The sequence below is a fragment of the Balaenoptera borealis genome (assembly GCF_965194805.1).
Source record: "Balaenoptera borealis genome assembly, chromosome: 19".
Classification (NCBI taxonomy): domain Eukaryota; kingdom Metazoa; phylum Chordata; class Mammalia; order Artiodactyla; family Balaenopteridae; genus Balaenoptera; species Balaenoptera borealis.
The window spans coordinates 28,654,065-28,798,243 of NC_138878.1; positions in this window are offsets into that span (position 1 = coordinate 28,654,065).

Genomic DNA, 144,179 nt, shown 5'->3' on the forward strand with positions numbered 1-144,179 from the left:
CTACTGTAAGTCTTTCCATGCATTACCTCATTTAATGCTCCCTAGTGCTCTACCAGGTAATTACTATTATTATGTCCATTTTAAAGATGGGGAAACAGAGGCTCAGTGGCTTGCTCAAGTTTCATAGCTGATAAAGAACAGGGTAAAGGATTTGTACTCATAGTTGCCTAACGTCAGGGACCATGACTCTTGGACTCTCTCTTCTCTTGCCTATTGTGGGAGATCGAATTGTTGTCCCAATTCATTACCCCTCTCTGTACCTATACCCTTTGTCAAGTGATTTTTTTTAGGGCAAAGTGACCATGACAGGTGATCCCCCTTTATAAAATTGAACTGTGGAGAATGCGGGCATCAATACCGCTACCTCTCACATGCTAAGCAAGTGCTCTACCACATGAGCTTAATTCCCTAGCTGCTGTTGTAGGATTTCTTTTTTTTGCTTTTCCCACTAGAGGTATAATGTCCCAGATCTTCACTTTGGCTTTGGTCATGTGACTTGCTTTAGCCCGTGAGATGGGGGCAAGAATGCCTGTGAGCTAGCTTAAGCCAAAGCCTTAAGTGTAGGCACTTGGCCATCATCAAGCTTCCCAGGAAGTCGCTTCCCTGTGGCTGGGGTCCCAGGATGAGCCCAGGGCGAGTAGATCTCAGCCTGTGCTACAGCGTGAAGCAGCGGAGCCCATCTGATCCACTCACGTGGGCAATCAATTCTTGCTTTGGTGCGTCTCTGGCAAGATGTGGTTCCTGGTCGTTCTGCGTTAATGTTGACTGAAAGGCGAACTGACATCCTCTGCTTCATGTTTGAGGCTCCCTGTTCTGCAGCACCTGCCACAATCCTGGGGAACGTCGTGGATGAAATTAAGTGGCAAATGTGCTTTAGCATCTCAGCACCAAGAGTCCATGTGGACTCAGGCCCGCGTCCCAGGTTCTAGCCCTGGTCCTGCCTGTTACGAGGCTGGGGGACCTTCTCCAAGTCCCTTGCCTTCTCTGTGCCTCAGTTTCCTCATGCGTGAATGAGGGGCTGTGACTGGGTCTCCTCCAGCCCTAACATGAATGGGATTCCAGGTGACTGAAGACTTCGAAAGACATCATGTGTAACTTTATATCGAAAAAGGGACAACAAGTAGAGATCAGGGCTTCAATCCCACGCCGAGTGAAGAAGCTAACATAAACACCTGGAGAAAGATGTTTGAAAGTCAAGGAGTGAATTCTTGGAAGGATATTCGTTTCTAGCAAATGGTCATGTAGAAAATGAGCCATCAGGGGAGTCTAATGCTGTGCCATGTTAGATCTGTTATTCCTTTTTGATCTAGCAGACCTTGAATTACCCAAGGCAAGGCGCCCTCTGTAGTTGTTAAATCTTGGAGCAGCAGCAATTATGAGCAAATCAGGCAGGCCTGGGATGGAATCTGGATTATTTCAGTTCGTAGCTTTGTGACCTTGAGAAACTGACCCACCCTCCCTGAGCCTCTTCCACTTCCTTATGTGTAAAATGGGACAATAGGAGCTTAGGCACATTGAGTTCTTACTAAGGGCCAGAACTGATTTTAATCACTTTGCTGGAATGAAGTGATTTAGTCCTCACAACAGCCCATGGAACAGATCACTATTTATGACCATCCCCATTTTGCAGATAGAGAAGCTGAGGCTTAGAGAAGTTAAGTAACTTACAGCAGGTTGCACAACAAGCAAATGCTGGGGTCTGAGCCAGGACAGCTCTTAACCACTACCCTGCATTGTCTGCCTCATAGAAGCCATAAGGTTAAGTGGCTCCACGGATTGCCTGATACACAGAAAGTACTCAGAACATCCTAGGAAAAGACCCAAGTAACAAAAATCAAAACCACCAGGGGAAGCTTCACCCATTTCACAGCCTTTGGGTCTTGTACGCATCAGCCTAACTGAGTGTCTTTTTTGCCTCTCTCTGAGCTGATTCAAAAGACAGAGAATTGGGCTGGGTTTTGCTCCATCTTTTTTTTTTTTTTTAACAGCCAAGAATGACTGAGTGACCAGGGAGTTTCTGTCATCTGTGATAATGAATGCCCCCAGAGGGCAGAAATAAAGAGAGGTGCCATTATCGGCCCTGGGTCCTTAGAGGAAAGTCGTTAGATGGTGGCTGGTACAGGGCAGGTACCCTGTTGTGGTGCAGTACCTGCAGTGGAGGTCTGGTACCCTCTCTGGCTTCACTGCAGGTGTGAGAGATAAATTCCCTGGAGAAATGTCAGTTGTCTCATGGTGGGGGAGCCAGAACAAAGAGATGGCGAAGCCGAAGTGGCTTGATTTGGGGGCAGGGAAGAGGCAGCTCTCTGCCGTTTCTAAGCGTCACTGGAGACAGTCCTCCCCTGTGCGGGGAGGCTGCCATGTGGGGAAATCTGCACTGAGCATCGCAGAGGGGTCCAGCTGCGAGCTCGAGTTTCCGGGTCAGATGGTGAGTTGGGAAGGACTTGTATCCAGAAGTTAATTAGATTAAACTGCTGTATCACGGGAATGAAAGGGTGAGTATCAAGTAACCAGTACGTCAGAAAAAAAAAACAAAACACAAAACCCACTGGAATCAGGCTAATGCTGAAATTAAGAGAGGTGAAAGAATAGTAAAGTGTGATTTATGGGTCAATTTCTCTTTATTACCCCAGACTCTTGTGTGCTCCTTCATTCATTCTTATATTCATTCTTTCAACCAGTGTGAGATCACCCAGTTGTAGATTAAGCGTGTTTGGGCACCAGCAAGTAGGGGAACTCCCTCACTCCAAGGTTCAGCTTCAGTAGACTTTTCCTGAATCTCATAAACTGAAAATTTAGAAATATGCTTTTAAAAAATTTTAGCACACATATACATTTTGTGTTTTGTGTCTTATTCTTATTATTAATTTGAATTACATATAAAGAGTTGGGGACGCCACTATCTCTACAAGGCTCAGAGTCTCAAAAACATCTAAATCTGGTCCCACATTCCATCAGCCTTAATTGAGTGCTAAGTACCAAGTATTGGGCTAGGTCCTAGGATATAGCTGTTGTATTAGTCAGGGTTCTCTAGAGAAATAGAACCAATAGAATACAAATATAAAGAGATCTATTATAAGGAATTGGCTCACACAATCGTGAGGGGTGACAAGGCCCAAGATCTACAGCTGGTAGCTGGAGACCCAGGAGAGCTGATGGTGTAAGTTCTGGTCTGAAGGCCAGCAGGCTGGAGACCCTGGAAGATGTGATGTTTCTCTTAAAGCCCAAAGGCTGGAAAGAACCAATGCCTGAGCCTGAAGATAGGAAGGAAGAAGTTCCCCTTACTCATGGGAGGGTCAGCCTTTTTGTTCTCTTCAGGCCTTCAACAGATTTGATGAGGCCCACCCAGATTTGGAAGGGCAATCTGCTTTACTCAGTCTATCAATTTGCCCAGAAACCCCCTCACAGACACATCCAGATTCACGTTTGATCAAATATCTGGGTACCCCGTGGCCCAATCGAGTTGATAAAACTGACCCTCACAGCTACGAATACAACTGCTTGTTAATCATGTGCTGTGGTTGTCCAGGTGAAAGGTAGTAGAGGCCCAGATGAGGGTGCCCCTGAGAGAAACAGGATGAAGGACACTTCTGGGGAAAAGAGAGGCAAGTGAACGGATCTTGCCCAGTGAGATGGATGCAGACAGAGAAGGGGAGAGATTTGGAGCTTTTGGAGTCAGAGGATTGTTGGTGGAAGTTTGCTGATGGCAGGAACAGAATTATTTCAAGCCAAAAAGTGGGTTAAGGAGCAGAAAATCATGGTAAGTCTTCAGTAAGGTGATCACCATCCTGGTTTGTCCAGGATAGTCCCAGTTAACACCTGGAACTAGACCTGTGGTCTTGATGTCCCACTTGTTTATTTAGCTTCAGTCCCCAACACAAGTGGGTCCCAATTCAGATGATAAACTGTACTGTCACCTCCAATCTTCAGGTAGGTTGCTTTTGAGCTGCCAACATATTTCTCACTGTTGGAAAAGGTTGCTTATTGTCTAACTTCTATCCTTCCAGCTGCAACGAAAACCTGCTCTTATAGTCCTGAGGTCAGTGACATCAACAACCACAGAACAGCTAGTGTTAAGTGGTTCCAGAAACTACCATGTGCCAGGGGCTATCCTGGGCACAGCGTGGGTGGTGAGCTACAGTGGTGAATAAGACCTAGCCCTTGCATCTGGGGAACTCTGTGCTGAGGGAGTACAGACAAGTAAGCAGATAATTATAGCACAGTGTGATTAGAACTTTGAGAGGAGTGACTCAGGGTCTGAGGAAGCCCCACTGAGAAGTCCTTTTATCACTGGCCGTTGCTGCAGGCAAGTCTTTCCGAGGTGTTCAATATTAATTAATGAGCTGTAATTGAGCACCTGGTCCCCTGCTTTCCACCCTCACTCCCTGCCGTCCTTTGCACAGCCACCGAGAGAGATCCATTTAGAAGAGAAGCTCACGAGATTGCTGCTTCTTCCAATATCCCCGTGCCTCCCAGTATATGAGACCAGCATTCCAGTCTTTCATCATGGCTCCTTCTCCCAGCTCTGGCCCTGGGCTAACTCTCTGAGCATCCCTCCCTTGCTTGTGGCGTATAGATACAGCACCCTCCATCTTCCGGGACTTGGAAGGCAGAGCTAAACCCAATGGGCAGAAACCAGTGGGAAAAACTGGTGCACAAGTGAGGAATGGGCTGACCCATAAAGTAATGAACTCCCCGTCACTGGAGGTGTGCAAGCACAGGGAGGAAGCCTGTAGGAGCTGAACTTTAAGGTCCCTTTTAATGTTATTCTATGCTAAAGGTCTTTTGCTTATAGGTGGGAGAAGTTCTCGCTTCCTGTCTCCTCAGTCCTCCCCCAGAGAAGGGAATATGTACTGATCTAAATTGTCTGCTCTCAGGACCTCACTGGGTGATAGAGCAGTGGCCAGAGTTACAGGGCTGGCTTACCCTCGGGCACATGGTCTCCCCAGACTGGAGAAAGGGCCATTGGAGCCCCAGGCTGGCTTGCCATCTGTTCTCTCTCTCTCCTGTGTTATTTATTTATCAGATTCGCACACAACACTTACTGTGTACTCTGTACACAGCACTTACAAAGTCCTTTCCAAACATTAACTCGAGTAACCAAGTAAACTTAAGTAAAAAAACTCTAGATGGTAGCTACTGTTATTATCCCCATCTAACAGAAGAGGAAATTAAGGACAGAGAGATGGCGGAGCTTGCCCAGGGTTACCCAGCTAGTCAGTGATCAATCAGGATTTGAACCCAGACAGTGTGGATCTAGACCATGCTTTGAACTACTGCAGCCACACCGCCTTCTTTTTTTCCTGAAAGGTTCAGTTTTTAATGTCTTGCTGGTGGTCAGATTAGGTCTCATTGGAGAACGAGTGTCTCCCTTTTCCAAACGCCCCCCAGCCATGGGCTCATTTTGTCAGCCTTTGGGACGAGGCTTGCAGGGCTCGCTTCTGTGGGCTGTGCTCTCTTACCTGGCATCAGCCAGTGCAGAGACCGGCCCTGGGTCACAGGAGACCACGAGAGAGACTGTGGATGACTCCGTAGCAGGAGATCTACTTTCTCTTGTACAGTAAACGCCTACTCATCCTGGAAATTTCAGATGAATTACCACTCCCTTGGGAAGTCTTACTCGACCCCCTGCCCTGTCCCGTCCTAGGGGTTTTAGTTAGGCTATGCTGCATTAACAACCAACCTCAAAATCTCAATGGGCCATCACAGCTAAAGTTTATTTCTCAATCATGTCAGGTCACTTGCAGATCCAGGCAACTCTTCAGAGCCCTGTTCCTCCATGTGTAACCCTAAGTTATTTCCATCTTGTAGCTCTACCTTCTCAACACATTTGCCTCAAAGGGGAACAAGAGGCTGGAGAATCATGGAGAGGTGTTCCAGTGGGTCATTTATCCCTGTGTTTTTGGCCAGAACCAATCACACGTCCCCACTGGGTTGGGAAGCTAATCTCCTGAATGCCCAGGCAGGGTGAACACTTGTAACATCCTCCCCACTAGACCAGATTTCCTTCTAATTGCCCTTATGTCCACATGTACCTTCCTTTTGTATATCAGTTTGTAATTACACATTTGTGCGATTATATGATGGATGTCCAACTTTCCCCCAGCCTCTACTGGAATGTAACTTAGAATGTTGCTTACTGTTAAATGAGTGGATGGATGGATGGATGGATGGATGGAAAGGGTAGTGAGCCCTTTGTATGAAAGACGACACATTCACGATTCAGTATTACTTGGACGTGTCTGATATTTCCTCCCAAGTTTCAGAACCAGTGTAATCCTAAGAAGGGTTAATTAAGATTTCCTAGGGGATTTACATCTGAGATCTTTCAGAGAATTAATTAGTTTGGTGTTAAAGTTGCAACCAAAATCCCCAAGAACAGTTGTAATCCCTGAACTGAGACCCTGTTTCATTCTCCGTTCCCAGCCTTGCTGACCTGTTGGTCCTCGCCATGGCTGTGAAGGGTGATGGGAGCACGTGAAGCCAGAGCTGGGAAATGTTCCTTGCCTCAGTCATATTACAGCTGCAGCTTCCGTAGCTCATAATCTCTGGGCATAGATGGGAAACAAAGAGACACTAGGACATTAGCAGAAAAGGTGCCTACCACTCTAAAACAGTACATGGCATTGAAATGTATCTGCTTTTTTGATGACTGAGCCTCCAGGGGGCCCACTCCAGGGCAGAGCTGGCTTTGCAATATGTTAAAGGGGGCCCTTCAGAAGGTGGGAGAAGATGTTAAGCTGTCATCATCCTTTTTCCTTCCAGGACTTCAGGTTTCTCTTCAATCTCATCTAGAGCTTCATTTAAATAATCTACTTGTCCCTATAGCTCTGACACTAAGAAATCACCACAGAGAAAGATCTAAAATTAGTCATAATAGTCTTGTCGATTGGTTGACACACCTCTTTCTTCTGCTGTCCCCCCGGAAACATGGCTCCCCTTGTCCTGTCTTTACTAAGGAGATTCGGAGACCCAGGCACTTGGCTCAGGAATACCTTTTCTCTGCTTTTGCTTTCACATCCTTTCCTGGAGGCAATGGATGCCATATGGTGGAGCTGCTGAAAAGGTACGAAGGGGTCATGGGGTAACAGGAAATACCAGGGAAAAACAATAATTGGTAAGTATTTAAAATTATCACCCACATCATTAGCTATTACTATAATTGTTATTACTATAATCGCTATAGACATATTGAGTTATGGGTTCTTTTATTAATAAGTGAACTCCCTTCACCTTGTGCCCCCCTATCCAAATAATGCCCATTTAATTAAGGCTTAACTTTTGCTTTACTGCCTCAAAAATATTTCCTGACCTCCAGCCCACACGTTTCTTCCCTCCTCTCAACTCCTGTCCTGACGACCCTCTGTGCTACATCTCCACGTATATTTTCTTTTCTTAAGGCTGCGCCGGGTATATTTGCACCATGCGGGCTCTTAGTTGCAGCATGTAAGATCTAGTTCCCTGACCAGGGATCGAACCCGGGCCCCCTGCAGTGGGAGCGTGGAGTCTTAGCCACTGGACCACCAGGGAAGTCCCTCCACGTATATTTTCAGTGAACTTTTCACGTGTATATCTATCTCATTTTGCTTTCTTGTTCTGGTAATCTATTGCTGCAACTACTCCCAAATTAGCACCAAATGCAATCATCATATTATGTTTATGGAGTTTTGGTGTCAGGAATTAGGAAATGACAGAACTGAGATGGTTTGTGTCTGTACCAAGATGTCTGGGGTCTCTTCTGGGAAGACCCCCAAGGGTAGAAGTGACTTGATGGCTGGGACAGGAATCACATGGAAATGTCTTTACTCATATGACTGGCATTTTTAAAAAAATAAATTTATTTATTTGTTTATTTATTTATTTTTGGCTGTGTTGGGTCTTCGTTGATGCACACAGGCTTTCTCTAGTTGAGGCGAGTGGGGGCTACTCTTCATTGTGGTGCATGGGCTTTTCATTGCAGTGGCTTCTCTTGTCACAGAGCATGGGCTCTAGGTGCACGGGCTTCAGTAGCTGTGGCATGCGGGCTCAGTAGTTGTGGCTTGCGGGGTCTAGAGCACAGGCTCACTAGTTGTGGCGCAGGGGCTTAGTTGCTCCGCGGCATGTGGGATCTTCCCGGCCCAGGGCGTGAACCCATGTCCCCTGCATTGGCAGGCAGATTCTTAACCACTGCACCACCAGGGAAGTCCCATGACTGGCATTTGATGCTGCCTGTTGGCTGAAACACCTACACATGGCCTCTGCACGTGGACTGGGCTTCCTCCCATCATGATGGCATCAGACTTCTTACACGACAGCTCAGGGCTCCAGAGGCAAATGCCCCAAGGGAACCAAGCAGAAGCTACTGCCTACTATGAGCTTGCCTGGATGTCACGTATCACTGCTTTAAGTTCCAAGCCTGCTCAGATTCAGGGGGGAGAAACATAGACCCCACCTCTCAGTGAGGAATGTCACAGACACACCGTAAGGGCATTTGGGGTGGGAGGTACTGTTGCAGCAATCTTTGGAAAGTATCATCTGCCACAGTCCTAGAAACATTCCCACTGAGATGGAGACCATGACTTAATTTCCTTTGAATCTTTTCCAGACCCATTACACAGTATCTTGAAAAAAATACATGTGTAACAGTATTTACTGGTTGATTAACTGGCCTGTGATGGAGGCAGCCACATGACTATTGTGGATTAAGACAATTGGGATTGAATAGCATTTTATGATGGGCAAATCACTCATATATATGCATCATTCAAATATCATTTAAATATCACAAAAGCCCTGTCAAGGAAGAGTTGGTAGCCTAATTCATGAGTTCACAGGTGCCTCAGAGGGTTTAGACAACTTGTGTAATGTCAACACAGCTGGTGAAGGACAAATTTGAGTCCAGGATCTGCTTCCCAGTGTAGGACTCATCCTCAGAGTGGCAAATGCCCAGTTGAAACACAGGTGAAGAAAAAAGGCAGGTAACTAAGACTCTCCAAATGTTTGTCTTGAAGGTTTTGCCGGTCTCTAATCCAGCATCTACAGGCTGTTTCTACTTCCTGCTGTGCCCCTTTCCAGGAGGCTCAATCAGGAAAGGACTCCAAGTTCAGTGTCGAAAGCCAGGCTCCTGGTAACCAAAGATGGTTGGCAAATGGTCTTCGAACAAACTTGTCTCGTGAAATGCCAGGTCGGTTTCACAAGTACATAAAATAACAACGGAATCAAAGACATAAACAAGAACAAGCCTGTAATCGTCACAGAGCTGGGCAGGCATGGGGGAAGGAAGGCAGCTTCTGATGCCTTTGCCTCTCCTGCTTTCTTTGCAGGCGATTCCAGCGCTCCGGCCATCTGTTCCTTGTTGTGGGTGGTTAAGTGAAATGGGCTGCCAATACAAATAGCCCCACTTGAGGTTTGTTTGCATAAATTGTTTTGAAAGCTTCATGACGAATTTTCAGGATTACTTGCAGTGGTAGGGACCTCGGTGGAGGCGGAAATATAAATTTAGAGACGCCAGTTGGAATCTATTAATTTGCTTGCAGCCCATTACCCTAGCTCTGTTGCTTAACTGGCTGTGTGACCTTGGGCCAGTGAATTAACCTCTCTGGACTTTAGTTTCCTTATCTGTTCAATGGGAGGTGATAGGCATAGTAGCTACTTTATGGGATTATGAATTGGAAACAAGATGATGCATATAAAATGGAGAGCATAGGGATTGGCATGTGGTATGTACTTAATAAATGGAATTGATTAGAGTCTTTTTGCTGAAATGAGAGGAAGAACAGCCCCCCATTTGGTGCTCAGAGTCAGACAGCCCTGGGGTTGTGTCCCAGCTAGGTAACTTGCTACCTGGGTGACCTTGGGAGAGTTATATTTTCTCTTTGAGCCTCAGTTTTTAAATTTGGGGAATAGGACTAATAACAGATCATGAAGACTACTTGAGGCAACATATGTAAAGCACGTAGCTCTATGTCAAGTGCTCAGGATGGCTGCCCTTGTGATTATTCCGTGCCGACTATGGCTGAGCTACTTCTGGATGAGTTTGAGCCCTTTACTCTCTACGTCTGGGATGGCACATCCATCCTGTCTCCTGTGTCTCCTGTATTTGTTCTGATCTTGGCTGGAGCTGCCTGGAGCAGTTTCTTCAGAAGGAGCTACCTGGGAAAGAGCGATTGGCTCATTGGGAAAGAGCGATTGGTGCTCTCTGCCAAAGGCAAGGAGCGAGAAATAAGGGCACCCGAGTGAATCTGATGACCTTGCTCTAGACTCTGGCAGGGAAGACATTAAGACCACTGCCTGCACATATTCAGCTGGTAAAGAAAGAAGATGCACAGAGTGACGGCGTCAGATGGAGAGATGCCATAGCCCATGACTGCCAGCCACCAAATGTTACAAATCTTGAGCTGGAGGTTTGACTCCCCTGTGCTGTTAGTATCTTGGGGAACATGTTGGGGGAATCCCCAGGGAAATAGTTCATTTGGGGTTGATTCCCTGGGGCTAAGAGAGAGAACGAGACAGAAAAATGAAGAAGAGAGAAGTAACAAAAGCATGGGACTAAGAAGGACAGACAGAGAAGCAGACAAGAGACACAGAGAGATAGAGAAACGAGAGAGGAATGGGAAGATGAAGAGACATACAGTCAGAGAGACATGGAGGAGAAGGAGATAGAGATGGAGACAAACAGAGAGACAGATAAGGAGAGACTCAGAGAAGGTGAGACAGAGACCAAGATGGAGACACAGAGAGACAGAGACAGCCTACAGGGAGAGAGGAAGAGAGATACCCCTACAGAGAATGGAACAGAGGCAGAGAGAGATGGAGTAGGAGAGATGGAGAGATCAACAGAGACAGAGAGTGAAGAGAGAGGAGGAGGAGACCAATGGCTACCCCTAGCTCCCACAGCCAGAAGCAACAGGGAATGGCGTCCAGTTTCTTCCATCTGGATAGTCCAATCTGCACACCCAGGGACCATCAGAAGTGTTGGTGGCCCCCATCTTGTCCCTGGGACACCAGCTGCCCATCAGCCCTCAGCCTGGCACACTGGCAGGACCTTTCCAGCTCCCAGGGGCCTGACCCAGTTCTTTCATCTTCCGGCTCCACGGTCCCATCTCATAAATGCAGACCAGGAGCTGCCCAGATGGAGCGAAGGGCCAGGGCTTGTGGCCGTGCCCGTCGAAGCATTTCTGTCGATGACAGTTAAATTGTCGAGGCCTCTGGTCTTCATTTACACCACAGACACGAGAGTCCTCTGACGACCTCCCCCAAATGAAAGCCAGCTGCCCCCCGTCTCATCCACCGTGCGCTTGCTTCACTTCAGACGGTCTTCTGACTTCCAACTCAAACCTGCCGTCTGCCTTGACAGGCTATAGCGCTTAATGATATTTTATTGTGTGATTTCACCAAACCCTAGAGTTTTGCACTTATTTTAAGCTAATGGACTAAATCTGGACCCATTTGCTAAAACAAGTTCTCTTTTAGTAAGGAGTAGAGTGGTTACACATAAATCAGGGTTTCAGGTAAAATATTAGGTTTCTATTGCATCAAACCTAGCAACAGGCTGTTCTTTTATGTGATTGGTAAAGCAGCTGACACAAGGCATGTTTAAAACTTGCTTTCCTACTGGGAGGGATGCACGACAAACAATTTTGTCCAATGCCCTCGGTCATTTGATAAATGTTTGCCCAACTTCTATTATATGTAAGTCCTTGAGGCATATGCAATTGAAAACCATGATCCAAAGGAGATTACATGCTGGGTGGAAATAGGTATGAAGAAGAAAGGGCTCAGGGCCTTAATGGTAGAACAGAGGGCATAGCTCTGCGTATATTCCCTGGCAAGTGAATATACTCTCAGCTTTGTGGAGCATGTGGCTTTGAGGGTAAAGCTTCAAATTTGGGTAAGATTTTAGAGCAGTGGCTCTCAACCAGAGATGATTTTGCCTTCGATGGGACCCATGACAATGGCTGGAAACATTTTCAGTTGTCACATCTGGGAGGACGGGGTGTCAGGGATGCAGCTGAACATCGGACAGTGTACAGGAAAGTTCTCCACGACACAGAATGATCTCATTTAAATGTCAATGGCTCTGCTATCGAGAAATCCTGCTTTCTTTTTATTTCTTGTGTTGTGATTTTGCTTTCTTAAAATTTTTTAGTAAAGTATAGTTGATTTACAATATTATATTTGTTTCAGGTATACAACATAGTGATTCAATACTTTTATAGATTTTACTCCATTTAAAGTTATTCTAAAATATTGGCTATATTCCCTGTGCTGGACAATATATCCTTGTAGCTTATTTATTGTATACATAGTAATCCCCTATCCCTGCTTTCCCCTCCCCCTTCCCCTCTCCCCTCTGGTAACCCCTAGTTTGTTCTCTATATCTGTAAGTTTGTTTCTATTTTGTTATAGTCATTAGTTTGTTTCCGTTTTTAGATTCCACAATAAGTGATAACATACAGTATGTGTCTTTCTCTGTCTGACTTACTTCCAAAAGCGTAATACCCTCCAGGTCCACAGGTCCATCCATGTTGTTGTAAATGGCAAAATCTCATTCTTTTTAATGGCTGAGTAATATTCTATTGCATATATATATGCACACACATATATACACACACACATATATACGTATATATATCACGTCTTCTTTATCCATTCATCTGTTGATGGACACTTAGGTTGCTTCCATATCTTGGCAATTATAAATTATGCTGCTATGAACATTGTGGTTCATGTATCTTTTAGAACTTGTGTTTTCATTTTCTTCAGATATATAGCCAGGAGTGGAATTGCTGGGTCATATGGCAGCTCTATTTTTAGTTTTCTGAGGAACCTCCACACTGTTCTCCATAGTGGTTGCACCAATTTACATTCCCACCCACGGTGAACTAGGGTTCCCTTTTCTCTATATCCTTTCCAACATTTGTTATTTGTGGTCTTTTTGATGACAGTCATTCTGACAGGTGTGAGGTGATATCTCATTGGGATTTGGATTTGCCTTTCTCTAATAATTAGCAATGTAGAGAATCTTTTCATGTGCCTGTTGGCTATCTGTATGTCTTCTTCAGAAAAATGTCTATTCAGGTCTTCTGCCCATTTTGCAATCCGGTTGATTTTTTTTTTTTTTTTTGATATTGAGTCATATGAGCTCTTTATATATTTTGGATATTAGCTGCTGTCAGTCATATCATCTGCAAATAGAGAAATCCTGCTTTAGATAGAAGGAAATGGGTGTGGCGGTATATATGATCCAGATGGGCAGGTGGTCAGGTGTAGCTGTGCAGGCTGTGCACTGACCAAGTCCAATAGATGCTAGTCACATTGCCTCTGATGAAAGCGGGCCTCTTGGAGCTGTACAGTGTAACAGCCTTGCAGGTAGAGGGAAAAGTACAAGCAAAGACCCAAAGGCAGAACAGTTTGTGTGAGGTTTGGCTTGAAGATAAGGTGCTTGGAGGGGATTGGAAAGGCGTGAAAAGTTAGGGTTGGTTCTAGGATCTAGGACTTTGTTCTGTAAACACTGGGGAACCATTGAAGGCTTTGGAAAATAAAATGAAAAGATCTGGGATGTGCTTTGGAAAGACACAGATCATGGACTGAGCCCTGTCATCTTTCTCGTGCCCAGGCTACCCTGAGGCCCTGTTTTTGTAACATGTAATAAATGAAGCATGGTTCTTTAACATTATAATGATTTTTCCATCTGCGGTGACAATGAAACCAAAGGAAGGGAAAGGATTGTAAACTGGAAAGCTTCCTGAGGATGACTCTCTGAGAGCAGAGAACAGAGATTTAGGTATTTGCTGTCAAGGTGACGGGACCATGATCCGGAGGCTGCTCTGGTGAGTACCTGGGCGGCTGACAGGCAGGGTCAAGGGCATTACACTGAGAATTAGCTGTGCTGGGCCCTAGTCTCTCCCTGCTACCTCTTGTAGCTGTGGGCAGTCCACACCCATACCCTGGCTCCCAGTCTCCCCAGCTTTAAACTGTGTACTTCCCCATCTTGTTGCGGTGAAGTCCATATAATGGGTAAAAGTGATGATGGACTAATCAGTTATGGGGTGAGGAGCTGCAGGTTTTATTTACTATTAAAATGTATTTCATTGGTTGATGACTTAAAAGGCGGTGCAGTGTGGCTATCTAGCAGGTAGCCTCTGGAGCTGCCTTCCCAATTAGAAACCAACACTGCTCCCTAGGAAGTGGGTGACCTTCAGCTGAAGAACGAAACTTTCTGTGCTTCAGTTTTCTAAACTTTTTTCTTTTTTTAAAAAAATATTTATTTATTTATTTGGCCGCACTGGGTCTTGGTTGCGGCACACGGGATCTTCATTGAGGCATGCAGGATCTTTAGTTGCGGCATGTGGGATCTTTTCGTTGCGGCATGTGGGATCTATTTCCCTGACCAGGGATCGAACCCGGGCCCACTGCATTGGGAGCGTGGAGTCTTAACCACTGGACCACCAGGGAAGTCCCAAGTTTTCTAAACCTTTGCATCAGTGGGGATAGTACCACCTTGTAGAGTTATTATGAAAATCAAATGAGTTAATAAATGTAAAATACTTAAATAGTAGCTGGCAGAAAGTAGATGCTCAATAAAACATTTGGTATTTTGATCATCATCATCATCATTATTTTCATTAGTCTCTTTTCTGTGCTTATGCTTTAGGGTTTGAGAGGTGACCCTTGAGAACCAGTTGGTGTGTCCTGTGTAAAAGATACTTAACAGATTAAACACAGGGAATGATTCTGACCTAGTCTCTGAAGAAGGTTGTTTCTTTATCTGCTGTTTTTATTCATCATCGCCATGGTGCATCTTTTCTGAGTGTTTACTGAACACGAGGGTCAGTCCCTGGGAGTTAACGTTTCCCCGAATCGAACCCATTAGAGATGAGCTGCCCTCCCATTTCTGCATCTGGCATTGGGGGTGCAGCAGGGGGAACCCAGTCAACTCAGAGTGGAAACAGCCATTGGCAGCTGAGTCCCAGCAGGCTGGAGGGAAATGTCTTTGGTTATGCCCAATAAGTATAAAAAACTAAAACAGAAAAAAAAAAAAACCCTAATTTGGACAAAGTGATTTAAATTTGTGTGTTTTGAAGGGACCTGGAATAGGTTAGAGGAGGGAGCTGACAAATCTGTGTTTCTGGAAAATATGAGCTGAAGCTTTATCCACTGCTGTAGGCATTCACAGCGCTCCCTGCAGGAGGAAGCTTGTCACCTCATCTTGCTGTGCTTAAGTCCATGTATAATGGATAAAAGTGGTGCTGGACCAACCAGCTCTGTGTGGGGCAAGGATCTGCTGGTTGTATTTACTACTAAAGTGTGTATTTATTTCATCAGTCGATGGTTTACACGAGTGGCTAGAATACAAAGCAACTGACAAAAACCATCTCTCCCCCTCAAAGATGAAATATTTGAACCCATTGTCCAAAGGTTTTGGTAAACCCTGGGTGACCCGCTGGAGTTGTCACCTGTCTTAGGTGAAGTGTAAACGAGGCTGAAGGAAGTTCCTCACGTGGACTTTGGAATTGCCTCAGTAAGACCCAGCTGTTACCTGGCCCTCCACTGCTGTATCTCATTTAAATCCACACAGGGCAATCTCCCCTGCCGCAAAACTGGGTCCTTTCTGGCAAATCTTGTCAGCATTCAGATGGCAAGATAATGCCAGATTCACCCTGGGAAACTCTCCCGGGCTGGTCTTCCTTGAGTCAAGCCCTATATGACCCCACCTTGGGGCCATGACCTTACATGGCCACTGGGTGTCGCTGTGCCACTGAGCTGGGCCACAGAGAGCATTTATCTGGCTGTTAAAAAACCCTGCCTCTTAAGGAAAAGAGCGGAACGTGACAGTTGGGTAACTACTCAGATGGGTCTTAATTATAATGCAAACCTTGTCAAAAATATGATGTTTACTGTAGGAGGCATTTTACATGACTAACTTTCACATGCTAGGAGATATTTTAGATCCAGTTTCAAACAAAATAAAAAGAAGAAAAGAAAGGCAAGAGAAAAGCCGAATGAACATTCCTGATTCCTAATCCCCCAAATTGTGATATTCTGATATGTTATGTGGTTGTATTGTGGGATGATGAACACCAGGATGGATTTTTTTCCTTCTTTTTTTGTTTTGTTTGTTTCTGACAGCTTTTATTTCCCCCCCCCCACCAGCCTCTTCCAAGAGCCACAGAAAAATGTTTTTCAAATGAACACAGGCAAGGATGTGTCACCCCGTGATGGATTGCTCACTCCTGTTCAGCTTTTGATAATTAAGTTCTACTCTTCACAGACGAAGGCTATTCTGCCAAATCCGAAATACCCTGCAAAATGTAGAATTCGTACCTTATGAGAGAAAAGATTAAAAGAGATAAATATATATGCATATTGTTTGGCTAGGTGGTAGGGTGGGCTGCAGAGAGGGGGTGTGATTCGAAATACTAATCCCTATAGGGACACATGGTGAGGAAAAATGGGGAATATTTACATTACAGGGACAAGGTTGAATTAAGAGTAAGTAGATGACAAATAAAAAAGAACATTTAGGACAAACATCACTATAATAGCCCGGACTGATGGGGGCTGTCCTTCAATTAGGGTCTCAAAGGGGAAACATTAGATACTCCAAAGCTTGAGACATTTCATATAGGTTTATCCTAAACACAGGTTGGCAGTACTCTACAGAGACTAAAAAAACCCTCCTGGTCCCCTAGAAGTGGGGCAGGTTTTCTTAAAACTCTGATTTCTGTCTCTATAAGTCTTCCGTTTGGCGCCTCAAGGTTATACACCATTAAACACAATTTGCTAACTGGAATCTTCAACCCCTGAAGACTGGTTCTGAATCACGAGCTGGGGAATCCGTGTGGCCGCTCCAAACGTCTACCATGAAGTCCTGGCTGAGGTAGAGCGAGCCTGTGCAACCCCATGCGGATAGCATTGCACGCACGCGCATTGGCCTGGAGGCCGCCATCTTGTTTCGCTGCATTTGTGGTTCAGCCGCGACACTCAGGCTGTGACTGGTGGAGACTAGCCCATCCTTTCACCGTGGATCAACACCACGGACCACAAAAGGCACCAGGAGTGGCTGAGTGATTTATTAGAAGAGACTGCAAAAGATACTTTAAAAGCAAACTCCCTCACTCTGCAGTGTAATGCACCAAGGCGGGGGGTGGGGGTGGGGGAGCAGAAAGGCCAATAACCCATGTAGCTGTTACATTCTTGGCAGGAAGCCCCCTCTTAGTTGGCTCGCTCAAGTGGGCAGGAGCTGGGTTTCACAAACCATTCCTATCTTGAGGACTCCTGGTGTTCATTTGATCGCCCTGAAAGCTGGATCCTTATCTGCCCCAGTAATTTATCTCTTTGGAAGGAGAAAGCAGGGGCAAAGACAGATACAGTTGATAAATACACTATTTTGCAGGGTACAATTAGCCTCAGTTAAATGTTAAAGTGCTACCGACGGGGGCTGCCTTTTTGCTGTGAAACAGATATTTTAAACTAACCCCAACTGGAGCTAGTTCTCCGCCAACCCAACCACTTTCTGCCTGCGGTGGTGGTGGAGAGACACTTACGTTTGGCCAATGGGAAATTTCTCAAGTCTGGAAGGAGGATGAGGGGTCTAGAGATGAAAGAGGGCACGGTCAGGCCAGGTCTCTTTCCTCTTTGCCAAGAAGCTCTTGGATTTTGTATCCATTTTTTTTTTTTTTTTTTGCATCCGATTGCAAACCTGGCCTTAAGGGCAGTCTGGCCTGACCCTGGGCTCAAGGAGAGTGAGATAGCTTAAACCTGCTTTCTGTCAGAACTCCCTCCCCATCGAGATGGCTTGGTGGGAACCCAGAGATAAAAAATGGGAACTGACTTCTTGCATGGGGCAGGAAAACAGCAGGAGGAAAAGAGGCTTCCTGCCCCTCTCTGTCAGCCGATAAGCCTAATTGGCCAGGTCTGCTGCTGCATGTTGATTACACCTCCTAACGAAACACCATTGATTGGCACGTGGTGTAACAGTGGCCCCCTTGGGCAGTGTTCCCACCCCTGTTATTTGGACAGCAACCTCTTCCTGTGGTACGGCTTCCTAGCGTTATAAATCGGGTCAAAGGTGGGAAACATGCTCTCATCTTGGGGACATCAGAGCAATTTCTGACTACTTTAAGACCCAGCATGTTACCTCTTTGGAGCAGAAAAGATGCCTTAATTGGATTCAGGAAGTACTGAGTTATACTATTCTGATGGTGGTTTATGTTTTCATTAAGCCTCAGAATTAAGACTAAGGCTGTTCAGGGATCCCAAGCCCATGTGGCCAGGCTGGGGAGCAGGCTGGGCTGGCACAAGACACACAGACACAGGCTCTCAGGGCTGAGATGGGAAAACAGAGGAAGGGATGATCAGTGAGCTGTCTCAAGCCATAGAACACTGTGGTTCTAGCTGAATGACCCTGGGCAAGTCACCTTACTTCTCTGAGCCTCCGTTTCCTCATCTGTAAAATGGAGATAGTAATAGTACTTACCTAAAAAGACTGTTGCAAGAATTAAATTATACCTCCCCCTGTCCCCTGCCACACACACATAAGGCTTAGAAGAGTATGTGGTCCAAAGCAAGTGTTCAATGTATTTCAGCAAACATTAGGATGCTATTTCCCATTGTCATCCCTGTCATTCCTCAACTCAAGACCAGATTTTGATCTATGGGGGCGCAAACATTGAAAACATTATGGATATGGGGACTGGAGAGGGAACACAGAGAGCTTCTTGCCATGTCTTGAGATCATTCTGAAAGCAATATGGCACCACTTGGTCAACTTAAGTATACGTATAACCCAAGGCCCAGTTGTTCTGACATTAAACTATGAACTAAGTGGAGAAAAGTTTAATAAAGTTATGCTTTTTCCCCATTTAAAAGACTTTTTTGGGAATAATTTTGGAATAATCCAAAAGGTTATTTTGGAATAATTTTAGATTAATAGAAAAGTTGCAAAGAAAGTACAGGCACTTCCTGTAGACCCTTTATCCAACTTCCCCCAGTGATAGCATCTTATAGAATCATGGTATATTCGTCACAACCCAGAAACCAACATCAGTACGTTACTATTAACTAAACTCCAGACTTTATTCCAATTTCACCATTTCCCCACTAATGTGGAATATAGGAGACTGCATTACGTTTAGTTGTCAAGTCTCCTCCAATCTGTGATAGTTTCTCAGTCTTTCCTTGTTTTGCTCGACTTGGCGGTTTTGGGGAGTACAGGTCAGGTAGTTTGTAGAATGGCCCTCACTTTTGATTTGTCTGATGTTTTCTCATGATTAGACTGGGGCTATGGGTTTTGTGTAAGAATATCACAGAGGTGAAATACCCTTCTATAACATGATGTCAGGGGCATACGATGTCAACGTGATTTTTTCACCTGGGATACTAACCTTCACTTGATAAAGGTGGTATCTGGCAGGTTTCTCCACTGTAAAGTTAATATTTTTCTTTTTTTATCTCTATTCTTTGGAAACAAGTCACTGAGTCCAGCTCATACTCAACAAGGGGGGAATTAAGCTCCACTTCACGGATGGGGGTAAGTTTCTACCTATATTTCTCAATGCATTTTTTTCTTTTTTTATTGTGGTAAAATACACATGACACAAAATTCACCGTCTTCATCATTTTTAAATGTACAGTTCTCTCAATGAATTAAAAAATAGCTTTATTGAGACATAATTCACATACCATAAAATTCATCCCTCTAAAGCTTTTAAATCAATGATTTTAGTATATTCACAGGGTTGTGCAACCGTCACCACTAAATATCAATAAGTTTAGAACATTTTCATCACCTGCCCCCCGATGAAACCCTGTACCCATTAATAGTCACTTTTCATTTCCACCCTCCCCCCAGATCCTGGCAACCACTGACTCTAGATCTGTCTGTTCTAGACACTTTATATAAATGGAATCATCATTTATCAGTTGATAGATATTTGTGTTGTTTCTATTTTTTGGCTATTATGAATAATGCTGCTATGAATGTTCACGTATAAGTTTTTTTTTTTTGTGGAGGTATGTTTTCATTTCTTTGGGGTATATACCTAGGAGAAGAATTTCTGGGTCATAAGATAGCTCTGCGTTTATCATTTAAGGAACTGTCAAATTGTTTTCCAAAGTGGTTTCACCATTTTGCATTTCAACTAGTAGTGTATGAGGGTTCTGATTTCTCCACATCCTGGGTATGAGCTGTCTTTTGGTTATAGCCCTCCTAGTGGGGGTGAAGTGATATCTCACTGAGGTTTCAATTTGCATTTCCCTGATGGCTTATGATACTAAACATTTTTTTCCTGTGTTTATTGGTCATTTGCATATCTTCTTTGGAGAAATTTCTCTTGAAATCCTTTGCTCATTTAAAAAATTGGGTTACTTGTGTTTTTATTATTGAGTTGCAAGGGCTCTTTATATATTCTGGATACCAGGCCCTTATCAGATATATGATTTGTGCATATTTTCCCAATCGTTTGATTGTCCTTTCATTTTCTTGCTGGTATTACTTGCAGCACAAAAGCTTTAAATTTTGATTGGTCCAATTTATCTATTTTGTTGTCATGGTTGCTTGTATTTTTCAGGTCCTATCTAAGAAACCATTGCCTAATCTGAGGTCATAAAGATTTACTCCTATGATTTCTTCTAAGAGTTGTATAGTTTTAGTGTTAACATTCAGGTCTATGATCCATTTTGAGTTCACTTTTATGCATGGTGTAAGGAAGGGCTACAACTTCATCCTTTTGCCTGAGGATATCCAGTGGTTTCCGTACATTTGCTGAGAAGACTATCCTTTCCCTCATTGAATTGTATTGGTACTCAATGCATTTCTGAAATGTCAACATTTTTCCAAAAAAAATTGTTGGGTGTCTCCACTTTGCCTGCCCTAAGCCCAAGCTGTCCAGTCAACCATTGTTTCCAGTAGCAATTTAAAGATACTCTTTCATGGAAGAGCACTTGTGGGAATTCCCTGGTTGTTCAGTGGTTAGGACTCTGCACACTGCTCAGGCTCAGGTTCAATCCTTGGTTGGGGAACCAAGATCCCACAAGCCTTGTGCCGTGGACAAAAAAAAAAAAAGAAAAAAGAAAGGAGAAAGAGCACTTGCTTTTGGTGGGTCAGACAAACCTGAATTTGTTTTCCACCCCTATGCTTACTGACCTCACCTCTCTGGAAAGTCACTGAACTTCTCTGAGGCTCATCCCTTTATCTGAGAAACATGCCAGGGGGACCGTAGGTGGGAGTGAGGGGACCTAGGAAAGTGCTTTTTAAACTAGCAAGTGAAGTGTCCTGTGTATTTTTTACTGATTGCTGCGTAACAAATTATCCCCAATCTTAGTGGCTTAAAACAATAAACATTTACTATCACACAGTTTCAATGGGTGAGGAATCTTGGCATGGCCAAACTGGGCTCCTTGGCTGAAGGTCTCTCCCAGGCCGTGTTGGAGGTATTGGCTGGGTCTGTGGTCATCTGATGGCTCCCTTGCAGAAGGATCCACTTCTAAACTTGTTGGTGTTGGCAAGACTCAGCCCCTCATAGGCTGTTAGGTGGAGGTGCCTTCAGCTCCTTGCCTGTGGGTTTCTCCATTGAGTCACTCCCAACATGGCAGCTCGCTTCATCAGGGCAGGTAAGGAGAATCATAGGGTGTGTGCACAACGGAAATCAGCCTTTTATAACCTAATCTGGAGTGATAATCCATCACTTTTGCATATTCTATTCGTTATAGGTCCAGCCCACACTTGACAGGAAGGGATGATACAAGGGTGTGAATAACAGGAGGTGGGGATCATGGAGGGTCGTCTTAGAAAGCAGGCTACTACATCCTGTCAGGGCAGCGGGAACAAGGCATTTCTAGATCTCAGAGCTCAGAGTTGTGTCTTGTACACAGTGGGTCTTCAGCCAATTTTTGTTGAAAGAAGAACTCATTTCTGTAAAACTTGTTCTAACCAGCTGCTTTGTATCATCAACTTCAACCATTAGAAATTCAGTTCCATGTGTAGTTAGGCAACTAAAAACATAGCCCTGGTCACTTGCCTGCCTCATTTCCTATCCTTCCCCTGAAAACTGCATTTCCCAGATTCCCTTGCCAACTGGCTTCTGGTTAGGGCAAGCCAATGGGGGGCACTGGTTGAGACTGAAGAATAGGAGAAGGGGAGAAGCTAGGGCATTTGTCTCCCACCCCCTCCTGCTTTGGGTGACTTCTCTAGTGGGCTCTGAGGCTCCAACTCCTGACATTTGGGCTCTTCCTGTGGTTCCAGCTCCCAGGCTTGGTAACACTGCCTTTGCCCTTCCAGCACTGCTGTCGTCATCTTTGAGCTGCTTCACCTTCCCCTGTTTGGCTCTTCAGCTCTCCTCCACCTTTGTACCTAATTCTCTGCATTAAATGCCACTGATTAGAGACCCTAGAATGGGTCCAGTTTCCCAAGTCAGACCCTGACCCATGCATCCCTCTAAAGTTTAGAATATCCTGTCTCCTTTGATGACTTGATCTCATTAGGTCCTAACAACATCCTTCTGATTGGGTGGGAGAGGTAGCAGATGTGTCTTCACTTTACAAACCCTCAGCTGCACTACAGCTCAGTTTGGAAAGAGGACCTACGTAAGGTGACACCATAGTGTTGAGACCCAATCTTGAATACCACACCCTTCTGCCCTGGGCCCCTTCCAGATGTCACTCCAACTCTGTCAAGATCCTCTGATGCCCAATTACTTTCATGTTCCCTTATGAAACCCCTGGCTTGCTTCACATTCAGCGGTGGTTCTTAACCCTATTTTTGTTAAGGGAGCTCCGGGGTAATGACCCTATAACTTCTGCTCAGTACAAGAGCTTAGGAAGAGAGTGAGGAGGGGCTGAAACCAGCTCATGCTCTGTTTGCTAAGCTGGGCATCTTGGCTCAGGGCTGAGCCTTCCCAGAGGAAGTGGCACCTTTTTCTAACTCATTATCCCAAAAGGAGTGTTTTTGTCTAAATTTCCTGAAGGCATAATATAGATTAGCAGCAGCTCTGGTCAGAAACCCCTTTCAGATGAGATGAAAGCAACATGACCTCTCCTCAGAAAAATACACATATTCATAGACAATTGTGCATGATTTTAGGGGTTCACAGGCTCCCCTAAATGTCATGGTGCAGCCTCTAGGAATCCATGGCATTAAGCTTCATACCAACTTGTATAGTGTTTCAGGATTTCCCAAATGCTGTTCACCACCTAGAAAATGTTTAACACATTGTCACACCACTTTTACTATTGTTTATTTAATATTTCCTTTATATTAACTTCCCATAGTTTAATTTAACTGTAAAAGCATACTTGATATCACTATCATGATATCTGTGAAGTCACAGGTTTGGTGTAGTGGTTAAGAGCTTGGCTCTGGAGCCAGACGGCCTGGGCTGGCATCCTGGCCACCACTTTTAGCTGTGTGACCATGAGCAAGTTACTTGACCTCTCTGAGCCTCGGTTCTTTATCTGTAAAATGAGGCTAATAAGACTACCTTTGCATAGGGTTGTTGTGAAGATTAAATAATTTTGTGTATGGAAAGTCCTCTGAACGGTGCCTGGGACATAGTAAGTCCTCAATAAATGCTATTATTATGACACCAATATATTATACATTTTCCAGTACATTTAAAAACAGACACAAAACATTAAGATAAAAAAGCATCATGTGTGTGTCACCCCAAATGATCTTATGTACCCCAGTAGCTGACACATTTTACGCTTTGGAAAATGCTGCTGAATAGTCGTGATCTCTCAAGAGAAAACATGCATGTGTGCGCGGGTGTGTGTACACACACACACACACACACACACACACACTCCAGCAAAAGAAGCAGGAAATCCCAAAGAGGAGATAAAGTAACTGATAGTGGCTTTGGGAGGATACTGAGAGGGCATCTGAGGGTGTGTTTGTTTCTGGATTACGGTGACAGAGCAATAAGGAAAAACAGACTCTATTTATCCTGCTCGATGCCACCTTCCAGAGAGGCCAGGAAACACATCCGCCCCTATCTAGTGACTGTTGCCGTGGGGCCCCCCTTGGTCCCTATCCTGCTAGCTGGCTGCTGTGAGCTGCTGAAGGCCTTCCACTCGGGTGTGGGAGGTTCTGCTCTGCCCTTCTCTGTGGGGGGCACTCGCCCCTGGAGCCTGGATCTGTGCACAGAGAGGTCTGCTTTAGCAGGAGGGTGTGCTGCTTCTGTGGCCTAAAACATCTGCCCACAGTGGCGAATGGGAAGAATTTGGGCCAAGCCTCAGGGGAGAATCATTTGTAATTTTGTTCATTATTTCCTACATCTTCTTCAAAAGCACCCTGATTGTGTTCTAGGGAGGCTCACCCTACTTCCCTAATGGTCCATGTGCTTCAAGTTCCAGGGAAGGAGCTTGTGACCGAAGCTAAACCAATCAGCTCTGCCCATCCCTCCTACCATGGTGTTTGGTTTAGGAATGGGCACATGACCCGAGTGGGTCCAACCAGAACCAACCTGACTCAACACTGGGACCTTTCTTTGAGCTATCAGAGAAGGAGCCTCTGTTCCTCGGAACGTGCAGTGGGAATAGAGGAGCCTGAAATGGCCAGAGGTGCCTGAGGTTGGAGCCAACCCATGGGGAACAGAATCAAGGGCTGGATCCTGCTGATATTGTCTGAGCCTGAATCACACATTGCCAGAGTCCACTTTCCTCCTAGATTTGTCTTTTGCAAGTGAAAAATACAAAACTTGATCTTCAGACTCACCCCTGGGAAAATTAGCCATTAAACAGTTCCAGCTGGGGAGCTGGGGAGCAGCCCGCTGGGATGCAGCTGGGGACTGCTGGTGGGTGTGACTTTAAGTGTTGGAAACCAAGGTTATTTGCTTCTTCACTCTGTGGAAGAAATTATGGCCACGAGTTATACATATGTCACCTTTATTCAAGATGACCATTCAACCTTAGTCTGGGCCGTTCCACCGGAGTAACAATCTCTTAGATTCATTTGGTATCCCCAGCTTGTAAGGTACCCTCAATTGCATTGCCTCTTTGGATGTCCCCGTAGGGACCCTTGGAGGAAAGCTGAATGGGAATTAGTAGCCCCAGTTTATAGATGGGCAAACTGAGTGTTAAGAGCTGAAGGTCCCTGTCCAAGACACACATCTGATTAGTAACAGCCAAGGCTAGCACCCTTGTTCTACCATGAAATCACTGCTTTTCCTAATTCACTAGTAGGAAAGCTAAGTATACTTTGCTCAGGAGGCCACACTGCATGGGGTGGGGGGTGGCAAAAGGGTGAACTCTGGACTACACAAGCTCCCAGCTGCTTACTAGTGATGTGATTCCAATACTAGTCTTCCTTTTGCGCCCCGGTTTCTGCATTTGTCAAAGGGGATGGTAATAACACCCACTACATAGGTATCATCCTCTTTTGACAATGTTAAACCGCATTGTTGTGAAAAGTAAAAGAAATGATCCATATAAAGTATTTACAGGATAAATAATCCAAGTGAGTGCTTATTGTAATGATTCATTATGAATCAGAGTGGTGTCATAAAGCCTCAGGCTTGGCTGGAAAACAGCGGAGGGACAGTTCCTTGGCAGGGTAGGGGAGGCAATACCTACAACTCTTGGCAAATCCACTTTTGTCCAAAAGACTTGATGTAGAAACTGATACTCTACACTGACTGGTGATCAGTTTTGAAGGAGAGATGATCCCTTGTTGGTGTGACAAGGGAGGAGAGGGAAAAGGAGGTGTGTGTGACCGGGGAGGTCTGAGCTCCAATGCTAAAGATGGTGTATCTGTCAGTTGCATCCATCCCCTTTCCGCTGGGGATGAGCCCTCATCCAAATCACCTGCAGGGCTCAATAAGACACAGATTGCTGAAACCCACCCCCAGAATTTCAGATTCCATAGGACTGATTCCACAGGGACCTGAGAATCTGCTGCTGGTTGGGGGGCCCTGCTTCAGAACTTGCCAGGGACACCCCATTTTTTATTGAAGTACAGTCGATTTACAATATTGTGTTAGTTTCAGGTGTACAGCAGAGTGATTCAATTATTTTTTTTCAGATTATATCCCATTGTAGGTTATTACAAGATGTTGAGTATAATTCCCTGTGCTATACAGTAAATCCTTGTTGCTTATCTATTTTATGTATAATAGTTTGTATCTGTTAACCCCATACTTCTAATTTGAGGGACATCCCTTTTTTAACATTAGAAATGGTCCGGAAAATTTGGTGGAATTAATTTCCCATTGACCTATATTTTAATGTTAAGATAATATTTTGTTACTCTTGGTGATCTTTTAGTAGGTATTCTGATTCTTAGAACTAGATGTTCTCTGTTTTTCTTTTTTTTTTTTATTTTATTTATTTTTGGCTGCGTTGGGTCTTCGTTGCTGCGTGCAGGCTTTCTCTAGTTGCAGTGAGTGGGGGATACTCTTCACTGCAGTGCACGGGGGCTACTCTTCGTTGCAGTGCGCGGGCTTCTCGTTGTGGTGGCTTCTCTTGTTACAGAGCACGGGCTCTAGGCATGCGGGCTTCAGTAGTTGTGGCACACGGGCTCAGTTGCTCCACGGCATGTGGGATCTTCCTGGACCAGGGATCGAACCCATGTCCCCTGCACTGGCAGGCAGGTTCTTAACCACTGCGCCACCAGGGAAGTCCCTAGACGTTCTCTGCTTTTCTAACTCACCTCACTTAACTGATGCCACATGCCAGGGGAGAGGGAGTATTCTATGTGTCATGTGTGGGTATGAATTGTTTTGGGGAGGTCTCCCTAAACCTGGTCTAGGCCTGCTTCTCCTACTCAACATACACATACTCCTTCCCAGACAAGTCCAAGATCGCCCTCTGGACCTCCTCTGACTTTTCTGGAAGAGTGTCTCTGTGGCTGCTGGTTTTAAAAAAGCCCCAGTAATAGCTCATGATTATTGAGTTCACAGGTGACACCAGGCTTGTGCCGTAACTTTACTAGCATCACCTCATTTAAGCTTCAGGCAGTCATGTGAGGTGGACGCTAGTACTACTCCCACTTTACAGATGAGGAGACCGAGTCTGGGAGAGGTTAAGTCACTGATACAAGGACATACAGGTGGTGAAGACAGGAATCAAGCCCAGGTACTCTGATTTCAGAGATATAAAGTCTTTGCTGGCTTTATATTGCCTTTATTCACCAAAATATCACCAAGGAATATTGCCTTGCATTTTAAAATTTGATTTTAGTGCCCCTTCACGTATCACCACGCTTGGCCTTCACTATCACAATAGGACACGTGACTTTATCCTCATTTGACAGATAAGGAAACCGAGATGCCTGAAGTTTAGGCAACTCAAACATGGACTTGGAAAGAGTAAACGAGTGGGGCTGGGGTCTCTGGCCTTCCTCAGGGCCCGAGGGTTCGAGTTCATGTGACACTAATTATGATTCACTCACATGTTTCCAAGGATTAGTTGGGGGTTGTGGTATGGTTTTCCACAAACCACAACTATAAATGGACCGTTCGAGTACAGATTAGCCTGGAGAAACCATCACAGATTCCATCTGAGTGAAAGCAATTAGCCTTCGAATATCTCCAGGGAGTCCAAGAATTTGAAATACAGGTAATAATAAACATAAGAGTATTCACAACAATAATAACAGAACAACCAGCACACTAGGTGCTTTTCTAGGAGTCATGAAAACTTGATCCCAGGAAGTGCCTACAAGGGGTCCCACACCCATTTTAGAGATGAGGAAACCAAGCCTTAGAGTTGTCAAGTTATTTGTCTAAGGTCACACACCTCGCATGTGACAGATCCAGGACTCAAACCCTTGCTCCACATTCTCGGCACTTACTTGGGGCTATGCTGCTTCCTTCCATTCACTTCATCCCTTTAACCTTCCTGACCTCCAGGACACCCCCTTTGCTATGGGGCATCTTGGCTGAGGCTCCCCTCACCTCTAAGTGGTTCTACTCACTGCCCATGAATCCTCATTATCACCTTCATAATAACATCTCTTCATAAATCTTTCACCACTTGGCACTTGATTATAATGTAATAAAGGACCATGATCTAAATTGATATCTTACATTTATTGCTGTTTAAATGATGAGAGAGAAGAAAAAGTTCATACAATATTTAAATATTTCTTTTCCCTCAAGGGCTATGAATAGAAGGCTCTTTCAACTCCACTGTCGGTCATTTTTTTTCCCCCAGTTTGAGGCATAACAGGCAACTGAGAACATTCCAGTGCTGTTTGTCTATCTGCAGATACCAGCATGCTATGAAGTATAGTCTCATTTCTATACGGTCCCTATTGATTTGGGCAGCAATCACTTGGTTTACACTAACTAACTTAAGCCAAAAAACAGGGAGTTAATCTGAAGGCTGTGGAGGTGGCTTATGGGACCTGTATCGGTCATCTATCACTGCAGTAATGCTGCATAACAAAGCAGCTAAAACATTATTTAGTTTAAAACAAAAAGTTTGATTTTGGCAGATGGATTTGTGGATTATCGATTTAGGTGAGCTTCAGTAGGGGTGGTCTCTGCTCAGCTCACTTACATGTCTGGGGTCAGCTGCAAGGCAATTGATCTAGAATGGCCTTGGGTGGGCAGCCTGGGGTGACCAAGCTGTGCTCCATGTGTCTTATCCCCCAAGAGGATAGCTTGGACATGTTCTCATAGTCAAGGCTGAGAGGCAATAGCATACATGGAAATGCTCCAGTGCTTTCTCAAGCTTCTACTGTGTCATGAGCTAATGTCCCCACAAGTGTTTCATGACTTAGTCCAGAGTCAAGGGGGTGGGGCAGAATACCCGACCCAGATTGGGAAGGCACTACAAGTTACACAGCAAAGGGTATGAATACTGGGAGGGGCCATTAATACAACTGATTTACCATGGAGCCCCCAGCAGGAAGGAGAAGTGGGCTTGTGTGGATCAGGGATCAGACTGCAAGTCGTCACACACCAAGGCAGCGCTGTCGCCCAGCAACTACTCAGCATCTCATTTGTATAGCTCTCTGAGCGTCTTTTCCCTCTTGCCGCCACTGAGTGCTTCCTCTGCTGCCTTTGTCCATGTTATTGTGTGTCTTTGTGCCTTTGCTGGAACATCACTGCCCTGGCTTACAAGACTGTCCACATCAGGCACTAGCCCAATAGTGTGTGTCCTAACCTCACATTCCTGGGACAGACAAGCAGTTGATTCATCCCAGCCTCTGGAATCAAGCCCCTGTGTTGGGAATCTTGATTCTTCCCTGCATTATTTTGTTAGGGCTGCTGTCACAAAGTACCACAGGCTGGGTGGCTTAATCAACAGACGTTTATTTTCTCACAGTTCTGGAGACTAGAAGTCTGATATCAAGGTGTCCACAGGGTTGGTTTCTCCTGAGGCCTCTCCCTTTGGCTTATAGATGGTCATTTTCTCCCTGGGTCTTCACATGATTTTCCCTCTGAAGACATTTTTGTCGTAATCGCCTCTTCTTACAAGGACACCAGTCATAATGGATTAGGGACTATCCTAATGATCTCATTTTAACTTAATCATCTCTGCAAAGACCCCTATCTCCAAACAAGGCCACATTTTAGGTACTGGGGGTTAAGATTTTAACATACGAATTTGGAGAGAATACAGTTCAGCCCGTAACATTCCATTAAACTTGTTCTTTTTCCTTCTTCCCCGGTTTGGTCAATGGCACCATCAACCCTACACGGGTCCAGGATGAAAACTTCAGAGTCAACTTTCATCCTTCTTACCCCCCGCCTCTCATCCAACCCATCATCAAACCCAGCAAATACTACAATCAAAATATTGGTCAATTCACTTCTTCCCATTTCCACCATCCCCACCATCTGTGTCCAAGTCACCATCCTCTTTCTGGATGCCCATAGTTGCCTCCTCCTACCTACCAGTCACTTTCAATCCCATTGCCCTGTTTCGTTTTCTCCATAGCATTTACTACTTTCTAAGATCATCTTCTTGTATACTCGTTTATACCTGTCCCGTTGTAGCAGTCGGTAAACTCCGTGAGGACAGGGGACTTTGTCTGTTTCGGTTAGTGCTGGATCCCCGTGCCTCGCTGTCTACTGTGACTGGCGACTGGTAGGTGCTCAGTGTTGAATGAATGAAAAGGGGTGAATCATGTAATACAGACATGGCGGCAGGCTCCCCACTTCCCCACTGCCTCCTTGTTCTGCGTTGGTGGCCGGTTCTGTTAAAAAAAAAAAAAAAAGGAAATGAGAAGAGAGCACCCTCGAAAGGCATTGACTACAGCCCCAGATGCCATGTCTGGGTTAAGAACCCTGGGCCAAGGGGCTGCCCTGGCTGAGCAGGGCCTTAGCTGAACCCATGAAGTCAGGGCTGCTTGAGGCATGCCCTGTGTGAACAGGACAGGAATGAGGCAGACCCTGCTTCGACCTACTTAACGATGAATAGCGAGGATTCCTCTGTAATGAACACAACTGCTGACCTACAATTAGTATGGAAGGCTGTCCTCTAATTTAGTCCACAAAGCGGTCCCAGCAGGACCTCAACTTAGAAGTAATTTGTCAGCAGTTAGAGTCATAGAATGGCAGCGCCCAATACTTAAGAGTAATAAAGCTGCATCCACTTAAAAAATATTCTGTAATTCTGCCTTCTCCCTGGCCTGCTCCCCAGTTAATCTAAATGTGTTTATTTATGATGTCTAGGCTTCCTACTTCCCAAAAGGATTTGATGTGGCTTCCATTAAAGGCGCATTTCAAATAGGGAGAATGATTTAAAGAGAGAAGAGATCAAGACAACTCCAAGAGGCTGCCCTGCAAAGCCAGAGGGGCAGTGAAGGGGGGCCTCTGACTGAGGGGCGGAGGGAAGCCAGGAAGTGGGGTGGACATGGGGGTAGGAGGTGCAGACCTTTGAGATCTGAGGATGGGAAAGGTCTAAGCCCATCCCCTCCCCCCAGGCATGGGGGGGAGGGTGTACCTGAAATCTCTACTCCCCGGCTTAATGCTTGATGTTTCCAGTCTGTTGACCTCTTGAGCTTCCTTCTCCAAAGTCATGTTCTCATTTTGCCAGTGAGTAGAGCCTGTCCTAACCCTCTGGGCATATTTTCCCAGGTGCAGGGGGTGAGGAAAGGGAGTTGAAGCGTTTGTGTGTGTGTGTGTGTGTGTGTGTGTGTGTGTGCGCAGAGAATGGGGGTCGATCAACACCAAGCAAAGCTAATACTTATATAGACCCCACCGTGTGCTAAGTACTGTTCTAAGCACTTTGTATGAATTAACTCAGTCCTTAGATAGTGATCCTATTATTATCCCTACTTTATAGATAAGGAGTGGAGGCGTGGGGAAGTTAAGAAACTTGCCCAAGGGCAGCACACAGCAGAGCTAAGATAGGAACCCAAGCGGTGTGACTCCTGGATCCCAGGTCGCAGTAAATGTTGTCCTCCATGACCACAGAGCTTTTGGATTCTACATCTTTCCACTGTGAAGAAAGGACTTTGAAATGGTCAGTTTTTCTGAGAATGTGACATAATTATAATCATGGCAATAATGACTCCTTTTCCTCTCTGCACTCAGACCCATAACATAATAAAACATTTCCCAACTTTCTCTCTTCCTTCAGTTTCCCCTTGTTAACCCTGCCAATGACCCCCAATTCCCCATCCACCACATTCTAGGTCTTCTGAGATTCCTGGAGCTCAGCACAGATTGGCCATCTGAACTTGGGCAACTTATTTCAGTAATCTGTGCCTCAATTGACTCATCTGTAAAATGGGGATAATAATAGTCCCTAAGTCTTATGGTTCCTTTGTGACTTGAATGACTAATATGTACAGAACAATTTACAGGGCAGCTGGCAATCAGCAAGAGCTCAATAACATTAGCTACTACTGTATTAATTGTATCAGCTCATTGGGGTCATGGAGATTTCAGGTAGGATTCTGGAACCCGAATTTTAATAAATGCTCTACAAGGGCATCCAAATGACAGGGAAAGTTGGGGAACACTCTTTTAAGGCAATATATACTTTTTTTTTAAGATACAAAGACTGAGACCCAGAACAAGGAAGTGGCCTGAGAAAGGTCACCCAAAAAGAAAGTTCTAATTGGGGCTAGAATTCAAGTGACCTAACTCCCTCCTGGCCTAGTGTCTTTTCCAATATACCTAAATGACTAGAAGTTTCTATACCTCAACCATGCCACCAGAGTCCTGGTGGGATTCACTGTCTTAAGAAAAATAAAGTCGACCTTGGTTTAAAATGGCCCTTGATTTACCGTCTCTTTTGAACAAAGACTCTCAGAGATCAAGTTTAACATATGATGACATATAGATACCCTCTCATGACATCTTGAGGGGTTGTGGTGGGCTTGGAAATGTGCTGCCTAGAAGTCTCTTCCGGGGCGGACTTGCTGCCCAGTTGTGGGAAGTGAGGTCAGCAGGCAGCCTGCAGCTGCCTTTAGGGTCTACCTGAGCTGCAGACCCCCCTCGCCCAAGGTTATGCCCTTCCTGGTAACTAATTGGGTGAGGTAGGGGTACCAGGGTCTGATGCCCACTAAGGGGCAGTTCTCACTCCAGAGCTCCCTGCTTGGTTGCCTAGGTCTTTGTTGGGCTGCAAAATAGTTCATCTTCTTACTGTGCCTGGTCCTGTTTCCTCTCATTCCCTTCACAGGTGTTGATTCTTAAAAAAAACATCTTGCACCCCAAACTCCGTCTCTGCAGCAAGGGTCAATGACAAAGGTGGCGGTGTGGAAAGGGGGATTTTGGCCATGGCGATGAATTTTGCCAAGGGGCACACGATGGGGAAACAGACGGGTGTATCACATAAAATGCATGCTTTTAAGGAAGCCTTGGGCGACAGAAGTGCAGGAGACACCTAAACATTTAAATCACCTTTTCCTATTGATTAAGGTAAATACTTTACTGATGGTTTTAATCAATACCCCTATAAATCCTCCATCTGTGATGGGTTTACTATGCATTTAATGTTTCTGTCTTTAACTGACTTACATCCCCCTCAGCCCAAAATGCTGAACTGAAAGTTAGAAATCATCTTGGCTCTGACAAAAATGGGGAGTATTTTTTTTTTCTTTGTTTAACTTGAAGAACTAAACCCTTTGAACATAAGTCAGCAAGCCTGATCTGGTCACCAGTGGTTGGTCTCATTTCTTTATCTCTCTGGGTCTGGTCTCAGTTTTCTCATCTGGAGATGGGGGAAATGGCTGCTCTGCCCATGAAAGATAACAGCTGAGAAAACCCTGAAGCTGAAAGGGAGTCATTATAAATGACTCAAAGCAGGGATCCGCAAGAAAACTCACAGAATCTTCCACGGTATCCACAGGGAGTGACCATGGTGGTCTTGGACCCTGTTAATTCCTCCCACAGACCTCTTTCTGCACTGCCGTCCACTGATTGATTTGCCCATTTAGTCAGCTGAGTGTAAATATCCACCTGTCAATCACTCCATTATGCTAAGTGCCCATCGAGCCCGGAACGGTGATTTACACCCCTCTGTGGAAAGCCCTGGCCCTCCTGGCAGCTGTGCTGTGTACACGGTTAGGTGGAGTGGGGCACACACAGCGGGTTGCATTCCCAGGTCTACACTGCAGACCATCAGAGACATGGTCTTGTCCTCAAAGAGAGATCTGGATGACAGATGTGACCTATTCTCACATCTCTTTTCCATCCCCAGTTCTGCTGAGGGGATGATGTTAAGGCAGACCTCAGAATCGAAAGGAACTAATTTCTGCCCCCAGAGAAGAAAGATCTGCAACAGTGGTGCTCAGCTAGAGGCCACTTTGACCCCCAGGGGACACTGGCAATGTCTGGAGATGTTTTAGATGGTCACAACTGGGGGTGTGTCCCTGGCATCTACTATGTAGAGGAGGCTAGGGATACTGCTAAAAATTCTGTGATGCACAAGACTGGCCCCCTTACAGAGAATTATCCACTCCAAATTGTCAACAGTGCCACTGTTGAGAAATCCAGATCTACAGGGAAGAGAGAATGCTGAGCATCACTAAGCATTAGGCAGCTCAAGGAAATGCCCACAGACACAATGATTTGTTGCAAGATCACTTTGGGACAGACAGGCAGGAGTTAGGGGGAATGGATGAGCACGATGGTGATGTTAGGAGAAGAAACAGCTGGTCAGGATTTCTCAGAGCTGGTACAGTCTTCCGTAATCTTCACTTTACAGAGATGGGTTCTGAGGCTCAGATTGGGGACCAACTTTCTCAAATTGGCGGCAGATCTAGAATAGGAATCCTTGTCTTTTGATTAGCACTTCAGGGCTCTTTTCAACATCAGAGAAGGGAAATCACTTGAAGTGCTTGATTAGCAGTGGCTCTCCAGATTGCTCTTGCCTGCTGAGCATCTAAGCCTAGCAGATGCTGGGATTGATTTGTGATGTCTGCCACAGGCATAGGAAGGGAAAGTGGTAGCACTTGGGCAAAATAGTTACCTTCCTTGCACTTTACCATTTTTCTTATCCTCAATCATCACAGTTAAGGGCAAACACAAATAAGGACACTTAAAAATATTTAGAATCTTGTTAAGCTAAACAAAAAGAGATATTTTAAAATATCCTACTTGCTTAAAAATGTATTTTTCTGGTTGTTTTAGTAATACATGTTTATTTTGGAAAATAAGAACGAATAAAGAGAAAAAAAAAATTCCCAATATTCCAAAGATAGCTATGAGGATATTCTGATAGACGCCTTTAGACTTTTATTGAATACCATATGTATTCTTCCCCTAAGTTTTCCTAAATTAAATTTATCATGATTCATTGCTGTTTTTTTTTTAAATTAACGCTAACATATGTGTGTTATTCATGTCATTAAATATATTTGTAAGCATTGTTAGTTCATGGCTGTAATGATATACCACGCTATGGATGTGTTAACATTTTTTAAATAAATATTCTGTAGTTGGATGCTAGGGTTTTTTCTAGCTGGGTTTTTAAAAAATTAATTAATTATTTTGCTATTTTTACATGGTAAACAACTTGTATGTAATTTTTTTGCATATGATGATTTTTCCATAGAATTAAATTTTGTAATGCAGTAATGACTGGTTCAAAGGTTATGAGAATTATTAAGGTCCTTGATACATTTTATTAGATTTCTTTCAGACAAATGACTCTGGATTTACTTCTATCAGGAAGGAATATGAAGGCCAGTTTCTCTGAATTTTCATCAAAAATGGCAATTTAAAAATGGTTGTATTTTTAAGCAAAAGCATAATGTCTTGTTTTAAAATTTGTATTCGTTAGTGAGGTTGAATTTTTAAAAATGATTTCAGTTATTTGTGTATTTTTCTTGTGTGAATTATCTGTTCATGTCTTTTATCCATTTTTTCTTTGGGAAATTTTTTTCTGTTTTTCTTTTGTATAAATTCTTTAGATTATACTAGCCTTTTAAAAGATTTGTATATTTGTTATAAATATTTCCATCAGTCTTGTTGGACTTTTATGTATGTGTGTATGTATGTATGCATACATGTATGTATGTTTACATTAAGAAATTTTAGTGTGTTTTGTCAAATACTTTTTTTTTCTTTTGGAATTTATCCCACTGCTTTTAAGGTCAGTTATTTCTTTTCTATCTTAATCATATGTAAATATGATTAGTATCCATACATGCACACATATGCAGAGAGAAGCTTTTATTTTAATTATATAAATATGATTAAATATACAGATATAGTTACATGTACAGAATTTCCTCTACTGTTTCAATTTTTTGTTTTGGTATATTTAGCATCTGAAGTTTATTTATGGGGCAAGGTAAGAAACCAATTTTTTTTACCTCAAATATTTACCAGTTTTCCCAGTGGTTTTTAATACCTAATTCTGCCTTCTCTCCCGGACATGATGCCATCACATATGGTATTCTTCTACTTAATAGAGTTTGTTTGTGGGTTAGTTGCTCCTTTGCATTTTTCTGCCAGTATATGTAGTAATTATTAATGCTATTCACCAACATTTCTGGTTTGCTGGCTACCAGGAGTACGGTTAGATTGCACTACCTAGCAACTGTATTCCATAAGGTTGCATGGAGTCATATGACTTGCTCTGACCAATGAAATACGAGCAGATATGAGGTGGGTCTTTCTGGGCTGGAACGTTTACTTGCCAATGGGATATCTTCCAGAACTCTGTTCTCCACCACTGATTCCATCAGCAGGAGTACAGAGAAGTGGAGCAGAGCCCCCAGTGAACCTCTAGTGAACATGCATCAGAAACAAGATATAAATCTTTGTTTCAAAGACACTCATATTTTGGGGTTGTTACTACAGCAGAACTGAGTGTGTGCTGACTGAGATGTATTCTGCTGTTTTAATTATTGTATTTGTAATACAATACATGGTCAAGTAAATCAGTCCTTGTTGCTTCTTACCCACCCCCCCCCCAAATGTTCTGAATAATTTTACTGATCTGTTTTCCTAGAAAGCCTTTTGATTCATTGCATCAAGTATTATTACCTCTCCTTGCATTCCCAGATGAAACAGTGAGATTTGGTTTGAACTGTATGAAATATATATTACTAAATTTAGAAATAATTGACATTCATTCAATATTTCATCTTCCCATCCAGCAACATGGCATCTCATATTTTGTTTACAAATTATTTTATGTATCTCCATAAAATATTTTTATGGAGAGTTCTGTATATTTATCATAAACGTTATTCTTAAATTTTTACGTACATTGTTGCTTTTCATCTGGGGTCATTGTATCATTACTATTTTCTAACTGGTTTTTGCTGTTATTTAAGAACACTTTTAATTTTGTACATTTCGTTATGAATTCAGCTACCTTACTGGATTTTAATTGGTTTTAATAATTTTTCAGTTCATTGTTTTAGATTACTTTTCAGCAATTTTCAAATTTAAATAGTACATTCTAATTTAAACAGCTAAGCTTTATTATACCAAATAGAAATAACATTGTGAATAAATCAAATAAGACAAATTATTTTTACTATTATTAATTTGGAACTATAATTTATATACTATTAGGTTTTCTCTAAACTCATATTCATTTTTAACATTTTATAGAGACTAGTATAGTGAACTTACATATACCCATCTCCAAGCTTTAAAAATTTTCGAACATGATCAATCTTGTTTTACCTGTACACCCCAATCCCTATCCACTCTACACACACATTACACACACAAACACACACACACACTTTTTTCCACTGAATTATTCTGAAGAAAATTCCACAATATCATACCATTTCACCCACAAGTATTTCATATATTCTAATTTTTAATCTAAATCATGACTTTTCCCTCTTTAATTTTCCAAATTATACATATTGTACTGAAAACCTGTTGCTGGCTTGCCCCAGTCTGGTTCCATCTTTCTTTTTAATTGAACAGATAATACCTGCTTATGATAAACAATTTTTTAAAGTTCTCAAGCAGTAGAAAGGGATATACAATGCAAAGTGAATTGTTGTCTTTTCCCAGGTCCCACATACCTCTTCTTCAGGAGTGTCGCTCATATTTTTCTCTTGAATATTCCAGGTGGACATCATGTCATCTGCAAAAAAAAGTCTGATTGAGGCTAGAACTTCCAACACAATCAGGGTTATGCTGTTTGTCTCTAGTGAGTAGGGGATGTCAGGATGCATATCCATGAAATTTGGTACCAGAATATGTTTTTAACCACTATACCAGACTTTAACACAGTAAAGAAGTGTGCTTCTTTTTCCAGGTTATTAAGAACTGGATGTTGAATTTGATCAAATTCCTTTTTGTTATCTATTGAAATGATTGGATGGTTTTGTCCTTTGATTTATTGATGTAAAATTTCATCTTAATAGATGTTAAAGCCATTGTTTAATTCCTGAGATAACTAAAATTTGGAATTTTATTTGGTTAGTTATATTTTAACATGTTGCTGGTTTCAGTTTGCTAGGTTTTTTTTTTTAATTTAGAAAATATTTGTATCTATATTTACAAGTGTGACCGGGCTATAGATATCTGTGCTATTTTTGTCATATTTTGCTATACTAGCAATCAGAAAGCTTTCTAACTTCTTCTAATTTTGGAAAGATTTTGGAACTAATTTGACCCCCTGGAAGTATGAAAGTATCCATAGTAAGACAGGATAGTCCTGGAGATTTTTTCAAAGGCAACTATTTGATAGTTTTGAAATGTCTTAAATCAATTTTGATGAAAAATGGATGAAACCATCCATTTCATTGACATTTTTCAGGGAAATTCACTTAATATTTACATTTATAAAAGATAGTAGCTACTTTTTAACTTGATTTCAAAGATAAATATGTGTTAATTTTAGAACATTGATTTGAGAAACAGAAAAGCAAATTTAAAAAATAAAAATCACATGTATTTCAAGTTCCTTTTAACATTTCAGTCTATAAACTTCATATCTATTTGTCAGCCTAGCTTCCCATTTTGCTTAATGAAACATGAAAGATTTTGTATGTCATTAGTTTTCAAAAATGTAATTTTAAGCATTTTAAGTAGAATATCCTATACTACAGAGGTAAGGTAATTTACTTATCCAATTTCCTATTGTTAGACATTTAAGTTACTTCTATTTTTTCCTATGAATAATACTGGGATATATAGCTTTGTAAATATACATGTGTATACTTATGTGAATCTTTCCTCAGCATATATTTCTGGAAATAGAATTAGTAAGTCAAAGATTATGAATATGTGAAAGCTTTTTGGTCCTTATTTCCCAGTTAGTTGTCTATGCTTTTACCAATTTTGGCTATTATATTTCAAATATCTTGTTGTTTTATTTTTTATCTTTTTCATTACTATTCAGATTAAACATTTTTTCAAATATGTATTGGGCATTTTTAATTCTTATTGCCCATTCTGTTTATCTATTCATATTCTTTTCCTATTTTCTATTAGGTGCTCATATTATTCTTATTAATTTAGGTGATTTGTTAACTCTATACATCTAAAATAGTTTTTCCTAGATTGTCATATACTTTTGATTGTTAATTTCTTGAGAGTACAGAAATTTTTCTTGTTTATGCAGTCTATTAATTTCTTTCCCTGTATGCTTTCTACCTTTGCTTTTATACTTAGAAAGGACTTCATTATTTCATTTTATAAAGCTCTTATCTCTTGTTACATTCCCTTTCTCATTTCTCATTTTATTTGGGTTTTTTTCTTGCTTTCCTTTTTATTATTAAATTTGCCAGAGTAAAGCCTGTTTTCTTATAGCTTTAATGAGTCATCTCATACATTTATACTCTGCTTCTCTTTCTCAAATCAATCATTTTTCGTTTTTATCTATTTAATTTTTGTCCAGCTTTCCTTAGGTTTATTTTGCTGTTCATTTGCTATGTTCTTGAAGCAAATATTTATTCATTTATTTTTATTCTTTCTCATTTAATAATAAAACAATTTATGGCTTTAGATTTCTTCTCTAAGTGTAGCTTTGGCAGCTTTCCATAATCTTTGACAAAGCGTTGTTTTGTTCTCATTTTATTCTTTTCTAAATAGTCCGTAACTAAAGTTTTTATTTCCCTTTTGACTCAATAACTATTTATGAGAATTTTTCAACTTATTTATTTATTTACTATCCAGGTTTCTATTATTTTCTTTGTGGCTGTTAGAAATGTCTCCATTTATTTTACTTCTATCAGGGAATGTGGCCTGTAAACTTCTTTTTTTGGTTGAGGTTTTCTTGACAGTGCAGTACGTGGAAAGCTTTTGAAAATGTTCTACTAACACTTGAAAAAGTATTTATAGGGAACAAAGTTGGCTATACTATATATCTCCAGTCTTATTAACTCTATTATTCATGTTTTCTTGGTCTCCTTGACGTACTGAAGGCATTGAGGTTTGTTAACCCTCTGACAGCTATGTCTCTGTCACTTCTTCCTGACATTTCTGAAACAACTGAAATATTTTGGAGGTTTCATAAAGGTCTATTATATCTTCATTGGAGATTTTATTTTTCTCATAAGAAAATGACACATTTAAATTAAGAGACTCAAGTTATCATTTGCTTTCATTTTGCATGAATTTGTCTTGTTTTTCTCTATAACACCTCTTCTTTTTTTTTATATAAATTTATTTATTTATTTATTTTTGGCTGTGTTGGGTCTTCGTTTCTGTGCGAGGGCTTTCTCCAGTTGCGGCGAGCGGGGGCCACTCCTCATCGTGGTGCGCGGGCCTCTCACCATTGCGGCCTCTGTTGCTGCGGAGCACAGGCTCCAGACGCGCAGGCTCAGTAGTTGTGGCCCACGGGCCCAGTTGCTCCGTGGCATGTGGGATCCTCCCAGGCCGAGGCTCGAACCCGTGTCCCCTGCATTAGCAGGCAGACTCCCAACCACTGCGCCACCAGGGAAGCCCTAACACCTCTTCTAAACCCAGTCTCACTTTTTAATCATGATCTGTGGAAGTAGAATATAGTCAAATTTTACTTTTACTCCCATCTGAGTCTTTTAATAGGGGATTTAAAGTCATTTATATACACTGGGAGCCATGGTTAGCTATAGCTGGGTCGAGGCCCACCTGCACCCTAGGGTGTGCATTCAGAGGACTGAGGGATGCCCTGGGGACACAGTCCCTCTCAGGAAAAGAGAGTCACTCAGGAAAAACTACCTACAGGCAAAGCCACAGAGGTTGGGGAGGGGAAGTGGTTTTATTTAGGACAGTATGATCTCTCTAACTCGCATATTTCTCCATCTTGGCCCACTATGGGTCATGTGTGATACGGAGAGACAGGGGAGGAATGGGATGGGGTTAGAAGACAGAGGGGGGGCACTAACTTCACTAGCAGCTCTTTGGGTGCATAACTCCTCAGACAGCATGGTCTCAGAGCCTGTCTAACACTTTGTAGCTCAGAAGAGAAAAGACGAACCTTCTCCCATTGTTGTCATACCCACTCGGTGGCTCAGACACCTCAAGGATCTCAGTGCCCCTGAGGTCCTTGATGGATGCCCGGTGGAGAGCTCTGGAGCCCAGGGCATGTAATCTGGCAGCTGGTTGGACTTGGCAATGAGCCCACGAGGGACTCCCCCAGAGGGTTCAAGAAAGCTTGACAACCTGAAGGGTACATTTCTGGAACCTAGGACCCTGCAAGTGGAGACAGAAGCAAACAAGTGAGTAATTATTATAACCAGCACCCTATTTGCAGCCCTCATAGATAGGCAATGTCAGGAGTGGGGTGTGTGTGTGTGTGTGTGAATTTATCTTCAGAACTAGCATACATGTTCTCATTTCTTTCATTTTATTTTGTGTTTTCCATTTTAAATGGTGTATTCATTGATCTTCTGCTATAATCCCCAAAGGTCTTTTTTTTTAACTTCTTCCTATCTTCTTCTTTTATGATTTGGAAAGTTAACTTTTTTCTTTTTTTTTTTTTAATTAAGTTTTTACCATTCAATTTCCAAGAAAGAGCTCTAGCTTGAGTTTGAACCACAGGCTCCACAGGGGTTCACACAAGTCTGGCGAGCTTTAGGGAAGCATCTGCCAGGAATCTGTTTTTGTGTGAGGCTGAGGAGTTTCCTGGGAAAGAAAAATGTGTTTTCTCCACAGTTATCACCTTCCTTGCATCATTTTCATCTATTTCTTTTCTTCTACATTCTAGAGAGTTTCTCCAGCTTATCTCTAGTCTATTCCGTGACTTGATATTCACATATCAATTCTGCTCTTTTTTTCTGTATGAAATCTGGAATTTAATTCTGCGATTGCATTTTTAGTTTCTTTATGGTTCTTCTTGATCTCATTTATCTTTATTTATATCTCATTCTGTTGGTCTTAACTTATCGTCCTCTTCGGGCTCTCATGCTGCTCTTGAGCATATCAAACATTGCTCTGTAATTATTATCTCCTTCTTGTAGGTTGTGTTTTCAAAGTCTGTCTCATCCTCTGTATCTTCAGGATTTATTTATTCTCTTTCCCTCTCCACAACATAGGCTTTTCTCTCCCTGTTTTTCAGGAAAGTTCTCACCAGACATAAGGACGTATTAAATATGTCTGTCCAGTTCTCTGTTCACCAGCCTACTGGTCCAATCCCATTCCCAATCCAAGCTGAATGGCCCATTGATGTGCCCAATTTTAGCCTGACCTACCCTAAGTCACAACTCCAGCTGGCTTTCATCTCTTAAGGCTCCAGTGAATCAAGATGGGGCTGTCTTCTCCTCCTTCTGTCTGAGCCTCTCTCCCGATCTTAATGTCTGCAGAGTTCTTCTTGTCTCCAAGTCTTTCTCCCACACCCTTAGGAGCTTCATTTCAACAGGTAGATACGAAGTTCTAGGACTGGGAAAACAGATGAAGAAACAGTCACTTGATGAATAAATGAACACACTTCCTCGGCAGAGAAGTAAGCATAGGAGTTCAAGGGAAGAGCTGATTACAGGCAAATTCCACTCCTTTCTCTTTCCTAATACATAACTCTTTTTTAAATAATTAATTAATTAATTAATTAATTTCTGGCTGCGTTGGGTCTTCGTTGCTGCGTGTGGGCTTTCTCTAGTTGCGGTGAGCGGGGGCTACTCTTTGTTGCAGTGCACGGGCTTCTCATTGCGGTGGTTTCTCTTGTTGCGGAGCAGGGCTCTAGGCATGCGGGCTTCTGTAGTTGTGGCACGTGGGCTCAGTAGTTGTGGCGCATGGGCTCAGTTGCTCCGCGGCACGTGGGATCTTCCCAGACCAGGGCTAGAACCTGTGTCCCCTGCATTGGCAGATGGATTCTTAACTACTGCGACAACAGGGAAGTCCCATAATACATAACTCTTTACCGTAGGCGAAGGTTTTAGATGCTCTTGTGTGCATCTTTCTGTTCACCACTCCCGAGCACATCATGCTACATCACTTCTCCATGCCTTTGCTTGAGCTGTTCCCTCTGCCTGCAATGCCCTTCTCTCTCTTGCCCATCACACAGTACACTTGTTAAAGTCCTGCTTATCTTTCCAGGCCCACCTAAATGTCATCATCTTCCCTCTTTACACTTTCCTCCTATGTTCTCATCCCTGTTTGTGCACCCGTAGTGCTTACCCAGGTTTCATAGAGCTTATTACCTTCTCTATTTTAGTTATCATTTAGTTGCCATCTGTCTCTCTGAAAGACAGTCAGTTCCTCAAAGGCAAAAGGTTGGCTTTATTCACTCTTGTGTCCCCATCCCTGGCAAGTGCAGGCTTGGCACAGTGCCTGACACAGACTAGGTCACATGCATGTTTTTTTGAAGGGGTTGATGATGCTCTGGTTGGATCTTGCAATTGACCAAACGGCCCAGGGTCTCTTATCACCTCGGTGTCAGAAGCACGTCTCAGGTCAAAAGATCCCAAATGCCATAAGACCAGGCCTTGGTGTACTTGTTTGTGGTTTGTTGATGTGAGGGTGATGCTGGCACACTCGGGCCATGTGGGTGCTACCTATCTCTTTGGATAGCTCCTTAGATGTAGTCTGTTTAGCAATATCAGTGGTGTGTTTCTGGGGAGAGTCTTGTGAATCACAGAAGGCCTTGAATGCAGCATTCCGGAGTTTGCATAGCCTAAGAATGCACCACTAACTCGTTGTGTGCTTCTGGTCCTATTTATTTATCTCCGTGTTCCCTGGTTTTCTCTTCTTTAACATGGGGATAAGAATAGTACCAACCTTGTAGGGTTGCTGTTGGGATTAAATGAGTTACTACATGGAAAGCACTAAGTACAGTGCCAGCTCATCATAGTCACTGTATTAGGGATGCATTTATTGTTATGTTTATCAATGAAGATTGATTGATATTATCTACCTGTGTTAAGAAGGATTCTGAGGCCTCGTCTTGGCTCAGTTAGAAAAAATATGCTGTCCAGTGTGCAAGAAGAAGAGGTGGCCCATATGGCAAGTATTTGCTGGCTTTGCTATAGGCACTAGAAAATGGAAAAGTTTTTACGTTAGTAGGTACTAGGGGAATATGGTGTAGATCTGGCAGCTTCTAAACAATTTCCGGAGTTTAGTTCCAAGGAGAGGTCAAAGGAGTTCTTAACCCCTCAGAGGAGAAATGACTGAGTGTACAAGCACAAACACATTCACACACCTCATGCATGCGTGCAACACACAAGGGGATGAAGGCATCACATTTAATTTGTGACCCATGTTTTCCTACCCTCTGTGCCCTTTGCCAGCTTTCTGTGTGGTGAAGTAAAGGGTTAAGTGTCTCCAGAAAGGCTCCTGGGCCCTTTTTTGCATATGAGCATTTCCATGTTAATAGAACATTTTAGAGAAAACGCTCTCTGTCAATTGATTGTATAAATATTTTATCTGGAGTAAGTGGCAGCCAGGAAGGTCTTTCTAAAGATTTTCCCAGAGAGCAGTGTGAAGGATAAAATTAGGGTGTTATTGTGGAAAGAAATAAGACACAACAGGGAGTTATAAACACTTGATCCAAAGTGTAAAAAATGGTCCCCTCACCTCTGTGCAGCCTGGAGCCTGGGCCGATTAAATTCATAATGGAATGAGTAAGTTTGGGCCACATAAATTTGTCTCCCTTCCTCAGGAATCCTGCCCGCCGACCAGCTAGATTAATGGCCAGGAGCCTCGCACATAATGAAGTGCGCTACCCTGGCACCCGCTCATGAATTTATTATGGTGTCCACAATTGGGCTGGATGGTGGAGACATCTTTATAAATCCTGCATTTAGTGCTGCCGAGATGAGCACTTCACTCCTAATGGTGAACCTGATTTATCACCAGGGGCCCTGCTCCTCAGCCAGGCCCCTCCCTGGCACTTCTCGAAGGAAATCCAGGTCATCTTGCTGATGGAAATGAAATGTGAAGGTAATTAGAGGATGCCAAATGGAGATGGGAAAGGGGGCACCGTGGACGTTTTAAATATGTTGGTCATCTTTTTCCTTGGAGCAATTATATCAGGCTGATTTATTTTTACAGTTTATAATCACTTAACTACCTGTGGCTGGGGAGTTTTTTACTTTAACCTCAAGCTTTGGAACAAGAGACAGCATTTTGATTTCTCTTTCTTAGGATGGTATAAGGGGAATTCATTCCAAGTGCCTCGGGCTCTGAGTTCCTTTGCAGTTCTGTAGTCAGAGTGGCTGGCTGCTGGGGGTGTCCTAGTCAGTCCCTCTCTGGGGTACCCTAGCTGTGCATAGCCCTCAGCAGCTTTCGGGACCCATCTCCAGGTGAAGATGTAACAACATCTACTTTTTCTGGAAGGTCATGGGGACTGGCCCGTGACAGGTGGAAGAAGAGTGTTGTCCAAAATGTCACGGACTTTAATCCCAGCTCTTTCACTTCCTGGCCAGCTGACTCTGGATGTCTTTCTTCTCTAAGCCTCAGTTCCTCTATCCATAAAATAGGTATCATAATCACAGTATCTTCCTTAGGCTGCTATGAAATTATACGGGAAAATGTTTGCATACTCTTAGTGTAGTGCCTGGTACGTACAAACCACCCCAAAATGTTCGATAATTATAAAATATTCAGGGCCACCACACTATAACTAGGTCAGCCCATATTTACTTTGAGAATTAATTATGTTTTAGATACTGTGAATATAGCCTGAAGGCTCTACCTGCCACCTGGGCCTCTCTGTTAGTGGGGAAGGTAGTGCAGTAAAGACGATTTCAGTACAGAGTGGCAGGGACAGGGGCATTAAGAACAGGTAAGGTGGGAGCACCGTGGAGGAGTCCTAAACCCTAAGAGTGGTTTCAGAGGTGCTGTATCAGGAAGGGCTTCCTGGAGAAGGAGAACCTTACCTTTAAAGCATGAATTACAGTGTACACAGCATTTTTATATGTAGTGTCTTACTTAATCTTCATGACAGTCTTGTGGGGTAGACAATTTATAGGTGAGGAGATGGGGAAGAGAGAGGCAAGGTGACCAACAGAAGGCAGCACAGAATACCAGAGAGAGCACTGGACTCAGGGTCTACTCACCTGGATTTGAATCTTGGCAGGGTGTAGGCTTCGTACTAGTTGGTGGTGCCCTTGCCACATAATATCATACGCATTAAAAGGCATACTCATTTTCCATTTAATATAAATCAAATATAACTGTCTAAGAGTTTGGTTGAGATGCAGTTGACTGGGTGACACAGTGTGTGTTTGTGTGTGTGTGTGTTTATCACCCAGATGCTTTTAAGATTTTTCTCTTCATCTTTGGTTTTCAACAGTTATTTTATATGTGTTTTTCTTTGTATTTAATCTGTTTGTAGTTCACAGCACATCTTGAATGTATCTCTTGATGTCTTCTGCAGTCCTGCCAGATTCTCTGCCATTATCTTTCCAAATATTGTTTTCTCTCTATTCTCTATTAGTCTCCCTTTCTGGATCTTTTCAGACTGGATATTTTCTACCCACATACTTTCCAGAACATCAGTCCTCTTTTTAGCAGTATCTAATCTTCTGTTAAATCCATTTATTAAGTTCTTAATTTTTGTTATTGTATTTTCTACCTGTAGAGTTCCTATATGATTTATTAAATACAGATTCTAATTCTTTGGTCAAATTCTCCATTTCTAATTCTGTTTTCTTTAACATAGGAATCAAAGTCATTTTAAAGTCCATATCTGATAACTCCAATATCTGGATTACCTGTGAGTCTGTTCTATTGTTTTTCTTATTCTTTTGGTCCAGCCTCCTGTATGTCTGGTTATTTTTTAACGAATTATCAGATATTGTGTATTAAAAATTGTAGAGGCATTGACTGCTGTTTTCTTCTTTAGAAAGTTTAGCTTCTGGCAACCAATTAGAGTAGAAGCAGATCACCTTGGTCCAATAAGGTACTGAGATGACTTGAGGTTGCGTCTCAGCCTCTCCATCCCTGCCACTTGAGTACTAGCCGATGCCTTCAGGGGAAAAGAGGTAGAGAATGTAAATGTGTTAGATCTTTGCCTCAGTGGGTTTCTCTTCTCTTTAGATCGTGGTTCCTCAGGTCTTGGGTGCTTGGTGTTTCTCTGAATCCTTCAAACAGAACTTTAAAAAATATTTATCCAGTTTTTAAAGTTATTCTTATGGAAGAGTGATCTGCTACAAACTCATAACTAGAAGTAGAAGTCTAACATATATTAATTATGACTCTGCAGTTTTCTTTTCACATTTTGGTGCATACAATTTTAATTTTTGTCTAAACGTATTTTCATAGGCTCTTTACAAGCTTGTAGGGCCTGTACTCTGCAACTTACCAACTGAACAGATTAATAGTAACAATAACTAATGTTTATTCAGTGCTTATTATATGCCAGAAACTATTCTAACTGCTTTAATATATTAACTTATTGGATCACCACTAAGTCCATTTCATAGCTGAGCAGTGAGGCACAGAGAGTATGGCAGCCAGCCTCCAAGATGGCCCCAAATGCTCCCTGTCTCCTGCCTGTCACACCGCTGTGTAGTTCCCTCCCACTCTGTAACAGGCTTGATCTATATGACCAATAGATGACAGCGGGGGTGATGGTATGTCACTACTGAGATTATGTTATAAAAGACACTGTGGCTTTTGTCTTGATTGCTTGCTGACACCCTCCATATCTCACATATCACTTGCTCTCTCTCTGGACTTCTTGCTTTGAAGAAGCCATCTGCCACATCACAAGTAGTCCTATCTTACAGAGAGGCTCACCTGGCAAGGAACTGAGTGAGATCTCTTGCCCACAACCAATGGAATGAGCTTAGAAGCATGTACCCCAGGCCCAGTCAAGCTTTCAGATGACTGCAGCCCCAGCAAACAGCCTCAGAAGAGACTCTGAGCTAGAACCACCCAGCTAAGCCACTGCTGGATTCCTGACTCTCAGAAACGGGGTGAGATAACCCATGTTTGTGGTCTTCAACTGCTAAGTTTGGGGATAATTTGTTATGTAGCAATGGGTCATTAATCCAGAGAGGTTTTAAAAAGTTCACATAAATGAATTTGGTAAAGTAGCAGGATACAAAATTAATGCACAGAAATCTCTTGCATTTCTATACACTAATGACGAAAAATCTGAAAGTGAAATTAAGAAAACACTCCCATTTACCATTGCAACAAAAAGAATAAAATACCTAGGAATAAACCTACCTAAGGAGACAAAAGACCTGTATGCAGAAAATTATAAGACACTGATGAAAGAAATTAAAGATGATACAAATAGATGGAGAGATATACCATGTTCCTGGATTGGAAGAATCAACATTGTGAAAATGACTCTACTACCCAAAGCAATCTACAGATTCAATGCAATCCCTATCAAACTACCACTGGCATTTTTCACAGAACTAGAACAAAAAATTTCACAATTTGTATGGAAACACAAAAGACCCCGAATAGCCAAAGCAATCTTGAGAACGAAAAAAGGAGCTGGGGGAATCAGGCTCCCTGACTTCAGACAATATTACAAAGCTTCAGTAATCAAGACAATTTGGTACTGGCACAAAAACAGAAATATAGATCAATGGAACAGGATAGAAAGCCCAGAGATAAACCCACACACATATGGTCACCTTATCTTTGATAAAGGAGGCAAGCATATACAGTGGAGAAAAGACAGCCTCTTCAATAAGTGGTGCTGGGAAAATTGGACAGGTACATGTAGAAGTATGAAATTAGAACACTCCCTAACACCATACACAAAAATAAACTCAAAATGGATTAAAGACCTAAGTGTAAGGGCAGACACTATCAAACTCTTAGAGGAAAACATAGGCAGAACACTCTATGACATACATCACAGCAAGATTCTTTTTGACCCAGCTCCCAGAGAAATGGAAATAAGAACACAAATAAACAAATGGGACCTAATGAAACTTAAAAGCTTTTGCACAGCAAAGGAAACCATAAACAAGACCAAAAGACAACCATCAGAATGGGAGAAAATATTTGCAAATGAAGCAACTGACAAAGGATTAATCTCCAAGATTTACAAGCAGCTCATGCAGCTCAATAACAAAAAAACGAACAACCCAATCCAAAAATGGGCAGAAGACCTAAATAGACATTTCTCCAAAGAAGATATACAGATGGCCAACAGACACATGAAAGAATGCTCAACATCATTAATCATTAGAGAAATGCAAATCAAAACTACAATGAGATATCATCTCACACCGGTCAGAATGGCCATCATCAAAAAATCTAGAAACAATAAATGCTGGAGAGGGTGTGGAGGAAAGGGAACACTCTTGCACTGTTGGTGGGAATGTAAATTGATACAGCCACTATGGAGAACAGTATGGAGGTTCCTTAAAAAACTACAAATAGAACTACCATACGACCCAGCAATCCCAATACTGGGCATATACCCTGAGAAAACCATAGGTCAAAAAGAGTCATGTACCAAAATGTTCATTGCAGCTCTATTTACAATAGCCAGGACATGGAAGCAACCTAAATGTCCATCGACAGATGAATGGATAAAGAAGATGTGGCACATATATACAATGGAATATTACTCAGCCATAAAAAGAAATGAAATGGAGGTATTTGTAATGAGGTGGATGGAGTTAGAGTCTGTCATACAGAGTGAAGTAAGTCAGAAAGAGAAAAACAAATACAGTATGCTAACACATATATACGGAATCTAAGGGGAAAAAAAAAAAAAAAAAAGGCCATGAAGAACCTAGTGGCAAGATGGAATAAAGACACAGACCTACTAGAGAATGGACTTGAGGATATGGGGAGGGGGTGGGGTGAGATGTGACAGGGTAAGAGAGTGTCATGGACATATATACACTACCAAATGTAAAATAGATAACTAGTGGGAAGCAGCCGCATAGCACAGGGAGATCAGCTCGGTGCTTTCTGACCACCTAGAGGGGTGGGATGGGGAGGGTGGGAGGGAGGGAGATGCAAGAGGGAAGAGAAATGGGAACATATTGTATATGTATAACTGATTCACTTTGTTATAAAGCAGAAGCGAACACACCATTGTAAGGCAATTATACTTCAATAAAGGTGTTTAAAAAAAAAATTCACATAAATAGTATGTGGCTGAGTGGGATTAACTTGGGAAAATCAGGCAAAATATTGTGGAAAAATAAAAGACTACAATCTGAGCATTTAAATTGAAAAAATTTAGAATTTAAAAACAAGATTCTGTTGTTTTTAAAGGCTAAATTATGGGAAGGAAGAAGGGAGAACTCACCCACCAGAGGCTGGGGACTTCCTCACCCCCTTTTGGACGTTTTCTTTTTGGACAACCTAAGATCTCCTGAAAGAAACCCTTGGCTGACAGCCAACAAGAAAACAGAGACTTCACTCCTATGACTGCAAGGAACTGAATTCTGCAAACAACCTGGACCAGTGTGGAAGAAGACCCCAGACCAAGCTGGGGCCAACACCTTGATTTCAACCTTGTAAGACCCTGAGCACAGAACCCAGCTATGCTGTATCCAGACTTTGGAGCCATGGAAATTGTGAGATAATAAACATGATAATTTAAACCGTTATGATTGTGGTAAGTGCTATGTAACAATCAAAACTTAATACAAAGTTAAAATGCACCACTTAATTTTTAAAAATCAGTCAACTAGTATAATAAGTTTCTTTTGATGGATTCCTTTCCCCATTTGAAATCATAGATGGTGGATGAAAATAAGTTTTATCATAATCCCACGTCTAGTTTTGTCCTGAATATTTTTGAGTCTCAAGAATATCCAGATTCCCTTAGATAAAGTAGCTATTAATAGCTCAGTTTGCAAATTCTGGGTGCTCTTCAATTATACAGAGCTGGAAAGAGAAGCTTAACTTCAGGGTCTGTCCCAAAGTGATTTTGCCTGGCAGCACAAGTTAATGATTTGGTGGTCCTGGGTATATTAAATTTGCTATCCAACATCTTGAGAGTTGTAGCGATTTCTAAAACTTACAGTCTTAAAAATATCTAAAACTATGCTTTAAAAAGAATTTTAAGTGAAATGTTTAGGTAATCTTGAAGGGCTTCTCTCAAATCCAGGGCTCCAGAAGACACAGGCAAAATCCCAGGTTGGCAATTTACCCAAGGACCTTCCAGCTGCACGTTTTTAATTGATCTGAAATTATTTTAGTCAGAGTGCTTTGGCCCTTCTTTCACACTACCTTAGAAATTCATTAGGTTACCAGTATTTATACACACACACACATATGTGTGTATATATATATTTATATATGGTATTATATATGTGTATGTGTAAATATATGAGGCATTACATATGTGTGCATACGTATGTATGTATATGTCATATATAGTATTATATATGTATGTGTATTTCTGGAAAGGGAGCCAAGGTCTGAGTAGGAGGCGGAGCTAAGGGCACTGAGGGGCACAGGTTAATGTGTGTGTCTGTATATAATTATTTGAGAATTTGTTACTCTATTCAAGTTAAACCTTAATCCTCTGCTGAATTTTCATTTTGTATTTGGTGAAGAAGATCATCTCACCAGGGAGGCCAAAGAGATCTGATATCGGTTACAGCTGCCCTGTAAACCCGATTCCAGTTGTGCAGTCTGAGAAGGGGTCTAGAACAGGGTCTTTCACCCTCGGGATTATTGACACTTGGGATCGGATAACTCTTTGCTGTAAGGGGCTGTCCCGTGCATTGTAGAATGTTTGGCAGCACCCCTGGTCTCTACCCACTAGATTCCAGGAGCACTGCCACCCCCCTCACCTCCAACCCACCCCCTGGTCGTGATCATCACAACCACCCCAGATAAGAACTTCTGCTCTAGGGAAAAAAAACAAGCTTCAGGCTTATAGCAGCTGTTCTAGAAATGACAAATTTTCTTCTTATCTTAGACCTGTCACCTGGCTCTCAGTATTTAGAAATCTTCAGTTCTCTTAAGCAGGAAAGTTTTGTTGACCTCTAGACTACAGTAGACGTATTCCAGAAATCAGATGATTTCAAAAATTCCAATTTCAGGAATGGAGAAACTGAGGCCCAGAGAGGGGTGGGAACTTACACAGGGGGACACAGAATCAGGGACTGGGATTTGAACCTTTCCCTGGTAGATAAGTTCCTCCATCTTCTCTGTCTCTCTGTCTCTGTCTCTCTCTCTCTCTCTCTCTCTCACACACACACACACACACACACACACACACACACACACACACACACACACACACTTATCCTCTCCTTGCCACCCCAGGAGTCTGATGGATTGAGGCTAACACACATTCAAGGCAAGAAGGAAGGCGCTGTTCCATTGACTAATCAAATACACATAAAAGCTCCTTCTGAACTATAATTACGTTTGTTCACTCCTTGGGTTGATTTATTTTTTATTTTAATTGTCAGCCCTGCTCCACCATGATGCTAATAGAAATGTTATTGCAGCCAATATGTGCTAAAATGATGTCTAAAGATTATTAATGAGAGCAATAAGAAGGTGTCTTCATAATAAGTCAGCATTAACAGAGTAATTCATTTTACCTGATGTAATTGGATTGTAGCGTTTCAATAGCCTGGGACTTCCTCCTAATTGGGATTAGCTGCAGCTTCCTCCTTTTAGGAGGACATTTAACTCTTCCTCTTCTACTTTCCAGTTTTTTATGAAGTAATTCAATGTGAACTGTGGGCCATTTCTGAAGAGGGAGCCAAGATCTGAGGAGATGCTGGGTGGAGAGGGGACGGGGTAGAGCTGAGAGCACGGATGGACGGCCGTTGGCTGACAACCTAGTCCTCCCTGCCTCTCTTCTGCTCTCCTCTCTCCCCTCCTTCCTTCCCCCTCCTCCCCGCCAGCTCTTCTTTCTCTCCCTCCTCCTCTCTCTCCTCCTCCTCCTTCTCACTTACCTCTTTTTCCCTACCCTTCCCTCCTCCCCTTTTTTCCTTCTCCCCTTCCTTCCTCCTCCTCTCCTCCCCACTTCTTCTTCCTCCTCCCCTCCCCCCTCCCCTTTCTTCCTCCTCCCCTCTCCCTTCCTTCCTCCTCCCCTCCCCCTCCCCTTCCTTCCTCCTCCCCTCCCCCTCCCCTTCCTTCCTCCTCCCCTCCCCCTCCTCCCCTTCCTTCCTCCTCCCCTCCCCCTTCCTTCTCCCCTCCCCCCTCCCCTTTCTTCCTCTTCCCCTCCCCCTCCTCCCCTTCCTTCCTCCCCCCCTCCTTTTCCCTCCCTCCCCCTGTTCTCCTCCTCCCCCCACTCAGTTTCCTCAGCTCCTCCTCTTCCTGCCCTTCGGATCTTCCCCTTCCTTCCCAAGTGAGTTTGGGGTCTTAGAGCGTGGGGCAGAGAACCGAGGCTAGTACTGTGCTGAGAGAGACAGGGTTTAGCCGTAGTTGATTGGAAACATGTTGCTTGTGAGGAGGGAAATTCATCCCTAGGCCGTACTCGGTACCAGGATTCAGGTCAGACCCTCTGCATTTACTATTTCACTGACTTGTCTCGATCACTGTGGAAATGGTCGGTGTCCTTGCTTTTCTGGTGAGGAAATTGGGACTCAGGGACAAAAACCGTGCCGCCCAGCTACACCGCCTGCCACCCTACTCAGGGATCCTGCAACATGGGGGCACATTTCCCCAGATTGTGGGCCTCGTGGTACCAGGAAAGGACTTTAGGGGGTGCCAGCCAAAGAGTTTTTACTGAATAGTCATGTGTGACTTCAGTGGGAGTTAAGGAAGAAAATGGGAATTAGCACATCAAGCCCTTTCAATGCAAATTCATTTAAGTAAAAATGTGAGTCAAAAGGTAAAAACTAAGGAAATCTTTAGAATGTGTGGTCTTTAGTTAATAATAATGTAATAATATTGGTTCATACAATTTTAACAAGTTTACATTTTAGTTTTAACAAATGTACATACTAATGTAAGATGTTAATAGGAGAACTGAACGTAGGGTATACGGGAGCTCTCGGTACCATCTGTGCAATATTTGTAAAGTTGAAATTTTCCTATAAATCTAAAACTTTTAAAATTAAAAGTTTACTTAAAATATTAAAAAAGTACTTACGATTCAGAAAAGAAAAAGTGAGTCAGTATAAGGAAGAGCATTATGTAAATATATAATATATGTAATATATGGGCAAATCTGTCTCTTCACTGGGGACCTGTGGGTGCTATATAGCCTGATATCTTTCACTGGATCAATCTCTGTTCTCTCAGTTGCACCAACAGAAACCAACTCTCCCTTATTTAAGGAGTAGAGGAATAATTGGAAGGATATTCGTGACTAGGGCCATGTACACCTTTGCACTGAGCACCAAGGTCAGAGATGGGGCCTCAGGGCCCCCAGAGATCGTCATCAAATGACTCTACAATGAGCAGCAAAGCTAGTGGCAGCAAATCATCACGGTGATAACAGTCATCTTCATCATCATCATCTGAATAGCAACCAACACATACTGGGTCGTTATCATGTGCCGGGCACTGAGCACCTGACATTTATTCTTTACAGTCCTTACAAAAATGATCTTTATTATCTGATCTTGATTATGTCCACTGAGGCACAGAGAGCATAAGCAAGTTGCCCAAGCTTACACAGCATTGCCAGGCAGCCTGGAGAAACAGGCTGGGTTGATGGCTCAGAGCAGGGAGGCCAGGTGGTAGCCAGGACATAGCTGAATCATGCCACAGCCTCAGTCCTTGTCACCACTGCAGCCCCATGGCCTCTGCTGACCTTTGATCAGGATGCGGCTTCCACTACCGGAAGACCTCTTTACTCTGTGCCCTACTTGGGATCATGAGCACCCCCTCCAAGGATACATCTCTGTTTGGCTAGTCCTAAATCATATGGTCACATCCTAGCCACAAGGGCAGCTAGGAAAGCGAATGTCCAGCTTCTACATCGTGATGTGGGCTCTGCCCCATGAGCGTGCATAAGGTGCAGAATTCCTGAACACGGCTGTTCTCAAACTTTTTGGTCTCAGGACCCCTTGGCGCTTGAAAAAATTATTGTTATTGAGGAGCCCAAAGATCTTTTGTTTAGGTAGTGTCTATTGATATTTAGCATGTTAGAAATTAAAAATGAGAAATATTTAATTATTATTTAAAAATAACAATAATGAACCCACTGTATACTTACATAGATAAGCTAATTTAGCGAGTCACATTATTTTACATTTTTGCACATCTCTTAACTGTCTGGGTTAACGGATTCTCATTTTCTTCCGCATCAATCTGTTGTGACATCCCAACATCGTGTAGCTTGTGGGAAACTTCCCTGTATACTTATAAGAAAACGACAATTTAAAAAGGCAAGTAATGTTTTAGTATTATATGAAAACATTGGCTGGGTTTCAGGAACCCCCAGGGGTTCCCTGACCTCACTTTGAGAACCACTGCCCTAACACACAAAGCAACTCCAGTGATCAGACAAAAGCTAATACTTAGGTCATGTCCCCTGTACCTATGACCTTCCTGAGGCTCAACTCCTCCCTCCTCTCTTCCCTAAATGTGGGCAAGGCTTTCACAGTATATAACCCTGACACCCTGGGGAGTTGTCAGCAGAAAGTACTGGACAAGAGGAGGATTTTCCTGATCCCTTGGTATCCCATTAATGCTGGGAGGAAGCTTGTCTTTTATTCACTGTGGTCCTACTGTGTTCTGGGCACAGAGCTGGCTCTGGGGACAGGATAATGGATGTGGCATTGGTCCATCCTCTCCAAGCAGACAACAGAACTCACCTTTAACTGCAGGTACTGCAGTTAAAGCAGGGGGTGCTGGAACCCCAAGGAAGGAGGGGCTTGTTGTGCCTGGGGAGGGGCACAGGCTCCCTCTGCGGGAATACTCTTCCCCAAGGCCCCCTTCAACCTCAGGGCAGTCCCAATGTCCCCCTCAACCCAGACACCTTCATCCCCTCTGCACGCGGCAGGCTGCTTAAGCATCACTGTGATTTCAAGTCCACCAGATGAGGGCGAGCAAGAAGGGCAGGTGACACAATGCTCCAGGGAGCAGCCCTCCACCAATGACACATGGGGAGCTGATCCCTCAGCCCCATCCCTCTGGGGTGGGATAACTCTGAGGGTCCCTAGAGGACCTCAGGGTCACTTGCTGGATTACACACTCTTGGTGGGGTCCCTCCCTTCCCTGCCTCACTTCCCACTCTCCTGCTGGTGCTTCCTGGGACCATCTCTTAAATAACTTCCATTTGAACCTTTATCTCAGGGTCTGCTTCTGGGGGAACCAGGAGGTACAGTTTAATAACTTTTTGAATTCTCCAGTACAGAATGCAGCTCAGTTTAGTGCAGCACATTTGCGTGATGATTTGTTTAACATCTGTGCCCCGACGAGGCTGTAAGTACCTTGGTGAGGGAACCGAGACTGCTCATTCTCAAATCATAAGTACTGAGCACAGGTCTTGGCACGTGGCTGTCCCTTGAGAAATGTTTGTTGACTGACTGAATAGGCGAATGATTGAACGGATGAAATCTTTCACACCATATGCCAGCTGTCCTAGAAAAATCCAGCCACTGTTGTTACAGAAATATTGTTTCTAGGTCAAGGGTTGGCAGACATTTTCTGTAAAGGGCCAGATAGTAAATATTTCAGGCCTTGGTGCCATACATTCTCAGTTGCTATCACACCCACTCAATACTTCTGTCGTAGCATGAAAGCAGCCATAGGCAATGTGTAAACAAACGGACATGCCTGTGGTCCAATAAAACTTTATTTACAAAAACAGATAGGCCTGAGGGCCACAGTTTGCCGATCTCTAGTCTAGGACAAAAATGTTAATTGTTCCCTGTGGGGTATTATTTAAAGTATTATGTTTGGTTCTTGTGGGGAACACTTGTCTTCCTTTTGAGAACCCACCCCCATCCCACTCGGGAACCCCGCCTTTCCCCTCCCTCCGTGTCCATGGGGCTCTTCTGAAGAGTGAGAGCAGATCACCTCAGGGCCTTAGGACCTTGGCTCTGCCCCTTTCCCCACATCTGGTGACTGGCTGCCCTGTTGGGTTCTGCAGCTGTTCTCATGGTCTGTTTGCTGACCTTGGTCAGGGCCTGGGATCCACCCTTGCTGACCCAGCCAGCCCTATGTTGTCTGTGTTGCTCTGTGGAACCTCAAGGCACACCCTCCATCTTGCCCTGCACCTGTGTTGCTCACTTGGAGGCCGCCCCAGTGAGATCACGCTGCTCCTTACCTGGCAGCCTCACTGTTAGGTCTGTATTAGTCAGCTCAGGCTGCATAACAAACACCATGGGTGTTTGGGACTGGGTGACTTAAGCAACTGAGATTTATTTTTTCACAGTTCTGGAGGCTGGAAGTCTAAGCAAAGTGTTGGCGGGGTTGATTTCTTCTGAGGCCTCTCTCCTTGGCTTGCAGATGGCCACCTTCTCCCTTTGTCCCCACATGGCCTTCCTCTCTGTGTGGGAATCCCTGGTGTCTCTGTGTGTGTCCAAATTTCCTCTTCTTATAAGGACATCAGTCATATTAGATTAGGGCCTACCATATGACCTCATTTTAATTTAATCACCTCTTTAAAGACCCTATCTCCAAATACAGTCACTTTCTGAGGTACAGAGGGTTAGGACTTCAACATATGAATTTTGGGGGCTACAACTCAGTCCATAACAAGGTATGTTGTCCACATCTCCCATTGAAAACTCTGATCCCTGCACCGCCCAATGGAGATAAGGGGACCCAGCATCTAACTGAGGCCTCATCACCTAACGACATCAAGCCTGCATTTTAATTCTACTACATTACTCCACATTCGAACAGGACCACCCCTGTTTAGTGATCTCTGATTTCCAAAGGGGAATTGGAACACCAGCCCTCCCAGTTTCACCTTTCTCCTCATCCCAATACCCTCACCTCTGGGATTTTGGTCCAGAGGGAGGAATGCAGGCATATCCTACTGTTTTTCATTTTCAGAATAGCATTGTGGATAACAGCACTTGGAACTAGTGGGCCTGGCTTCTAATCCAGCAAGATCTTTAACCTTCCAGCACTTTAGTCTCCTCATCTGTAAAATGGGATAACAATGATAACTATCCCAAAGTTTGTTGTAAGGATTAAATTAATTAATACATATAAAGTGCATAGAGCTTTAACATATATTAATCAATACATATGCATACATTTATATACATTTATGATATCTATAAAGTGTCTGGTGCACAGATAGCCCTCAGTATGTGTGACCACTGGTATCCTGACCTCTGTCCTTCTGCTGCTCACCTTGCCCAGGGCGAGAAGGGCTGCCCTTACTCCCCTTCCTGTGTATCCTCCTACCTCATATCTGTCCCCTCCCAGAGGGAGCATTAGGTCCTCCCCACTCCTGTGGGGCCATAATGGTGTGGTGACTTCAGGGGAGCATGTTTAATGGTGGGGCAGCATATAAAAATATGTTGATTTAAGATTTTAAAAAATCATCCCATTATATATGAGTATTCCAGGCACTGGACTGATCCTATGAGAAGACACAGACATTTAAGTATGTCTGTGTTCCTCCTTCCTAGAGTGCCATGTAGAGCGTTTTTCAGTGCTGGAGGCATGTCAGAGAGACCAAGTTCAAATCTTGGCTCTGACCTTAACTACCTATGTGTCCCGAGCACATTGCTTTGCCTCTCTGAGCCTCAGTTTACCGATCTGTATATTGGGTTAATGCCAGAGTTGATAAGACAATGCATATAAAATGGGTTCACATATAATGGATGTTAAATAAGGTTATAGATAAGTTCAACAGTCTGAAGGTACACCTGATCATGTAGATAAAGAGGCTGCTACAGTGCCTGCTGTGCACATAGTAAGCACAGCTTCTGAAATGCTTGCGGGGGTACACACAAGACGGGGCTTATGGAATGCTGAATTGGTACTAGCCACTTCTGTTGTAGGGGAGGAAATTGGAACAACCCAAATGTCAGATGTAAGCCTGGAACTGAAGTCACTGCCCTGGGGAGATTAAATCCCACCCCTACCCGCCCTCACCCCAGGGAACCAGGGGAGCTGGGGCAGCATCTCTTGGTTGCTGAGCACACGGAGGACAGAAGCAGCCTGTCTATCTGTCAGCTGTGCTTTTAGGATGAAAACCAGGATTTAATGTTTGGGGCCATCAAGATGCCAAGGAGGATTCACTGCCAGGCCAAACCTGGGTTCTGTCCAAAAGCCACTTGCAAGACAGCAGGGAAAATGTGATGGTCACAAGCCAGGCCTTGTGATGATGGGGGTTTTGCCTTCCGTTTTCCATCAACCTGGGGTGTCTATGGCGGCCTTTCTCTGGAGTCTGGCTGTCGGGGGGCTTGGGGAGTGGGGAGTCTCCGGTTTGCCACCCGGAGAAGGATTTCTTTCTTAAGGGTTGCGGCGAAAATCAGCAGTGTCTGGGCCGGGAACACAAAAAAGGAAGCAGTGCTCCCCCATCCCGAGTCCCCCACGACCTCCCGTGACTGCCACAGCTGTGACGCTGAGCTCGGATTGTCCCGCTATTGATCCCCCCTCCCGTAATAAACTGTAACAACAACTCCATTACTCTGTGCTCGCCCATTGGCTAAGGATAATATAAAATTAGCCAGCGTGCATGGGGCCTCTTAGGATCGATTTCCCTACTCAGATTACTTGTTACGAAAGAATAGAGCTGTCTCCCCCGTAATTGAACAAGTTAACTCCTTGTCTCATAAAATGTAAGCCAGTATTGATTGGCTGTTGTTGGCGTACAGAGGGGGGCTTGGAGAGGGGTGGGAGCGCCAGGGCGTGGGGATGCTCTTCCCCTCCCCCACCCCTCCCTCATGGCCCCGCCCACCTTAGCTTTAGAGGTTAGGGCATCAAGCCTGAGGCTGGATCCTCGGTCTGAATAGTTATGGGGAGGGGGTCGCTGAGCCCCGGTTTCACACCCTCAGTCCCCGTCTTTCTAAGCCAAGCATGTTTATGCCTGTCAGAACACCAGGGGCTCTGGACTTACATGGACCTGGGTTCAAATCCTAGTTCTGTTAAATGCTAGCCATGTGACCTTGAACCAGGTACCCAGCCCCTCTGTTTATGGGGATAGTAGCAGTAACCACCTTAGAGGTTACTGAAGAGGGTCAGATGAGCTAACTCATGTACAAGGCCAGGCACGCAGGCAGGCACAGGCAGCTAGAAACAGGAATGGCTATTAGTGTTCTTGTGCTTGTTTTAATTTATGTCAGTAATAGAAACCCATTAAGGTAACATATGAAATTAAGACACACATGGTTTTCTGTTGGGTGGGTGAATGGAGCCTTTAAGGAGTGGGGGCAGAAAGCCTGGTTTTAAATACCTCTGACCATCTTTCATGTGCGGTCAGAAACCACAGGCGTCGCGATGGGCAGGATTATTCTGACATGTTTTCAAACTGGAGAGAAGACTCTGTCATTCCGGAAAGGCAGGGGCTCGCCTTGCTGACCACATCAGCTTGCCAACCCCAGCTGACCCCCAGCCCCCCTCCCCCGAAGGCGTTGCCGCCCCATCATCTCACAGCCTCGGTGGATGTGGTCAAGGAGACCACCTGCCTCCAGGAGAGGGCTCGCGGTCACTGGATTTGGGACCATTTCCCAAGGCCCGCACATCAAACGGCAGCGGGCAATGTGTGCCCAGGAAGGCTAATTTTCAAGGCTATCATCTCCCTACTGACTTTGGCTGGGATGTCAAAGGCAGAAGGAGGCAGGAGGCAGTGAAGAAAGGAAGTAAACAGCAACCTAGGACCCAGGTCTGGGTTCATGGTGTAGGCTCATGGAAAACAGCAGGCACCAATTACGGTATCGACAGATTTTGCCTTTACCTAGGTGTGAGGTATAAGGCTCGTTCTATAGCTGGGAAGAATAGTGAACTCACTCAGGAATGACCTCTATATTAGCCATGCAATTTGGGAATTTTTTTCCAATAATAATATGTCAGTAGTAATAATACCAACATTTACTGTGTGGGCTTACTATGTGCCAGGCTCTGTTCTAAACACTTGACCAGGGTTCCCTTACAGAAACCTGCCAGCAACCCTCTATCTAGGTGGCATTATTACTGTAACAGGCATCACTTGGTTGAGACCTACTCTCTGCACAGGCTATGGGAAGGGTACTGTATGGTCATCTCAACGATGCTCGCCATGTGGGAGATAACCTCTCCGTTTTCTAACGAGCAAACAGGTTAATCACCTTGCACACAACTATTAAGGAGACGTGGGTTTAAAACTTAGGAATGCCAGCCTCAGAAGCTGGTGCTTGAAGCTACTTCACTTCACTGTATCTCTCTGATGTGAAAATTAAGACTGATGAAAGTGAGGGGGAGAGGAAAGAAGGGAGGAATGAAAGAAAGAAGGAAAGAAGGAAGAGAGGGAGGAAGGGAGGGAGGGAGGAAGGAAGGAAGGAAGGAAAGACTGCCAGGTGTGTCACAGGCCGCAGGAGACTCTGATTCCAGTTCTTAGATTGGCTGCTGAGTGACTGTGGCCCGAGCCCAGCCCGTGGTTGAGCTTTCTTAACTGAGTGCGGTTCTCAGGTTCTTGTTATGACTTTAAACAATCACATTTATTCATTTCAGAGAAGAATCTTGCTTTTCCTATGGAATGAATTCATTTTTAAGTATACAAGTAATATATGCCTATTATAGAAAAAGTTGGAAAACAGACAAACGAAAAGAAAATTAAATTACCCACAAATCCACACTCTCACCCTTGTGATGACCACTGTTGTTTGTTTTGTTGTATGTTATTCCAGACTGTTTTCCTATTTGGATGAAACATGCACGCACGTGTACACACACACACACATTTAACCCAAATGGGACATTATTCATCCTATTTTGTGACCTACTTTTTACTCAGCACTGTACTTTGGACACCTTATCTTGTCAATGACTGAAATTCTAAATCACCTTTTGTAAAAACTACACAGGGCAGTTTTTTCAAATTGCAGCTTAAGACACATCAATGTGTTCAAAAATCAACTTGGTGAGTCAAAATCAATATTTAAAAATAAATGAAACAGGGACTTCCCTGATGGTGCAGTGGTTAAGCATCTACCTGCCAGTGCAGGGGACATGGGTTCGATCCCTGGTCCGGGAAGATCCCACATGCCGCGGAGCAGCTAAGCCTGTGCGCTACAACTACTGAGCCCGCGCACCACGACTACTGAAGCCCACGCACCTAAAGCCCATGCTCCGCAACAAGAGAAGCCACTGCAATGAGAAGCCCGTGAACCTCAATGAAGAGTAGCCCCTGCTCGCCACAACCTGTGGCAAGAAAGCCTGTGTGCGGCAATGAAGACCCAACGCAGCCAAAATAAATAAATAGATAATTTTATATTAAAAAAAATAAATGAAACAGAAAAGAATATCATTGCACAGAAGAGAAAAATATTAGTGTGTATTGCATTAGTGAAGATCAGTATTTTTATAAACACTCTGTGTATTAAACATATAGGTATATATTGGGTTGTAATATAATATGTATCTCTTATGTGAATTCCAGTCAAAATTTCTGAAAATTTCTGATATGCTCTCAGTAGAATTTAGCAGAATCCATTGAACCCATCTACTATTCTTGAACATTTATGTTGTTTGTACACTGAATTTTGCATGTTTGTCTATTTATTTCCTTAGGATTTCTAATGGGATTAAAATGGGTCATAAGGGTGTGTCCATTTTTAACGTGTCTTCCAGAAAGAATGAGCCAAGGTATATTCCCACTGGCTGGGTATGAGGGCGCCTGTTTACCCATACTCTGACCACCACTAAGTTTATTATCATTTAATATTTGCCAGCCTCATATTATTAAGAATAGTAACTAGCATGCTTTGCAGTTTACTCTGTTCCAGGCTCTATGTGAAGTGCTTCATTAACTCATTATCTCCTTCGATCCTATGTTAACCTTCTGAAATGAGTGCAACTATTATTCAGTTTTGCAGATGAGGAAGCTAAAGTTCCAAAAAGTCCAAATCCTGACAAAGGAGGGTTTAAATTCAAACCCGATTGCAAAAGCCATGCACACCTTTCATTGTTCTCATCAACTTCATTGTCATCATTCATAACATAGCATACCTGGCGAGACTGAGGATCTTCCATATGCTTATCAAACAGTGCTGATTAAAAATATTTTCAAATACATTTGAATGATTCTTCAAAGTCCTGGCATTGCATCATCTAGGTTGCCGTGTCCAAGGTTTGGCCCCAGGATTTAAAAAATAACTTCTTAAACTGGGTATGCATTCAGCCGGGATGGTCTTGGAGGATCTGGAAAGCACAGGATAAACAAGCAATGTCTTTGTGAAGCCTTAATTTAACTCACCAATTTGAGGGGAAATGTTATTTTGATATCAACATAACCACTGATTTGATATGGATTACAAAAATGTTAAAGTTAAAACACAAAACTTCGAAGAAATTTAATCTTGCTGCAGGGAGTGTAGCAATCAGTATAAGCTAGGTTCTGCTGTGGTAACAAAAGATTCCAAAATTTCAGTGTCTTAAGACAACAGATATTTATTTCTCCCTGACCCACCGTATCTATTGCCTATTGTCTGGGGCTCTACTCTGTTGCATCCTCCCTCCAGGATCCAGGCCAATGGAGCAGCCTCCATTCAGAATAGTGCTTGTCACTGTGGGAAAGAAGAAAAGTGAGCTTTGGCGGGTTTCATGCCAGCAATTAAATGCTTAGCCCAGAAGTGACATATGTGACTTCCACTGGAAAGTTTTTGGCCAGGACTAGTCACATTGTCCCACCCAACCACAAGGAAGCAGGAAGCACAATCCTACCCTTTACTTGAAATGTAAAAGGTCAGACATATTTGGGGAATGGCATAATAATTACCATGGTTGTTTAGGCTCTGCCTCCATTTTTCTCTTGTTCTCCAATGGTCTTCTGAGGAGGAAAACAAGATTATTCATAAGAAGGTGAGAAGACAACATCAGAACTTCTATATCTCCTATTTAAAAAAACAACAACAACAAGGTAAAAGATTATCTCTCTATCATGTAATAGAAGTGTGGAGGTAAGCAGTCTGGAGCTTGTGTGATGTTCCATGGTGACGGGGATCTAGGGTCCTTCTATCTTCTTGTTCCACTATCATGGTTCTACCTAATGGTTCAGGAAAACTGTTCCAACTCCAGCCATTATGTTTGTATTCAAGCCAGCAGGAAAGAAAATTAAAAAAAAAAATTAACAGCTTTATTGAGATATAATTCACATGCTATACAATCCATGCATTTAAAGTATACAATTCAATGGCTTATAATATATTCAGGAGTATGTGAAACCTTTATCATAGTCCATTGATTTTAGGGCATTTTTGCCATCTCCAAAAGGCACCCTGTGTGCTTTAGCTGTTACCCCCTCTACCCTCAACCTCCTCTAGCCCTAGGCAACCACAAATCTACTTTCTGTTTCTATAGATTTCCCCATTCTGGGCGGTTCATATGAATGGACTCATGTAATTATGTGGTCTTTTGTGATTGGTTTCTTTCACTTAGCATAATGTTTTCAAGGTTCATGCATGGTGTAGCACGTATCAGTATTTCATTTTTTTACTTGACCAAAAATATTCCCTTGTATGGATATAACACATTTTGTTTATGCATTCATCAGCTGAGAGACATTTGGGTTGTTTCCACATTTTGGCCATTATAAATAATGCTTCTATAAATATTCATGTACAAGTTTCTGTATGGACATATGTTTTCATTTCTCTTGGATACATACCTAGGAGTGGAATTGCTGAGTCAAACAGTAACTCTATGTTTAATTATTTGAGGAACTGCCAGACGATTTTTCAAAGCTGCTGCACCATTTTACATTCCTACCAGCAGTGTATGAAGGTTACAATTTTCCCACATCGTCACCAATATTTGAGTGAATTTTTGATTATAGTCTCCTAGAGGGTGTGAAGTGGTATCTCACTGCAGTTTTGATTTGTATTTCCTTGATGACTGATGGTATCCTGAAGCTTTTCATGGACTTATTGGCCATTTGTATATCTTTTTTGGAGAAATGTCTATTCATCTCCTTCGGCCACTTCTTAAATTGGGTTATTTGTCTTTGTAAGAGGTCTTTATACATCCTAGATACAATCCCTTATCAGATATATAATTTGCAATCTTTTTTTCCTATTCTGTGGGTTGTCTTTTCACTTGCTTGATGATGTTCATAGAAGGACAAAAGTTTTTAGTTCTGTTGAAGTTCAGTTTATTTTTCTCTTTCACTGCTCATGATTCTGGTATCATACCTAAGAATCCTTTGCCAAGTCTAAGGTCGTGAAGAATTTCCCTTATGGTTTCTTCTGTGAGTTTTATGTTTTAGCACTTACATTTTGGTCTTTGATCCATCTTGAGTTAATTTTTTATGTGGTATGAGGTAGGGATCCAATTTAATTCTTTTGCATGTGGCTATCCAGTTGTCCCAGCACCATTTATTGAAAATACTATTATTCCCCATTGGATAGTCTTGGTATCCATGTTGAAAATCAGCAGGGTTGCAGGATACAAGATCAATATGCCAAAATCAATTGTATTGATGCACCTAGAGTGAACAACCTGAAAATGAAATTAAGAAAACAATTCAATTTATAATAGCAACTAAAAGAATAAAACACTTAGGAATAAATTAAGTGGAATAATCAAGTAATAAAATTAATAATAAAAGGGGTTAAAATAAATAAATTTGATAAATTAATAAAATAAGTGAAAGATGCATCCTATGAAAATTATAAACATTGTTGAAAGAAATTAAAGAAAATGTAAATAATTGGAAAAAGATCCCCTGTTCATAGATTGGAAGATTTAACATTGTTAAAATATCTCCACTCCCCAAACTGACCTACAGATTCATTGTAATCCCTATTAGAATCCGGCTGAGTTCGTTACAGAAATTGACAAGCTGATTTTAAAATTCACAAGGAATTGCAAGAGACCTCAAATAGTCAAAACAATCTTGAAAAAGAAGAGGGAAGGAGGAAGACTCCTGCTTTCAGATTTCAAAACTTACTTCAAAGCAATGGTAATCAAGACAGTGTGGTTAATATAGGTATATGTATAACAGGTTCACTTTGCTGTACACCTGAAACTAACACAACATTGTAAATCAACTATACCCCAATAAAAGTTAAAAAAAAAACAAACAAAAAACCAGTGTGGCACTGGCACAAAGAGAGACATGTCGTTTAACAGAATGGAATTGAGAGTCCATAAGTAAATCTATTTTTTATCTAAAACTTGGGAAATAAATGAGAGTTTAACAATTTTTAAACCTACAGACTGCCACTGATTCTTTCATTCTGTCCTATGTCATAAAGGCTGTATGTACCATAAACTCTAGAAGGCATCCTTAGTGGAAGAGTGGAGGTCACCACGAGGAGGGGTGGACAGTTTCTCTCTTACCCATTTTTTGGTTTGTTTTCAGTGCATTTTGAGGACATGTGCATGTGTCCTGTTAATTGGATGTACCGATGATCTTATCTTGTTTTAGTGAAATCAGCCTTCACAAAAGGGACAAGTGGCCGAAGAAGATTTCTCCAAAGAAACCAAGATTAATGTTAACAATGATGATGCCAGTAGAAGAAAAGAAGAACAGGGCCATTCTGTCATGTCCTCTCCTCACACGGGCTTTTGACCAGCCACCTTAGGAGATGAAAACAATGGTTATCTAATAAGATCTGAAATGAAATCCAATTGTTTGGCCAAAACCAATTGAAATTATCAAAAAGATTTACATCCCTAGAGTTGATAACAACCTATCCCTAAGGGGATATTGTGCTGTGAGATATTAGCTAATGAGAGTATGTAGCCCTCATAATTAGAAAAACATTTTAAAATACTGCTCATTTCATCATCTCATTGTTTCAAAAATTTATGTTTTGTGTATAGGCATGCTTTATAATGTTCATGCATTCATTCCTTCACTCAACAAAGCATGGATCTGGAGACCCTGGGGATATAGTACTAAAGCAATCATGTGGCTCTCATGGAGCTGATATTCTCATGGGGAGAGGCCAACAATAAAGAAAAAGCATAGAGAATATAGTGTCCACTATAGATTTAAAAAATTTGGTAACCACATGCCTAGATATTTAAACATGTTCCTTTGTCATGGATGTTATTTTGAAGGAAAAGTTTGAGAGGTACTAAGATTAAACCTAACTCCAAAATAGTGATGGCTTAACACTCACTATCCTCCCAACCCCTGCCAATGCTCACTTCTGTTCACCCTTCTTCTCTTGTATTATCTTGAATAAAATAAAATTCCAAGAACCAGCATTTTGGTGGTTTTGATATACATATTAGTTATCAATTGATGTGTTACAAATTACCATGAATTTAACAGCTTAAAACAACACCTACTTATTTTATCACAATTTCTGTGGGTTAGGAATCCAGGCACGGCTTAGTGAGGTTGTCAACCAAATCTGCAGTCAAGGGGTTGGCCAGGCTGGAATTTCATCTGAAGGCTTGACTGGGGAAGGATCTACTTCCAAGCTCACGTGATCGTTGGCAGAATTCAGTTCCTTGGGGACTGTTAGACTGAGGGTCTCAGTTTTTGACTGTTGACCTGAGACCACCCTCAGTTCTTTGCCACATGGGCCTCTCCAACATGGTGGCTTGCTTCAGCAACACATGCAAGCAATAGAGAAAGTCCACTAGAAAGATGGATTCACATTCCTAGGTAACTTAATCACAGAAGTCACATCCTGTCATCTTTGCCATATTCTTCTTTCTTTTTTTAATTAAAATTTACTTTTGAGATAATTGTAGGTTTTCATGTAGCTGTAAGAAATAATACAAAGAAATCCTGTGTACCCTTTATGCAGTTTCCCCCAATGGTGACATCTTGCAATATCACAAGTAGGATATTGACATTATGCAGTCAAAATACCAAACATTTCCATCCTCACTAGGATCCCTCATGTTGCCCTCAGTGGCTCTATCTGCTTCTCTCCCATCCCCACCCTGTCTGTAATCACTGGCAACCATTTAATCTGTTCTCTATTTCTATACTTTTGTCACTTTATGAATGTTATGTAAATGTAATCGTATAGTATATGCATACATTTATATCCTTCCTTTTTTTATTTAAACAGACTGCTTCAGGAATCAGAGCTAAACTCATAGATAATATTCCTAAATTGACACAGTGCCACATTTTTTTGTGTCACATGAGTCTGGCATATTGGTCTGATTTTTTTTTTTTTTTAATTATCAAATCACCCCTTATGTAGTCAACAGTTTCATTTACAAAAGCTCATTCCAACTTACTGAATTAGATTGGATTCTCTGGAAACTGACTCTGAGGTGGAGGCTTGTGTATAGATGGGCCTCTGGGGTTTGGACCCAGTAGACACCCCTGTAAGGAAGTGAGGAAGGCAGGTTTGGGCAGAAGGAGAAACTGCCCCAAGGTGCGGTTGCAACTGAGGCTTCAGCAGCTCACCTTACAGGGAGCTCTGAAACCAGACAGTTTTTCAGAGTTGTCCCAAATTAAGGAAGGAGGCTGGACCCTATATATCTCCATTCTAGTTCCTTTGATTCTTCATATACATTTTATTTTATTTATCTTTTATATTTATTTATTTATATTTTATTTTTTTAATTTAATTTAATTTATTTATTATACAGTAGGTTCTTATTAGTTATCTATTTTATACATATTAGTGTATATATGCCAATCCCAATCTCCCAATTCATCCCACCACCACCAGCCCCCCTCCACTCTGCTTTCTCCCCTTGGTGTCCATACATTTGAGTGAAGTAAGTCAGAAAGAGAAAAACAAATATCGTATATTAATGCATATATGTGGAATCTAGAAAAATGGTACAGATGAACCAGTTTGCAAGGCAGAAATAGACACAGATGTAGAGAACAAACGTATCATATACATTTTAGAATCACCTTGTAGATTCCTACAAAGCATGCTGCTGAGATTTTGATTCGAATTGCATTTAATCTATAAATCTATTTGGTAGGAATTGACACATTCAGAATTTTGGATCTTATCGTTAAGCATGATTTATTTGGTCCTTGATTTCTTTTATCAGTGTTTTACGGTTTTCAGCATACAGATCTTCACTTTCACCGTATTAGAAACAAAGCGAAAGTCCCTCCCAGACTCCAGGGAGGAGATTACATCAGGGATGAATACCAGGGGATGAGATCATTGGAGGCCAAGTTAGAGTTTGCCTGCTGTACATCTTTGGGTGGTAGTGACCCTCATAACTTCCTGGCTAAGAGGGCTGTGGTGTTCATGGGCCCCAGTGCTCTGAGACTAAGTCCTCCAAGTGGTTCAGAAGTAGGAGAGATAAGTGGGGGGAGCCACCATGTGTGTGTGAGACCTGGTCCTAACCTCCCTGCCCACCTCATCTCTCTCAGTCCCTTCACACTATGCCTTGTACACACTCCATGCTCTCCTGCTTTTGCCCCTTACTGAGCCTTCAGCCTGGAATTAGATCACCCACTTTCTCCATGTATCAAAAACCTGACACTCATTCTGAGCCTAGGGTCAAAGACCACCTCCTCCAGGAAGGAGTCCTTGAGTCCTTGGAAGACTCAAGTTCTCCTCTGAGTTTCTACTATATTCTGATCATACCCTGTGCATGACACATTTCATTCTGCCTTGTTTTTTAATCATTCGTGCAGGAATGAGTAACATTCTTTCTCTTGTGACAGTAGACCAGTTCACGCAAAAATGTACTTTATTGGCTCACAAAATGGAAAAGTCCAGGGGTAGACTGACTTCAGGCAGTTGGATTCAAGGGCTCAGACAGCAGTATCAGGACCCAGTCTCTCTCCATCATTCTGCTCCATTCTCCCCTTTGGGCCCTTCTTGGCAACCAGGGGCAACAAGGTGCTTCCTGTGGTCCCAGACCTAAGCCAACGAAATCTACCTCCAATCAAAAGAGGCAGGGCCCCTTTCTGCCCACAGAGGGTCCCGGCTTGTGACTCACGGCTGTGACTAAACCATGTGTCCATCCTTGTACCACTCATGGAGGCCAGGTGACATGGCATGAGTCAAGGTGAGGCTAATTTCCCCGAGAAGATCCAGGACACTGGAACAAGAAGGCACAGAAACGGATGTTCGGTGGTGTCCCCACAGACTGTGCGACCTGGAAGGCAGGAACTTTGGCCCTTTGTTTATTGTTCCAGCACCTGGCCCAGAGCTTAGCACATACTTAGACTCTACATGTTGAGCCAATGTTTGTCCAGCAAATAGACGCAGCCAAACGGACTAGAATAGGAGTTGGCCAGCGTTTCCTGTAAGGGGCCAGATAGTAAATACTTCCAGCTTTGGGGTCTGCCTGTTGCAGCAGAGAACAGCCACAGACAACACAACGGAGGGATGCGGCTGTGTTCTAATAAGACTTTATTTATGCACACTGACCTGTGAGTTTCATGTCATTTTCACGTGCGTGTCCGGAAATAGACCAGGCTCACAAAAGGCACAGTAAGCTTCCTTTTGCTGCTTCCGGGAATGAGGAGCGCAGGTCAGTAGGCAGAAAAATAACCCACCATGGGCGTCACACCCTCCCGCAGTTTCACACCTTGCCGAACCGACTTTGTGTGAGGCCCGTGAGGCCCATTGTTGTGCCATCAACACGTGAAAAGGTAACATTTAATTTAGGTCGCGCATCTGGAGCGGGCGAGGCGCCTTCATCAGGCGGTTTTTAAATTTCTGTGTTCCACACCAGTGCCTCTAAAATTGTTAAACTGCGTCGCCCTTGCAGCTTTATTAAACCTCGTCCGTTCTAGCCAAGCTTGACGAACGAACGAGCAGAGTTTCTTCCGAGTGGAGGAGATTTGCCGGGCGGGATACCGCTCCCTCCCAGGCGCTCCCTCCCAGCCGCTCCTGGGAAGCCAGCGCGGTCGCGGCCCACGGGCCCTTTGTGCGGGCTCCTGGCGCCCAGCAATTGTGTCTCTAATCAACTGCCTCTAAGCAGGTGAGCGTTTATCTCAGTCAGTTACCCCTTATAATTACTGTATTGAACCTAGTTGTCTATAAAATGAATGGTTTGTTCAGACACTTTACCCAAAGAGTTCATTAGGGGTTAAACAAAATGCAATCCCATTTGCAAAGAGTATAATAAATTGTTTCATCTGTGAATTTAGCTGTTCTCCCTAATGCAGACATGGGTGTTACAGTGGCTTTCCCTTGATAGGGTTATGGGTTAATGAAATGCCTTTTCTGTTGCTTATTTTCCTCTCTTCTGTGCTGAGTGATAAGTAGCTAACCAACGAAGCTTGTAATTACAATCTTACAGAAACCGGGCCGATCTGTATATAAATCTCACCATCCAATTACAAGATGTAATAATTTTGCACTCAAGCTGGTAATGAGGTCTAATACTCGTGCATGCGATAATCCCCTCTGGATGCTGGCTTGATCAGATGTTGGCTTTGTAATTAGACGGGCAGAAAATCATTATTTCATGTTCAGGAAAAAATTAGGTTGGTGGGAAGTTAATTTTCTCACCGCTCTCTGAAGCGTAGACAAGAATTTAATGATTTAATCATGATTGTTAGCTCTTTTGCAATCAATTTGTAATGATTGTGTAGCAACTCTCTTCAAGGGAAGCTGCTTTGGAGAGGAGTTTGCAAACAGCTGTCCAGGGGGGCTGGCCTTCGAGGGATGCTTGACGCCAGGCCATTAAAACTGTCTTCAGCGTGACTGACAGGATGTGGGGAGGCCCAGCCTTCCAGCTTGCAGATGTGCGTCCCTTCCAGCAGGGTCTGAGGAGATAAAGCATCTTAGCACTAGAGGCTGCCAGGGTTCTGACTCCATCCTCAAGGAATGGGATGCAGGCTCCTTAGCTGCCCAAGCCTGGGGAATAATTTTGTTGCTGTCATGCGCTGTAGATCCCGGTTTACAAACTCAAGTGTGCAAGCTACAGCGTATTTTTCCGCTTTTTAAAAATTTACTGAATTCTGACTTGGAGACTCATGCTGCCCGGTTGGTGGGAGCTATAACTTACAGATACATTGAGTTCTCTACCCCACCTCCCGAGAAAGGTTGACATCCAGGACCGTGCACAGTGCAAAGGCCCTTCCTGTCTCAGCCTGCACAGTCCCTTCAGGCTCTGAAACCATGCGGCCCCCCTTCCAGGAATGAGACACAAGAACCTTTGGGGAGGCTGAGAGCCGTGGGCCTAAGGTCCAGCCTCCGGACCTGGGTCAGTTAGGCAGGCAGGCCCTGTGAGGTTTCACATCCATGGGGACCAGGAGCCAGGTTCTGACTTACAGTAGTTTCCCTGCCCAGGCCTCAGGCCAGCTCACTGTTTCCCAAGTTCAGGCTCCTCTGAGAGGCCGCCAGCTCACCCCAATGACCCCATCCCATCCCTTCAATAACTTTACCTTTTTCAAAGGATCAGAAGTGCCTTTAACTTCAGACATCTTCTGTGTGCAGCCCTGCTGAAACTCCTGAGGCTGAGAATTGCAAAGCCTGCCTACCTGCTTGAAGGAGAAGACAGAGGGAGAACAAACTCTAATTAATATTTCAATAAATTATTTTCCTGTATTGACTCAGACCTCCTCCTGTGTGTTCACTGGATGATTTATTTTCTGAGTGCCCCAAACACATTTTCCCTCCCGATATTGGATGGTGTGATTATCACTTGGAGGTGTCTGATTGTTCCATCCAGTTCAATTCTAGAAGTTTTTATTATGCTCTAGCTAGATGCCTAAGGCTGAGCAGAGGATATCCTGTGTGTGTGTGTGGCGGGGGGGCAGTGATAAACAGTATTAACATTTATTACTCATTGCATTTTATTGAATTTCCTTGACTCCATCCATTGTAAAATGCATCATTATTTTACGTACTCAGAAAGTAAAAAGTTATTGCCAAAGAAGATACGTATAGTGCTTCTTTAATCACTTAGAATTTTCATTTTGTACTTAATGACAGGCTCTTTCATACTTATATAAACATAGATTTTTATCACAGATCATTCATTTGCACACATAAAAAGAAAATATGAGTGGAATAAATTGGCGAAGATATTCTTGAACCGTCTTCACATTCAGAGACCAGATTTTCTGAGCTCAGTGTCTTTGATGTCTGTGTTTTCTTAAAAGAAGGTTGCGCTATTATCTTCAGGAAATTCTTCTAAGCAATGACATCTTTGTGCAAATGTTGGTGACCATGTGCAGGTAACGCCAGTGATGTCATGATTGCTCCTGGCCAACACCCATCCCAATCTCGATGTTAAGATGTGTAACAAAAAATGCTCATCTCCAAATTGATGAAATACAGTAAGTATCCGGCCTTGGGCAAAAGTACAGTTTTTCAACTAGGGCAGGTGGAATGAAGACAGAGAGACTCTGGGGCAGGCTGTGCTGAGTGGGAAAGAGAAAGCTCAGGTCCGGGCTAGCATGTTTTCAACAGAGTAAGAGATGAACTCAGCTGTGCAGCTGGGGTGGAGGGCGGTAGAGCTGAACTCTGAGTTCCAGAAGCCCAGAGTCACTCTGAGGCCTCCTTATGGGATGAGGAAGGTGGCTAGAGCCCTTGAATGTCCCTGGCTAGTTCTGGCGACACCGGAAGCCCAGAAGAAACGAGGAGGAAGCTGATGTCGGTGAACCTCTAGCGCTGAAGGCAGGCAAGGCAAATGGGGCATGAGAGTGGGTCCCATCGAAATGGTTGGCTAGAGTTTCCACCCTAGGCAGGCAGACTTCCTGGCTACTCCATGCTCATTCCCTCTACTGGGCCTCTGCCCATGCTGTTTATCCCACCTGGATGCCCTTGTGCATTACTTCTCTTTCTCCAAGTACCGCTATAATGCCGTTTACCATCCCTAGGGAGTCACTTGGCTTGAGGCATTGCCCCCTATTAAAATATAGCTTCCTGAGAGGCTTTTCAGTTTGAATTACCCTGTCTGTCACTCTCAGTGCCCAGTCGCCCTGTGCTTGTTTTCCATTTCCTTGTTCTTGTATGTTCCCTCTCACGAGAGGACCTTTGCACATGCTTATCCTACTACCAGGACATCTCTTTCTTTCCAAGAAAAATCAGGATGGCGGAAAGAAATATAAGCAAAAGCCACTGAAGAGCATACATCCCAGGAGGAATTACTCTACATAACAGAAGGAGAGTCGGACAAATCGTTATCCATAGATTCAAAGAAATTACACACAGTATGGTCTTTCTACAAAAGGAACTCAGAGAGTTGATGAAAGGCCAGTTAGCAAAGCTCAGGAAAGAAATGGGAAGTAGACGCTTGACAATGGAGTACCACACTGAAAGCAGCAACCCCCCAAAATAAACATGACCAAAAATTTAGCCGGGGGGGGGGTGGGGCGGAGAACAGGTCAGAGAAAATTATAGGCGTGGAATGGAAGAGAATGCAAAATATAAATATGAAAATGATAGAAGCTGATAGACATGGAAGACCAAGGAGATCAAACATGTCCATAAATGGTGGACTTGAACATGAGAACAGAATGGTGCATAAATAAATACTCAAAAACATAGTTAAGCAAATCCTTGTGAAATAAAGGCTTTAACTGTATGTGGAATGGAAACAGGAAAAATTATGTAGAAAAATTGATGAGTTTCCTAAAGTTCCCAAAAAACAAGCAAACAAAAAAGAGAGTTGTATTAGCATCTTGGGTGAAAGGTACTGGGGGGGGAAAGAAAGTCATGTATGAGGGGAAGAAAGTTGGGTAGGTGTCAAATTTCACAGCAATTTGCAATTCATAAGATAATGGAGCAGTGTTCATGCTCTGATATGAAAAAATAAGACCCTCAAATTTATGCCCCAGCAAACTAGCGCTCACATATGAAAACCACACATATTTTCAAGCATGTGAGAAGTCAGTTATGTAGGACCTATGGACCCTTCTTGGAAATTTAAAAAGAGAAAGAAAGAAAGAAATGCTTAATGAAATCCAGCCAACCTAGAGATGAATCAAATAAAGTAAAGAATTCTGGGGTGAGAAGTAATAGAAAGGACTGAGGTTGGGGTGTGTGTGATTTACCCCACTGTAATAACCTAAACTCAGACTAAAGTACTATAGAGATTGTGGGTACAGAAGAGAGTGTGCGTGGTATTAACCTAAACTATAAAAATAATAAGTAAAAAAAAATCAGTGGTGTATTAGTTTGCGAGGGTTGCTGTAATCGACTACCACAAACTTGGTGGTTTAGACAACAGAAATGTGTCGTCTCCCAGTTCTGGAGGCTAGAAGTCCAAGATCAAGGTGTCAACAGGGCTGATTCTTTCTGAGGGCTTCCGGTGGTTTGCTGGCAACCTTTGGCATTCTATCTCTGCCTTCAGCTTCACGTGGTATTCTCCTTGTGTGCGTCCTTCTCTATATCCAAATTTCTCCTTTTTATAAGGACAGTGGTCATATTGAATCAGGGCCCAATCTGTTGACCTCATTTTAACTTGATTTCCTCTATAAAGATCCTATTGCCAAATAAGGTCACTTTCAGAGTTACTGAGGGTTAGGACTTCACCATATGGATTTGGGGGGACCTGATTCGACCCCTAACAAGTAAAGAGGAGGAGAAATGAGAAGAATAAGTGTACAGGCACTTATACAGTAAATGGGTACTATGTAAAATTGAAATTTGTAGCTTAAGAAACAAAACGAATCCAACCTCTTAATGTTTTAGTATCTTTTTTCTTTTTTTCTTAACTTTAAATAAGTCTTAGAACAAATAGGTCTTGTAGCAAATGAACAATTAGCTGGAAGTATAGCAACTCCTTCCAATTTGCTTCTTTTTTCCTGTTGCATTACGTTAAAATAGATTTCTTTTAATTAAGACAAAATTTGTAATTTAAAGAATTGCTTTAAATTGAAAAGAGAGGAAGCAGATCCACAATGGATAATTCTAGTATACTCTGGGAGGTGTTCGATCAGAGCAGTGGTTCTTAAGCAGTGGTTCTGCAACCTGAGGCGGGACTGGGGGGCATTTGGCAATGTCTGGAGTCACTTTTGACTGTCGTGACTTGGCGAGTGGTGTGCTACTGGCATCCAGTTGGTAGAGATCAGTGATGCTGTAAACATCCTACAATGCACAGGACAGCTTCTCCCCTCCCCATCCAAAAATTATCCAGTCCAAAATGTCAACAGAGCCATGGCTGAGGAATCCTTCGCTAGTGGGATGGACATCAACCAAGGCACTGCAGTTTCCTGACACTGCCCAGAATTCACGTACATTTGACCTCAGTGACTGTTACGCTCTGTCTCTCAAAGGAATTTTTATTTCAAAAAGCCTGCTGGGATAGGGCACTGCTTATCTGAAAGGGATCATCTCTAATGGGACCCGTAGGCACCATATCAAGCAAATAGGGGAGAAAACTTGGGGCAGGGAGAATTTTTCTGGATGGTTCCAAGCAGTACCAGTGGGCAGATCACCTCTCTCTGCCGTGCGACCTTGACCAAGACATCTTATTCTCGCGGGCTGTCCCGTTTTTGCGAGCCCTTAAGCCCCGCCCCCCAAAACTCCTACAACCCCTTTCTGTGGCCCCCTTTCCCCATCAGTTCCTGAAGCCTCCTGCTCGCCCATGTCATGCCATGAAGCCCCCTCCCCTGGAACTGCTCTCACTTGGCCATCCCTCTGGAGTGCCTTTGAAGATTTCTGGCTTCTCTAGTTTGGAAGCCGCACACAGGGTCAGGCATTTGAGCCCGATAATCACTCTGTTCTGCCAGGGCCTGAGTGCCACGAAGCCTCTTTTCATGCCTATTTAAAGCCTCCGAGGGGCTCTCAAGTGCTCTTTGATAAATCATAGTAAGTGTTATTCCGGCCACTCCAGCGCGGTACCTGCTCGCGCCCTTCCCGTCTCCCGGGCAGCTGCTCCCCATCGCCACATTTCACTGGCGACAGTAATTCATTCCACTCGAGCTGACGAGCTTAGTTCCCATTTATTTGCACATTATGAGCTGTGTCACTCCACTTACCCTCTAGACAGTAAATGGTTTGAAAAATGCAACTGTAACAAATATTCAGGAGAGGATAAGAGAGAGGAAAAAAGAGTGAGAGAGAGTGAAGGCGGGAAATGAAACCTTTGAATTCAGAGTCCAGGAACCCAGATAACGAATAAATAATGCTCTTGAATTATCTCAATCAGCAACAGCAGCAGGGATGCCATAGAAACTTCCAAGCCTTCCTCGGAAATCAGTCTCATTCTCTCTCACTCTGCTTTTGAGTCTGAATTCTCTGAAAGTGGGGCTAAACCAAATACCATTCTCAGGTCAGGAAAATAATTAGACTGCTGTATCAGCTTTTACCTTTAAAATCAGAGAGGCCTGGGCCATTTTCTCTGCCTGTTGGAGGCCAGGGGCCCACTCTGTAGCCCCACTTTCCTTGTGATGATTGGGATGACTTTCAGGGAAACTGAGGCAGCTCGGAATGGTAATGCTTCTTCTTCTAGGTCTCAGATCTTATGCAAACCAGGACTTGAATCCAAGTCTTCTAAAGCCCTGGTGTGACTTGGCTAATGTGGCCTGCATAGCACCTTTGTGAGTAGCATAAAAAGCTGCCCCATCACTCCTAACTTGTAGCTAGGATATGGCTTGGTTGGCTGATAGTGCCTTGTGTGAAGAGAAGGTGCCCCTTCTTCTGGGGAGATGTGGTGTCATGCTAGGACAATGGTCTGGCTTGCAGTGTGTAGGCTGGAAGGCTTTGTGCAGTGCACAGCCTGTACAACCATATGTGACACCTTGCCATGATATTCCAGGAAAGTCCACTTTCTGTGGGATGTGGGGAGTGGGTACCAGAATGTTTAAGGCTAAATCTAGGCTGTATCTAGGGAGATGGCAGCATGTGCCAAAACCAAGAGCTGAAGCCGGAAGGGAGAGAGGCTACAGAATGCCAGGGCCAGACCCCGGAGGCTTGTCTGCACTCAGGCTTCAGTGGGAGGAGCAGATCCAGGCAAGGGGCTCAGGGCTGAAGATGTGCAAGTGGAGCGTGCCTGTGGTTGGCACATGCTGTGAGGTAGGCCAGCCACTTAGAGGAAGCAGGTGGGGCTGAAAGCATGGCCTGTCTCTGGAGCCACGACAACTGCCCGGAGGCTAGGATTTGGCAGTAGATACCAGGTGATGTCGTGACTAAAATCATGATTTGAACCCTGGCTCTATCACTGTGGTAGATGAGGTCTTTGATCAGCAAGTATTTACTTCTTCCTCTACCCCGACGGTCAGAAGGTACTTGCCTTTGATGTTGGGCTGAGCCATATAACTTGCTTTGGCCAATGAGGGGTTGGCCAGTTGTGATGCAAGCAGAAGCTAGAAATGTTCTTGCAAACTTGTCTTCTCATCCTCCTGTCGTTGCCCTGGGAACATATGCCGGGGACCCCAGTGGTCCTGCTAGGAGAAACACATAGAGCAGGCCTGAACCAAACCCAGATCCAAGCCCAGCTGAGCCCAGCCTAGATCAGCCAAACTGGAGCCAAGCCTCAGATCACTGTGGTTGTTTGCTATGCAGCAATAGCTGACTCAGAAAACTACTTGCTGTGCAGTCTTTGGAAAATTCTTTTATCTACCAAGGCCCTCATTTCTTCATCTATAAAATGGGCAAATGCAGAGCTACTGTAAGAATTTAATGAAATAATAGCATAAAGTACTTCACATATGGTATATAGTCAATAAATATTAAATATGATTGTTATTATTATTTGAAAGCGATCCCTACTTCCTTCAGCCTTCCCTTGCTTCCTTCCCAGGCATCTCTCCCCACCCCAGGCATCACGATCACCACAAGTTGGGAATGCACTGGGGAGGATGAGTTGCCAGCTCCTGGCCCATCTTATCAACTACTGCTTTGTGGGAAGAAAAAACAACATAGAGCCTACTCACTTTCACGATAAGATTGAACATACGGATTATCTCCTTGTGCAGGATCAGGCCCCAAAAGGAGGTGCAAGGGGGCCTAAAGGTGAGCTTTCCTGAACACTGGCCCAAGGTCTTTGCCCCAGTGAAGCATGGGAACAAGCCTATCCCATGGATGGAGACGTGCACCCGGAACTCCAGCCTCAGAGCGACAGTGCTGGCCCAGGAAGTCTTAAATGCAGAAAGGAACTATGTTAATTAAGCCTTTGTGTGTGCACCACCCTTCACAGTTTACAAAACACTGATGCTTATGATCTCCTGCGTACCTTGCAGTAGCCCCAGGAGAGAAGGTTATGATCGTTTGCACTTTGCAGATGCGGAAGTGAGGGCAAGGAAGTGGCCAAGCAGATGTCAGTGGTCCTCCACTGACCAGGCCTCTCCCACCGAGCCCTGGCCCTTGCTAAAGAGGCTGCTGGGAACAGCTTCCAGGGCGAGATCAAGAAAGCCTGTCACACTCAGCAAAGCTGAAACCTGCCAAGGTTTGCAAGCACGTCTGTTAGTGAACGTTCACAGGCGTGAAGAGAATTTCAGAGATTGTCGGGGGCAGCGTCGTCCCCAAACTGAATCATTTGTACAATATCCTGAGGGTTTCTGTCATGTCCATGTGACTTTATTCCTTACTTTGATGGCTTTTTCCTTAATAGACCCCATGTTTTTACTTGAATACCTTTTTTTTTTTTAATGTTTTTCTGTTTGTTTTCTGTTTTTGTTTTTAATATTTATTTATTTGTTTGGGTGCACCGGGCCTTAGTTGCGGCATGCAGGATCTTTGTTGCCACGTGCGGGATCTTTTAGTTGCAGCCTGTGAACTCTTAGTTGCGGCATGTGGGATCTAGTTCCCTGATCAGGGATCGAACCCGGGTCCCCTGTATTGGGAGCACGGAGCCTCAGCCACTGGACCACCAGGGAAGTCCCTGAATACCTTTATTTTTAAATAAAATTTTATATATCTGTGAAGTCACGGATCTAATGTGCCGCTGTATTTTTTCCAAATACACATTAAAGTAGATCTATGCTTATTCAAAATGTTGTCCACAAATCTAAAATAATCACGCTCATGCTACCAGGGAAGTGTTACTATGGGAAATGCTGATCTAGTCTAAGGCTCTTATTTTTTGGAGGGAAACTGAGGCACAGAGAGGCAATGGGGTTCACCAAGGTCACGTATCTGGATAGAGGCAAAGGCAGAGCCTGGTCTCCAGATGCTTAGCTTGGGCCCTCTTGCCTCACCAGCAGGTTCCCAGCGTGTTCCCTCAATGCCAGTTCTATTCACAGCTCCTGTTCTATGTGATAAAGGATTCTGGGCCCAAATGAGCTTGGGGAATGCTGGGATAAACCCTGTCAAGAAGGTTTGCTTGGCACACACTGATGTGACCCCAAGAGGGCCAGTCATGATGTTTCCAAACTTCTCTGGCCATGGAATAATTTTTCCTAGATCAGCTTGCATAGGCTTCTGGAAAGGTAGCATGCTGGTGAGCTTGTCTGAGGCTCTGGGCCCAGCAGTTGAGGCCCAGGGACCTCCGTAGAGACCCAGGTTCACCTTGTCTAGGAAACCAAGTCCCATCCTGAATCCCGAGTCAGGAATGATTCCTGCCTCCAAAGGGGGCAAGAAAGGTGGCTACGGCTGGGAGGGCTGGGAACCCCAGGGGCTTGGATCCTGGAAGCATCAGGGAGGCTGGGGAGGGAGAGGTGGGGTGCCTCCAGAGAGGGGCCTGGCTGCGGGGTCAGCTGCTGTGGCGTGTCCTGGGCCTGAAGATCACCGGCCCCATCCTGACCCCACTCCAATCACGCCAGGCTTCTAAGACCGACTCATCAGGGGATTTACCATGGCTTTTCCTCTCACCAGCTGTGTGACCTTGAGCAACCTATGACCTCTGAGACTCAGGTTCCTCATCTATAAATTGGGATAATACCTTTCACATTATTGTAATGAGAAAATGGACATAGAGTACCCAACGCAGGGCCTGGTGGTAGATGCCCTGTAAATGGTAATTAGTAATATTATTACCATCATTATCAGCAGCAGCAGGCTTGAACTTGCCCCATCCCCTCCTAAGTCTGTGATTCTGGTCATCCTGTCTCTCCCTTCCTCATTTCCTGGTTATCACATATCCCATGGGAATGCCTCCTTGGCTTTCAAAAGTACAAGGAATTGTTTGGTAGACAGAGAAGGTACTTTTCTCTATTTTCTATAGATCACATTCATTTCTCTTTCAAGCACCACTGCCCTGGGCAGGTGGGGTACTTGAGCTCATCACTTTGGAATCCTGCCCTGTGTCTTCCGGTGGCCAGGTCAGTCTTGCCGGATGTGAAGTCATTGAACTGGTGTCCTCAGTGGTCCACAGAGGTCCCTGTGGAGGCTTCGAGGCAGACACTGTGAGTTGCCTGCTCTACTGCACCACCCTGTAGCTTTCTTCAAATTATCATTATCAAATATGAAAATGTTGAATACATACTTGTATCTAAATGTCCCCTGGGAGGTTTTGAGGAAAAATGTTTTCTCACCTTACCAAACAAGGAGAGCATCCCAGTAGTTATCTCTTTGATATTCTCTGGCCCCTCCCATCTTGTGCCGTACACTGTAGTGTGAAGATGTGATGGTTGGGGCTGCTGCAGCCAATTTGCAACCACGAGAAAAATACCAAGAGAATCCTATACTGCTGACCAAGATCCTTGACACCCCTGAGTTGCCAAACCACTACCACTGAGTAGACACAGGTCATAGGAGATGGGTTCAGTCAGGGACAAGATCAGTCTTCTAGGGCCAACAAGCACATATTGCTGGGTCCTGGGTGCTGAGTACTATGTTAGACCCAGAGATAAGGAAGAAAGAAAAACCACCACAATGACTTCCCTTCCTCATAGCATCTGCGCAGCTAAATGACATCTTAAGATTGCAAACTTCGATTCAGCTCATCTTCCCAGGACGGGGTTCCAGACTCAAAATCTGGTGGTTCATCCTGGGGCAAGTTATTAAAGTGATTCTGATCCGAGTTTCCATTCATGGAAAATGAGGCTAGTTACCCCTAGCTCATAGGGTTCTTCTGGGATGATGGCAGTAAAGGGCTGAGCACACTTCAGTTAGTTCTTGAGTTAATGATCTGACTATTGCAGTTATTAATAAATATCATTGCCCTGGTGTCAAGAGGCCTTTGCTGGAACCCTCTTAACAGTCACTCATGCCTAGACTTCCCTGACTGGGCCCACGTCTCGGGTCCTGGGTCCCAAGGCCCATGTGGGCCTGTCTGGAGGTCAGGGTGACCTCACATAGGGACTCCAAATCCTTGTGATGGAATCCTTCCTTCCTTTCCGAAAGGAAATTAATTCTCTCCATTCGGGGCCCTCCTCTCTATTACCTATTCATCAAAAATTGCCCAGCGTTTGTGCATTTTTCATTACAAGAGTCAACATTTGCCACGTTAATAAAGCAAGGGGCTGCTTTTCTCCCCTCAGAAATAGAATATGTAACAACATGGCCCCTTTGATGTTTCTCGGCCAATACAATATGTATCTGAATGAGGATGAAAGCCGTCCTGTTAGGGCCGGGCCGCAGAGATGCCTTGATGGAGGGGAGCCGGGGAGGGGGTGTGGTGGTATGTCTGCAAGAGGCTCAGCAAGGCAGGAAGTGGGCTGGGCTTCCTCGCCACCCCAGATTCTGAGAGGCCTCGCCGGGTGAGAGAGGTAACAAGAAGATTCTCTTTCCCGCTAGGGATCCCCGCTGCGGTAAATCATGACATCCAGAAGCTAGGAGGTGACATGGGGTGCCCGAGGAGGGTATGGAAGCCCAGTTCCTGGGCCAAGGGCGGGAGTGGAAGTTAGTTGCCAGGTCAGCTCATGGTGTCTTGGGTGCAGGACAGCCGGGGGTGGCAAAGAAATCCTTCTCTCCAGGTTGTTTGTGTGCGTCTCACGGAACCACGTACGTGCACGTGCCTGTGATGGGGGTGTGTGTCTGGGGGGCCAGAATTATTTTTGTCCTCAAAAGCCACCACATGTCCTGAACACCAATGATGCCAGCGCTGTGGAAGGCACTCGGGGTGATGAACCGATGGGACCCTCCCTGTCTTTGCCCACATGGAGCTGACAGTCTAGTTGGGGAGAGGCCCCCATGATGAGACGTGAATATCCAAGGTTCCGTTCAAAATTTGGATGGTGCCGGGAGCCGGGCCACAGGGCAGGGTGGATAGAAGCCTCAGAGGACCCAGCAGCCGGATCCCCTGCCCTCACCCTCGGCAGTGAGGCAACTGCAGACCGGCTCCTGACGGGGCCCTGGAACAAGTGACCCGGGCAGGAAAGCAAGTGGGGAGCTCTCCCCTCCCTTACGAACCCCGTGTTTGCCATACCCCATCTTCAGGGAATACCCTGACCCCGGAACCATAAAAAAATCAGCCCCTTGGGTAAACTACACCCGCCCCCATGTCTTCAAAGAACCCACAAATATGGCATGAAAAGGAAAGCCATCGATTCTCTGTCCCATCAGCTTGTCTCTCCCCATCCCCAGCCAGTTCTCTTTCTCCTTTTGGATAATCCCATGAAATGGCTCACAACAAAGGCATGGGAGGGTGTACTAGCTTTTCTAGTCACTGGCTGTGTGACCTCAGGCAAGCCACGTACCATCTCTGAGCCTCAGTTTCTTTACCTGTAAAACAGAGATAACAATAGTGCTTCTCTCACAGGGCCGTTGAGTCCTGAGCGCCATGCCTGGCATGCAGCCAGCCCTGGGTGGTGATGAGCAACCACGGCCTGCTTCTTCCTCCTGAGCACCCCTGCCGTCCTGCCCCCACCCCTACCCTGCAGGTTGGGGCCTGTTGGGCTAAACTGCAGCCAGAGTCTCCCAGGGCCTGGGAGGGCTGTAACACTTTAGGACTGTCTGGTGGGACCTGGTCAGACACTCACAGCCCTAAAGTAGGCAGAGAGGCCCGTTCCAGGCTCTGGGCTCACTGTAGATGCTCTGCTCAGCGCAAGTTTGCTGCTGTAAGGAGCAAACCTGTTTGCACACTGGCTCCTTGTGGCTCTAGCCAGCTTCAGCAGGTCCCTTGTCAAGGCTCCCCATCCTCTCTCCAGAAGGTCACTGATACCAGTAGGAACTGTGGACAGTCAAGGTGGAAGGAAGGGACCAGAAAGCTCAGAGAGAGGCAGTGGGCTCATTGAAGAACTAGAAGCCATAGTCTGAAGACAAGGCTCAAGCCGCTTCAGGAAGCCTTTTCACCGTGCCAAGCCTCAGTTGTCTCATCTGTAAAATGGATCTCCCGTTACCCACTGGCCCCTACTCTTGATACGCCAGGGTCAATTGAGGTAATGGGTGTGTAAGAGGTCAGTGGAGTGTCTGAGAGTGCCAAGACCAGAAGCAGCACTGCCAGCCTCTAGCCAGACTCTGGATTCAGTTACTGGGGAGCAGTACGGGATGGCCGCAGAACCTTCTCGACAGAGCTGCCGTGAGGATTCAGAGAGCACCTGTGCACGAAGTGCCCGGGGCTATTCCAGGCACCAGCATCCCCCTCTGCTCTCAGGGGCTCCCACTGAGTCGGGGAGAAAGACAATGACCAAATATCTAAGGGATGCTGTGGATAGAGTGACCACGTGTCTCCTGATTATATCGGCTGTCTCTGCACAATTACTGAGTGCCCCTTTCACACTCAAAAGTCTTCTGGTTTGGAAGATCAGTTCTATACTTCCCTTCACTATGAAGAAAATGGAAGAGAAGGATTAGTGAAAAAGTGACCTAGAAGAGCATGTTTAGATGGGTTAGAAAGGCCACTCAGAGGATATGACGTTTTCATCAGACCCGAGTAAAGGGAAAGAGTCAGCCGGGTAATAATCAGGTCAATGAGCATTTCAGGTGGAGGGAAGAGCAAGGGCAAAAGCCCTGAGGCAGTGCAGAGCTTTGGGTGTTGGAAGAACAGGAGAACTAATAATGTTTTTGAGCAGAGGAGAGAGTGGTGCCAAAGGGGGGGCCTGGGGTAGGCGGGGCCTGATCACAGAGTCTGGTGGGCTTTGGGAAGGGAATTTAAATTTTGTTCTCTAGGTCACAGGTCAGCACATTTTTTTCTGTAAAAGGTCATAGAGTAAAGATTTTAGACCTCATAGACCATAAAGCTCTCTGCTGCTCCTACTGGCCTACTCAACTCTGCTGTTGTAGCACAAAAGTTGCCATCTTCAATATGCAAACAAATGAGTGGGGCCGTGTTCCAATAAAACTTTATTTATAAGAACAGAGACAAGGCCCGATTTGACCCCAAGCCGTAATTTGCCAACACTGCTCTAGGTCATGGGAGACCATGGATAGATTTTAAGCAATGACTTGATCATTGTATGACACCATCTGATTTACATTGTTAAAGTAACCTCTCCAATTGCTGTGAGGATAATGAATGGCTGTGGGTCAAGAGAGATAACCTGCTTAAAAAAAAAAAAAACTACTGCAAAAATCCAGGTAAGTGCTGATGGACTCAGGAGCTAGCAGAGGAGCTGGAGAGAAGTGATGGATTTGGGAGCTGTTTTGAAGGGAAGCAGCCCAGAAGGGAGGTCTGTTACTGTGAAATGTGGCTGAAACACAAGGTGTGATCATCAGCATTGTCATCTGTACCTTTTTGCTCGTCCAAGGGGCTGGCTAGCCTGGCAGCCACCAGGCCCATGCAATAAGCTTTGCAGAAATGGCCTCCTTAGTTCAAATCACTTACAAAAGCTCGGGCTGCAATTATAAAGCTTCATAGCTGTGCAGCATCCATAAAAAGAGGTAATTTTAATATTTGGTTCAACTTCAAAGCAAGAACTTAGAATTATATATACCCCATTAAAATATAATGTTTCTCCCCCAAACTAATCAAATGGCTAAATCAATTGTTGGTGGATTGCCAGTGGCCTGAGGATCAACGGGAATAGAAAATGCATTCTATATTTTCCCTGTTACATAGAGTTAGAGCACATATTTTATTAATGTTCATCCCTTAGAGACCAGATTTGTGCGTTCGCAAAAATAAACACTACAATCTTTAGGGTTTGGTTGGATGGAGAGTGCCGGAGAGTGAAAGGGCAAAGAACGCTTCACAGGGAAGCAGCCATTCCAGAGCCCTCGTGGGGTGGTGGGAACCACCCAGAGCTCGGATCCTGGGAACTTGTGTCTTGCATCTCCCATTCACATGTTGAATGACTTTGGAATATGTCCTTTCTCTTCTTAGTCGCTCCATTTGTCAAATGACGAGTTTGGACAAGATCTGTGAAGGTAAACAGGATTTGGGCTAAATTAGCTCAATTAGTAGGCAATGCATGGAGCCTTGAATGGGGAAGGATTCTGAATCTACGGCTGGGTTCAGAAGGAGGGAGTGCAGCCATTGATTAGTAATGTCTGTCATGGCCATGGGTTAGGCATCCTGCAAGCCAGGGGTTTGTGATCCTTGGACTAAATGGATTCTAAGGTCCCTTCTGTTCTAACAGGTTGAATAAAGGTCTATTAGTCTGAGTAGGTAGTCTCCTCTATGACTTGTAGGATCTTCTCAGGCCCTACATGAATGGTCTCTCACCCTTCCCTATGGCCAGCTTTGGCTAGACTGGGAATCACTGAGAATAATAGATTCCAAACTCTGTGTGCAATAAGTCAGTTGCTACATTTCAATGGTGCTTACTGTGCACCAGGCACTGCAGAGCTAAAGGTCCATAAGCCATGGCTGCAGCCTTATATGAGCAAGGACTATGGAGAAGGGCATTCAATTTAAAGAAGGACCAACAAGTAACATAAAACTCTAAGGTGGCCCAAGTCTCCCTGAATTTTCCATCCATACTTGGGAAGACCTAGTCTAGAGGGTGGGTCACTCCCCTCATCTCCTGAGTCTCTCTTTTCTCTTGGTGAGCTGTCGCCTCCCCTTTAGCAGTTGCATTGTTTGGTTGCAAGCAACAGTGACTGACCCAGGCAACAAAGAAATTGATTGGAAAGCTATAGGGAAGAGCTCACTGAATTGATGGAAGGCTGGAGGATTGGCTCAGAAAAAGGCAGCACTAGGAGTTCAGGGTGCTGGAATTGAACAATCATGTGCGGCACTGCCTTTGAAATGTTTTCCACTCACGATTCTATGTCTTGGGGGAGAGAGTTCAGTTGACCGGCCTTGGACTACATGCTCTCTTCTTGGTAGGGAACTACAAATAGCCTTGATTTATAGGCTGACACGATGGAGTAAAGAGAATACCCCAAAGAAGACATAGTACAGACACAGGAGAAGGGGGATATGGATACTGGGAGGTCAAAACCAGAACACATCTGGAGGAACAGCTCTGCCATTCTGCCTTGGCAGCTGATATGAGCCTCTTCTAACCCTAATCAAGGGTCAGCTTAGGCTGCTGGTTCTATTTTCTGATGGCAGAAGCTTGGTCACTGTGTTAGTTTCCTGTGGCTGCTGTAACAAATAACCATGAGCTGCGTGGCTTTAAAACAAGAGAAATTTGTCCTTTCACAGTTCAGCCAGAAGTCCAAAATTAAGCTGTTGACAGGGTAGCGTTCCCTCTGGAGGTTCTAGGGGAGGGCCGTTCTTTGCCTCCTCTACCTTCTGGTGACTGTCGACATTCCTTGGCTTGTGGCTGCATCGCTTCCATGGTCGCGTTGCCTTTTCTTCTGTCTGTCTCAAATCTCATCCTGCCTTTCTCTTATAAAGTCACTTGTCATTGGACTTAGGGCTCATCCAGATTATCCAGGAGGATGTCTTCATCTCAAGATCCTTAACTTAATCACACCTACAAAGATTCTTTTTCCAAATAAGGTCACCTTCACAGGTTCTGGAGATTAGGATGTGGACATATGCTTTTTGGGGGTCACCATTCTGTCCACTGTACCTACACCAACATTATTCTTCCTTGTGATCTGCCTGCTTCTCCCATGATGCCAGGGGGCAGGGCATTCTTCCCTTCTGCTACAATTTTTTAAGAAGTTTTCTATACAAGGTAGACATGTTTGGTAGAGTTTTAACATGTCCAGAGTTTCTATTATGTGCTGGACATTTTTACATGCAAGATTTATTTTGAGCCTTATGACCACTCTTCAAGGATAGAATGGCCCCCTATTCATCTCTTCCCTGTGGCTCCAGATGGGACCTGACTCAAGAAGTGGTGGAGCTGAGATTCACATCCAGGCCTCTCTGGCTGCCACGTCTGCACATTTTCCACTGCAACCACTCCTATTTGACTTAATCCTTGCTGGTTTTTTTTTTTTTGTCCATTCCTTTAAGAAACGTAGAGGGAAATCCCCTGAAGACTGGGTAAGAGGCCATTATGAGTGGTACCCTTGATATCATACCTAAAATTGTCCCTCACTGCCAAAAATAAAGGCCTGCCTTTGCAGGTTGAGCTGGAACCCTGGGAGTTTCCCCTTCCTCTCACAGTGATCTCAAGGGCATCATTCGTGGGCTACCTCTGCTTCCAACAGTCATCCTGGGCTCCAAGACCCACAAATGCATTTCGTGGTAGTCCACCAGAGACCGTCCAGAAAAGTGGGAGCCTGGGACCCCTGTTGAAGGCTGGCTTTCCTCCCAGTGCTGACTGGTTGACCATCAACCCTTCAGTGCAGAAGAACTGAATTACAGGTCCCTGTTCTCCCTCGAAGTGCTGTGACCAAGATCCACAAGTAAAACTCGGTCTGTGCACAGACTTATGGCCTTGGGCTTTGCATTCACTCCAAAAGCAGAGCTGTCTTACCAGTTACCGTACTCCGAGGATTTGAAGTATTGTGGGCCCCTGAGCCCCAGCGATGATGGGAGTGCATAAGGCTAAACAGCACAAAGGCAAAGACCTTCCCAGAATTGGGAATTGCCCAACTTTGAGCCAGTGGCTTCCTTTAGAATTTGGAACTCTATTAGCAAACATCTAGTCAAAACTTTTCATATTCCACATGGGAAAACTGAGGCCCAGGGAAAGGCAGTGGCCTTCCCGAAGCCCCACAGAACTCTTATCTCCTGGTTCCTTTCCTGGGTGCTTTCTCTGACACCCCAAGTGGGCTGCACTGAGCAGTGGACAGGTCAGATGAGCGAGAGCCTGTGTAGACAGCTGGGGGAAAGGAGCCTACCAATTAGTCTGGGAAAGTGACAAGCACATGAAAAATGACTGAGAAAAGAAACCTAGACATTTCACAAGGAAAATTACACTTCCAGACAGCCTGAAAATATTCCCCATAAAATATCCCAGCAAAATATCTCCAAGAACACGCGACATGTTGGGATTCTGTCACAGGCTCCATTTAAGTGTTTTCACCTGGGGAAAAGTTTTGTTTTTCCACTTGAAAAATAAGAAGGATTAACTTACAGGCTCAAAGGAAATGCCTCCTCAGAAGGAGAGCAGTTGTGTTTGCAGAGAAGCACTTATTCATTTAATAAGCATTTTCTGAGTCTTATTATGTGCTAAGGCAGCAAGGATACAGTGGTGAACAAGAAAGACACAGTCCTGGCCCTAAGGATGAAGATGACGACACTGATACTGACGATGGAGCTGGTGGTGGTGGGATGACGATGGAGCTGGTGGTGGTGGGATGACGATGGAGGTGGTGATGGAGGTCATAATGTTGGTTATAATTTTTAACTTCTATTAAGAATTCACCCTGTGCCTTGCTCATTCACTCATTATCTCATTGTATCTTTGCAACAAGCCTGTGAGGCAGGGACTTTTATTAGCCCCTTCTTACAGATATGGAAACTTGGGCACAGAAGTATTAAAGAACATTCCAATGCTACTCATTTAGAAACTGATGGAGCCAGGTTTTGACTTAGCCAGTCAGGTCTGATAAAGAAGATAGATGATAAACAACTTGTCTCTTAAAAATCAATATATGATCACAAACTGTGATGACTTCCACAAAAGACAAGTACGATTATTTTAAGAGAATGAAAAGGAAAAACTTCTTTGTGTGGGGTTTTAGGGAAAGCTTGAAGGGCAAGTAGGAGTTAATTCAGCAAAGAGGATGGGGAGAGGGGAATGCATACTGTGTTTTTAAATGGGCACTGAAATCCTTTCTTTGCAGTGGAATTCCACATAACATTCTAGATAATAAAATAGGACAAGGGCACAGCCTGCATGGGGAAACCTGGAGGTACCCCCAGGTACCTGGGGTCAGGTACTGTCCTGACTCTCCTCTCTAGGGCCTCCCCCTACCGTCCCCATCCTGCGGTGACCCAAAGCCCCGCAGGAGACAGGGTGGGACCCACCGACCTGGAGGTTGAGATTTCAGCCAGGGCTGGGTCTGCGCCTGGGGCCAATGGGCAGTGGCTCTGTGGGCCGGGGTGTGAGCAGTGGTCAAAGTCCTCTCCTCTAGCCTGAGACTGGCATTGGCTGCAGCCAGCACAGTGTCTGGCGGCTTCTCAGAGTGGTGAGCGGGGAGAGGGTGAAGGGGACGTGGGACAGCAAGACACACCTTTCAGCCTGGAAGCCAAGTGATGTCTGTTCCCACCGCTGTCCTCAACTGGCCCTACTTCTTGAGCCTCCCAAGTGACCCCAGAGTATCTGCTAGACGGTTACTGGCCATCAGTCCATACCCTTCGTTTTCTCCCACCTCTGCACCTTTGCTTTGACCACCTCTTCCATTTGGATAACCATGTTTTCCCCCCGTCACATCATTCCCATTCACTTCCGTTTTTCCCAAACTGACGTATCAGCTAAGACTCGGGCTGGCTCCCCTAACCCTGCCTTGAACTCCTCTGGAAGGAAGCCGAGGTGCAGCTAATCTGAGATGTGGGGTTGCGGGAGGGAGAGCTGGGGGTGGGAGGAGCCCAGAGGCTGAAGGTCCATGTTTGTTGACCCCTCCATCAAAGGCTGACTCGGTGACCCTGGCAAATCCCTTAAGCCCTCAGAGCCACACTTTTCCCACCTGTAAAAGAGGACTAATAATGTCTATTCCACAGGCACCTTTGCTGGTGGTTCCTGGATACATATTTAATCTTTGCTTGTGGACTGTTGGGTCGTGCCAACCACATCTGAAGTGCCCACCCCTGTGGGTACTGGATATGCCCACTGTGGCCAATATCCCCTTCTTTGAGGAGTCGTCCCCATCACAGACAACTTTGTAAAATCAGATCCCTGCCTCCACCTCCCCAGGTTGATTGGCTGCTGTCCCGAGGACAGCTTGGCCATGGGCTAGCTTGGAAAAATGGACGAGGCCAATCAGATCCCTGCACCTGGAAATGACCATGAACCAGAACGACCAGAACCCCACCTGTGGGCATCGAGTTAAGAAGTGGTGAGTGAGGGAAGCTCAGGGCCAGAGTCACCATCAGGGGTGGGCACAGATTGAGACTTGGAGGACACTGGTGGGGGAGAGAGGAAAATGGGGGCAGAGACACATGGAAATGCCTGAGAGGAGACTACAGTAGCTGTTCCCATGACAATAGGGCTACTCTCAGTGACCTAAGTAAAGCTGTCTGCCCAGGGTCACCGCTGCCTGCAAGGGGATGTGAAGGAGGAATTGACTTCCACTCACTGCCGTATCTCCAAGGAAGGCCCCAGGGGTCAGTAAGGAGCCTGTGAGGAAATCGCAGTGGTTATCACTAAACATGTGCCAGGCATCCTTCTGTGGTCCATCCTCAGAACAGCCCTGGGAGGCAGATACCATCAATCTCCTCACTTCACAGATGCGGAAACTGAGGCAAAGAGTGGTCACATGACTTGCCTCATACGACAAGATATACGAGTGAGTGACCCAGGATTCAAACCCAAGTAATCGTCTCTAGAGACTCTGAACTTAATCTCTGTGTTATGCTGTCAGCTACTGTAATCAGCCAGAAAAGACAACGTAAAAGATACACAAGAGTCCATTCACAGGAGTCTCAAAAATAGTCACCAGCCCAACAAGAAAAGGGCAGGAGCTTCATGAAGAAGAGTACAAAGCTTTGCTGAGTCACAGAAAGCTTGAATGATACACAGACACTGCTCCTCTATGGAAAGATTTAGTATTAAAATTGCCAGTTTTGCCCACAGTGATTTCAAAGTTTAAGACAACCTAAATCACGAAGCTACTTTTTAAGGAGCTTGATAACACGATTCTACGTTGCACCTGGAAGATTTAATGGGAGAGAAGGGCCAGGAAGTTTTTGAGAAAAGGAGCATAATTAGGGGGAATTTGCTCATTACCATGTTTGGGGGGCATATTATGAAGCCATGGTAATTAAAACAGTGCGACACTGGCTTTGAAGAGCAGAAAGATAAAAGATATGCAATTAAATATTTGCTATACGTTAAAGGAGGTGTTTCATGTAAGTGAGAAAAAATATATCATTTATACCCAAATTAATTCCAAATGGATTCAATGTTTTCATGTGAAGAAATGAAACTGAGATTTCCTCTCAAAAATGCATAACCTGAATTTAATCAAAAGGGAACATCAAGCAAACCTGGACTAGGGACCTCCTTCTACAAAATGGTTGGCCTGGAATCTTCTAGCTATCAGCAGCAAAGCAGGCAGAGGGCAGAGAATGAGCTCTCAGGGCTGGGGGAAGAGACCCTAGTGTGGGCAGAGCGGTGACGGCACCCGCAGCAGAGAGAGGGGTGGGTGTTGCAGGAGCTGGTGACGCCACAGGAAGAAAAATGGATCCCTGGGACTCCCCTGGCGGTCCAATGGTTAGGACTTGGTGCTTTCACTGCAGAGGGCCCGGGTTCGACTCCTGGTCAAGGAACTAAGATCCTGCAAGCTGCACGGTGCGGCCCACTGCCCGCCTCCCCCCCCCCCGCCACAAAAAAAAGAAAGAAAGAAAGAAAAGAAAAATGGATCCCGAAAGAAGGTTCTGGGAGCAACCTGTGTCAGCAACAAGAAGCCTCGTCCTTTGCCTCCCTGGTTTTCTGAACTCCCCTCTAGTGATCGCTGATCCATGCCTTAATGCAACATTGTGTAAGCTCAGAAAAACATATTTGCGAAGAACTTTTAATTACAGTTAAGTCCCCTACATACGAACGAGTTCCATTCCAAGGGTATGTTCGTAAGTCCAACAAAGTTAGCCTAGGTACACAACTAACACAATTGGCTATATAGTACTGTACTGTAATCGTTTTATAACATGATACTTTTCACACAAATAATAGATAAAAAACAAACAGAAAAAATAAAGAAAACATTTTTAATCGTACAGTACAGTACCTTGAAAAGTGCAGTAGTACAGTACAACAGCTGGCATCCAGGGGCTGGCATCGAGGGAACAGGCAAGAAGAGTTACTGACTGGAGGAGGGAGAGGAGGTGGCAGATGGTACAGCTGAAGGATCCTCAGCAACAGGAGGATGTAGAGGATGCGTGAACGTGACAGTGTACGCCAGACACACGAAGTAACGTGATCAGACATGTGAACGCACCGGAAGGTTCACAACTCGAAGGTTCGTATGTAGGGGACTTACTTATATGTCCAAACAGACGTTAAATATAAAGTTAGGCAAAACCTTTTGTAGCGTTTACTATGTGCCAGGTACTAGTCTAAGTCCTTTTAGATTTAGTCCTCATATTTACCCTGTAAGGCAGGTACTATTATTATCCCCTTTAAATTTGAGGAAATTGAGGCAGGCCACAAGAGGTCAGGTGACTGCGTCCAAAATCACATGACTGTATATGCTAGGACTGAGGCTTGGTGGTAGGTAGTTGAACCCCTAAAACTGCACTAATAGCCACTATGCTCTACTGTTCTGTATAAAATCAATAATATGCCCAGGACAAGACTGAAGGGATGCTCAGAGACTACCCACCTTGCCTAGAAGCTGGGGTTATGGCTATTTGTTTTCTGGATGTATTTGCCTTTGCTGAACTTTTAGAATATTCCAAGGTAAGTCACGACTTTTTTTTTTTTTTAAATTGGAAAAGTCAACAACTAAATGGAAAAAATTCTACCCACCCTTCTAGTTTGTTCTATGGGAGTCAGTTCTTGGCCCCTCCAAGCCCACGCTGACAGTCCTCTCTGAAATCCCACACCACTTAGGTCCCCTTTATATTGCTAAGGACTTCATTGTTGGCTAAGCGGTTGGTGGGTTTGATTCATCGCTAGGACATTGTGAGTTCCTCAAGATGGTCTCTACTTGGTTCTCCGGGGAAAATGCAGATGCTCACATCTCAAGCCTTTCTTGCTTGTTCACCCTCTGTAAGATAATATGTTTGTGTTAAGCCACTAAGTTTATTGTAATTTGTTATAGCAGCAATCAGAAACTAATACATTCCTAGTGAGGATAGAGTCAGTACATGAACTTGTGCTGTCTGGCGTCAGAGCTCAAAACTCTTAACCATGATATCTGACTGCCTCGATCAGTGTATACAGAATATGGGTCCATGGAGAAATTATTTGGGGTCCTAGGAATTCAGGAGGCCTTGAGGATATGCTGAGTGAGGCTTAAGGTAGATCCCAATGAGGGTAAGGGTTTGGATAAGAGAGGGTAAGAGGGAGCAGGGCAGAGAGAACATTCTGACTGAGGAAACTGTGTACAAAGTTCCAGAGGCAGCAGACAGGAAAGCAGAGGTGGGTGAGATGAAGGGCCAGGTGGAGTGGGGAGCAATAGGAGGCCCACAAAGGCCAACAGAGAATGTGCCTGGATGCTGTGGGTTCTGCGAGCAGCCATGGGAATGATGAACAGATGTCAGTCCATAGCCTGGGGATGCTGAGGGACCCAGAAGCTGGCCAGGTCTCTCTCCTCATTGGCAGACATGAGACTGCTGTATTCTATGGGGCATCTGGCACCATGGTTTTGGGAAGACATTTCCCCCAGGTCAAGTCCAGCTCAGGCTGAGTCTTCTGGGCCCTGGAGCATCAGACCTGTGGGAAATAGGATTGTTGGCAGGGCCCAGCCCCTGAAACCTCCCCTGGCTGAAGGAAGATGCTGGAGAGAAGCCTTGTTCCTAAGCCCCCTGGTCTCACAATCCAATGCTTATTTCTACCCAAGCTAGGCTGCTGGCAGAGTTTGTCTCAGGTGTCCCTGCCCTAAGCCTTGATCTTCAGCTTCCTGGGACCCCATTCAAGACTGAATGCCATTCATTCGTTCATCCCTTTATCCATCACATACTTATTGAGCCCTTACTACGTGCCAGACACTGGACTAGGTTGTTGGTGAGACAGTGATGATCAATGTCCTGCCCACAGGGAGCTCAAGTCATGTCACTCTTGTCGCTCTGGCCAGATGGGGCTGGATGGGGCACGGTGGATCTCCCAGTCTGGAAGATGCCCATGGTGACCCGTAGTCCTCACACAGCCAACAGGTACATTTTGTTTGACATGCACAGTTATTTTTTTTTTCTTATTTACTTATCAACGTCTACAGATCAGAAGATTTCAAATATAATAGATACCCAGCTTTCCAGTTTCCCATGAAAAACTACAAGCTCTGGCAAACCAGGCTCGTGTTTCCACACAACTAGTGCTGGAACTGAGTAGCAGCTGCCCCCTTTGGTTCACTGCAATCACCCTCTTCCTGGTCCCTGAGTCTCCCAGCCTGGAGGACAGGTGTCAGGATCCACTGTCATAGTTGTATTGCTGTTTGTTACTTCGAAACCTCCACCTTCAGAGACAGTTCCCAATATATGTGGCCTTTATGATCTCTTCAGAATCAGTGCTTGCCTGACATGAGTCCCAGAAAACGCTGCATGCTGCTCTGGTGAGCTCAGTAGTCACATGAATATCCATGCACCTGCTGTTGTAGCTGGTGCAGATGAGAGAGCTCCATGCTGGGACATAGGACCTGCTGATGAGTCTTATATGGGTTTGCTGTGTGACCCCGAGCAGGTCACTTCACCTATGCCTCAGTGTCCTCACCTGTACAATGGGGAAGTTAAAAACCCTCCAAGCGTTCTCCTAGCTCTAAAACTCTCTCCACGATTGCACTTCCTTCCTTCCCCATGGCACTGGGAGGGCCTACTCAGATCATAGATGCGGAAGCATCTTGAAAATTCAACAATTGCACACTGGCTAAGAGTACAGGCTTTGGAGGCCACCAACTCAAGGGTTTAACTCTCAGCCCAGTCCTAACTTGTTGAACCTGGGGAAACTTTCTTAGGCTCTCCATCTCAGTTTCCTCATATGTCAAAAGGGTATAATAAAATTCACTCACATTGTTGTGAATATTAAACAAGTCATTGTAGGGAAAGTGCTTAAAGCAATGCTTGGCGCCAAGAAGTGCTTAATAAATATTAGCTCTGTGCCAGGAGCCACTGTTATTGTAAAAGCCTCTGTTCTTGAAGAGTGTCTAAACTCACGGGGAGACAAGGAGTGCCTCTAAAGTACAGTCTGGGGACAAGAGGATTGTATGGCATTCAGCATGAATTCAGGGAGTGTAGTGGAGGCTTTCAGACCTGTAGGAAGCAGAGAAGGGTGGTCTGGAAGAGTTCAGAAGGCTTCCCTAAGGAAGGTGTTGATGGGAGGATTTGGCTGAGACATAGTGGGTGTCAATGGGAGGGTGTTTTGTGGGTAACCCTATCCCAGGTGGGAGAAAGAATGGACCAGGCATTGCTTCACTTGGTCATTTATATTTTTAATGATGCCTCGTGTCAGGCTCAGTGTTTGGTGCCAAGGACACAAGTGAATAAGGCAATTCAGTGTCGTAGCTGAGACCACAGACATTGAGTCAGACATACTTGGGTGAGAGTCCCAGTGCTGTTGCCATCAAGCTGTGTGATCTTGGTCAAGCTATTTAACCTCTCTGAGCTTTACTTTTCCATTCTGTAAAATGGGATGATAATGGCACTTAGCCAGGGGGCCTGTGAGGATTAAATGAACTAATGCCTGAAAAAAAAAGTCAGCCCCTGGTAAGTGATGGTCATTGTTGCTCCCTTGTTTTGTATGTCTTTTGCATTGTAACATGGTGGGGAACATGGCCTGTGTGAGAAATACAGCTTCTGACTGGGAATTGTATATAACTCAAAGGATAAATGATCTAGGCTGCATGCAAGACTTCCCAGACTATGGGATGGTCCTACACATGAATAAAAACGATCCAGAACAGTGCTACTCAAAGTGTGGTCTGTGTTCCCACGCCAGCCCAAAAACTCTTTGTAGGAGATCTGTGATGAGACAACTATAGAGGTTGAGGGTAAAAGCTTAGAAACTTTTTCAGCAGTTTCACATTGACTGATGTCCAAAAGCATGCTTGGTAGACGTGTCTCACTGAACAGGATGTAGAACAGTTCAGTTATTGTTGAATTTGCATGGTACAGTGCATGTGGCTCAAGTTGCTTACCAGTCATGTGCAGTAGGACCAAGTGTCAATCCATGATGGATTGGAAATATTTTAAAATGGTCCTTTGCAACAGATAGTTTTGAGAAACAGTGTGTTGTAGTCAGACAGAGAGCTTAATTTTGAGTGAGTAGATTTGTCAGTCAGGGCCCACCATGAAAACAAAATGCTCTCTAGGTGTTTCAAATATAGAGAATTTAATAGAGGGGATTGATTACACAGGGAATGGAAGATCTGGGAAGCCAAATAAGGGATGATGATACAACCCAGAAATTGGCTACAGCAGGAATCTGCTACCATTCCTATGGCTGGAGGGACAGCAGAAGGATGTGGTGCAACTAAAATCAAGATTCAGGGTTGTCCAGAGAGGGCTAGACCCATGGCTAGGGCTTCTCAGCAGGAGCTGGGGCCATGGAAGAGACCTAGGTTCTGCTTTAGATGACACTGGAAAAAAGGAGAGATAAAGAGAAATACCCTGACTTTTATCCTCTGTCTATCCCTCAGTATTCTGCCAGTACCTTCTATTGGTTGGGACCTATGCAGAAGCCAGTTGGCAAGGGAGCTTGGGGATAGAGAGCAGGGGAATGACAGTGAATGGATCTGAGAGCAAAGAAGCCAATGACTGTCACAGGGGGCGAGAGAGGGCAGGAAACTAGCCAGACAGAAATGATTTCCGATCAACTTCTTCTGACCATGGTGGTGGAGCTGGTGATGGTGGATTAAGACTTCTCACTACCTCTCTGTCTCTTGTTGTTGAGATGTCCAAGTAAGATGGTACTCACTTGATACTCTGGAGTGGGGATGGGTGGGGAAGAAGGTGGAGTTTCTGTACCACCAACCTCAAGGGCAGGATTAAGAAACAGGATTAATGTCTGCTTCTCTAGATTATCTTCCCTCCAACCTCCTTCTTGTAACTTCCAAGTGGGGAAAAAAAAAAATCCATGAAGTCTGTGATGTCTTCCATTTTTTAAATGGAGCTGTTAGAGCCCAAAGATGTGTGCATTATGGAGACGATTTGAGAGAATTTCTTAGAAAACGGAGAAAGAATTCCAGAGAAGTTTTAAAAAACCCAAAAAACCAAGCAGCAACACCAAACCAAGAGATTGGGAGAATAAAACACTTGTGAAAAAACCTGCCAGGCTATGATGCAGGGAGAAAATTGATATTAATGAAACATCATGAGTGAATTAAGGCAGCCAAAGTACTCTCAGATGTCTGTGGGGACTGCTCCTCTCACTGGCTTTTGGAAAAAGTTAACATGTAAAACTTCCTCATAAACAAAAGTATTTTAAGAATTTCAGCTTGGAGACATTCCTGGCTAACGTCACTCATGCAGTTGGGAATACCTTTGATTAATTCCGGCTGGTAATTAGGCTGGAGAGCATTTGTGCCAAGCTTTCCTAAGAGCTGCGTGAAGGGTGAAAAGGGAAGGCAGGGCACAGTGGGAGAGCCCTCACCTGGCCTTGCTGCCCTGAGATGAGCTGGATGGAGACTTCTGGTTTTAGGAGTGAGACCAGTATATTAGCTCTGGTCACCCTGTGTGTTGACTATAGAAGATACCAACCAGGGTGTCTCTCCAGCTCATGTCTCCTTTCTCTGAGACCAGCCTCTCCCTACCCTACAGCCATATTGAAATCACGAGATCCCAGCCCTGGATGTAGCAGATTGGACCAGGAGTGGTCACCTGACTAAAGCTTAGCCAATCAGATTCTTCCCCAAATCCCAAGCACTTGGAACTAGCGTTTGCAGATGCTAGTGAGTTTCTTCTTGTTGCTTGAACTGTGGACCTATAAACTCAACGAATGCTGGCTTCCTGCCTTTTGTAGAGAAGCCTGTTTACAGAGAAAGAAAGATGAAGAAGATCCAGAGAAAAGAAGCGATTCCAGGCAATGAGGCTTGAGAGAGAACCTGTTTATGGGATCCTGGTTTCTGTCCTCCATGAGGCCCAGTTTCATGGTGTCTCCTTCGGTTTTAAGAGATACGTCCAGAAATAGTCCCCTTTCTATTGCTTGTGCAAATCTGGGTATCTGCTCTTTGCCACCAAGACACCAACAGTATGAGAAAATGGTGGTCGCCATGTCGTGGCCTAAGATGGCACCAATGCCGACAGATGAGACAACTCAACGATACTTTCTTATTACTTCAATTTAGGAGACGTCTGTGCAATGTCTCTTAATTCTGTCTCCCATTTGGGGATGCCAGTAAAGAGAGAAGTGGGGGAAGATGCTGCACAATTTGATGGCTCCCCCAAACCTGCCCTGAACAAAAGCAGCCCTTGCCCGCCTGCCTTATGTCCTACCATTAGTCATCCCACTCTATGTAGGTCAACACAGGATGCTACCTGGAGAGGGAGAGAGCCCATTGTACAGATGATATGACTGAGGCTCAGAGCTTAAGTGGCTGCTCTTTGCAGCATCTAACAGAGTTCTAACACCAGGTTTGTACTTGATAGTACCAACTTAGCATCAGCACCAAGCTGAGGCCTGTGATCCAGATATGGTCCTTGGAGAAATCATGCAGCTGTCTTGGGGAAATGAATATCAGTGTTTCCTGACTGTGGCTGCACTTTAAAATTACTAGGGAAGGTTTTTGAAAAAAAAAAAAAAGTCTAATGCTTGGACCACACTCCAGACCAATTGAATCATAGTCTCTTGGTTTGGGACCTGGGCATTATTATTTTTTAAAAGTTCCCAGGATGATTTTAAGATGCAGTCAGGGTTAAGAACTACTGAGCTTGGTGAATTACTTTTGGGAAAAAGGAGAGATTAATTGAGCTGATGCGTGCTGGATCTTCATTGTTGAGCACTGAGCATGAACCCCCTGAACTCCTTGCCAGGGATGGGTGGGAGAAAGGGGAGAAAGGGGGAAGACTGGGCTATTGAGTTCAGATGTTTCCTATCATGATTAAGGTCAAACCAGCTTGGACTGTCTGAAGATCATCACTCGTTATACTTCATTAATTTAGACTCAAGGTAAGAATTTATGAATGTTCTCAAACTCTTAGGAAATAGCTTTGTTCAACAGAGGAAAGATGTAAATAAGACAGCCAGCCCTTTGGCCTGCTTAAGGGAATCAGCCCTACACACACACACGCACACACACCCCAACAGTGAGTTTGCTAATAATACACTGGATTTTAGTTAGTCATTCAAGTAGGTCCTTGGGGACCACTATTTGCCAAACACTGTTCCTGGCATATGGTAGAGACTCAATAAATATTTGTTGAATTAATGAATAAGTGAACATATTGTCACTATAGAAGTCACCACATGCTGTTTGGATTATAGATGGCTTTGAAAGAAATGGAATATTTTGAGGTCCAAACAAAAATGAACAGACCTGCCTCCATCTGGAACTTGGCAGGGGGTGGGGGTCATAGGTCAGAAATCCCAGATTTTGGATGGGCAATAATTTCTATTGGTTTTGCTTTAAAGGTTCCCAAGCTCTAACCTGTCCCCTCCGCATACTCCAAGGCTGGGTTTAGCCTGGCTCAATTTTGGCCAGTAATAAAGGGGAGCAGGGTGGAGCATTGGCACCTCACATATGTCCTGTATCGGGGAGGCAACTGCCCCCTCCACTGGGCTCCTCCTTTGGGCATCATCCTGTCAGTGGACACATTGAGAGCCCAGAGCCTCTCAGACTTGCCAACTGAAACACCAATGAGGGCAGAAGAGCATGAACTCATAACCCCCATGATGTAGGGGCGTTTCCTTGAAGCAACCAGTTGCAGCAGGGCTGCTATGAACTAAACTGAATTGTGTCCCCCACCCTTCCAATTCCTACAAGGAATCTATAATCCCCAGTGTGGCTGTATTTGGAGGTAGGACCTATAAGGAAGTAATTAAGGTCAAATGAGGTCATAAGGATGGCACCCTGATCCTTTAGGATTAGTGTCTTTATGAGAAGAGACACAGAGAGCTCTCTCACACTCAGAGGAAAGGCCACATAAGGACAAAGCTCGGAAAAAAGCACAAGGGACTTGAACTATTTAAAAAATTTATTTTGATGTTGTAATCTACTGGACAATAAAGTCCCTGTTTGTTTAATATTAAAAATAGTTGTTATTTAAAATAACATTTTTCCTGAAGTTTCACCTAATCCCTACCTTATCTCCAATTACCTTCCCAGGTGCATGTGCCCAGTTTGAAAAGTACACGATAAGCTGAGTTGAGAAGAGGCTTAAATTGAGAGGGAGCCATGATCCAGGTCAGAAGAAGTGTTTGCAGGAACTGGGGGTAATTGTCCCAAAGAGGAGGGGGCTGGGGGTCAAGCATGACAGCTACCTTCAGATGTCAGAAAGGGAACCTGAAACATAAATCAAACAAAGGTCTTCAGTCTTAGCAAACACCATGTCCCCTTTTGATACATATAAAAATCTTGCACGTTCTGGGTATTATCAGGCTCTTATTTGTATCATGGAAAATAGATTTTTTTTTTCATTTTTCAGCTTTAAATATCATAACTTGAATTGTGTGTTTTCAAACCATTTTCACTGCTGACCCCCCTCCACTCTGGAGATTCTGATATTCCCATCCAGCCGGCTTTCTTACCTCCCTGCTGAGTTTTGCTATTTTAAGTGTGTAGCTCCGCAAAGCAGAATCCAGCCAATGGGGATGAGTTACAGGAAGGTAGATTTCAGCATAGAAAGAAAGACATTGTAAAAGAATCCAGAATGGATTGATGTTGTAGGTAGTAAGCCCCTTGTGGCTAGAGGGATGTAAGAAGAGGCCAAGTGACACTGTGAATACCAATTCTGACTTTGTGCTTCAAAAACTGAGATGTACGATGTGGAAACTCCAGGTCTCTGGACAAACAGCCACACCTTTGTAGGTTAGACATTTCAGTGTTTTAAATTCTGTTCTCCATACTTTCAAAGAGGGGCCACTCACCTCTGATTCCTTGAGATCCCTAATTCTTTCTCCCATCCAGTTAGGGGAGTTGAGCTCAATTTGTCTGAGGACTGGAGGGCCCCAGGGGAGACATCGGGGGTGTGGAGGCTCCAGCGGTGAAGGTGGAGAAGGTGGCACAGGGGTGCCATATGAAAAGGGCACAGGGAGTTCTCTTTGTCACTTCAGCCTTTCTAGGCCAAAGAGCCAGGGTCCATTCATTACACACCTGGAGGCCTCAGTGCCCTACCATGAAAAATTAGCCTGGCCCTGGATCACTCCATGCTGCCCCACCATGTACATGTTGCCAACCTGAAAAGTGCCAGTTCACCACTCCCTCCTCACTTTCTAGCCTTAGGCCAGAGGTTACCTTACCACAGGCTAATCTTAATGCATTTGGTTTGACCAGGAGGGTGTATTTTGTGAGCCCTCTCCTACCAAACAGAACAAAATAAAGGATTTCATATAAGGAGTCCAGATTTCCAGTTTCTCCGTAACACTCGGATCTGGGAACCTGGACCTGCATCCCCCAGGGCACAATTCACCTCCTGTGCCGCCCTCCCCTTCTGTCACCAGCTGTCCCTTGTCTTAGTTTGGCTTCTTCCTAGAGCAGATCCTGGATCAGAGAGCAAGTCAGTTATTTGGGAGGTGAGTCCAGAACATACGTGCAGAAGGTGGGGAGGTGGGAAGGGAGGGAAGAAAGCCCATATAGTTACTACTGTGGGCAGCTAGAGTCTAATCCTGCCGGGGTCACTCTGAGAATCAGTGCAGATCATGCCTCTGTGTCCGTCCTGAGGGGAGAGGGAGCTGGGGTATTTGTACACCAACTCCTGTCAATCACGGGTGGAGGCTGCTCAAGCAGAGAGAGAGCCGGTGGCCAGAGAAAGCCCTGGGGCAGAGAGAGGCAGGTCCTGGCAGCAGGGAGGCCAGAGTGCACAGAAAGGGTAAGGCCTGCACGGGGTGGGCGTTGCGGGGGGCAGTGCTGGTGGCTTCTGCTGCTCTTCTGTAAGAAGTTTGACTCCGCTACTCTGCTTTAAACCATTTTGTCCAGCCTTGTTAAAAAAGGACATCTCCTCTCCTTGCTGTCCGTATCTGACTCAATTCCTGTTCCGTGCTACGTGGGCATGATGGCGCATGCTGTGGCCTTGGGGGGAGGTGCAGATCCAGGCAAGTTGCTTGCTGTCCCCTAAGACAAAAGTCACCTGCCTTGCATGGCCTTGTCCTCTCAAATCCCCTGATGGGGCTGACCTTGATGGGGTGTCCTGGGTTCTCTCTTTCCTCGACCCCATCCAGCCAGTCTTGCTTTTGCCTTCTGAAAGCTTTAAATTCCTCAAGTCCCCTGCTCTGTTGTTCATTCTAAGTGAACCAGCCAACTGGTTTCCATGGCGAGTTGTGGGAGAGATTAATTGGAGGGGAGGGATTAACAATCCTTTTCTAAGTCAAATCTCCAGATCTGGGTCATTAAAAATGATGCCTTTTTGAGTACTTCCATCTTTGCTGGCATCCCTTTGCTGACCAAAGGAAGAACGGCAGACACCAGACAATGGGCCCCCATCTGCCCTCATGGCCACAACATTTCCTGGAACCAAAGGGCTGGTAATATTTACAAATGAGAGGGGCAAGTTTCTCTGCCAGGCTCTCCCCAGAGGGGAGTTAATCTTCACTGTAGATGTGTTTTATTCTGAGAATCCGTCTTGTAAACCCCGTGCAGACAGCTGTTGTTTTCAGATTACAGAGCCTGTTGATGGTCTCTCCTTCAAAGGATCTACAGTTTGGGGTTTTTAAATGTTGCAAACCATGCCACCTAATCCCTGCTGGATTTGTTTTGCCAGAGTTGCCCGCCAAGGGCTTCTTTTTTCTGTGTCTTTGTACGCCAGGGCTTGGAGTCAGAACTGGCTGTAGCCTCTTCTGGATCAAGTGAACTTCTTCTGGCCCTTTCTCATCTTTTTCAGGCCCTTTTCTCCGTTCCTCTTTCTCAGATGCTCTAAACCGAGACTGGGTGAGGCCAGCCCATCAAATGTCCCCATGGGTCCCGCCTTCTGGGGTATTTAGTTACACCAAGCTGTGGTGAGCGGTGGGAATGGGACAAGTACACAGAGGCATTGAGCCAAAGGTATGGGCCTTGAAATGTATCGCTTAGGGCACCAGGCCCCAACCAGTTACTAGCTGGGAACCCTGGGGCAAGCCACTTAACTTCTGTCTGTTCCTGTTTCCTGGGCTATAAAATGGAAATAATGATAGCACCTACCTCAGGGAGCTATTGTAAAGATAAAATGAGATAATACACAAAAAGCTTCTTGGTTGGCACACAGTAAGAGTTTGATAAATGAGAGCATTTCTTTATTATTTAAAAAAATGTTTTTATTGAAGCATAGTTGATTTACAATAGTGTGTTAGTTTCAGGTATACAGCATAGTGAGAGCTTTTTTTTTTTTTTATAAATTTATTTATTTATTTTTGGCTGTGTTGGGTCTCCGTTTCTGTGCGAGGGCTTTCTCCAGTTGTGGCGAGCGGGGGCCACTCTTCATCGCGGTGCACGGGCCTCTCACCATCGCGGCCTCTCTTGTTGCGGAGCACAGGCTCCAGACGCGCAGGCTCAGTAGCTGTGGCTCACGGGCCCAGTTGCTCAGCGGCATGTGGGATCTTCCCAGACCAGGGCTCGAACCCGTGTCCCCTGCATTAGCAGGCAGATTCTCAACCACTGCGCCACCAGGGAAGCCCCAGTGAGAGCTTTTTTGCTTTCATCCTCCTCCTCATCATCTGGGCTTCCAGAAATACCATCACTGGCTTCCAGAGGAGGACTGGGCCCCATCCACTGCGAAGAAACAGGGTAGTTTCTCAAATTGCAATGTCGTAGAGGGGGATGGCAAGTCAGAACAGAGAGGACGGCATTCCAGGTGGTGGGAACCAAGTGGAGTGTGGAAGTCTCTTATATTGACTGCAGTCAGTATAAGAGATGCAAAGAGGAGAAAATGAGGCAGAAGAGGTAGGCTGGGCCCAGGCCAAACGCCCAGCTTAAAGGTGGTGGGCGCCATGCATAGTTTTAAACTAGGAGACCTGTTTCATCAGAGCACGGAGTGTCCGTGCTCAGAAAGAACAGCTGCTTTCTGGGAGAGGCCAAACTTCTCAATTAAGAGAATTCTCCTTTGGTCGTTACAAAATGGCCAGCAGGAACCACACGCTTGGATGTTCCATTTGTCAAATGACATCCTTTGCTTCGACAGCAAAGCTGAGGCCCCGTGTGACGTGCCGGAGGTGGGAGGGTCGGGCATTTTATTGGAAAGTATTGAATTTGTTCAGACCCCTGCAATTCCCCTGGAAAGGGCCATGGATACGGGGTCAATTTACCCTCCGACCCGAAGCCACGAAGTTGATAATCAGCCGCCACCGTCTATGGGGGAGATGAACTCCGTTGTGGAGCTGTTCAATAAATCTGCTATTAGCAGGGAAAGTGCTTACATGCACTTAAAAAGAATTAAACAACAAAATAAGAGCTGCTGATTGACAAGGCATCAATAAAGCCGTATGCGTGCACTGCTGACCTTCCCTGCCCCCAGCTGCCAATCTGTGTTTATTAGAAATCAGTTTCTATAAATAGCTTGTGGCAGGGATAACAGTGAGCTGCTTCTCAGATGTGGGATTGTGAGTGCTAACTCTTTAATACTTGGCTCTTGGTTTGATTTAGTTGATGGTTTGCCGCAGCTGAAAGGTGGGGCATCAGTAGTGAGGGGCTAGTGTCAGGAGGTGGTTAATAATTTTTTATCCTCCCCACTTTCGAAGCAGAATTGCTAGTTCCCCACCCCAGATCTGTTCTTCCTTTTCGTTGACCAACTGAACCCCAATTTGTTTCCAGGTTGGCTACGTTCTATGCTAAAAAAAAAAACAATGGCTTTCCCAAACTTCTCTGAAGCTTAGGTTGTGAACACAGTTCTCGCCAATGAAACACAAGCTGAGGGTTTCAGGGAAAATGTTTGCCAACCCGATACATGTACTACCTCTTTCTCTTTCTTCCTTCCATTTTCTTCCTGCCTGGAATGTGGATGTAAGTCTGGAGGTATGGCAGCCATATTGTGACTATGAGGTTACAAGCTTGAGGATGAAGACTGCAATGCTAAGGATGGTAGGGCAGAGAGGTGGATGTGACTGAAGTCCCTGATGTTGTTGAGTCACTTATAGCTCTAGGCTGCCTATTCATAGACTCTTTGTTGTGTGATTAAAAACAAAAAACAAAAAACTCTCACCTGTTTAAGCCTCTGTAGAAAGGTTGCCAGTTAGTTGCAGCCGAATACATCCCTAACTGATGAAATCTTATTCCAGACTCTCATCTCAAATTTATACTACGAATATGTGAAGATCATGTGCCCAGCTTTGGCTCCACCGGGTAATTAAGAGTAGAGTGTGATGGCTCTTGAATCAGCTAGACCTCGGCTCAAATCCAGAAGCCAGATGCCACTCACTAGCTGTGTGACCAAGGTCAAGTCTCTTTACAGGTCTTTGCCTTATCTATAAAGTGGAGTAATAATAGTACTTACCCCATAGGTTGTTGTAAGTATTCGATGGTGAATGAAAAAGCTTCATCTTGCAGGGAATAAGAGGCCCTTGCCTGAGGATGGATGAGCCACTTTACTGGGCCAGGTGGGCGTAGGCATGGCTTAAGAAGCTCCAAGAAGTGGGCAGACACAGGAGACTAACTACCATGGAGGGCACTGGGCAGGGAGCCCAGAGGCCTGGGATCTGGTTGGTCATATGTACACACCTTCCCATGATCCGAGGAAGAAGTCCCACGATGTGGATTCAGCCATGGATTATTTTCCCGGGCATTTGTCATCTCACTGCACCTTCATTCCACAACCTTTACTGGGTACCACCAGGCCCCAGGCGCTGTACATTACTGTCTCATTTCTTTTCTCATCACTCCTCTGAGTGGGTGTTTTTAACCCCATTTCACAGGGGAACAAACGTAGGCTCATAGAGTTTATCCATTCGTCACCCTTATTTATTCAGTCCTTCAACAAATGTTTCCTGAGAGCCTGCTATCTACCAGGCACTGTGCTAAGCCTTCTCTGAGTTAATCCTTGAAACAATATTATGAAATGGATACTATGAGCCTTAATTTTCAGGCTCAGAGAACTTATTGATTTCATTCCTTCTCTCAATGAATTCTGAAATAGGCCACCTGATTGCTACATCAAGAAGCACAAGTGGCCCAGAGCACAAGCCAGGCCAGCTGTCTCTGTTGGAGGCTATTTGTACATTGCCTTTCCTCCTGGGGATGATTTTTGGTCCATCTTTTTGCATCTGCAGGCCTGAAGGTGGCGGGTTAGTGCGGCAAACCTTCAGGTGCCTGCCCCACTGGCCCCTGCCCAGACCCCTGCCCTCTGGCCTGGCTCTCAGCTTTGCAGCGTCGGTGGCCCTACAGTAGTTTGTTTCAGATTCTCATTTGCTTTCTAAGGGGGACTTTCCCCACCCCATTTCACTGATGAAGATTGAGGCAAGTCCTGTGTGGTCTGAAATCGTGGACTAAAGTGTAGTGATCCTATGGTATCCCGCCCACATCTCTTTATTAGGCTGGTGCACTCAACCTTCAGTGACTGTGGGTATTGGCTGCTAATGGCTCACAGGTGCCCATGAAATTGTCCAGACAATTTTCCTTGGCCAACGGTAAGCCCCCTTGCCAGGGGGGTTAAACTCCCTAATTCCTGAGAGCAACCAGCATATAGTGACTGACTGATCGGAGGGGACCAAAGCCTGGACACCTTGCCTGAGGGTCGAACCGCCCCCTGAGTTGTAATTCATGCTCCAGGCCTCCCCTGAGGCTAGACTGCAGCTACGACCAAGTTCTTTCATACCTCCTTCCTCCACTCTACCCTACTCCCCTCATTCCCTTTCTTCTGAGAAACATGAATCACCCAAGTCCCTGTTCTGGGCTCTGCTTCTCAGGAACCTGACCTAAGGCATCTGGGTAAAACCTTGGAAATCATCTAGTGTGGGTCTTCTTTTTATAGAGTCCTACCCTGCCCTGATCTCAAGCCAGGATGGGTTACTGACGGCCACTGAAGCCCTTACTGCTCTGTCTTGTAATCGATTGTCTGCTTATGCATCTGTTTCTCTTGATTGACTAAACGATACTCTTGAGGGCAAGACTGAGTCTGGGTTAACTTTGTGTCTTCCTGTTCAGTGCCTGGCCTGTGGTGAGCACCCAGTGATAAGAACAGCAACATAATAGCAAATAGAGCTGACATCAAGTATTTGCTATGTGCCAGGCACAGTTCTAGTGACTACATGTAGTACTTCATTTACACCTCTCTACAATCCTCTTAAGTAGGAAATATTATTTTTCTCATTTTGTGGATGAGGAAACCGAGGCTTGAGAAGAGCTTTGAAAGGGAAGCATCAGGGCTGGAATGCTACACCCCTGACTCCTGACTGGGGCTCCCTGTGTCCCTCTGCCCAGAGAGGAGGCCTTGCCCTCCTAAAAAGTTGAGAGAGAATTTGTTCAGAGGTTCTTAAATAGCATTTCTCATCTCACCCTCGGGGTAAAAGAAAGTAGCAGTGATGTTTGACAAAAGCAAACCACAACAAAGCTAAACATCCTGGTCTCGTAGCGTGAATCATGCAAAAATGGAAAGGAAAGATGGATTAAGGAATGATGGATCTCAGTTTCCATCGATATTTCACCAGCTTACGAAATGAAGGCACTCTGGGAGTCCACCACGTGTGAGGAAGGGGAGGTGGCAGGAAGGAAGCTCAGTCCTCTTGCTCTATAGCTGTTCACCCCCTTGCAGTATTTCTCCCTCCACCGGAGACACGGCAACCCCTCAGACACACGTCTCTTTGCTCTTTCCTTTCAGGATCTGAGCTTCCTAGAGAATCTCGGCATCTCAAGGCTCTAAGGGACTTCAGGGGTCATTGAACCCACTCTCAATTCAGGAATGAGAATAATGGTTATAAGATTCATTAACATGTTATGAGCGTTTACTATGTAATGGGCATCCTGCTAAGTGCTTTATGTATTTATTTCTCTCAACCATCCTAGGAGGTAGGTACTATAGATAACACCAATTTGAGGAAGAAGAAATGAGGTACAGAACATTTAAGTTACTTGCTTAAATTTCTATAGAAAGTAAATGTGTTCGTTAAGGTTGCATTAGCTCTGTAACAAATAATCCCCCAAATGTTAGTGCTTAACACACTAGAAATTCACCTCCAGACCGCCACCTCAACATTCCATTGCAGGTATTTCTGGTCACTGGATGGTGCCTTCTACGTGGTGCTTTGGGAACCCAGGCTCCTTCCATCTTGTAGCTCTGCTGTCTCCTAGAGCCTTGTCTGTCAACCTTACCCACCCAGTGAAAGGAGAGAGAAAGCACGGAGAAGGCATACCTACTTCTTAGACTCTTGGCCCACAATTGACATGCGTCTGTTCCTTTCATGTCCCATTAATGAAAGTCAGGGATGGAGGCAAATCTAGATGCAAAAAAGGAAGGCAGATGCTTCTCAGGGGCAACTCTGGAATAAAAGAGATGAATTTGAATGACCACTAGCCGTTTGTCACAGTAAGCCCTCCCTGAAGGTTGGAAGAAGAGGGAGGGGGAAGAATTAGACACTGCAACCTTATATGTTTCCTTTAACCAAGACTGCATAAGCTTTCCCAGAACCCCTCAGCAGACTTCCACTTAGGTCTCATTGGCCAGAACTGGGTCACAGGTCCATCCCTAGCTGCAAGGGATGCTGGGAAAACAGAATAGGATTGTCACAGTTAGTTTACATCCGTCATGTTTCATCACCTGAGACTGGGTATGTTGCCTTCTGCAACTAAAACAGGCTTCAGTTAGCAAGAAAGAAAGGAGCGGGATAGGAATCGAGTAATAAGCTCCTTGAGTCTGTCACACATTCATTTATTCAAAATCTATTCCACAAACTCCAGAGCACCTGTTCTGTGCCTGGCACTGTTTTCTATCGTCCAAGGCCATCCTGACTGCTACCTAACACTGCACTGAAAGTCTCTTCACCAAGCTTACCAAGAACCTCAAAGTAAATAAATCCCAGAGACACCCTCCAGGGATCAACCTCATGGCCCATTAGAGGCTTTTGCCAAAGCAAGGTCACCTCTCTTCTTTGGGGTTCCCAAGAACAAATCCCAGTGCCCCAGGGTCAGACATGGAAATAGTATGCCTACCTGTGGAGGTGGTCTCCCCAGCAACTCCATCAGCAGAAGGGATGATGAAGAGCCAGGAACCCTACCCACCAGCTGTCCCCCTGCCTGGCTCTCTGGAGGGCAGCTGGAAGGGGGCTTTCCCATCATTTCTGATGCCTGAACCAAGTTCATGTTCAGCATATATATAAAGTTATTTGGGCCAAATTTCCATGTTAACTGTTCAGATCAGAAATGCTCAATGTCAGTTAAATTTGGTTGGATTATAAGACAACACAGTCAAGATCAAGAACATGTGGCCTGATTTGATTTAACCCAGAGAAGAAATGCCTTTTCCCTTCTGCTCAGCTATAACATTATACATATAAAGATACAGAACGCGCTTGCTCTCTGCCAGAAATGTCAACTGCTTTTGATCTCTCCCTTTAGATATTAAAGTTTCCCTTGCTCGCCCCTCTGCTTGGCAGGCCCCTTAAGGGCTTTCAAACCAATAAACAAGCCCGGAGCTGCTGAGAGGGTGGAAGCTGTTTGCCTTTTTGAGCTGGAGCCCCGTGGCCCGAAGGTCGTGTTTAATCAGCCTCAAGGTTTTGCTTAACATTGACTTGGAGTTTAAAATAGCATTTCAATAACCTCAGCCCCTTCCTGCTCTCCCCCATCAGCCATGGGAGGAGGGAGACAGAGGCCCACGGGTTTGGGAGTTTGTGTGTTTGTTGTTAAGGTTCTGAAGCAAATGAGCTGTGCTTGGCTGGTGGCCATAGCAGAGAGCTGCCCTCCTTGTCTCAGGGAGGGGTTTGGCCCCAGTGCTAGGACCTGGTCCTGAGTGCTTGAAATAATAGGCTTATTGTAGCAGAATGCCAGCTGGAGATTGGAGCTGCATTTTTTTCTTTTCTTCTTCTCAGACTCTAAAGATAGATAATACTCTTTAGAAGAGGGCACGGGGCCACACTTGTGTGTTTGTGTTATGCCCATAATATCGAGTGGAAGGTGAGAGCAGGAATTACAATCTTACCTACAAACTGACTGCAAACTCTCCCAAGACTGAAGCTGGTATAAAGCACTTACTGCTGTTCCTTCCCTGGGAGGGGTCTTTCATGCTACACAGAGTCTCCTGAGATGGGCATTGGCTGCTTCTACTCGCTCTGTTTCTCCTCTCTCCAACCTCCCCCTACTTCTTGACCTTCCCCCTGAAGGATCCTGGTCCTCCCCTGGTGGCATGATTCCTCACCCCATCCTTGGAACCTGGTGTCATCTAAGACAATTTTCGTTCATTTTACAGACTCTGCCTACTAAAGCATTCTTTCATTGCATTATTATACTTAGAAATACCCTCCTCATCTGGCCAACCAGTGAGTTCACGGACTCATCATCAGTATAGTATCAAATAGTTCAGCCACCCAGTATTAATCAGGATGGGTTAGGCTCTGTTGCAATAATAAAATAACCTCAATATCTCCATGCCTCAACTCAACAGAAGTTCATCTGTCACCCATGAAAAGTCCTGTGCAAATGAAGCTGCTCTCCAGTGCATCTGGTTCCCCTGCAGTGGCTTAGTGACCCAGACAGCTTCTACCCTCTTGACATGTGGCGTCCATGATCACTGAAGAGACAATTGGAAGGTTGACAGTCAGCTTTTAAATGCTTTGGCCCAGAAGTAACACTCACCGCTTCTGCTCACAGACCAGTGCTAATCACATGGTCCTATACACTGCAAGAGATCTGGGGCAACATAAGGATATTAGGTGAGCAGGAAATTCCTCTGCCACACATACCCCTTCTCCACATCTCTGAACCCTTGTAATCCCTAGGATAATGCCTGGACTCTTCCCAGGTTATGGGGAAATTTACTTCTGAACCTATGGATAGCCGTGAGACATTACTATCAGGACCCCATTTTCAGGGCAGGCTGCTTTGTAGTTTTTAATGAGATGGTCAGTCAGGTGCAGCAACAAGAGGAGACACAAGAGAGGCTCGGAAAAAGAAAGTTTATTATACTCACAGGTCCTAGAGACAGGAGACATGGCATGCCACGCAAAGCCACATGGGAAAGTCACCAGGGTGACAGGATACAGAAGACAGGAGGCGGCAGGGAACACTTAGGCCACAGCCTTTATTGGGGTTTCCAAGGGAAAGGCGAGGCAGGACGTAGTGAACCGCCTCAGATTGGCCAGTGTGAATCATTTCAGCTGGTGTGAGCTATAGGGGTGGCCCCCGGTGACAAAGGCAGAGGAATATTGCCTCTTGGAATGCAAGGCCAGATAAAGAAGAGACGGCTTGGACTGGTTAATTTGCATAACAAAGTCCTGTTCCTGGCTGGGCCTTTGCTGTCTCTAGGAATTGGCTACCAGGGAAAGGCAGACCCAACCCAGTCAGAAAGGTTTTTTAAGATGTAAAAACATCATAATATACAGAAAGTGAAAAAAAAAATTATATATATATATACACACACACAGAACACAGGCCCTAGTTAAAGCAGGTAGTCAAAGCTCAGACAGTTAAGACACAAGATAAGGGACATCCCCATTTTTTACAGAGGTGGAAACTGAGGCCCAGATATACTAGGAGTTGTGCACAGGCTCAGAGTTGGTAAGGGACAGAAGGAAACTTGTCTTCTATTTGTTCACTCGGGTCCCTGGGCCTCTCCCATCTCCGTTGGCTGGGTCTCTTCCTTTGCCTCTTTCCAGAAACTCTGGGGACCCCAAGCCTTTCTGTCGGAAAAGAGACCCCAAACTCACTCCCTGGTGAGTACCTGGGGACTTGATGTGCTGCTCTGATTAGGTGGGAACAGAGCGATTCTAAACCCAAAAGACCGGGCGGTGCTTACCTCAAAGGATGCACAGTAAACCCTGCAGATGGCTGGAAGGCCACGAGGGAGGGAGAGAACTCTGGGAGGAGAGCAGGGGGCCTTGCTGCTGCTCCAAAACCACAGCTCACCTCTCTTGGACTCCCCTCAAACCCTCCACCTGAACTGAAGCTCTTAGTGTTCCCTTTGTTTCTGAACCTACTTTCTTACCCCATTCCCAGTCAATTCCGAAATATTTTCTTGAACTATTTCAGAGATTCCATACGAGATGAGGGACAAGCGTCTGGGGTTACGACCCTGAATTACCTTATTGCTTGAGGCCACACCATGGGCTCTCTAAAGGGCCTGGGTCGAGGAATTCGCTAGAAAGCCTGGAAAAGGAAACTCCCACCTCTTGCCCTCACTGATGAGTGAGCCCCATCCGAGTCCGGGCAGGCACGAGCTTTGGTGCCCAAGTGGAAGGGAGCTAGTAATATGTCCTCTGAGCATCTGGAAACAGATGCCCCTGAAAGCCTGCGGATTACTTGCCTGGCACACACAACCTGCTAATTAAGTTTTACTACTTACCTCTGGGAAGAAAAGGGGCTTCTTGGACTCTGGAGAGGGCCTCCCCTCTCTCCTTTCCATCCTCCACCTCAATCTGGCTCCCGCAGGGAGGGTGGGTAAATCTTTGGGGTCTGGAGAAGGGGAGAAATTACATAATCCTCTCGCCCCTCCCCGCAGGCCGCCCCTGAAGGTGAAGAGCAATACTAGAGGGTAGGGGGCAAGAGAATGAAGCAGTTCAGCCAAAGCTAATTTGCTCCTTCTTGCTATTTGACCTTGATCTCTCTAAAGGTCATTTTCCTCATTTGTAAAGTGGAGGAAATAATCACATCTACCTGTGAGGATTGTTGGGAAGATGAAAGAAGAGAGTGTTCGTGTGGGAGAGTCTGCTAGATGCCCACCCAATGTCCATTTTGCCCTTTCTCATTACCGATAGGCCTATGAGTCTTTATTTGGGCAACAAAGTGCCCAGATAAAAGACTATACTTCCTGGCCTCCCTTGGAGCTAGGGATGACCTGTGAGATACGAGTGGAAGTTATTGGTGGTGGTAGAGTTTCCAGGAACATTACAGGGGTCTGCCTTAATGGAGAGACAAGCCTATTGCCCTTCCCTCCCTGCTTCATTCTCCTTGTGTGGAATGCAGACTTGATGGCTGGAGCTCCAGCAGCCATTCTAGAGTATAAAATCTTGAGAATAGACCCATGTGCTGAAGATGGTAGAACAAAAGATGGAGATGTTCACTGGCCCTGGACTCTCTGCTTCTGGATTTCTTCTAAGGGATGTAGAATTAACCTCTATTTTTGTTCAAGTCAGTGATTCTCAAGCTCTAGCATGCATTAGAATTACTTGGAGAGCTGGTTAAAACAAAGATAGCTGGGCTCTAGTCCCAAGAGTTTCTGATTCAGTAGGCCTGGGGGTGAGGCCTCAGAATTTTATTTCTAACATGCTGCCAGGTGATGCTGATGGTGCTGGTATGGGTACCACACTTTGAGAATCACTGGTTCAAGCCACCATCAGTCAGGTTTTCTATTGTATGAAGCAGAATCCAATCCTAACTTACATAGCAGGGTAAGGGCTTCACCCTCAATAAACGTGATTAATGTTTTTCTACAGAGATGAAATGATAGTGAGGGGACTACCTGTTCCCCTCCTGGGACCCAGCCGTGGGAATAAATAAGAAGCTCAAGGGGCTGGAAGGCAGGGCTAAGCTGCCATGATGGCCAGCCTTAGCCCCCACCACTGAAGGGCAGCCTTGAGCTCAAGAACCCCAGGGAGACTGGTCCTAAGGACTATGTGTGGGGAGAAGTTGAGGCCCCACCTTGCACAGGCCCATCATATAGCATCTCTTATTCCTCCAAGTTTTCCAGAAACTTAACAATATGCTACATGATGAGAACACTTTTTTTTTTAAAGTGGGGACCATGTGTAGATCCAAGCGCTCTGTGTGTATTATCTCATTTACTCCTCCTATAAAGGGGAGCAGTAAACAAATGAGGAAACTGAACCTAACAAAGGATAAGGAATTTGTCTATAGTCACAGAACACTAGTGAGCAATGGAGCCGAGATTTGAACTGGAAAGGCCACACTCCAAATAGCCATTTAAAGCTGGGGTCAGCCCTGCCCTGGCATTGGGTTATGCTCAACCATATTTCCAGAAATAAGAAAGCAAGAAGGCGTTGGGGCAGCTCTGGGCAAGGGTGGGGAGAGCGTCTGGGCCACCCTCCCACCCCTGTGTCTGTGGACCCTCAGTGGGGACTGAACACCAAGCCCTGGAGAGGTTGAGGGGTGGCAGCCCCTCTTCCGGGCAGGTGGGCTGTGTTGACGGATTGGAAACCATGCCTCTCCTGAGGTGAGGGGGGTCAGTGGCCCTGCGCTGCCAGCTGTTCCAATAAAATATGAAGTTCAGAAACTCCAAGCAATCTTCTCTCTCCACTGAGTGATGACCTTGTAATTGGCTCTCAAGCTGGCTTGATTTATCAACTCCAACCTGGGCAGCCAGAAAAGGATGAATTAGCTCCTGGGGCCTGCCGATGAGAGCAGGGTCCCTGGGAGCAGTGATGCCATGGGCATGGGGCCATTTGTCACCACCAAGCCCTGCTTAATTGTGGGAAGATGAAGCGAGGAGGTGTCAGATTGCACTGTATAAATCACGGTCTTTTGTAGTACAACCTGGGCCAAGGCGGCCAGAGGCATGCTCCTATTTGGAGGGAGTGTCTGGACACAGACCTGCATCTCTGCCCCCGACCACTTCATGAAAGAGGCAGCTTGGGCATAGGCTTCAAAGAGGGCCCTTTAGGGAGCACTGGAGAGCTAAGTGGTGTTATAGCCTCAGGGGAATCCCGTGTACTTCGCAGTCAGAGTCCTGGGTTCAAATCCTGATTCTGCCATTTACCAGCTGAGGGACCATGGCTGAGTCATGTAATCTCTCCTTGCTGGACAGCATGGTTAAGAGCACTGAGTCTGGATTGGAATCTGGGCTCTGCCCCTTACTGGCTCTGTGGCCTTGGGCAAGTTACTTAATTTCTCTGTGCCTCAGTTTCCTCATCTGAAAAATGGGGATAATAATAGTACTTAACTTACAGGACTGTATTAGTTTCCTGGGGCTGCCGTGACAAATTGCCACAAATTGGGTGGCTTAAAACAACAGAAATTTATTCGCTTACTGTTCTGGGGGGTGGAAATCCAAATTCAAGGTGTTGGCAGGGCCATGCTCCCTCCAAAGTCTCTAGGGCAGAATCTTTTCTGGCCTCTTTCATCTTCTGGTGCCTTCGGAGTTCCTTGGCTTGTGGCTGTGACACTCTAGTCTCTGGCTTTGTCTTCACATGGCCTCATCCTCTTCTCTGTTTCCCTCTTCTGCCTCTTCTAAGGACACTTGTCACTGGATTTAGGGCCCACCCAGATAATCCAGGGTGATCTCATCTCAAGTCCCTTAACTTAATTACATTTGCCAAGACCCTTTTTCCAGATAGGTCACATTCACAGATTCCAGAGGTTAGGACTTAGACTTATCTTTTGGGGGGTTACCATTCAACCTACCACAAGGGCTATTGTGAAAATTAACGAATTAAAATATTTGTAAAGTTCTAAGAAGAGGACCTGGCACATAGTAAGTGCTATACAAGTACCTGATACATGAATGCATGTATATATAAAATTATTTATATTACATAATGTATATTATAAATTTAAATATATATTTCTATATTTAATATAAGTAATATATACATTAATACATAACATATTAATGCATGTATTAATATATCTACATTAGCACATTTAATCAATCTACATGTATATGTGTAGAAAATAATGGCACACATTTGTAGTAAGTCAAGTTATTGGAAGGATTAGAGCTGATGATGAGCACGCAGTAGCTGTCACTCTGCTCAGGGCACAGCAGATACTCAATAAACGGTAGCTTCTATTATTATGACATCGTGCCAGGCCCAGGGGTGGGAAGGGTCAATCTGTCAACTATTCCACAGATATTTATTGAGCATCTGTTATGTGCCAGGTGCTTGTCAGGCACTGGGGAGACAGAAAGGGGTAACAAAAAAGTTAGTCCCCTGCCCTTACAGCACTTTCATTGCAGTAGGGAAAACAGACAAGCAAATAAATATATGTATAATGTAATGTCAGTGATAATGAGAAAGGAAGGGAAAATAGCTATGGCAACTGTAACCCCAAATCAACCCCCACTCAGGCAACCTGGGATTCTGGCTGCAGCTGTAGGTGGCTCTGGGGCAACCTGGCAGCGTCTCATCCCAAATGCCACCTCACCCCCCAGCTTTTCTGACTCCAGCATTTTCCAAAGCCTTGGCTGATGCCCTATCTGTGTGTATTGTGGGGAGTGACAGGGGGAAGTTCAGGCAAGTTAATGACCCACTCAACCAATGAGGGACAGATGGAAGTTGGTAGAGAAATGTCACAATGTCCTAACCTTCAGTGGGACAATCCTGAGGCATGTCCTTCTCAGTTCCTCAGAGGGTCCCCAGGGAGATTGGGTCCCAGTGGTCCACAGAGGTAACCCACTCACTGAAACAGCCTCTTTTTTTTGCTTTTCTTCCTTCTCCATCTCATTTATCATGCCTCTTTACTGCTTCCTGGGTTATTTACCAAAGAAGGAAAAAAATACGTATGTTTACATAAAAACAGGTGCACAAATGTTCATAGAAGCTTTAGCTGGAATAGCCAAAGAGTGAAACAACCTAAATGCCCCACATGTGGGGAATGGATAAACAAACTGTGCTTCATCCAGATGATGGAATACTACTCAGCAATAAAAAGGAATGAACTGCTGAGACAGCAACACGGTACATCCTGGATGCATCACGTTAAATGAAATGGCTACAATATGTAGGATCCCATTTCCACAACGTTCTGAAAACAGCAAAACTCTACGGAAAGAAAACAGATCCCTGGTTGCCAGGGGTGGGGGTGGGGGTCGACTACAAAGGGTGGGGTGGAGGAGGGACGGACTTTGTGGGAAGCTGAATCGCTTCTCTACTTTGTGGTAGTAGTTACACAACTGTGTTTGTTAAACTAGCAGAATTGTACACTCTACGGGTACATTTTACTGAATGTAAATTATACCTTAATTTAAAACTGAAAACAAAAATCATCTGAAGAAAAGGTTCTGTTGCTACAGAACAGAAGCTGGAAAATCCCCAAATTGGGGCAATCTAAAGGTCTTTCCCAGCGTGCCAGTGTGGATTCCTGGGAAGATTCAGATACTGCCCTACCCTGCTCTGAGTTGAGGCCAGGGGCTTGGTCTGTGGGTCTGACACCATGTGGCTAAGTATCTGCTGGGTGCCCTGCCTGGGAAACACTGGTCCTCCCCACCCCGCCCCTGTGTGGCCTCCGCTGAATAAACACTGACCCCTGCTGTCTCCATCAGTTCCTCCTTCCTTCCAGCCTGGTCTTGGGGCCAGAGAATTGTGGTCCATCCCCAGGTCTGGGGGAACCTTGGGTGTAGAGGCGGGGAGCTGAGGCTGGAGCAAGAGCTGGCAGCCAGCGCTTTCAAGGGTGGAGGAGGTGCTAGAAAGGGGCTTATGTCCCCTCTGGGCCTGGAGCTGGCACAGGGCAGAGCCAGGGCCGGAAGCCAGGGGTTCCCAGGACCACTTTGCTGCCGACTTGCCTAATCCGAGTTTCCCCGTCCAGGACTGGGTGTGGGGAGGAAGAAGGCATCGGGGGGTTCCACAGATGGGGGCAGCCCTGCGGGACAGACCCACACCTCTCTGGGCCTCAGTCTCCCTAGCTGCTAAGTGGGAATACCAATCCCCGCTCTTCGACTTCGCCCATTTATTCATTTATGTTCTAAGCACAGGCACCACAGTGCGTCCTGGGCATAAAGGGATGAACATCACTCGGGGTCCCTGGCCCCAAAGAGCTCATAGACCCACAGAGACTGGGAAGTTCATGGCAAATGTGGTACCAACAAGCTGTGGACACGGCCAGACCCAAACTATGGAAGGACCTGGAATTGCTTTACTATTTACTCCTTTCTGGGGATGACTGGAGAATGAGGTGAGTCGAGGCCGGCTAGGAGCTGGGGTGTGGGCTCCAAGACAAGATAGATTCTGGACTTCCTTGGCAACTTCTCCCTGACCCTCCCATCCCAGAGCCCCCTTAAAGCTGTCCCTGGATGCTTCTTCAGATGAGATGACACCAGCCCTCTGGGGCGAAGATGGCCCAGCTACCACTGGGTGATCATGTCCAGAGAAAGAGGAGGCCCATGGGGCCAGCGACTACGTGACTAAGATTGTGTGATCGTGTGTGTACACTTGCCTACCTGGGTGTTTGCCTGTGTGTAGCTACAAGTGCATATGAGTGTGTGTGTGTATGTGTGTGTGAGGATAAGTGGACACGGTTGTGTAGATCTCTGCAGGTGTGTGTGCGGGTGAGGGCAGGTGTGTGTGCATGCGTGTGTCTGTGTGCATGTGCGTGTGTGCATGACATCGTGGCCTGTGTGTGCCTCTGTGTTCCTGTGTGTGCGCACAGCCTGAATCTGTGCGCATGGCTGCATGAGTTTACGTACGTAAATTTCTGGAGCTGCAGGGGCATGCCCTGTGTCTGTGTGTGTCTGTGAGGGGGTGTGTGCTGTGTGTCGGGGACTCTGCGAGGGTGTGTTTGCGTGTGCATGGTGGGGACAGGGCGACCAGTGTCCAGATCCCTTCCTTCTCACTCCCCAGGGCCCTTGTCTGAGGAGGGGGGCTGCCGCCCCAGCTGCTGACGGCTAAGAGTCCAGGCACGCACACCCCTCCTTTCTTCCGGGGCGCAAAGGCGGAGCCTCCCCGGGTAAGAGCGGCCACCCTGCAGGGCCGAGCAGGCGGGGCACCGTCAGCCATGCACTGATGAGCTCCCTTCATGTGGTGGCTCGGGCCTATTTCTGTCTTGTTTGGCTCACCCTGGCCGGGTGTTCCCGTCCAATGATGCCCTGTTGCTCCGCCCGGCTATTTCAGCTGAGGAATGTGCAGCTTGTGTCTCAAGCAGAAAACCAAAAACCCCCATTATGGTTAGCTGTCCTGCGGCTCCGAGCAGCCACTCACTTATTTAGGTTTCTCCGGGTCTATATTTGTCGACGGATGACATGTTGAACTTGGACGGCACGGCGTAGGGGGGACCAGGGCCTCTTTAAGGAGGTGGAGGCATCATCTCAGCCCTCCCCCACGGTTCAGGGCAGCGTTTGACTTCTCCGCTAGGGGGAGCTGCCCCTTTTGCTCTCCTCACCCCACCCTGGGCCGCACAGCCGCCCCTGTGCGTGGGACCCCAGACCTTCGGGCTCAGCGCGTTGTCCAGACCAGGCCTCCCCTCTCCCTGCTGGCCTCAGCTGCGAGCCTCCGCTCCGCCACCCTCTCCACCCCCGTAGCACCTTCCCCCAGCCCTGCTCCACACACCCAGAGCCCCGTAGGAGTGGGTAGGGCACAGGATCTAGAACGAAACTGTCTGGTATAAACCTTGGCTCAGCCATCTCCTGGCTGGGTTACTCAGCAAATTACTTGTCTTCTTCCTGTCGTCACCCCTTCATCTAGGAAGTGGGAGTAATACTCGATTTCGCTGATTTAAGACACACGTTTTCACGCTCTGACGCTGGCCTTACAATCAACAGCATGGAATCGTTTAATTGGCCACATTTTTCCTATGACTTCATGGTACATAGAATAAGGTGTGGTGTGTATTTTTATTTTATTTATTTATTTATTTATTTATTTATTTATTTATTTATTTATTTATTTGCCGCACCACGTGTCATCATGCAGGATCTTAGTTCCCCGACCAGGGATCGAACCCATGCCCCCTGCAGTGGAAGCTCAGAGTCCTAATCACTGGACCGCCGGGGAAGTCCCTGGTTTGGTTTATAATCAACGGCATTTAGGGTTCTATGAAATATGCTAGTATGAACACTAGTGCTATAACAGATGGCACTTTCAAATTAAGGTAACATGAGGAGGTTTGAATAAAGGAACACAAGGTGTGGGCAGGATGGAGGGGAACCACAGGCTATAGTAGGATACCTGGGACTAGTAACAGAGCGGTTGTTACGATCCCAGACCTGAAGACAGAGGTTGGGGGAGTGGTTCCCAGAACCTTGAAGGAGGCAGTTGGTACAGATGACCACTGAGAGCAGTGACCTTTAGTGGGGGACACACAGCCAGGCTGAGACAGGCTACTGGCTCTCCTATCTGTTAGCTGTGTGATTTGGGGCAACTTATTTATCTGTGCTTCAGTTTACTCATCTGCAAAATGGGCATAATAATGGTCCCTACCCCATAGGATTGTTGCCCAGGCTTAAATAAGAAAAGACACATCAAGTGTTTAGAATACCTCAATAAAGACTGCCTATCATTTCTTTCTGTCTTGGTGTTCCAAGCTGCCCTGGTTCCCATCCTAACTCCATAACTAACTCACTCTCCACTTTCCTGTCCATTTTATGAGGTACTTGGTATTCCTGCAATAAGGTTGGGTTTTTTTGTTGTTGTTGCTGTTTGTTTGTTTTTTGCTTAATTTAGCTCAGGTTGACTTCTGTTGCTTGCCACCAGAAAACCTTAACTCTACAGTGACACAGCAGTGAGATAGGATTGAGCCAGGGTCCTCCCCAGCAGACACTAGTGATGAAACAGTCTCTGCTTACTGCTGAGTGCCAGCTCCCACTCTACCCCGCCCCACGCAGCTCCCACAGGACAAGCTACCATGGAGAGTCTCTGATTGACATGGCAGTAGAGGGTCAAGAGCCCTGCTCCTTCCACTTTTCCCTCCTCCCTTTCCCCTCCTTCAACCCCCTAGCACCTCAGTCCTAGAATCTTCTAGAACACTAGCTCCCCAACAATTGTGTCCACAGCCCACCTTGGCCAAACCAAAGCCCCCAGACACTCTGTCTCATCCTATCCCATAGGCAGAAGGAAAAAGAAGGTGGTGACGACATGGAAGGGTCCCATGGGAGCAGTTGCAGGAGCTTTATGGATGCATCTGCTAGAGGAATAAGGGCATGGGGTGATTCATAACCAAACTGCAACACCTACATGTTTCAGAGTCTGGGAGTTATTGGAAAATGACGGGCCCCACACTCCACTGGTGCAAATATGCATCCCTACATGCTGTGGGCTTAACCGACCACCCGCCACAAGCTGCAGTGATGACGAGGGAACAAAACCAACAGTGATTCATAATTAAAATGTAAGAATAGCAGCAACTGAAAACCAGGAGCAGCCCGAGGCAGCCCCGCCGGGGCCCAAGCATCTTGCGTGTGACATCTCCGCCTCTGGGAACATGTGGTAGCATTTTGCCATGTTGCCAAGCCTTGCACGGCGGCCCGACTTCTTCGCCAAATGCTGAATCAAGTCCTCAGGAAGCTCTCCTAACCTGCTAATTTGGGGTTATAAATACCAAGTTTTGGTAGTCCTCGTTGACTCACTGGATCTGTTAGTGAGTGGCTATTTGTAGGATTGGGTACCATTTGCTGGAGAAAGGCTCTTCCCTTGGAAAATCATTCAATCTAGAGCCTTGAGTTGTAGGGAAAATAGCCTGAAATAGTCATGTAAAAGTTGAAAGACCTGGGTTCAAAATCTGGTCACGGGAAGGTCTGAGCCTCCAAGCCTCATAGGAGATCACGATGGGAGGTTGCATCAGCTGCAGCAGGTTGCTCTGGCTGTCCTGGGCAAAGAACTTGGGGCTGGCTTATAAGGAGATTTGCATCGCACTGGTGCGGGAATTTCACCAGACAGGCAGCAGGACTGGATTCAACAGCCCAAGGAAATTTTCAAGAATCCAGTTCGTCTGTCTCTCTGCTCTGTCTTCCTTGGCAAGGCTCTTCCACGTGTTATTCTGAGAAGCAGATGCACAAGGATGTTATTAGGGAACGGCCAGTCTGACCCTGATTGGGAGAGAGGGCGGCGAGGTCGGGTGGGAGTGTCCTGGACCTCCAGGCAGGTCTGGGGAAGGGTCAGCAAGGCTGTTGGGTAGTCCTAGAGCCACAGTCACCTGAGTCTCCATTGGAGGAGTCCTGTGTCTCCCTGGATCCAGATCAGCTTAGTATCCCTGCCACATTCACTCATTGGCTGGGAGCAGCCCGTGGGAGGAGCGGCCTGAGTGCAAGGGTGGAGATTGATCTCAGAGCACAGCAGCTGTGGCTCTTGGACTAGCATGGTCCCTGTGGTTAGAGGTCGGCAGGGGAAAGCCTCCACTGAGCTTTCCTGATGACCTTTCCTGATGCTACTTCCCTGAACTCCAGTGCTTTCCTGATGGCCTTGGTGGAGGCTGTGCCTGTTGGGCCCTCTCATGGAGCTGAGTCCTCCTGTGGGTCTTCTGGCCTCGCATGAGATCCACTTCAGTACGCCCACCTCCCTCAAGCTCCATCCCTCCCTCCACCTCCTGCCTGGGGCAACTCAGACATCTCCACTTTGCTGGGACTCACACATGGTTTTCCTTAGGCTTCTCGTAACCACCCTGGTAGTGAGTTTGCCGCATTCTCTGGGGTGTGAAATCCCCAGAACCCAAGAAAATGCCCTCGATCAGTGAACTCTTGTTTATCTAGTTTTATATTCCAGCCTTGTTGAACAAGAACACTTAAGCCCCACCCCAGGCTGCTGCCTGTGCCATGACACACCGCTAATTCTCGCATTCTTTAGCCGCATAGCCCCTTCCCTTCATCTCAGGCTTAGCACTAACGTGGGATTTCACCCTAGTTATCAGCTGCCAGGGGAAGCATTTGTTGCCTGGTTGGGGAGAGGCTTCTGTGGCATCTCCCAGCATGGAAGTGCCAGCTCTTTTTAGGGAAGGGCAGGTCACCTCCACAGACCCCGAGGGCCCAAGGAGGTTGTAGGATCCACATTCTCAAGGACATCCATCCCAATGTCCCTGTTCTATATTTCAGGGTCCCAGGTTTCCCCAACCAGGGCCCCAGCCTTTGCATCACCATTTTCCAGCTGCTTTAGCACTGCATCCAGACGTCCCTGGAGTCGTGCAGCTCTTAGAACTGAGCCCTCCACCTTTGCTCAGCTGTGTCCACCCTTCCCAGGCAGGTGATAAAGGCCTCTTTGTGAGCTACCGCCAAAGCCCTCTGGTCCTTATACTTGCTATGAACTGCCCAGGAATTGCCCTCAGACTCTCATTATCCATCTGCAGGCTGCAGGGTCAGCACAGCTTAGCACCAACCAGCCGGCTCCACTGTCTTTGGGGGCATTGCTCAGCTCATATATTTCAAAGCCCTGTGCCATCGCACCGGCCTTGGCATCTGCCTCCACCAGTATGCTTTCCCAGGTCATTCCAGTAAAATTTTTGACAATTGAGCTGCCACTTTGTGCCAGGGATTATCCTGCTCCGCCCACCGACCAGGACAACATCCTCTTCTCCCAACAGGTGCCGGGAGTGTCAGTCCCAAATCCTCATCTTAGCATCTGTTTCTTCAGGCCACTCCTGGGACCACAGAAGTTAGTGTCTGAAAAGATGCCAAGGGAAGAGAGAGGAAAGAAAGGAAAGGTGAAGAAGGATCGTCGACAGCTGTGCAGTCTCAGCACGGTTTGTCACAGGCTGAGAGTAGCCGGTGGGAAGCACGACTTTGGCCCAAAGGTGGTGATGGATTTCAGAGCAGACAAGAACTATGGCCACTTCTAGAGCAACAAGAATCCTGTGGAATGCCATGTGCTAACTGACTCAGATAAGCCAGAGTCCCCTCCTGGAGCTGGGAATGGGATGTCTGGATTCTGAACAAGACCTGTGCTGTTAGGAGGAAGGAAAGGGCGGGAGTGCCGGGGAGGCCACCGACCGCATCCACTACAGAAGCGACATTAGAAAGAACAAAACCCCTTCCTCTTGCAGGTGGAGGAGGCAAAGGTCTAGCGTGGAGACGAGAGAGATGTGCCCAGGCTCTCACTTTGAACTGGGGCAAACACAGGACGGGGAGCTATGTCAGGCCCCTCCCAGAATGGTTTCACACCATCTCTTTCTGGCAGCCTTGAAGTGCCCAAGTCTGCACCAAGCCAGGGGATCTGGTCCTTGCTCCTTATGGAGCTGGACTGGTGCAAGCCCTCCCTTCTCAGAATTCTCAGCTGTTTTTGTTTCTTGAGCCCCAGCTGGGGTCTGACCACTTCTCCCTGGAACACTGGATCAGCACCCAGGGGGAAACTCACAGGCAGCTCTCCTGAGATATTTTTAGGGCAATTAAATACAGCAATAACTCCTCACTTTCTCTTAAGGCTCATTTCCTATTCCTCTATTAAAGGGAATAAAAGCCCATCCTGGAAGGATGCCCAATACCCTCTTTGGGGAAGGAGGCGGGACCGGATGCCAGACAATGCTGGTCAAAGTCAGATGGAGTTTGCCTGTGAAGCCCCCGGGAGGCTTGTGTGACAAGCAGCCACTCCCACCTCGGCTGGCTCTCCTGAGGTGATGTCTGAGTTCCTTCCGCTGTGACCTGGGCACCAGAGATGGTTCGACGGTGCGGGCCGGCCAGCTGACTTTCCTGGTCTGGCTCAGGAGACAGCATCAGCTCCATCGCAAATGCACCACCTAAATCATCCCCACCTTCCTGCAGGCCTGCCAGAGAGTCTACACTTTGGCCTTTTCTCTTGTTGGGTAAGCAGAGGGTTAATTCCACCCTTAAACATTTGCTCTTGGGGGTTGTCTCTCTGCAAGCCACCTACTTTAAAAGAGAAGTACCCCTGGGAAAGAAGATCCAATGTCAATGTATACTTAGTTGGGAAAGAGCATTGCACCCAGGCTTGGAGGCCTGTGTTTCAATCCTGCATCTGCCATTTATAAGGTGAATAATCTTAAGCAAATCATTTCCCCTCTCTGAGTCTCAGTTCCCTTACATATCCACTCTGAACACTTATCTCTATAGGCCCTCTCTCCTGGGGCTCTTGTGAAGATCAAATTGAATAATGATTTTAAAAAGTACTTTAGAAGCTGTGAAGTTGTATTAGTCAGGTTAGGTTAGGCTGTGCTACAGTAACAAACAAACCCTGAATTCTCAGTAGCTGAACACATAATTATTTCTTTCTTATGTCAACGTGTCTGGTTCCATCTTTTGGCTTCACTCTCTCAATTCATGGCTCCCCAAGTCACCACAGTAGGGGTGTAAGATCAGGGGGGTCCACACCAACCTTTACATGATTTGGATCTGAAATGACACGTGTCACTTCTGCTCATAGCCTATTGGTCAGAATTAGAATATGGCTCTGCCTGGTAGCAAAGGGGCTGAGAAATGCAGGGGGCATATGTGTGTTTGCTGAGCTGTCAATGTCTCTGTTGCAAAAGAGTTTTATAATTCAGAAGAATTATTGTTTGCTGTTGGCTTTGTTTTGTTTTTTTGTTTCTTTGTTTTGGCCACGCTGCACAGCCTGTGGGATCTCAGTTCCCTGACAAGGGATGGAGCCCAGGCCATGGCAGCGAGTGCCGAATCCTAACCACTAGACCACCAGGGAACTCCCTGCATTATTATTATTTGGAATGAGGCTAGCAAGAGCAACTGTCTCTGACTCTGGCTCATTTATAATGGGAGCAGGAACAGGGATGGTGGAGCAGTAAAACTGCATACGGGATAGGATGAGGGTCCTGAATGCTCAGAGCAAGAGGGAAGGAGCCAAAGAAAATATTTGCCCCATTGTAGACTGGGCAAGTATGGGGTGCCAGGCAGCAGCCCACCTGCAATGCCTTCTCTGCTACATGTAAGCCAGCCAGCACCAGGTCGCCACAGTCCACTGGTTCCTGCCCAGGGTCTCATTAGCACCCCCAGGTCCCCATCAAAGTAAGCCAGGATCCCTTAGTCCTCAAACTCTCTGTGGCTAGAGACTGGTTTTGTTTTTAATCTCCAACCTGTCCAGGACTTTTGTAAGATACGATAAAAGAAAATTACTAGAGGAGTTAAGCAACCTAGAAATTAATCTAGAAAATAACATTGATAGCCTAGGGTGAAATACTGTAGAAAATAACCCAGTTACCACAAAGATAATTTTGAAAAATTTCTCAAAAATAATAAAATCCAAATAAAGTAATCTAGAAAATAATCTAGAAACTAAAGAAATGAAATAATTTGTTGTGAACATTTGCAAACTATAATTTAAAAAGCAGGATAAGGGAGGGAGGGATAAATTGGGAGATTGGAATTGATATATGCACACTACTATATATAAAATAGATAACTAATAAGGACCTACTGTATAGCACAGGAAACTCTACTCAGTATTCTGTAATGGCCTATATGGGAAAAGAATCTAAAAAAGAGTAGATATATGTATATGTATAACTGATTCACTTTGCTGTACACCTGAAACTAATACAACACTGTAAATCACTATAGTTTAATCAAATTTTTTTAAAAAAGCATTACTAGGAAAATGAAAACAAGGGCATCCTGACTTGTCTGCCTCCTGTTCAGTGAGATGAGTCTATTGATCAAGCCCTCAGATGCTGTGCCTATATCACATTGCTATGGAAGTGAAGGGTTCCCCTTGATTTCCATACTTATCTCGTGGTGGACCAGTTTCCAAGGTGTGTGGCTCATCACTGATCCCTGAACACACTTCAGGGGCCCTGCTAGATGCAAGCTCTTGGGGGGTAGAGCCTGCATTTCCCTAACAAGGAATGTGTGGGATCACCCAGCTCAGCAGCCCTCAATGTGGGAGATACAAGACCCTGGCTGATGAATCATGGAGACCCCCAGCCATGGCCAGAAACATGCCAAGGAAAATCTCCCCAAACCATTAATGAAATGCTTACCCCCAAGTCAGAGCCTTGCCCCTGTGGAGTGGTGTGTTTTAAATTTTCCTCTCTCCAGATTCCATGTGTCCCCCTCTGCCACCCCACACCCACCCTCCTGAGTCACTCACACGCATTTATGGCTTTCGACTACTCGAGTCTATGTTAATTACAGAGCAGACTTGAGATAGGAGAGCCAAGTGTCTTATTTCATAACGTAGATAATGTTAGAGATTTTAATTTACAAGGAGAGCGGAGACCAGGGTCTGTCTGTAACAGAAAGAGCTGCAGAAAGCTTCTTAGTTTCTGAATCTGATATCTCGAGACTCTCTGAGTTGCCATAAATTCTGATAAAAATGTCTTCCCAGCGGCAAAAGATAATTTTTATAAGCTTTTGGAAGGGACTAATAAAGCAGTAATCTACCGTCTTCTATTATTTAAAGACCTGGCTTGAGGGATGTGATTTGTAAGGGTTTTCATATATAAATATATAGACGTACATTAATTATACATCTCAATCCATCACCCTCTCTGGAAAGGAACTGTGGCAGAGAGCTCTGGTTTTCCCAGGACTGGCCTCTTGCCTCAGCTGGAGCTGGAAAAATCTGTCTCTGAGACCTAGCCCCGCAGACCTCCATGCCTCCAGGAGAAGTGATCAAAGGTGATGGTGCAAACGCTCTTCATCCCTCCCCTGGACCCGTGTGATAACCTTAGGGTTACAATTCATGTCTGACAAACATGATTCCACCGTGACAAGGCCTGGTGGCGATGAGGAAGGCTTAGTCATCATCTGACAACAGACTCACATTGGGGATTTTCCCATCTACCCCTTGCCTGAGTATTCTAGCTCTGGGGTTATCGTGCAGACACCAGCCTGAGCATCCAATAACAACAAGCTTAAGCTCAGAGCCAGAGAAGGCAGCCCTTGCATCTGACTCCAGGAGGCCTGGACCCCTGCTGGGTAAGGCAGAGCAGATTTTCGAGACTGTGGGATTTGTGTGGCTTATTCTGTGAGAACACTCCATGCCCCCGTAAAGTACTTTACATGCTACGGGGCAAATATATGGTCCAAGTCCCTGCTCATCAGCCTCCTTGCCTCAGTCAAGCCAAGAGACCTTTGGATGGTGGCAAAGAGCTGACTGAAGATGCTCCTTAAAGGGAGAGGTTGTTCTGTATTGGCCACATTTCCCCCGTGTCTTTTTACAATCTGAGCGTGCAAGGGGACCCAACACCAGGAAGATGCCGGTGGGAGCAGTGGTGTTTCATCTCCGATCTCTTTTCCCTTCAACCTCATGATCCGTGACCCCCAATATATAGGTGAAGAAAGTAAAGCACAGATTAGTGAGGTCCAGAGGCAGAGCCGGGATTCAAATCCAGGTCTGGCTGACCCCATATGTTGTGTGGTTTTATCTACAAATATTGACTTATAGATAAGGAGAATAAATTTCTAAAAGGAAAAGAGGGAAGGAGGGAGGGCTTGGCAAATTTGAATTGGCCACCTGGATTAGTTGCAGATTGCTGTGCTAAAAAGGAGGAGAGAGTTTGGGGAAATAGCTCACACAAGTGAAGGGTAGGAGCAGAAGACCCTCTGAAGCCTGCAAAAACTCTGCAGGAGACCCTGGATAAGCAGCTGGCTGGAGATCCCAGGGCTGAAACCAGGAAGATGAAATTAGAGTGAATGTCCGGCAGTCAGTTCCAAAGCAAGCGGTCTCCTCGGCTTCATGGGAGAGAAGCATCCTCCAGGGACGCCTGCTGGCCTCCTCCCAGCCAAGGCTGGACCAAGAAATAGTTCCTATCTGGCTGGACCTGGAGCCTGGACCAAGTTGCAGGCCTGGCCACTTTAGTTGCAGCCCCTGCTCCAGGAGCCATGTTACAGCTCCAAGGCTTGGGTATTGAGACCTTGAGGGGCATTATGATCCCCTGAGTAAGATGAAAGAGGGGAGGCAAGGATTTTCCGGTTGTGAAACCAGCAGCAACCGGCTTCCCAGGATGTCCAGACCTCCTGTAAAGCTCGCACGCTGGGGCCACATGCGGCTGAGGTCGCGGGCAGCAGCTTCCTCACGATTTGTGAACGTCTAGATTTCCTGAAAGTCAGCAGCAGCTTTCCCAACCCTTGCTTCCACCCGACCCCCACCACCTTTCAGGAATTGCACCATTTCCCAAGGCCCTGAATTAAAATCCTCCCTCTGGGAAATACCCAGAGCGACTCCTGGCTGCCTGGCCGAACCCTGAGTGAGACAGGAGACCAACTGGAACTGCCTGGCAGGAAGCGTCTATCACACAGAAGAACAGAAACTTAATCCAGTTTTGGAAAACGAAGAGACCTTTCCAAGCCTCTTTGCCCACCTGAATATACAGACTGATAGTCATAACTTACTACATGTTTTTGAGGTAGCTGGGGTCCTCAGGGTGTTCAGCACCTCCTACCCCATTGCAGGTCTCGACATTTACAAGGGACTTTCTCGGCCACCACTGATCCCACCTGCAAGCCTGCAAGGTGGGCATGATCCCCATTTAGTGGATTAGAAATGTGGGTCTCTGGGACAGGAGCAAATAGAACCAAGGGCTTAGACCCTGCATTAGTCTTCTCGGGCTGCAAAAAAAAAAACAAAAGAAAACAAAGCGAAACACCCTGACAGGCTGGGTGCGTTAAACAACAGAGATTTATTTTTCCACGGCTCTGGAGGCTGGAAGGCCCAGATCAGGGCTCGGCACAGTTGGTTTCCAGGGAGAGTTCTCTTCCTGGTGTACATATGGCATCTTCTCTCCTTGTCCTCACATGGCCCTGCCTCTGTGTGTGCACAGGGAGAGGGAGCGAGCTCTCTGGTGTCTCTTCTTATAAGGACACTAATCCTATAGATCGGGGCCCCACCCTTAGGACCTTACTTAACCTTAATTGCTTCCTGAGAGGCTCCACCTCCAAAGACAGCCACACTGTGGGGGACAAGGCTTCAACACAGGAATCTGGGGTGTGGGGGACACAAACGTTCAGTTCATACCATACCTCTAGCCTGGTGCTCTTATTATGACCCTAGGAAACTGAATGCATTAGGGAGAGGCATCCAAGGAGGGTGAAAAGAGAAGGAAAAAAAGATGGAGATGAAGGTCTTGGCCTAATTTCAGCCTAAATCAAAAAGTCACACTGATCTCCAAGCCTTGAAGCAGACACCCTCCAACATATTGAATCTGGAAAGGTTGTCCACAGGCAAACTGCAGGGGCTTTGGCTTGGCCTGCATAATATCTTTTAGAAATTAGAATTTGTCGCCCATATTTAAAGATTGGAAGACTTCCCATAAAAACCTGGGTTTCTGGCTTCTCTTAAAAATCAGAAGGTGACTTCTCACTGGGGCTGCATGTCGGTATAACAACCAGTGGCCCGAGTTCCGGAGTGGCCACTCCTGATGGAGCATCTGACTTATTCCCTTGCTCACCCAGGTCCCCACCACTGGCCTGGGCCCCCCTGGCCCCTCAGGGCACACACTGGCCCCATGGGCCTGGGGAAGACGGGCCACCACGGAGCAGCCCGGCCTCCCTGAGCTTCTTTGCAGAGGTGACTGCACAGCGTGGGTCCTCTTTGACTCCAGGGCTGCTCATCCAGTGTCCAGCTGCTCCTTCCCCCATGACAATATCGCATAATTCACATGAAAGCGGATTAATATATGGTCAGGAAATTCAGACACTTGATATAACTTCTAAGGGCCTCTTTATTTGTATGAAAAAAGGGAGCATCCCAAAATATTCACTTCTCCTCCCCTCTGGGGTTTGAAGATCGTTCCCCAAGACCCTGTCCCACCGACCGTTTGGACGATAACCAGAGATTCCTGTGGGCTGAAGGTGGGCGGATTCCTGGGTACCCCATGCTGGCTTCAGGAACCCCAAGCCTTCCATGTAAAGGGTCCGATCTTGGAGTTTATTTATTATTAAAAACACAATCTCTAGCTCTGAATCCTTTGCTGTTTTTTGGCTCTTGCCTGAAGCCTCTCCCACAACCCAGCTCCTCTGATCATTTGTGTCGGAAAGTTTCCTCTCTTGGCCCAGGATGAAGCAGGCCTGTTACCCCACCATGCTGTTCAGCTCTGAAAAAAATGGGCTGAGGAAATGGTAACGGTTCCTCATCCTCCCACGCGGCTCCCAGCTCCTTAGCTGCGTGACCTTGGGCAAAACACTTTACCTCTCTGAGTTTTTGATCGTTCTTCTGTTAAGTGGTGTTTTAAAATACCACTCAGGGAAAATATACTGTGATCGTGGATGAGAAAAAAAAAATCTTTGAAAGATATAAAACACTATATAGAGCTTAACCACAGTGAATAGGTCAGGACCCCTGAAGAGAAACAGACAATGCTTCCAAACAGTGTAACAGAAGGCAAGGTTAATGAAAGGACTATTGACAAAGGAATGGGATGGTTTGAGGACACTGACAAGGGGTGGGGCAGCACCCTGAGGATGTATCTGTGAAGATACAAGCAAAGGAGTAAATATCCCAGAACCCAGGAGTGGGGCTGTATTAAGAGGGCCGCCTGGGAGGAGCAGTGGCCTTCAGTACAGGGTTCAGTCAACTCATGGTGACCTGGCGAGGGTGGGGGAGGTGGAGGAATAAATATCCCAGCATGCTTCACCCCTCACCCTCTACTGTCCTGTTGGGGTCTTCCATTGGTTAAACCCAACCAGAAGCAAGAGAGTGAGGGAGCTCCTTGCTACTGTCCTCGGGCATCAATCTCTCAAGCCCCAGAGCAGGTTGTGGGAGAGTGGAGTTTGGATCTGGAGGGGCAAACGGAAGATGTTTGGAATCACTTGGAGCAAACAGTTGCTGTGTTTTTAAAGTGCACCAGACACCGTGGCAATGCTTTGTATCACCATATCACTGACTTCCTACCAGCCCTAGGAGGTGGAGACCCTATTATCCCCATTTTACAGATGAGCAAACTGAGGTTTGGGCAGGCAAACTGACCCCTCAGGATCACTCAGCTACTAACTGGTAGAGGCAGGAATTGAACCTAGGAGCCTGGATTCCTTAAGGATGCTGCTGCGTGGTCTCTCAGGTAGAGAGAGAGATGCTCATTGTATCATCATCCCGGGTCACAGCACAGTGTTGTATTGATGCTTTCTGCCTTGTTCAATATTCAGGGGTCCTGTCCTCAGCACCATGGAGATTTGCTGTGCTGGCCTCAGGGGCTCATAACATAACCGTGAGCCCTGTGAAGGCAGGAAGCACGCCACGAATGCAGGCACATGGGGTGGATGGGATGGGCAATGCAGATGTAGAAGAACGTAAGGCTCAGAGGATAATGAAATCAGGGGAGCGAGGAGGCAGTCCCCCGATGAACCCAGGGCTCCCCCAGGGTGGAGCCTCTTGTTGACAGAAGTAGGGGCGGTGGGGGGTGATGAAGATGAGGAGTTCCTTTTGAGGTGCCTGTAGATCGTGCAACTGGACATGTCTAGCCAGCTGTTGGACTGTGTGGGGCTTTGAGCAGGTTATTCAGCTTCTATTTCCCAAGGAACCAGAGAAGCAGGGCTGCCTTCCCTTTTTTTGGTCATCCATGATTGAATATAGAAGACAGCAAGGCACTAGGGAGACTGAAGCCAAAATATAGAAAGAGCTCCGGTCCCTAATCACTAAGGAGAAGTCATCTAGGTACCAGGCACTCCTGTCTTAGACTAATATGTGAGTGAGCAAATAAATTTTTATCATGTCAAGCCACTGACATTTTAGGGTTTGTTTGTTACAGCAGATACAATCAACTCACCAATACATGGAGCTTTTCTGTGGATCACATCCTGTTTGTAGAAAGACTCAGTAGGATGGGGAGCTCAGAACTGCCTCCAGAGGGACCCCTGGCTTCTACGAGTGGCTTCTTCAGGCAAGATGTGCTTCAGGAGAAGCACAACTTCCTCTAAGAAGCCAGCTTTAGCCAGGGTGAGGAGAGCCCAGGCTGAGAAGGCATTTATTCCCCAAAGCTGGGGACACCCGAGGGATGGGCTTCTCTTAGGGGATCTGTGCAGCTGGGTCCCCGTTCAGCAGAGACGTGGAAGTGGTTGTGGTCCTGGGGCTCCACATATAACTGCTCTGGCTTTGACAACAAGCTTTGGGGTGCAATGAGGGTCTGTAGAACTCAGTCGGCAGGAAATTTATATCTCATCCCCTCACTTTCTTATTGTATATATTGATTGAAGCAGTTCTTATTTAGCTTAAAGCCTCCAATGGCAGGGTGTTTTTTTCTTTTTTTTGGTCTTGGTTTTTTTTGCGGGGGGGGGGAGTATTTTTTTCCAAAATGAAGCCACTTTCCGTTGAGTAATTGAGACCCATCTTGCTTCCTCCCCCTCCACTGCCTGCCCCACCACCGCTCTCCTAGGAGCCCCAGAAGAACCAGTGGGGCGGCAGCCAGGGCTTCCCAAACCATGGCCTAATTCAGTGCTATTTGATATTCCTGCAAACCCAGGACCCACACGATGCTCTGGGACAGTTTGTTTGGAGAACACATTTCTGCCCTTTTGTACTGCAAGCCTGGGACCAAATGACATGCATGTCTTTTCTGCAAATCTGGAGTTTGCGAGTGTGCTGGAGGGAAGACATCTTGCGACCACGTAGACACACTACAGTTTCTCTATCCATGAGATGGGCACGCTGCTACGTGGCCTGGCCACCGCAAAGGGTAGTTAAGGAATCGTGTGGGGAAAACGTCTTTGTCAGTCAGGAATGCCAGCTTCAAGGAACAGAAAAGTTTATGACTATGATCTAAATTAATAGGGGTTTCTTTTTTTCCCACTACAAGCTATCTGGAGGGTGGCAGTTTGGGGCACTGGCTCGGTGGCTCTGTGATGTCATCAGGGTCTAAGGTCTGTTTCATCTTTCAGTTCCCTCATCTTTGCCATGTTGACTTTGGATCTCGTGTGATTGCTTCCTGGTCCCCAAATGGCGAGTGACTCTCTAGATCCCACGTCAGCAACCAAGGCAGAAAGAAGGAGTCAAGGCCAAGGCTCTCTTCTAATGAGGCCTTGTCTTTTTATTTGGTAAGGTAAGCCGTCCCTGGTAGATTGCCCGGTTACCTCTCACTGGCTGGGACTGGATTAGACGAAGGAAGGGGGACTGAGTGATGGCTGCTGGGTGGGCAGTGGGTAGCATCTGTGGCAGAACCACAGACCAAAGGCGAGAAGAGCTGGAGGTTAGGCCTGGTTCTGCACTCAGGGTGAACTGTGTGTCTTTGGGTTCTGTCCCTGCCTCCTCTGGGCCCCAGTTTACCTTTGGTCCCAGGAGAGAGTTGAACTCAGTCATCTCCGGGGCACTTCCTGTGTCTGTAGTTCTGGGGCTGTGACCTGGACGTGTGGACTGGACTGTGGCAACCTCAGCAGAGGAAGCCCCTCCCATCGCAGTGGAGAAGGCCCCACCCACCCCTCTGCTTATTCCTCCTCCTATACTGCAACGGCACATTCACCTGCTCTGGGGTTCTGCCTCCAGGATCAAATGAATCGTGGCTAAGAGTGTGCAGGGGCTGCCTGGGACAGAAGGGTCCCCATGTGCATGTTTGGGCTCCAGGAGTGCTGGATTCTGGTACTAGTGATGCTTCTGATTGGCTGGCTGACCTCGGGCCAGTCTCTGGCTTTCTCTGTGCCTCGGAGTCCCATTTATTCTGGGAGGGAGCTGGACAAAATGATCTGTGCTGGGCTTTATAGTTCTGAATTGCATCTGAGGGGTCAAGGAGGAAGATGGAAGGGAAAGCTGAGGTCTGGATTCCTGGGTCTGTAGGAAGCCCTGGAGGGGGAGGAGCAGTGAGGACTGCCGTAGAGAGGAGGCCCTCCTTAAGGAGGGGGCCAGAGCTTCCTCTGGGCTAATGTCCTAGTTGCAACCAAGATGAGACACTGATGGTTCTCAGAGCCTCGGGGAAGGGACAGATTCTCTGGCTTAGTTTTTGTTTCACAGGCATCTCAAAGCATGGCCCAGAGATGGCTCTGTTCTCCCAAACTTAAGGTTTAAGGATTCATTATAAGAATACTTGGCAATGACCTGTCTCTCTATACTTCTCTTGTCCCTTGTTTGTCTCTCCCTCCTCCCCTCCCTCCCTCCCTCCCTTCCTTCTTCCCTTCCTTCCTTTCTTCCTTCCTTCATTCCTTCCTTCCCGGAGTATTTATTGAGCAACTACTATGTACCAGGCGCTAAAGATATAACAAGGAACAAGGCAGACACAGTCCCCGCCTTCCTGGAACTGACACTAATGGAGAGACAGGCACTGAACAGGCATTTACTATCTGTATGTTGGGGGTTAAAGCTATGAGTGCATAGATAAGAATCAACAAACATAGCCAAAGAGGAGTCATCAAGGAAGGAATCCTGAAGGATAAGGAGGGCTTAGCCAGGGGTAGTAAACGCTGGTGCACCCACTCTGGATGCTGTAAGCTGGACTCTTAATGGCCCACTTCTGCCCTTTCTCCAGAGATTCATCAGCTGGGGGGGCCACTTCACCTGGAAATGCCTAAGAGATTCCACGTGCCCCCCACTACCCTCATGAGGGGGAGGACGCCAGTCAGTAACTGATGTGTGGGCACAAAAACCCAGACCCCTTGCCTTAAGGAAGGACAACTCTGGTGTCATCAGTCTCTAGAGCTCCCCGTGGATCAAGCTGAGGATTGACTCTTGCAGAACCCACAGCTTTGCCCAGTTTCTTCCCCTGCCCTCTCCTTTCATCACTCTCTTGTAGGGTTCTCCTGGGAACAAGTCCTCAAAAAGCCACTTGTATAAGAATCCCCATGTCAATCTGTTTCTAGGGAACTTATCCTAAGACATCAGGTGACCGACTACTCCAGCACAAAAAACAGCTTATATAAAGCTTTATATAAACCTTTAGTCTCTCCCAAAGCAGACTAAAGTTTGCATAGCTCCAATCCAGCCTTCTTCCTCATCCTCTTCTCTCCTTTTGAATCAAGTTTATCTCCTCAAAGGTCTTTCATCATCGTTATCTTATGGCCTCAAGACACACCTGTGAAATAGCAGGTCAGAACTGTAATTGCTAACCCTATGTGACAGAAGGGTAAATTGCATCCAAAGAGGTTAAGTGACTTGGCTAAAGTCCCCCAGTCAGAACCCAGGTCTCCAGATTCCCAGCCTAGAGCCTCCTGGGTTAGGACTATTAGGAAGTTTTGGGTGCGAGGCCAAGAATTCCATCTTCACTGTCCAGGACTTGGCACATCGGCTCATTGTCTTCTGCTGGAATCCCATTTGAGTTCAGCCTGATCTCAGACTGTCCAAATGAGACGCCCATTCTAATGCTCAGAGAGGATTTTATGAATAACACTCAGCATTGGGGACATTTATTTAAAGTTGCTAATATTAATCTTACAGAAATAAAATCTAATTGAATTCCTCCTGGCTTTCCCCATTAACTTAATGTTATGGACTTTTAACGGATGCTTTAATTAGACATTCCTAGTAATGGGAATATGGCTCAGTTTTCAAATGAGGGCCTAAGCTGCCAATATTCCCATTTGGACTTTTAATTAAGGTGAGAAAATATTAACCAATTATACTGGGTTATTGCCTGGGCTCTTTGTAGGATGGTGAGGTCACAATAGAGCAGGCACTGCAAGAGCCTTGGGGTAAAGGAGGATGAGTATTGGGGTTGGGACAGCAGGGAAGGGCAAGCCAGGACCTCTGGAGAAAGGAATCCTGTATCAGCTGTTTCTCCATGTGAAGATGCGGATGTGGAATCTGGTTTCAAATATTGATACTTCCCTGCATTTCCCTCTGATTTTTCTGGGTTCGTGGAATACTCAGTTGGCAAATGTATCAACTTGCTTTTGCTGGGTAACAAGACACCTCAAAATGTAGTGACTTTAAAAGCAACGTTTTATTATCTTACAATTCTGTATGACAGCATTGGGACTGAGTTTAACTGGGTATTTCTTCTGGTCTAGGCTGGATTTGGCTCATCTTGGCTGGGCTTATTCATGTGTCTGTGGTCAACTAGTGGACCAGCTGGAGCTTGGCTGGATGATGATGGTCTTGGCTGGGATAAGTGGGGCCTCTCTCCCAGTGGGTTCTCATCCTCCAGCAGGCTAGCCCAGATTACAGGGTTTTAAGAGCTACCAGAGGGTAAACCCCTATGCTCAAATGCTTTTCCAGTCTTTGCTTGAATCTCATTTGCCACTGTCCCATTGGCCAAAGCAAGTCGTGCGGAGAGCACAACCCAAGGATGAAGACTTTATAAGAGGCATGAACAAATTGGGATGTTCCTGCAACTAACCCACCACGGCAGGTTAAGTGAAAAGCAGCTGAGACACTAAACCAGAGGTCCCAAATACAAATGCCTGCAGGGCATGACACAAGAATGAATGAAGCAGGCCTGGCAGTAAGGCACTGAGGGACACCACTGACCACACCCTGACTAAAGGGACTCTTCACTGCTAAGCCCCAGCTGATCACTGCCATGCAGGGACAGCGGCCACTGGTGGCCAGAGAGTCTCTGTTCTCTGCTGTAACCAGATGTCTGTATTTTAGTATAGAGTCTCTCAATTTTTGAAAGTTGGAAACACAATTTTTAAATGCTATACAGCTAGGAGAGAAATGAGAAGAAAGTTTAAAGAGGAACTCTACAAGAGGAAATCAAAATGGCCAATAAATATACTAAGTGGTTGTTGACCTCATCAACCATCAAAGAAATACAAGTTAAACCCAGGATGAGGTATAATTCACACCACGATCTCAGACGCTGCTGGTGGGAGTGAAAGCTGGGGCAAGAAATTAGCGATAAGAGTTGAAGATCTGCATAGACCGTACACAGAAATTCCACTCCTTGGCACATATTAAGAAGTGTGAGCCCATATTCACTAAGTGACAGTTAAGAATGAGCATGGTGGCATTGTACCAAACAGCCCAACATTGGAAACAACCCAAACGTCCATCAACAATAGAACTGATAAACACATTGTTGCGTAGCAATACAATGGAGTACTATAGAGCAATGAACATGACCAAGCTACCAAGATATGCAACAAAGTGGCTGAATCTCACAGATGTGATGCTGAGTGAAAAAAGTAGGACACAAAAGAATGCATACTGTAGATTCTCTTTCTAGAAAGTTCAGAAAGGAGTACAATTAAACACCACATTTACATAAGTATGCATAAATGCTAAAATACATTTTAAAAGACATGACAGCATTATGAAAAAGCCTAGACAGTGGTTATTTCCGGGGGCAAAGAAAGGGTGGTGATTGGCTAGGAGCACCCCAGGGGCTGTCGATATTCTCTTTCCTCACCTGGGGGGTGGTTTCATGAGTTGGGAGTATGAGTGGGACTTGGCTGGACAATTCTTTTGCTCCAAGTGGCCTTGCCTGGGGTCACTTGGGATATTCAGTGGGTGGCTGCGCTAGTTTGGAGGATCCAAGATGCCTTAAGTCACATTTTTTTGAAAGACTGCGCTTGTCTGGACCCCTGTCCCTCCCCATGTGGTCTCTGCAGAAGGGTAGTTGGAATTCTTACACGACTGCTCAAGGCTCCAAGAGTGAGTGGACCCAGAGACAGGAGGTGGAAGTGGCTGGTGTTGGAAGGCCTGGGACTGGAAACTAGTGCTTCTATGATATTCTATTCATCACAGCAGTCACAGCGCACCCAGGTTCAAGAAGAGGGAACGTGGCCCCATCTCTCCATGGGAGGGTATCAAAGAATCTTTGGCCATCTTTAATCTGCCATGCTACAACTACATTACTATTATTGCTATTATTATTATGTATTCATTATTAGTATTATCCCAGGGTTAGAAATTTGAGGAGGTAGCACCAGAACCAAGATCTTCCCACTTCTCTTGCTGAAGGAGCAGCCCTGAAAACCAGCTTCCTCCTTCATCTGGGGCAGGGGCCCTGGATCCTACCCACCCCTCTGGGACTGGTTAGATGGAGGGAAATGAGTGGGTTTCTGGCAGATTTGTGTCCCCAAGGACACTTGTGTCCCCCCCCTCCAATTTCTCTCCCACTTCCTAGAGCCCACATTTCCAGTGCCACCTTCCCCATCGCCGTCCCCATGCCCACACGTTGGGGGTCCTGGCCTGCCCCACTCCCTATTCCCCGGGCAATGGTGCGTGAGTCTCATGGTGAGTCTGCCAAAGGCTCTGCAGCCAAGGGGAGGCTATGTGTGACTCAGCGTCACATCCGTTCCCTTTTCCACCCCAGGATGCGTCTTTTTCATTTCTTATTTATCAAATAGCTTTTTATAGGGTGGCAGGTTAATAAAGAGGTGATATGCCTGCCCTTTGGAGCTGAGCTTTCAGGGTTTGATTTTCAGTTCTGCCATTTACTGACTGTGTGACGTTTAGCAGGTTATTTAAGGTTTCAATGCCTCAGTCTCCTTGTCTGTCCAATGGGGATACTAATAATAATATACCCCTGGCGTGGGGCAACTATGAGGATGAAGTGAGTTATCATAAAAAGCACCATGAACAGTACCTGCTTGTAGTAAGGACTACGTAAATGTTTGCCCTGATTTTTATTATTGCAGAGTGAAAAGGCGCCTAGTAAGAATTATATAGAAGAGCATACAATGAAAAGTCAGTCTGCCCACAATTGTGTATCTTCTGCCTTTCTCCTCAGCGACAACCTCTGCTAGTAGTTTCTTGGATCCACAGCCAAAAATGTTCATCCAAGTGTGCGTGTGTGTGTGTGTGTGTGTGTGTGTGTGATTTTAAATATCGTATATATATATATACACATACACAGATATATATTTTGCAGAATACTGAATACTTTTAGACACTTGTCTATACTTTGCTTTCTTTCCTTAACTCCGTATCAGGAAGATTTTTACTGGCACATCTGGACTCAAGGACTAGAGCTCTAATGGCAGAAGTTCAGGATATTCGGGCCCGTAGGGAAGAAATCCATGGAAGAAAACATCCTTTAGAGGTACTCCCAAATCCTACCACGTAGGTAGTTCCTGACCCTGGTTATGGCTTTTAAAGATTTTGTCTCAAATTGACTGTGTAACCTCAGAAAGTCCCTTCTCTCTGGCCTCAGTTTTCCTATCTGTTAAATAGGTACTGGCTAGTATATAGGCTAGCTCCAAACCCTTCTGGAGCAGGACGTCCAGGGCTTCCAGGGTACGAGAAGGCTCTGCCTTGGCAGGGACCCAGAGCCTTCAGGGTGTCAGCCTTCTTTTGCAGCCTAAGTGTTGCCTGGCCCCATTTCATACAGCCTCTGTGAAGGCGCTGGGGATGGATGTGTGTCACTGAGGCGTGGAGAGTCGGGTAACGAGGCCAGAGCGGGAACAAGGCAAATGTCCTGGGACTGCCTGAACCGAACCCAGGGCATCTGGAGACGCCAGGCGGGCGGCCTCGGTTTGTGTTGGACGCCTCACAGCCCGCCCGTGGTAACCGAACCGGCTTTTGTTTGTTTGTCTAAATAGGGAGACAGAGGCTCGGGGCTGCCTGGGATGGCTCCACAAACAGCCCCGCGGCCAGAGTGGGCAGCCGTGGGCTGAGCTGGGCAGCCAGAGGCCTCCGGGGCTGAGGAGGGGGCGCCTGGAGGCCAGGCTAACCGAGCCTGTGAGGGGATAGTGTGACAGGCAGGCAGGACCGGGGCAGCGGGACGGTCATGTTTCGCTCCCCTTGCAGAAGTGGGAGGACAGGACAGGAGACTCTGGACTGGCCCAGAGTGAGGCCTAGGCTAGGCTGCCCTCCCTCCGCCCTGGCTCCGCCCTGCAGCTTCTGACCTCACCCCAGGGCATGAGGACCTGGGGCCCAACCCTGTGTGTGCCTCCGCCTTGCCCATCAACTGCAAGTCAGTGTCAAAAAGGGTCCACTCATCTCTCCCTTCTGCCGCTGAGGGGGCGGTGGCTGGTGAATTAGGGCCTCCCCTTGGTCAGCAGAGAGAGTGGAGGGGACCAGCTCACTCTGAGGCCAGGAGAGCTGGACAGCTGTCCGGGGGCCTCCTTGACCCTCGGGTCCCCAAGGCCTTGCTTCCTCTCCATCTCAGGGCGGCCAGGCTCCTAGTCGGGGTGGGGGGAGGAGCAATAGTCCCAGATTCAGAATTAAAGGAATGTTTGTGGTTTTTTTGGTGTGAAAGAGAAGGAAATATAGATCTAGATTATAGAGATTCAGTATAGGTATAGAGCTGAGCCATTTCAAAGAGCCACTTTTTATAGCTCCAAAATGGTCTAATACTGTCAATTTCACGTGGTTCAACTTAACAATTGTAGTGATAAGGATATAAATGTAGTGCTGACATAGATACAGATGTACATACATATACACAGTTATATAAATATGTATACATATTGTAAAATGATACAGTAGTCATTGTATTTATCAGATACAGACAAACCTCACTGACCTCTGCTTTGCCCTCTGTGCTCCCCACTCCACCCCCCAAGCATGCAGGTCTTGATACAGTCTCGGGGCCCTCACAGCGTACGGGCTCACTTCAACAGTGGTCAGTGCTCCGGGGCTTGCTGACCAAGGACTTCGCCTCGTTCACTCGCTGCAGAGCTGGGCAGCAAAAAGAGAGCTTTGGCATCAGGCGAATCTGGAGCCGAATCCCCACCTTGTAACTTAATACTGGTGTGACCTTAGTTAAGGCGTCATTTCCTGGAGCCTCGTTTCCTCGTCTGTGAATGGGGGGATACAAGGAGGACCGACGTGGCAGAGCCTTTATGGAAACAAAATAGAATGATGTACACCGTGAACTGGCCACTGACACGCGGAACCATCTTATAAAGTATTGATCTTCTCACCCCCTCTTACCCTTTCCTTCCTGGGCCTTTCTTAGCCAACAGGAGGGAAAAATTGCTTTGGCCCCTGTGCATGGCAGAGACACATGAATATTTTTTATATAAAACTTTTTTTTTAATTATGAAAGTAATCCAAGTTCATTTTATGAAATTCAGAGTAGTAAAATGAAAGAAGAAACTGAGAGCCCCTGAATTCCACACTGAGACTACCAGTGTTAATATCCTATAATTACGGGGAATTCTTAATTTACAATTTGCAAGTAAAGAAAACTGGACTCAAACCGGCTTAAGACAAAAGGAAATTGATGAGCTCACGTGACTGAAATGTTTAGAGGAAGCTTGTCAGATGGCAGGCACAGCTGGCCTAGGTGTTAAATGATATCATCAGGTATATTAGTCAGCTTGAGCTACCATAGCCAGTACCACAGACTGCGTGGCTTAAATGACAGAAATTTATTTTCTCACCATTCTAGAGGCTGAAAGTTCAGGATCAAGGGGCCGGCAGGGTTGGTTTCTCCTGAGGTCTCTCTCCTCAGCGTGCAGATGGCCTCCTTCTTGCTGCGTCCTCACATGGCCTTTTCCTCTGTGCATATACACTTCTGGTGTCTGTACCTCTTCTCATATGGACATCGGTCCTATCAAGTTAGGACCCACCCCCCCACCCCCGCTTGTGACCTCATTTAAATTTAATTACCTCTTTAAAGGCCCTATCTCCACATACAGTCACACCAGGTGTTAGGACTTCAACATATGAATTTTTGAGGGGACACAATTCAGTCCATAACATTAAGGAGCTACCGTTCTCCATCTTTAGCCTGTTTTCCTCTGAGTGGCTTCATCCTTTGGCAGGAATGATGTCCATCAGCAACTCTAGGCCGACTTCCTCTTTCTTTATCTACAACAGAAAGAGAGCATCTCTGTCTGTCTCTACCGCTCCTACAAAGTTCCATTTGTTTGGTCCAGACTGGGTTACGTGCCCACTCCTGAACCAATTGCTGTGTTCTGATTGGGCAGGCTGGTGCCAGATGTTCACACTGGTTCTTGGGGATCAAGTCAGCCACATGTGAGCATGTGGCCTGAAAGTGGGGGAAGGGCAGTTCCCCAAAGGAAATCAGGGTGTTATTTTCAGCAGGAGGGTACAAGGATGCTAGGTAGACAAAACGACTCGTGTCCACCACACACATGGAATATAATCATATACAAATACATTTTCCTCAAAAAAATATGGCCAAAGCGTTGGGGAGCTTGGAGAGGCACAGATGCTAACCACCTACCCAAATGCCAGCTTCACAGCTATTTCAGTTTTACAGTTTTACAAGCTATACCTTGTGATTTCTCCCACAGGTGGTTTTGCCTTTATGTCCTTCTTATACAACTCCTCCTCCTCAGCCCCATCACATGGGCCACCCCTGAATATCAAATTTCCCAACAGACATGCTTCCTCTAGAAAGAATCAAGGTGACTTCAGACCCTGACAAGGCGGAAGGTTCAGGAGAGAGAGACTGGGCCTCAAAGGTTTTGAAAAGGAAAATGGCATCCAGTTCCATCTGTCACCAAACAGAAGGTGATCACTGCAACCGTGGGAAGATCAGGATCCAGTTCCGCCTCTTTTCTTGCTTCCTCTCTCTGATCCCCAGTGGGCCCACCTGCAAAGGAAGAGCTCTGATCTCAGTAACAGACTCTTTGTGTCCCAGTACACCAGCTCCTGAAGTCAGCATCCTGATTTCCTTCTGGAGACTCACCCGCCTCCCTCAGAGGCATAGTTTGGGTGGGATGACAAGCTCCTGAGCAGTACCATGCTGTGTGGAAGCCACAGGCCAAGCGCAGTCCGCTCCCCTCCCCTCTGCAGATGGCGGTCGGTCAGGTGTGGGATCTAGGTGTGGCCAGCCAGGTGTTCTCACAGGGACTTTGTTTACGGAACCAGTGACACAAGGCTGAAGACATGGATGGCCTGCCTCGTGACCAGGCCATTCCTATTGTGACCCCGTGGCTGTGCTGGCTGTCCCCCAGGCTCCCCTACCATATCCCAAGCTGGTGATTCCTTCATGTCCTGACCATAAATTTCCTAATGCTAATTTCTTTCTGTTGCTTACAACCCAAGGACCTAAACCAATCAGTTCTTTAAGGACCCTTTCAGTTCTGAAGTTGTGTGAGGGAATGGCCGTGACAGAGACCGCTCTGGAACACTCAAATCTACCTTCTCCTCTTGCTCCAGCCTGCACCGCCAGGTTGACTTCCCAGCCTCCCTTGCAGTTAAGCAAGACCACGTGACTAAGTTCTGGCCAATGG